Source organism: Stegostoma tigrinum, chromosome 24 (genome assembly GCF_030684315.1).
Source record: "Stegostoma tigrinum isolate sSteTig4 chromosome 24, sSteTig4.hap1, whole genome shotgun sequence".
NCBI lineage: Eukaryota > Metazoa > Chordata > Chondrichthyes > Orectolobiformes > Stegostomatidae > Stegostoma > Stegostoma tigrinum.
The window spans coordinates 5,949,035-6,068,237 of NC_081377.1; the positions used below are offsets into that span (position 1 = coordinate 5,949,035).

General features: G+C 42.6%; 3 protein-coding genes across 5 annotated transcripts; all 3 read right to left on the reverse strand.

Annotated features, from left to right (window-relative positions):
- Positions 1-18,015: 18,015 nt before the first annotated feature.
- Positions 18,016-18,691, reverse strand: LOC125465084 (U7 snRNA-associated Sm-like protein LSm10). The gene has a single exon (XM_048558191.2). It carries the CDS (start codon positions 18,689-18,691, stop codon positions 18,326-18,328), a length of 366 nt encoding a protein of 121 aa, XP_048414148.1. The 3' UTR covers positions 18,016-18,325.
- Positions 18,649-75,429, reverse strand: oscp1b (organic solute carrier partner 1b). Of its 2 annotated transcripts, none has more exons than XM_059654253.1 (10): positions 75,296-75,429; positions 54,158-54,312; positions 53,526-53,693; positions 48,478-48,558; positions 44,088-44,191; positions 38,838-38,966; positions 36,724-36,793; positions 29,501-29,640; positions 28,836-28,899; positions 18,649-18,763 (listed from the first exon to the last, which is right to left on the reverse strand). In XM_059654253.1, exons 1-10 carry the CDS (start codon positions 75,405-75,407, stop codon positions 18,701-18,703), a joined length of 1,086 nt encoding a protein of 361 aa, XP_059510236.1. In that variant the 5' UTR covers positions 75,408-75,429; the 3' UTR covers positions 18,649-18,700. The 2 variants fall into 2 exon arrangements, with proteins under 2 accessions (XP_059510236.1, XP_048413592.1); XM_048557635.2 differs by lacking the exon at positions 18,649-18,763 and adding an exon at positions 27,426-28,324.
- Positions 75,430-89,574: 14,145 nt separating this feature from the next.
- LOC125465076 (cornifelin homolog) lies at positions 89,575-118,850 on the reverse strand. 2 transcript variants are annotated; one of them, XM_048558170.1, is made up of 4 exons: positions 118,667-118,850; positions 100,276-100,433; positions 93,324-93,460; positions 89,575-90,216 (listed from the first exon to the last, which is right to left on the reverse strand). In XM_048558170.1, exons 1-4 carry the CDS (start codon positions 118,747-118,749, stop codon positions 90,124-90,126), a joined length of 471 nt encoding a protein of 156 aa, XP_048414127.1. In that variant the 5' UTR covers positions 118,750-118,850; the 3' UTR covers positions 89,575-90,123. The 2 variants fall into 2 exon arrangements, with proteins under 2 accessions (XP_048414127.1, XP_059510417.1); XM_059654434.1 differs by lacking the exon at positions 118,667-118,850 and adding an exon at positions 118,412-118,526.
- Positions 118,851-119,203: the final 353 nt, after the last annotated feature.

Consider the following 119,203-nt stretch of genomic DNA (forward strand, 5'->3'; position numbering starts at 1 on the left):
ACTCCTTGTAAGACAATTGCTCCATAGCTGGGATCAGTCTAGTGAACCTCCAGTGCAGTTATCTTTCCTAGGATAAGGAGCCCAAAACTGTTAACAGTATTCCAGCTGTGATCTGAGTATTGCCTTATATAGTTTTAGCAAGACCTCCCTACTTTTACACTCCATTCCCTTTGAAATAAAGGCCAACATTTTATTTGCCTTCCCTTTTACCTACTGAACTTCAATGCTAGCTTTTTGTGATTCATGGATGAGGACCCCCAAATTCCTCTTCTGCAGCTTTCTGCTGTCTTTCACTATTTAAATTTCATGCAGCTCATCTGTTTGTTCTTCCAAAGTGCATAATCAGACATTTTTCCACGTTATATTCCATCTGACATTTTTCTCCATTGGCTTAACTTGTTAACATCCCCCTGCAGACTCCATGTCATTCTCACCACTTCCTCTCCACCTATTTTTCTGTCGTTTGAAAACTTGGCTATGGTACATATCGGTAAATAATAATGAGATGGCTACACTAAAAAGCCATAGGCAGATAGTCAAACTTATTTCTTGTGCTTTCCACTCCCAAGACTCCCAATTTACTCTGGATTAATGGACTAGCCTTCATACCACTAGATCATTTTGCTCTTTTTGATAAGGTACTTGCATTTGTTGTATGTTACCTATAACCGTTACCTATAACCATTACCTCAGCAAGAGTGAATGAATCAAACTTCTTCTCCTTTTTTGGTTAAGTAGGGATATACATGAGAGAGAGAAGGCTCCAAACTCTGATCACTTGGAAAAGAGGCTGGGGATTGGTGCCAGGAAAGACATTGGCTTGAATTAATATTTTCATTTGTCTCTGAGGTGCGCTCTAAGTTGGCCTTGGCAGGCTGCACGTGAAAACGCATGGAGCACAGGAGGAGGCCTGGTGTCTGTTCAGCTCAGTATCTCAAACCTTGCTCTTGAGTCGCTGTCGCCCACTCACCCACCGTCCAGTCAGCTGCTCATTTACCCACTCACGCACCCTACTTGTCTCACACCTGCCTGCTCTCATTAGCCCACCTGACTTTTCCCTCCACCCTGTCAATGTTTCGCCTAACCATCATTTCTCTGCCCCTACGACCCTTACTGAATCCCGTCACCTCCCCCAGACTTCATCCTTCTGAATGCCAACCAAAGCCTGGCCAACAAAAACAGCCCATACTCTATCATCTTTACATTTATTGAACTCTCAATGCCCACAACTATTCTTATGGACTAACTGACAGTTGCATTTTTTCCAAGCCAGTGTCTTCCTGAAAGCCTCCCATCCTTCTCCTGTACAGAGTGGCTTGAACCCTTGGGTTGAGTTACTTTGATCACGTTGTGCAGCCATGAATGACAGCAAAAGCTGAACAGGACTGCAAGGCCTACTCCTGCAAAATAAAATTTTCATAGATGCCCTCTAGAAAGGTAATGGAAGACTTCATAGACAAGGTATTGAGGTCTTGAACCCTTTAATATCTTTTTTATATTGCATAGTTACAAGTCCATGTGGTGACCATGCTCAGGGAACTACGTACTTTTAAACAATCCCAATAAGATTTGACTTCCTGGATATTATATCAGAGATGGTGCTCATATAAGATGTCCAGTGCACACAGTACATAGCTTCCTGTACACGTGTTTAATGTCATCATTGGAAGGTGCTTTACACTTGTTTATCCTTAAGGTTTTCATATACATTGGTCAAAACCTGTTCACACTGTGTGGAGTGAGATTCATTTGAATTTGTGACCATTCTCCACTGTGGGGGATATGGCTTGTGAAAAGATGGGAATATATTATGATTCTATTGGAGCTAACCACCTTGTTTCAAGAGTCTTGTGATACTTTGCATCAGATGTGTGTGCCACTGGCAATAATTGCCCATCCCTAATTTCTTTTTAAATCACAGAAAATCTTTGTAACCTAATGGTTTGTTTATGAATGAAGTTAAGAACCAGCTCTGCTGTTGGCCCGCAGTCACTTATTGTCCAAATTGAGCAAGTTTTCTTCCCTGAGGTATAGCAGTTTGTTTTATGGCAATCCAACGACTTCATGATCACGTTTACTATAATTTCTCTTTTTTTGTTAAACAGTTCAAGTTCTCAAATGGGAGAATTTGAACTGTTGCTTTCTGGAACACTTGTCTAGTGTCATAACACACTTAATCTCTGTCCCCTTTGGAGATTTCTCCAATTCAATGAGTACAGTCAGTTTTGATATTACAGGATAGTTCTGTTCCTGTGTGATCTCGCATTACAGCCAACACAGTTAAGGAAAGTTTGTGCTCTAAAAATAGTGCTCTCAATTTTTCAATTGCTTTAAAGCCAATTCATGTTGAAGAAAACCACGTTGTAGCAAAACTGACTGCTTGTTTATATTTAGTCGTTCCATGACAAATGTATTAGCCTTCAGTTCAAGGCAAGCCTCTGATTTCACCACCTTGATCCTTTCCTACATAATTACGTGAAGACTATCCTTTTCAAATGGGTAATGGGGATTAGAATTGTCTTGGCTCTCGTTTGAAGATTTTACTCCATCACCAGTCGGAATCTCATACTTTCTTTCGTGTTATTTGGAGTTTTTACCTCTATCAATGTGTCATCAAAAGTGCTATCAGGTGGAACTTAACAATCTATTCTCTAATACTCAGTTTGGTTTGGGTTATTGAGTGCCAAGAAACATTCATGCCATGCAAGTGCCAGGCAATGGCTATCACCTGTTGACCTTAATTAGCATTGCCAATGTGAACACCAGTACGATAATGACGATTAAGTCTGTTTCAGGTATAGCTGGAGGGATAAATATTGACCAGGACACTGAGGATAACATAATTTCAGTAATGCCATGGGGTATCATATGCCTCCCTGAGGAGGCAGACCGGGGCTTGGCTTAATATTCCAGAAAAGTGCAGCATTCCCTCACTATTTTGCACTGAAATGTTAGCTTATATTTGTTGCTTCTTTTGTGGCGCAGCCGTAGTGGTAGAACCTCTGACCCAGCTAAAGTCACATTTGTCCCAGACATGTCATAACATGGCTGAACAGGTTGATTACATAGAACATTACAGCGCAGTACAGGCCCTTCAGCCCTCGATGTTGCGCCGACAAGTGAAACCAATCTGAATCCCATCTAACCTACACTATTCCATTATCATCCACACACACTGTTCTGAGGAAGGGTCACCGGATCTGAAATGTTAACTTTTTTTTCTCCTTCACAGATGCTGCCAGACCTGCTGAGCTTTTCCAGCAACTTTGTTTTTGTTCCTAATTTACAGCATCCGCTGTTCTTTTGGTTCTTAACCATTATCATGCGTATGTTTATCTGATGACCATTTAAATGCCCTTAAAGTTGGCAAGTCTACTACGAATATCAATTTAATGCTCAAGTCTTGGGAACCGGACTTGAATGTAACTACCTGGTTGAAAAGCAAGTGCTAATACTGAGCCACAGCTGCTAATGAGGTTGAATTTCAGATCATTTTTCAATTACTATCCAAAAAAAACTGAGTTTCATTCTCTTTGTATCAGTTTGGGATCACTGCCACTTTTCCCTTCCAGTTATTGTATGAATCTTTATACTGTACTTTGAACTGTGCTGCTTTGGTGCCACCTTGTGGTTGACAAGTATAATAGTAAGGTAGAAAGGTGAAGACACTCGAATGACAATTTGGATAACAAAAACCCGTTCTCATTGCAGGTTTTAAAATTGGGTATTATTCAAGCTTTGATTTTGGTGTCAAAATTCGGGAACGAATTTGACTGAAAGCTTAGAAAAATTGGTGAATTGAGTAAATCACATTTGTTTGGAACATTTTTTAAATTCACTCCTGTGTTGCTGATAAGGACAATTTAGGCATTTATTGACTTCTCGACTTACTATTTTAGTACACCCTGAGTGCTTTTTAGGAAGAGAGTTCCAGTTTTTGACTTGTCCACAGTAAATGAATTGACAGTATATGAAGATGCACAACTGGCCATCTGATGGTGAGTGGAATTTGCAGGGTAGTTTTATTTTTGCCTTTCGTTCTTTTGAGGTGGTTGAGGCCATACATATGGAAGATGTTGTTCAATGAGCCTTATTGAACTGCTGCAGTTTGTCTTGTAAATATTATACACTTTGTATCAGTGGTGGAGTGAGTGAATGTACAAGGTGGATGGGGTGTAGATCAAGTGGGCTGCTTTCAGTTGAATGGTGTCGTGCATCTTCGGTGTTTTTGGAGCTGAATTCATCCAAGCAAGGAAAGAATAGTCTATCATATTCATGACTAATGAAGGGTCTAGGCCCAAAACGTCAGCTTTTGTGCTCCTAAGATGCTGCTTGGCCAGCTACGTTCATCCAGCTCCACACTTTGTTGTCTCACATTCTTCACTTCTGTCTTGTAATTGGTGGAAAGGCTTTGGACAGTTAGGAGGAGAGTTACACATCACATGATTCTCACTGCTGACCTGCCCTTGCCTTGGAATTTGTATGGCTGGCCAAGTTAGATTTCTGGTCCCCTTTATCTCTTTGCTTACCCCCTTGATTAAAGAAGATTCAGCAATGGTAATTTTATTAAATGCCGCGGAGATGGTTAGATTCTCTCTCATGCACATGGTCATTGTTGCTATGTATGTTATACAAATTTCTTTTTATTTGAAGAATGCGTGTCACCGGTGTTAGTTTGCCTATTCCTAATTGCCTTGAACTGTTTGGCTGTCTGGGCCTTTTCGGTGGGGGGCAGTTAAAAATCAACCATATTTTGGTGGTTCTGGAGTCTTCAATAAAGGATATCTAAAAATCAGGATTTTTTTTAACCAGGATAAATACGCCATTAGGCTAAAATAAGACAAAGTACTGTGCATGCTGGATATATGGAAAAAAAAATGATAGGGAAGGCAATGGCATCGTGATATTATCGCTAGACTATTAATCCAGAAACTCAAGGAATGTTCTGGGTAATTTGAATTCAATGTATTAAAAAAAATTGGCACACAGCAATTTGGTTGACTTTTAACTGCCCTGTGAACTTGCCAATCAGGGCACTCAGTTTAAGGATAACTGGAGTTTGGCAATAAATGCTAGCTTGCCATGATGCCCATGTCTCATGAGTGATTTAGTCTTCAGGTTGCTCGTTGTGTTCCCCTGCCCCAATTTTACCAGGGCACCTGTATCCTAAACTTTGACAAATACTCGACTGCTGTTAAAAGCAGTCAATCTCACCTCATGTCTGCAATTCAGACATTTGTTTTTGTGTGCAGGTTCAGACCAAGGCTGTAATGAGGTCAGGAGCTGAGTGACCCGTGCATCTACGCGTTATCACAAAACATGCTAAATAACATTAGCCTGTTACTTTGCTGATAACTGGTTAACTGATGGGGTAGTAATATGCCAGATTGTATTTGTACTGATCTTTATGGGCAGTATATACCTGGGCACTCTTCCACATTATCGAGTAAATGCCAATGCTATAACTGAGCTGGTGCAGCTCTGCCTTTTAATTTGCAGCTGGGATGTTGTCATAGCTTCCAGTTGTTCCTTCATATCTTATGGAGTGAATTAAATTTGCTGGTGACTAGCATCTATATTTCAAACTGCAGACCAAAGCAACGGCCCACAATTGATTGACTACCACTTTTGGCTAAAAATGTAAGTGCTTCAGCCTTGTCTTTTGAGCTGATAGGATGGGACATTGGAAGTCGCCACCATCACCACCACCACCTCCCAGTTGCTTAACTGTCCATATCATGGACGACTACAAATGGTAGAACTACAGGACTTTAATCAGGAATGGACGTGAAGTTAGAATGGGTTTGATTTGCTGACAGTTCCATCAGTAACACAGAACATACGGTGAACTCACCCAGAAGTAAATCTCATTATCTCAGACATGGTGCATGAGGCAAAGAACAAGATGGTTCAACAGGTTTGAAGGAAGAGACAGTAACATTTCAAGATCACTAACAACGAGCATTATAGTCAGTGAAAACAGATGTTTCCTGAAAGCCCAGCCTCTCTAGCAAAACACATGGAAACCATTTTTTGAGAAAGAGAATCATAGTATAGGCAGCTAAAACACATCAGTTGGGTGAGTATGCACTCATGCATGATATAGCTGGATGTTTAAAATGATCCAAATATCTGATGGCGTAAAGATCTTCAGACAGGGTTCTGTCCTTGGGCCTCTACTGTTTGTAATTTTTATTAATGACTTGGATGAGGGGATTGAAGGATGGGTCAGCAAGTTTGCAGACGACACAAAGGTCGGAGGTGTCGTTGACAGTGTAGAGGGCTGTTGTAGGCTGCAGCGGGACATTGACAGGATGCAGAGATGGGCTGAGAGGTGGCAGATGGAGTTCAACCTGGATAAATGCGAGGTGATGCATTTTGGAAGGTCGAATTTGAAAGCTGAGTACAGGATTAAGGATAGGATTCTTGGCAGCGTGGAGGAACAGAGGGATCTTGGTGTGCAGATACATAGATCCCTTAAAATGGCCACCCAAATGGACAGGGTTGTTAAGAAAGCATATGGTGTTTTGGCTTTCATTAACAGGGGGATTGAGTTTAAGAGTCATGAGATCTTGTTGCAGCTCTATAAAACTTTGGTTAGACCGCACTTGGAATACTGCGTCCAGTTCTGGGCGCCCTATTATAGGAAAGATGTGGATGCTTTGGAGAGGGTTCAGAGGAGGTTTACCAGGATGCTGCCTGGACTGGAGGGCTTATCTTATGAAGAGAGGTTGACTGAGCTCGGTCTCTTTTCATTGGAGAAAAGGAGGAGGAGAGGGGACCTAATTGAGGTATACAAGATAATGAGAGGCATAGATAGAGTTGATAGCCAGAGACTATTTCCCAGGGCAGAAATGGCTAGCACGAGGGGTCATAGTTTTAAGCTGGTTGGTGGAAAGTATAGAGGGGATGTCAGAGGCAGGTTCTTTACGCAGAGAGTTGTGAGAGCATGGAATGCGTTGCCAGCAGCAGTTGTGGAAGCAAGGTCATTGAGGTCATTTAAGAGACTGCTGGACATGTATATGGTCACAGAAATTTGAGGGTGCATACATGAGGATCAATGGTCGGCACAACATTGTGGGCTGAAGGGCCTGTTCTGTGCTGTACTGTTCTATGTTCTATGTTCTATAGCACCTTCCAAACCAATGACCACTTCCATCATGTAGGTCAAGGGCAGCAGACATGGGAATGCCACCACCTACATGTCACCACCACCCCCACCCACTGCCAAGCCACACACCGTTCTGACTTGGAAATATACTGCTGTTTCTTCACTGTCACTGGGTCAAAATCCTGGAATTCTTTCTCTAGTTGCATTGTGTGTCAACCCACAGCAAGTGGACTGCAGTGGTTCAAGAAGGCAGCTCTCCACCATCTTTCACAAGGGCAACTAGAGATGGGCAATAAATGCTGGCCAGCCGATGATGCCACATCTCATGAATAAACAAAAAAATCATCTTCAAAAACAGAAGTTGCTGGAAAAGCACAGCAGGTCTGGCAGCATCTATGAAGAAAAATCAGAGTTAATGTTTCAGGTCTGGTGACCCTTTCTCAGAACTGATGGTAACTAGGAAAATTGTCTGTTTATATGCAGAAGGTAGAGTGGGGGGCAGGGAATAAGGAGTAAATGTTAGGTGGAGATAAAGCCCAAAGAGAGAACAGTTGACAAAGGAGTTGATAACACCCTACCTTAAATAGTTGAATAAGCTAACCCTAAGATGAATAGCTGTTAATGGAAACTGTTAGTCGCTAACAATGAGTGGTGTGTAATGGCAGTCTGTGTGCTAACAAGGCCTTGCATGTGGAGTTAGGGCACTAGGACATAGGAGAGTTCAGGCCCTGAAATGATTGAACTCTATATGCAGTCTGGAAGGCTACAGGATCCCCACGTGGAAAATGAGATGTTGCTCTTCCAGCTTCACTGGAGCACTGCAGCAAGCCTGAGGCTGAGGTTTTGTTGGCCACGGAACAGGGTGGTGTGTTAAAGTGGCAGCAAACTGGAAGCTTAGGGCCTCTTTGCAGGCAGAATGTAGATGTTCTGCAAAGCGGTCACCCAGCCTGCACTTTGTTTCCCCAGTGTAGAAGAGACCACGTTGTCAGCAGTGAATGGAAAAGGGTAGATTGTGTGAAGTGCAGATAAACTGCTGCTTCATCTGGAAGGTATGTTTGGGCCCTAAAATATTGGGGAGGGAGGAGGTAAATGGGCAGGTGTTACAATTTGAGTGGTTGCGGGGGGGGGGGGGGTGTCATGGAGCTGTAGGGGGGTGCTGGGAGTGAAGGAAGAGTGGACCAGGATGTCCCTACGAGAACAGTCCCTGCAGAAGGTGGATAAGGGAAGGGAGGGAGGTTGCACTTCCAATTTCTACCCTGCCCTCACTTTCATCAGGTCTATCTCTGATTCCTCCCTTCCCTTCCGCAACATCTGTCTCCGCTTCTGGCGATAAACTGACAACTAATATTCTCCATAAACCCACAGCTACCTGGATTATACATCCTTCCATCCTGCCTTCTGTGAAGACTCCATTCCATTTTCCCATTTCCTCTGTCACAGTTGCATATGTTCCGGTGAGGCCAACTTAAACAAGGGAGCCTCAGAAATGTCCACCTTCTTCCTCAACTGAGGATTCCCCAGCACCGTTGTTGACAGGGCCCTCAACCAGGTCCGACCCATCTCCTGCACTTCTGCCCTCTCCCCTTCTTTTCCCTCGCACAACAGCAATAGGATTGCCCTTGTCCTCACCCACCATCCCACCAGCATCCACATCCAGAAGATCATCAGCTGCTATTTCCACCACCTCCAGCGAGATGCCACCACCAGATGCCTAATTCCCCTCCCCTCCCTTGTCCACCTTCCACAAGGACTGTTCCTTCCTAGACACCCTGGTCCCTCTTCCTTTAGTCCCAACACCGACCTCCCAACAGCCCCACAGCAACTGCCCACCTTCTGCAGGGATTGTTCTCGTAGGAACATCCTGGTCCACTCTTCCTTCGCTGCCAATTTACTTCCTCCCTCCCCAGTATCCAGGGACCCAAACATACCTTCCAGGTGAAGCAGCACTTTACCTGCACTTTTCACAATCTAGTTTCTGCATTCGCTGCTCACGACGTGGTTTCATCTAAATTGGGGAAATGAAGCTCAGCTTGGGTGACCGCTTTGCGGGACATTTGAATTCTGCTCGCAGAAAAGACCCTTAGTTTCCAGTTATCTGCCACTTCAACACACCACCCTGAGCCCTGGCTAACATCTCTGCCTCCGGCTTGCTGCAGTGTTCCAGCAAAGCTCAGTGCAAACTGGAAAAGCACTTCATTTCCTGCTTGGGGACCCTGCAGCCCTCTGGACTAAATATTGAGTTCAATCATTTTAGGGCCTGAACTCTCCCATGTCCCAGCTTCCTAGCCCTTACACCAGGCCTTGTTATCACATAGACTGCCATTACACATCACCCATTGTAAGCCATTAATAGTCTCCCTTAACAGCTATTCATCTTCCTAGGCAGATTGTTATCAACTCCTTTGTCTGTCCAACTGCTGTCTCTTCGGGCTCTATCCCCACCTATCGTTTACTCTTAAACCCCTGCGCCCACCCTATCTTCTGCATGTAAACTGACATTTTCCTATCTACCATCACTTGAGGAAGGGTCAACAAACCCAAAACGTTAACTCTGATTTTTCTTCAGATGCCACAAGACCGGCTGAGTTTTTCCAAGGACTTTGTTTTTGTTCCTGATTCACAGCATCCAAGTTCTTTTGGTTTTTTAAAAAAAAACTTCCCATATCCCACCTCACATCTAAGGAGCTATCAACCCATGCCTAATAGAAACTGTGGTTAGCATATCACACCAGGGTAGTCTGAAATTGAAATAAAAGCACTTTGCAAGGATGCAAAGGAAAAGATTTGGTTTTAGAGGCAAACCCACTGTGAAGCTCACACCGGCTGTGGCCTACGTGGATATATTTGGCAGAATCATTAAAATTGGTAGAGTCCTTAGAGTTTATTTTAGTTTTTAGGCAGGATCTGTCCAGATATCAGTGAGGTAGGTTTTAAGGAGTATCTTAAAGGATAATTTTAAAATGGAAAGAATTGGAGATTGGGAGAGAATTTCAGGTTCCTACATGAAATCGAATGTACTTGATGTTCAAATGTTCACACTTTCTTTACAATCTTCAGAGAAATATTAATAGCATCATGTCAGTCACACATTAAAAATAAATTCTCCCACTTCGTAAAATTACATGCATGGTAGAAGAGTGCTGCTGGCTGAAACAGTATGTATTTATTTTTATCCATTTATGGGATGTGGGCATTATTGGCTCGACCAACATTTATTGTCCATGTGTAATTGCCCAGAGGGCAGTTTAAATTCTGTCACATTGCTGTGGGTCTGGAGTCACACACACATCAGACCAGTTAAGGATGGCAGTTTCCTTCCCCAAAGAGCATTGGTGAACCGTGACAAGCAGTCATGGATTCATGGTCATTGTTAGACTGTCAATACCAGATTATTTGTTAAATCAAATTCAAATTCCACCATCAGCTGTGGCAAGACTTGAACCCAAGTGCCTGAAACGTTACCTTGGTCTCTGGATTGACAGTCCAGTGATAATATCACTCGGCCATTGCCTTCCCATGATTATTACTCATTCTAAACTGCCTTGAAGACCTTTTAAATATGTTAATGATTTTCTATAATTTTGATAACCAGTCAATAAAGTATTCAAAGAAAAAGAAAATAGTGTTCAGTGACATTTTTTCCCCCGAGTTGCTCACAACAGTGTACATGAAATTACCCTGGAATTCTAGGAGGTCCAGTGGGAACTCTGGAAGGTTGGCACCTCCAGTGACTCTTTGTGGGTATTTGGATGACTGTTAAATATCTGGAATGATACAGCTGGATCACAGGTGCGAGTGATGCCTACAGTGATTGAAAAGCCAGTGGAAAATTGGGCAACTGAGGTGTTACAGGAAGTATATCCTGAATTTTTTTCCTGACTATGTGGTAACAACATCATATAATACTTAGGTTGAAACAGGAGGGGGAAATCAAAAATTAAAGGCAAGGAATTTGAAATTCAGTTATCAGAAATTTTGATCAAATGGTTGAGAAAAAAACAAAAACAAGTAGAGGACAAATTGGATACTTTTAGTTCAAGCGAGGTTAGTTTAATGCTCTTTGGGGAAGGAAACTGCCATCCTTGACTGGTCTGATGTGTGTGTGACTCCAGACCCACAGCAATGTGACAGAATTTAAACTGCCCTCTGGGCAATTACACATGGACAATAAATGTTGGTCGAGCCAATAATGCCCACATCCCGTAAATGGATAAAAATAAATACATACTGTTTCAGCCAGCAGCACTCTTCTACCATGAATGTAATAAAAGGTGAAAAAAAGGCAAATATCAAAAAGCATGCACAGAAGAAGAATCTGAGTCTATACCAGAATGTTGCTGTCTTAAAAATGAAGTCTTGATGAGCTAGTGGAGACCATTACACATTCTGGCAGATGAAAAATGAGCAGAAGGTGTATTTGGGAGTAAGGAAAATTCAAGGCAAAATAGAAGAACATTTCATTAGCCTGGACTGCATAGACATGTAATTAAATTTTTCCAGACATGTCACGCATGTCAGGTAGTAAAACAACCTCAGACAGTGATAAAACCAGCACCTTAATACCTATTCCTGCATTTGAGGAACCGTTCACAAGAGTCTTAAGTGATTGTGTAGGACCCCTTCTGAAAACAAATGTGGGATTTGTTGACCATAATGGACATGTCTATTAGATTACCAGGGGCATTTCCTTTACACAGTATCACGGCTAAAAGGATTGTAGAAGAATTTCACAAATTTGTTTACTAGATATGACCTACATACAGAAATACAATTAGATCTATGGTCAAATTTTACATCAGAATTATTCAAGAAAGTCATAGATAGCTTAAGAATAAAACAATTTAATTCAACTGTATACCATTTAGAATCACAAGGAGCATTAGAACAATGGTGTTAAAATTTATATGGCTTGACATGGTCTTCAGTCAAAATTGGCCAGAGGGTTGGGATAAGGAAATTCCATTTGTACTTTTTTTTACCATTAGGGATGCGCCTAATGAATCAACTAAATTCAGTCCATTTGAATTAGTTTTGAACATGAGATGAGAGGACCACTGAAATTAATTAAGGAAAGATTGGTGAGTCGAAGTTCAGAGATCACATGTAGAGTATGTCAAATTTTAAGGAAAGATTAAATAGAGTGCTTGGCTAGACAGCATTTGAAAATAGCACAGCATGTGATGAAACAAAACACAAAAAAAATCAAAACTTCGTAATTTTGCTAGTGGAGTTGAAATGTTAATATTACTATCAGTAGTACGTGAACCTTTAAAAGCAAGATTTAGCGGGCCTTTTCAAATCAAAAGAAAATTGAGGGAGGTGAATTTTTTTGATAAGAACGCCAGTTAGAGGAAAACTCCGTGTCACGTGAATGTGCTCAAACGGTATTTTGATAGGGAAGGAAAGGAAAAGGAGAATGTGGTATTATTACAATTTGGAATGAAGAACCAAATCCAGAAGTATTTGAATTTGATGTTCTTCAAATTAAAGTGGGCCATGACACAGTTCTCAAAGATTGGGATAAATCGTTGAGTCACTTTCCAGAGGAAAACAGAAATGACCTGTAAGAGTTATTACAATCACTGGGATTCCCACAGATATGTGTAAATAAGCTGGGAAGTACTAACATGATTGCACATGATGTAGCTATAGTAAATGCTGTTTCAACTAAAGAAGTTCCTTGTAGTTTTAACCCTCTAAAATTGGCACACGTTCAAAAAAAGATTAAAAGCATGCTTAAAGACAATATTATCAAAGCAAGTTGCAGCGAATGGAGCTCACCCACAGTGGTGGTGCCAAAACCAGATGGAACCCAGTGTTTATTTGTCGATTACTGCAGAGTCAATGCAGTTATGAAATCTGATTCATCTCCTATTCCATAGCTGTGAGACTGTATTGACAAATTGGGGCAAGCAATTTGTATTTTAAAGCTGGACTTACTCAAAGGATAATGGCAGGTACCCTTATCCAAGAGTGTGAAGGAAACTTCGGCTTTGTGACAATGAATAGACTGTGTCAGTTCAAAATTATGCCATTTGGTAGGAAAAATGCACCAGCTATGTTTCAAAGACTAACCAATAAAGTCATTTAGAGATTATACCCAATTGTGTGGTGTATAGACAATCTGGTGGTTTTCAGTCACACATGGAAGCAACATTTGCAGCATCTATTGGAATTGTTCAATCTACTTCAGAAGGCAGACCTGGCTAAGAGTGAGTTCGCAAAAGCCTAAGTCACGTAGCTAGGCTGTATCGTTGGACATGGACAGATGGCCCGATGAGATGTGAAAACGATGGTTATTGGGGAGTTTCCTATACCTTTGACAGAGGGAAGCACTATGATTCCTGGGACTGAGATTTTTTTCATTGAAAATTCATATCAAATTTTAGCAGCATGGTTGCTCCACTAACTTGAAGGAATGCAGAAATTTTCAGTGGATGGAGGAATGTCAGCAAGCTGTGTTAACCACCAGTCCAGTGTAACCACACCTAATTACACAAAGCTATTCAAAGTGGCTATCTATGTGAATGTTTTTGGGTGTCGTGCTGTACTCTTGCATGCAAACAACAAGATAGAAAGATCTATTGGGTATTGTTTTCAGAATGTTGAATATTCATTAACAGAAATATTCCATAATTGAGGAGACTTTGAGTTTGGTGTTGGCTTGCAACATTTCAGCGTTTCTGTTGCCAGCAATGCGTGTGAGACAGTTACATCTACTGATCACAACACCTTTCAATGATTAAAATACTAGACTGTATAGATTTTATTATTAATCATTTAATTTGCAAATTACACACATGGCAAGACAAAAGAACATAATTGCTGATGTGTTGTCACAGCTGTGATAAAGGAAGATAAAGCTAATCGGTGCTGGAAGTAACAGATTAAAATGGACCATAATATTGAATGTTGCATGCTTAGTCAATGTAATGTATTATAGTGTACTAATAAGAGTAAGGCAAAAGGTTTTTGAAAATGAAGTCATCTTTATGTATTGATGGGTTTTTTAAAGGGGGAGGTGTGAAGTCACTGTGGCTTTAATAGGTGTATTTTGTCCTTTTATTATGAAGGGACATTGAAACAGGTACTGAACAGTCTATTCTAAGTAATAAACAGCTTTTGAAGCCTTGCTTTATTTTAAAATTTGAAACAGTAGAAGCAGCATGAATAGGTAGAGTCAGGCTCCCACAACCAGGGTTTTAGTTCAGCTTTCAGTAGTTCATTAAGTTTTGAAGCTGCCATACATCCCTCCCTGATGCAACAAAACTGTTGTGTTATCTCTGCCAGAATATTTTCTTGCTATTTTCCTGCTGGATTGGAGAAACATAGCAAGTCACAGAATCCCTACAGTGTGAAAAAGAGGCCATTGCATCTGCACTGACTCTCTGAAGAGCATCCCACCCAAACCCAGTCCCCTACCTGTTCACTGTAACCCGGCATTTACTGTGGCTAATCCACTTAGCTTGCACATCCCTGGACACTATGGGGCAATTCAGCATGGCCAGTCCGCCTAATCTGCACATCTCTGGATTGTGTGAGGCATCAATATTACTGAACGCGCCTTTGCCAAGTGCATGTTTATAGAATGTTACTATAATGGTACAGTTGCCATTTAGTAGTTAAATAATCTATTATGCTGTTAAGTTTTCCAATACAATTAGTTATATCAATACTTCTTTCTTTTGTTTGTATTCTAACTATAGTGTAAGAATAAAACGTGTTTTGCTTAAAACTGAGTAGTGTAACCCATCAAATTTCCTCTGGTACACAGCACCTTACATTTCCCTTTTAAAGAACAAAAAGTTAAGGTCTAGGCTATCTCCTTGGTATATTTGAAGAGGGTTTGGTCCATAACAGAGTCTGTGCGCTTTACACCTCCCAGCATGGCAACAGTGATGGGGGTTAGTATGATCCCACTAAGTCAAACACCAGTGGAACTACATTTTACCTTTGTGGTTCCAGGGTCAGATTGTTGTAAAGGTCTGAGTGGTGATCTTTCAGGAATCACTGGAGTTAGGGAGGGTACCAAAAGTACTGGAAAATGGATAATGTAACATCCCTGGGTTAGAGGACCCTATAGACCAGTTAGACTTAATTCGGTTGTTGGTAAGATTTGCGCCCATTATTAAGGCTGAGATTGCAAAGTAAATGGAATGCATGGTAAAAGAAGGGTGAGTCAGCTTGGTTTCATTAAGGGGAAGTATTGCCTGACCCATCCGTTAGAATTCTTCGAAGAGGTAACAAGCAGGTTAGACAGGGAGCCAAATGGATGTGATTTATTTGCATTTCCAAATAGATGCTGCTAAATAGGGTAGAGCCAATAGTGTTAGGGGCAAGTACTGGCAAGGATAGATTGTCTGACTGGCAGAAGCAGAGTGGACATAAAGCAGTCTTTTTCAGAATGGTAGCCAGTGACCAGTAGAGTTCTGCAGAGGTCAGAATTGGGACCATAAATATTCACATTATACATTAACAATCTGGATAAAGGAACTGAGGCCGTTGTTGCTAAGTTTACATATGGCACAAAGCTAGGTGGAGGGACAGACAGTGTTGAGGAAGTGGGGAAGTTGCAGAAGAACTTGAACAGGCTAGAAGAGTGGGCAAAGTGGAATGATGGAATACAATGTGGGAATGTGCACTTATGCATTTGATACCAAGAATAGAGGCATAAACTATTTTCTAAACAGGTAAAGACTTAAGAAATCTGCAGCTCAAAGGGATTGAGAGTCCTAGTTAGGATTCTCTAGGTTAACACATAGGTTCAACAGCAATGATGTACTATTAACAGTATATAAGGCTTGGGTCAGACTGCATTTGGAATATTGAGAGAAGTTTTGGGCCTCATATCTATGGAAAAATGTGCTGGTTTTGGAGACGGTCCAGAGAAGGTTATGAGAATGATCCCAGGAATCATATGAGGACAGGTTCGAAATCTTATTGAAGCTTACAGAATATTGAAAGGCCTGGATAGAGTGGATGTGGAGAGGATGTTTTCACTTGTGGAAGAGAATAGGATCCAAGGGAACAGCCTCAGAGCGAAGATAATGACTTAGGATTGACACAAGGAGGAATTACTTCAGCCAGAGGGTGGTTAATCTGTGGAACTCACTGCCACAAAAGGCTGTGAGGCCAAGTTATTGAATATATTTCAGACAGACATAGATAGGTTCTTGATTAGTAAGGGAATCAAGGATTATGGAAAGAAGGCAGGAGAATGGGACGAGAATGATACCAGCTCTGATTGAATAGTAGAGCAGACTCAATGGCCTGAATGACGTAATGGTGTAATAGCAGTGTCAGTACAACTAACTTGAGATCCATACAGTTGCTGACCAGCACTTTCTCAAGGGAAATTAGAAATCAACAATAAATACTAGCCTTGTTAACAATTTAGGGATGAATAAGAAAGGCTAGTTCTGCACTAACTGAAAATGCACCCAACTAGTGTGAACATCTCCAGCATAACTTGTAAAATTTACTCTTAAAACGCCAGACACTGACTCGAGTCCAGTTGGAGAAAGATGCCTTTCCCTCTGCTGAGCAGGAGAGCTTCCTGCCCCACATAACCCAAAATCCAAGTCATCACTGAACTACCTCCAAACAAAATCACCCTTTTTGAGGGGAGAGAGAATGAGAAAAGAATGATATAAATTTGTGTTGAGCTTCAAGTATGTACAGTGACTACAAAATTGTTATGTTTGCTCAGCACGGTCACTGGTTTAGAAGTGCTTGCTATCAGCTGAATTAAATGACCACACCTATGACAAACACTTAAGACTCTGTCCTTGCCAACACAAACTCTGGATTGGGTTCCCTACCATGTGACCTAAGGGGAGACACACATGGACAATCTATTCACTTATGGGGGCATCAATGTTAAAAGAAGATATTCATTCAAGCATATCATTGTATTGAATTGTCAGTATGGGTATGATTTGCCTGTAGTATAATGGTAATGACTGCAACGGAGTAACTGACACATGATGGGAGCATTTTCTTCTGCCGTTCATTCTATTTACAAAGCACTGCTTGGAGAGGAGACAGACCAGTGACAATACTAACCATCATTCATTATTGTCAGTGTTTGATTCAAATACACAGGGATCCTGCTGATCTACACAACAGGCAGACAGAAACCATGGATATGGCAGCATGGATTCTCAAGTGTTTCAGGAAATCTAACTGAATTATCCAATCATCTATTAGGAGCACAGACATAAACACAGCAGCAGTGTTTGAGATAGAGATAGAACTTGTATTTGTATATCATCCTTCCACATCTAAAAGAAAACTTAGAATACTTCAACTATGAAGAAATACAAGGAATGTGAAGTGCACGTCACTGAACTGTTTTGGGATGCAGCAGCTGTACAACACAGCAAGATCCCAAGCTAAAATTAATTTCCATTCTTCCAAAACTGCCAATGGAGCTGTACTGTCACGTTAACCACTGAAACAGTTGATACTGTGGTAAGATGGCAAATCCAACAATGCCCACAAGTGTCCCTTAGTGCTGTTCTAGAATACAACTGGCCCACACATTTTTCAGTGGAGTGTGAAAGTATAACTTTACAACATGGCGATAAGGATTGCTGCCAGTCTTACCAGACCAATTGGGCAGGCATACAAATCCACAGCCACACTGATCAGTCCCATTCTCCAGTGATCCCTAATATCCTGTGCCCAAACACCACTCCAGCCTCACCCCCAAATACCAGCCAGTCCTGATCGCCACACTCCACACCGCCACCCAGTCCAATTATCTACCCAACCACTGCCCAATACTCCCCAATCAGATGCCCACTCTCTAGCCTAAATAAACACTCTCTCCAAACACCAGTCTGGCTATCCATCCCCCTGAAAAAAAAATCCAGTTCAGATACCCACCCACCCTCCCCAAAACATCAAGTTCAGACAGCCAACACACCAGCCTTTGCAAACAATGCACAGTCATAATATTTACACACACAGCCCCAAACACCATACAGCCATGGTATTTAGCCCTGCACACACCACTTAGTCCTGATGATCAGTCTCTCAAACAGCACACAGTCCTTATAACCCCCACCCAAACACCATCCAGTCCTCAGAAATCCTAAAGACTGCACTGTCCTGATACAAACCCCAACATCACTGAGTTCTGATCTTGTCCTTTATTTCCCCCATATGCATCACCAAGTTTTGATAGCACATCTCAGGATCAGCACATTGCTACTTTCTTGATGGAAATTCTCTCCTCCCTCGATCTTTTCCTCCAAAGTTACGCACTCGGTGGATTTTCTGCAGTTGGTTCTGGACAGTCTCAATTATATCAATCTCATCTGGGATGTGAACGTAACGTACATTTCTGCCAGTCACAAAGAAGTCATCCAGGTTTGACACTCTGCCCTGTCTGTCAGTGTATATAACTTCAGCTAGCCGGATGTTCATGAATGCATCAACATTCACAAAGCGTCCCCTCACTGAGCTCTCGTCTTTAAGCTCCACAGTGGTAACGTGGTTATGTATCCCCTGGAGAAGGATGATGAGGCTGTTCTCTGCAATTGTTCGTTCTTTAATAGAATGGCTCAATGCCATAATGCTGGCTCACAAACTCTGAATCAGTTGAAAGACGAGTACCAGACCTAACAGTCCCTCCAGCTGGTAGAACTGCATGGAAAAAAAGAAACAGATCATGTGGATAGTTTTCATCTAAAACACATTAATTTCAATTTTGTCAGGTCGCATCAGTGGTCAAATTCTGCCTTGATGTCAAGGGTGATCACTGTCACTTCCCCCAGCTCGTGCACATGTTCAAAATGATTGTAAAATGTGAGGCTGGATGAACACAGCAGGCCAAGCGGCATCTCAGGAGCACAAAAGCTGACGTTTCGGGCCTAGACCCTTCATCAGAGAGGGGGATGGGGAGAGGGAACTGGAATAAATAGGGAGAGAGGGGGAGGCGGACCGAAGATGGAGAGTAAAGAAGATAGGTGGAGAGAGTGTAGGTGGGGAGGTAGGGAGGGGATAGGTCAGTCCAGGGGAGACGGACAGGTCAAGGAGGTGGGATGAGGTTAGTAGGTAGATGGGGGTGCGGCTTGGGGTGGGAGGAAGGGATGGGTGAGAGGAAGAACCGGTTAGGGAGGCAGAGACAGGTTGGACTGGTTTTGGGATGCAGTGGGTAGGGGGGGAAGAGCTGGGCTGGTTGTGTGGTGCAGTGGGGGGAGGGGACGAACTGGGCTGGTTTAGGGATGCAGTAGGGGAAGGGGAGATTTTGAAACTGGTGAAGTCCACATTGATACCATATGGCTGCAGGGTTCCCAGGCGGAATATGAGTTGCTGTTCCTGCAACCTTCGGGTGGCATCATTGTGGCAGTGCAGGAGGCCCATGATGGACATGTCATCTAGAGAATGGGAGGGGGAGTGGAAATGGTTTGCGACTGGGAGGTGCAGTTGTTTGTTGCGAACTGAGTGGAGGTGTTCTGCAAAGCGGTCCCCAAGCCTCCGCTTGGTTTCCCCAATGTAGAGGAAGCCGCACCGGGTACAGTGGATGCGGTATACCACATTGGCAGATGTGCAGGTGAACCTCTGCTTAATGTGGAATGTCATCTTGGGGCCTGGGATGGGGGTGAGGGAGGAGGTGTGGGGACAAGTGTAGCATTTCTTGCGGTTGCAGGGGAAGGTGCCGGGTGTGGTGGGGTTGGAGGGCAGTGTGGAGCGAACAAGGGAGTCACGGAGAGAGTGGTCTCTCCGGAAAGCAGACAGGGGAGGGGATGGAAAAATGTCTTGGGTGGTGGGGTCGGATTGTAAATGGCGGAAGTGTCGGAGGATAATGCGTTGTATCCAGAGGTTGGTAGGGTGGTGTGTGAGAACGAGGGGGATCCTCTTGGGGCGGTTGTGGCAGGGGCGGGGTGTGAGGGATGTGTTGCGGGAAATACGGGAGACGCGGTCAAGGGCGTTCTCGATCACTGTGGGGGGAAAGTTGCGGTCCTTAAAGAACTTGGACATCTGGGATGTGCGGGAGTGGAATGTCTTATCGTGGGAGCAGATGCGGCGGAGGCGGAGGAATTGGGAATAGGGGATGGAATTTTTGCAGGAGGGTGGGTGGGAGGAGGTGTATTCTAGGTAGCTGTGGGAGTCGGTGGGCTTGAAATGGACATCAGTTACAAGCTGGTTGCCTGAGATGGAGACTGAGAGGTCCAGGGAGGTGAGGGATGTGCTGGAGATGGCCCAGGTGAACTGAAGGTTGGGGTGGAAGATGTTGGTGAAGTGGATGAACTGTTCGAGCTCCTCTGGGGAGCAAGAGGTGGCACCGATACAGTCATCAATGTACCGGAGGAAGTGGGGTTTGGGGCCTGTGTAGGTGCGGAAGAAGGAACCTCTAATTCAAAATGATTGTGCCTTCCACTAGGCTCCTAGATTAGTACAATGAGAATTCACACGACACCGGGTTATAGTCCAACAGGTTTATGTGAAATCACAAGCATTTCTGAGTCTTGCCCCTTTGCAGGCGTTACCTGCTGCTGCGCCGGAAGCTTGTGATTTATAATAAACCTGTTGGATTATAACCTGTGTTGTGTGAATTCTGACCTTGTCCACCCCAGTCCTGCACCGGCATCTTCACATCGTGAACACAAGCTGAGCATCATGATGAGTCACCCTCATCATTATTTAGGTAATCTGCCACTTGCTGATTTCCAAAGGCAGTTGGTCTCTATCTGCGTTGATCCTTAAGGGACCCAATTATGGTCATTCATCCCATTCACTAACAGACAGCGAGTGGACACGGATCTCCCGAAGGGTTGGTCAAACCATGGACGCTGTTCCCTAAGTGGACACTGGTGTCCCGGGGACGGAGGCAGTGGACAGCCCGCACCCTCAAAGTTGGGATTGCCGATGAGCCCTCGGGCCGGACAGGATCGATTCTCCGTTGAGTCACTCACCCTTCGCCGTCGGCAACCCCACTGAGAAGGCCGCGTCTCCCTGGTAACGGCAACTTCCGTTTCGGGGCTGTGGGCGGGGCATGAACCGGAATTGTGCGTCGGTATCGGCCCGCTCCAGTGACGCAATGGGCCTTGTGCTCGGAAGTGAGAGCACGTGACTCAGTTCCTAGTCCGGGCTATTTGTATCAGAATGTGGTATCGGGGTAGTCGTAATGAGGGAGATATAACCCATAGGAAGGAAACCAAGAAAACGTAGACCATTCGATCGATTTCGAGCAAAACTTCATCTGTTCTTTCCAGTGTTGGTAGGGATTCTATTCTAAATGAAGGCCAAACGTGGTGTTAATTAGTGTTAAAATGGACGTATGTTGCAGCATCTCATTTTTCCTGCAGCTTTTACGACTCCATATCGAGTTCAATTTTCTCCCATGTCTTTAGACACCAGACCTAATTTACACATGGGGTGCTACCACAAACAGAAACAGAAGATACATGCCCCTATCTACATGAACAGAGCTGAGGTTAGGAGGGTGAAGAGCATCAAGTTTCCTCAGTATGACAATAACTGACAACCTGCCCTGGACTTCCTACACAAATGCAATAGTCAATAAGGTACAACAATGCTTCTTCTTCCTCAGGCAGCTCAGGAAATTTGATATTACCATAAGATCCCTCACCAATTTCTACAGTTGTACTGTTGAAAACATACCGTTTGGGTGCATAATAGCCCAGTATGGCAACTGCTCTGCCCAGGACTGTACACAACTAGAGAAAGTGGTGTGCACAGCCCAGCCCATCACAGAAGCTAATCTTGCATCCAGGGATTCTACTTACACATCTCACTACTGCAGAAAGGCAGCCAACATCAGCAAAGATCCGAGATAATGGGAACTGCAGATGCTAGAGAATCCAAGATAACAAAGTGTGGAACTGGATGAACACAGCAGGCCAAGCAGCATCTCAGGAACAAAGTGTGGAGCTGGATGAACACAGCAGGCCAAGCAGCATCTCAGCTCTGATGAAGGGTCTAGGCCCGAAACGTCAGCTTTTGTGCTCCTGAGATGCTGCTTGGCCTGCTGTGTTCATCCAGCTCCTCACTTTGTTATCAGCAAAGATCCATCGCATGCTGGTAATGATCTCCTATGATCTCTTCCGTTAGGCAGAAGATACAAAAGCCTGAATACATGCACATGCAGGTTGAGGAACGGCTTCTTTCTGGCCATTATCAGACTGTTGAATGGACTCTAACCGCAAATAACATAACCTATATGCCTCTAAGTCTTTTTGATCTATACATCCTTTGCTTGCTCTGAACTGCCTGTACCATTTGTAAACAAAGCTTTTCACTGTATTTCGTTACATGTCACAATAAATCGAGCAGGAGGAGGCTATACGGTTCTTCAAGCTTGCTCTACCATTCATCACGATCAATGGCTAATCAACCAACTCAATAACCTAATCCTGCTTTCTCCCCAGTCCTATGTCTATCACTTGAATTCATCTGGTGGACAAGGACAGCCCGGTCCCACTTCACATTCTCCTCTCCTAATTTATAGCCATTCAGGTAGTAATCATCATCATCAAATCCCTACAGTTTGGAAACAGGCCCTTTGGCCCAATAAGTTCACACCAACCCTCAGACTATCCCACCCAGATCCATCCCCGTAAGATCCATCTAATCTACCCATCCCTGAACACTACAGGCAATTTAGCATGGCCAATCCACCTAGCCCCTACATCTTTGGACTGTGGGAGGAAACTGGAGCACCCCAGAGGAAACCCAAGCAGACATGGGGAGAATGCAAAATCTCCACACAGACAGACGCCCGATGGTGGGATCGAACCCGGCTCCCTGGCACTGTGATAAATTTCTGAAGAAGGGTCCAGACGCGAAACATCAGCTTTCCTGCTCCTCTGATGCTGCCTGGCTGCTGTGTTCAACCAGCTCTGCACCTTGTTAACTCAGACCCCAGCATCGACAGTTCCTACTGTCTCCTACTGTATATACTAGCCTTTTCCAAGCCAAAAGCAGTTCTGAAAAAGGATCACTGGATCTGAAACATTAACTCTGCTTTCTCTCCACAGAAGCTGCCAGACCTGCTGATTTTACACCCCCCCCCAGCAATTTCTGATTTTATTACTGATTTCCAACATCTGCAGTTCATTGGTTCTTTTTTCAAAATTACCAAAACCTTACAATATCAGAGAAAATAGGCTACGTTCTATTCAAAGTCAAATGAATAAACTTAATACACATTGTTAATATTGTTTGTTTGTAGCAAAATCTAGGGTATGATGAATAACTTTTGTAAGAATTCATAGTGATGCAGAAATCAGAATTCTGAGAGAATGCCATATTGACAATACGCACAGTTCCACAGCTTTGTTCCATACAGCTGGTCCAAAATATCAGATCCAGCAACTCAACACTGAGCATTCATGAGGCACTGTGAACCATCAACAGCAGCAGAATTATACCCCAGTAAATATGCAACCTCATGGTCCAGCATTTCCCAGCATATCCCCACTCATCCATTACCATCAAGACAAGTTCAACGGAGACAGAAGAGGCCATGTTAGGGAGCAGCATCAGACATACCTAAAAAGTATTGAATAGCTTCTGGGAGTTCACGCACACTATGTCTACTCTATTACCTCTTCAAAAAACTCCAAAGAGTTTGTTACACACAATATTCATTCATCAAATCCACGATGATTCTCCCAAATTAACCTTTTTTTAAACTGTGACTGACAATCAAATCCTGAATAATTGTTTCTTGAAGCTCCCCCACCATCTGAATTAAACTGGCTGGTCTGTAATTGCTGGATCCAGGTTGATGTTCTTTATTAAACAAGGCGTGATATTTGTAATTTTCCAGTCTTCCAGCACCACCCCAAAATCCTAGAATCTTCAGAGAATTATCAAAACTAACTTGTGGCAGCATATTAGATATTATGTTGGCCAACTAAAAAGGCTTTATTGATGAAATGAATATGCTCATGGAAACTCTTTTAGAATTACCTGTGATACTAAGGTTGTGAAACTGAATTATGCTTCAATAGTTGCCAGAGAATGGACTGATTCAGTGGCAAAACAACTGAAATTGTAACAAGGAAGGAAAACAATGGCTTCAGTTTCCAAATTTTTACTTGGAAGAACTTTCTGCTGAAGTCTGACAAGTAGCGTGAGACATCAGAGACAGGCAGTGGGAAACCTGGTATTGAAGTAGAGCTGGGTATTAGCACACCTAAGGACGTAATAAGTCTGAATGTTGCAAGTGGAAACATTGTTTGTAGGTCAGATACAGGCATGCAAAATATCATACAAATGAGAAAACTATTCAAAATAAATGCATATGTTTCATTATTGCTCAGTAACTAAAGATGTCCCTAGGGTCCTGGCCTGTGGCCCCCCTTGAGGCACATCAGAACTGAGGTTACAGCAGGTTTTAATTTTCTTCTGCAGTTTTCATAAAGTGTTGCTTGTTAGGCGAGGGTTTGTCAAGGGTGACACTGGATTGATAGGTGTTCAGTTTTAGATGCCATATCTTGTAGGGGTTGATCAGCCAACAACTTTGCAGTATTATAGACAATAGTGTGGAGCTGGAGGAGCACAGCAGGCCAGGCATCAGAGGAGCAGAAATGTTGACATCTCTGGTCAGGACCCTTTCTCAAAGATGGTGAGGAGAGGAACGGAGCTCAGAAATAAATAAAAAGGAGGGGTGGGATTGGGGAAGGTAGGTGAGAGGAGGTGTAGCCTAGGTAGCTGTAGAAGTCTTGAAATAGATGTCAGGTTTGAAGCGGTCACCAGAGGTGGAGACAGAGGGGACCAGGAAGGAGGGAGAGGTATCAGAATGGTCCAGGTGAACTTGAGGTTGAGGTGAAAGGTGTTAGTAAAGTTGATGAACTGTTCAAGCACCTCGTGGGAGCACGAGGCAGTGCTGATAGTCATCAATGTAGCAGAGGAAGAGATGGGGTATAGTGCCAATGTAACAGTGGAAGAGGGAGTGCTCCATGCATCCTGTGAAGAGGCAGGCATGGAGCCCATGGCCACCCCCTTAGTCTGCAGGAAGTGGGAGGAATTAAAGGAAAAGTTGTTTCGGGTATGAACGAGTTCAGCTAAGCAGATGAGGGTGTTGGTTGAGGGGGACTGGTTGGGCCGGTGGGAGCGGAAGAAGTGGAGGGCTTTTAGGCCATCTGCATGGGGGATACAGGTGTACAGGGATTGGAAGTCCACAGTGAAGATGAGAGGTTGTGGACCAAGGAATGGGGAAGACTTAGAGGAAGTGGTGTCCAGGAGGTAGGAGGGGAGTTCCTGGACTGGGGGATAAAACAGAGTCAAGGTAAGCAGAGATAAGTTCAATGGGGCAAGAGCAGGCAGAGACAATGGGTCACTCGGGGCAATCAGGTTTGTGGATTTTGGGAAGGAGAGAGAAATGGGTGGTGCCGGATTGGGGAATGATGAGGTTGGAGGATAATGAGATTGGAGGCTGTGGATGGGAGGTCACCTGAGGTGATGAGTTTGTGAATGGTTTGAGAGATGATGTTTTGGTGGTCCGGGGTGGGGTCATGATTGAGGGCGGTAGGAGGTGGCGTCAGAGAGTTGGCGCCTGGCCTTGGTGATAGAAATGTCAGTGTGCCATACCACAACTGCGCCCCCTTTTTCTGTGGGTTTGATGGTAAGGTTGGGGGTTGGAGCAGAGGGCTGCACATTCTGTCAGGGAGAGGCTGGAGTGAGTGAGAGGGGTGGAGAGGTTGAGGCAATCAATGTCGTGACGGCAGTTGGAGATGCAGAGTTTGAGGGAGGGTACGAGGCCGTGGGGTGGTGTCCAGGAGAAGGGGGTGTGTTGGAGGTGAGAGAAGGAGTCAGTAGTGGGTGGATTAGATTCATGTTTAAAGAAATAGGTGCAGAGACTGCAGAAAAAGCGTCCAAGAGTGAGCGGTATTCATTGATGTGTGGGTGGAGGGCAATGGAGGAGAGTCCTTTACTGAGGACTGACCGTGCGTCCTCAGTAAGGGGGAGGTCGTGGGGTGGGGGTAGGCAAGGCATGGGGCTGGCATTGGGTATAGAGCTGGAGGTGGGTGTTGGCGGAGTTAGTGACGTCATCAGCATTGCACCTCTGCCCTCACATCCCCTCCCCCAACAAAAAGATAGAATCTCCCTTGTCCTCACATATCACCCCACTAACCTCCCTATCCAAAGTATCATTCTCTGCCACTTCCAATACCTACAATCCAACCCCACAACCAAAGATACATTTCTCTCCCCAGCTCTCTCTGCCCTCCATAGGGACAACTCTCTCCGCGACACCCTCATCCACTCCACACTCCCCACTAACCCTAATGCTGGGCTGGCCAAGGCTCTGTACAGCAGGGTCACCAAGAATATCAAGGCTGCAGCTCTGGTGCATTTCAAGCAATGATTTGCATAATTGAGAGTGTCCCTTAACTGAACTTGAAGGTGAACTCGAAAACTATTAGTTACAGAAAAGGCAATTGCTTGGTCCAGTAATAATGCGAACACTAAATAAATAATTTAAAATATCAAATGCACTAATTCTCAATAGTTTGACTAAAACAAAAGTTAACCTTTTAAAACAAATATGCTTCACTGAATTTCGATTTTCAATCAATTGTGAAATTCAGCAAACTTTGAATTAAGTTCACAAAATCTGGGGCTGAAAGTTAGTTTGACACCATAAGATTGTGTCAGGCATAAAATACAATTGAAAACCAAGAGGAATACAGAAAGTTCAGAGGAATGTGAGAAAGCATTTTAGAGAAACAAAATGGATTATGAGAACAGACTGGAGGTCAATGTAAAGGAGGATCCCCAAAGTCTTCTTTCTGTCAGCACACAAGTAGTAGAGGTAAAAGGAGGTTGGGCTAATTGTGGATTTATACATGCAGACAGGGCGTGTGTTTGATGTATTAAATGAATACATTCACCAAGGAGGCGGATACTACCCACGCGACGGTGATAGAGGAGGAAATGTCACTAGAAGCGCTCAAATTTGATAAGAAAGTAGTATTGGATAGCCTGTTAGTCATTGAAGTTGACAAAACACCTGGAAAAGATGAAATGCACCCAAGGATACTGAAGGAGGTGACAGTGAAAGGTACCAGTCATAACCTTTTAGTCTTCCCTAAACTTGGAAGCGGTCACAGACATTGTGCCAAAATTTTCCCTCGCATTATTCACACCCCCCGCCCCCCTAGTTTAAAGCCTTCTTTACAACTCTGGTTATTTAGTTCAGTGGGGCACTGTCAAAGGGAGGAAGGAAGTGTGGTGTTTTTGGAGAGCAAATACTGAAGGAAATACTAAAAGATTGTTTATTTAAATGTCTTAATTTCATCAAATAAAACAAAGTTAATCAAATCTAGTCCAATATCCAAGAAATGGAGGAATAAAAATATACAGAATGAAAGCATTGAACTTCAATGTTAAAATAATAAATATTAAATCAAGAATAAACATGAATCAGAATCAGATATGCTAAGTACAAATTAAAGCTGACATTTAATTTACTTGTAACATTTTAATGAATTTTTTAGTGTTCAAAGTTCAGAACCCCAAATCTTGAGGCTAGCTCTATCCTTCAATATTAAAAGATGAACAAAGCTTTGTCTGTTTGATAAAATGTATTAACCATCCAACCAGATTTCCATACAACTGCCAGCAAGATGCCTTAGTGTGGCCCAATGACTCCACTGTCATAGACTGTGATACCAGGCACACACTGTGAGCCTACTCTAGCCTCACTGACTGGCTTTAATTTTACAACATACTTATTGACCATCCACAAAGTTTTACCTTCCTCTAATTTCCACCCAAGGCTACAGTCAGAGTCCCAGTTTTACATGTTATGATTTGATTTTCACAAATGCACACTCAAAAATTATATTAAGAAATCACTTGCACAACCTATACAAATCTTCCACCAGATCACTGGTCTGTAATGACTCACAGCTGAGCTAATGCCTTTGTCACCCCATACCCCAATGCTTTTCCACACCTTCGTCCAGGTTCTGAGGGTCACAAATGTTTATTGAATTACGAGACAGAGTCTGGTTGCTTAAATATTTCCTATTTACAATAAGTTTAAACTGGATAAAACAGTGCTGAAGTGCACAGAATTGTACAGAATAGGAGTTCAGCTCTCAGAGGATGTCACAGATCATCCATCATGGCCAGGAGATCATCTCCTTTACTGCGGCTATGCCTGGGCTGTTCCTGAACATGAAATTCTCCCATTATTCGAGTTAACTCTTCATGCTGCTGCTGGTCCTGCACAGAAGGACAACACATGTAAATTTCTGGCAGTCTGCTGTTTTATTAGGAAATAAAACAAGGTCCTTGACTGATTGAGTGAGTAAATGGACTGTCCATGGCATGCTATCACGTGTGCTTGCAGGCCATCCTCAGAGGAGTCGGTAGTGGGGATCAAGACAATAGCTGTGACTGTCCACAAGGCTATTAACCAGTGAGGACCCCTCTCCTCTTGATGTTCAATGCCAGTCTGTGTGATTGTGTGGGGCACAAACCAGATTGGGCTTTTAAGTGATTACCTGCCCCTAATCACTACTTACATGACAAAATGAACTCACGTGCACATTTAACCAAATTAATAAATGGTCTGTTGGTGCCCACAGGTTTTAACACCTTTCTGGATCCAGTGCCTTCAGCTGCCAAAACTGGGCAAGGACGCGTGGGGGTGGTAGGAAATCACAGAAGTGACCATTCATTAAAATAAAAGGTGTAGCTTTTGCAAATAGTGGTCCATTGATATTCTGCTCACCTTCGACACCTGTATCTCAATCACTTCTTCAAGAAGGTCTGGAGGTCTAATGGCTGCTGCTTGGCTGTAAATACAAGATTAGATCAAAATAAAATATACCATGGCAAAGAGCCTGCCTCAGTATAGCCCTACTACAACCTCAGTGACTGGCTTTAATTTTGCAATATATTTTCTGACCATCTGTATAGGTTTCCCTTCCTCTAACTTCCGCCCATGGCTATTTAATCAGTCACCGTCCCAATTTTACCTGGTGCAATTTGATTTTCACAGATGCATGCTCAAAAATTATATGAAGAAAACACCTGCCAAACCTGGACAAATCTTCAACCAGTTCACTGGTCTGCAAGAACTTTTGACAAACAGCTCTTCCTTACTCCCCCAACATAGTAGGAACTGAGTTTCTGTCCTCCGTTTACCTGGTTAATTTTGTTGTGCTCTAGTTTCTTATTGGCAGAGTTTTAGGGGAACATTGTGTTACAACTGTCTCCACTGAACAAAGATCTGAAGGCATGGCCCAGATTGAGGCAGTGATGCAGCATCATTATAAGCATCTTAAACTGCCCTTTCTCACTGTTCACGATCTTCCAGCGCGGTATCATACCACCACAACAATTCCTGTGTATGCTGAGTGACACACAACGAGAAAAATAACAATGCCAACTTACTCCTCCTCTTCATCTGTGCCAAAGAGATTTAGCCGAAACCCTGGCTCAATGCCCATAGGCTTCTTGATCTCTAGACCTCCCATTAACAGTGCCAGTAAATTAAGCTCTTCCTTAGCCAGTGGGTTGGGAGCTGTATTCTCCTGAAACATAGGATAAGGGAAATGAAATGGCGAGAAAATAAAACAAGCAAGAATATAGTTGATTACAGGTTGGAATCTGACAGAGTAAACAGTTGTGAAAACATCAATATCTAACTTTTGAGATAAGGTGTGAATTTACATGGATTGATTTTAGATTCTCTCTCAGCAGAGATCATCTGGTTTTGTTAGCAACATGATTTTAAACAGGGATGGAATGAACAACAAAGGGAAAAGATGTTCCTGCCTTTTATGATGCTGGGGCTCCCAAAACGTTTTTATAGTCAATTAAATCCTTGAAATCGAGTGAATGTTATATTACTCATTTTCCGTTTACCAACGCAGGAAGTAAGAATCTGTCAGTCTTCCACAACTGTCCATTTGCATTTATTAGTTCAACACAACCTCCTGCTCTTCTTTCCCCTTCTTGACCAAGACCCCAGTTTCAAAACACAGGAAGGAGGGTTACTGGACCAGAAATGTAACTCTGTTTTTCTCTCTCTACAGATGCTGCCAGATCTGCTGAGTTTCTCCAGCAATTTCTGTTTTTGTTACACATTTCAAGCATGTGCAGTTCTTTGTTTTAGTTTATTGAATTACATGTAATTGCGTGAGTGTGTCTGTAGGGGGCAGTGTGGGGCACTGGGTTGTGCATTGATTGATTTTGGGCTGGATATAAACCTTGTGCTTCTCAGTAAGGCACAAATTCAGTCAACATTTTTCATCCTAGTGATAATCTTGAAAGCAAAAGCCAAGGTTCAAAGCAGTTGCATTCCCTTGGGGATCCCCAATACCTCCTCCCTTTTGATCTCAACATGACCGAAACTGTCTCCAAACCCTTCCCCAGACTCATCATCCACCAAATCCCTCTCTATGGTGAATACTGATGCAGGGGTCAGAGTGAGCTTGCACAATGGGTAAAAAACTGGCTTGGTTATAGAAGACAGAGGGTTAACAGTGGAAGGGTGCATTTCTGAATGCAGGGCTGTGGCTAGTGGCCTTCCTCAGGGATCAATGTTGGGACCTTTGCTATTTCTAATATATAGAAATGATTTGGACGAAAGTATAACTGGTTTGATTAGTAAGTTTGCAGATGACACAAAGGTGACATCCTTTGGTGAAATTGTGGATAGCGATGAAGTCTATCAGAGGTTACAGCAGGCCATTGATTTGTTGGTGACCTGGGCAGAGAGATGGCAGATGGAGGTTAATCCTTAAAAACGTGAGGTAATGCAGTTCGGAACCCTTAAGAATACTAATAGGCAGGGGGATTGGGTATATAGGTGCTGAGGTCACTGATAGTGGCAACACAGGTGGTGAAGATTGTCAACAAGGCATATGGTATGCTTGCCTTCATCAGCCGGGACAATGAGTTTAAAAAATTTGACAGGTGATGTTGCAGCTTTATATGTTAGGCTGCATTTGGAATATTGCATTCAATTCTGGTTGTCACAGTACCAGAAAGAAGTGGCTTTGGAGAGGGTACAGAAAAGAATTACCAGGATGTTGCTGGTAAGGAGGGCATCAGCTATGAGTACAGGCTGGAGAAGTTTAGGTTGTTCTCACTGGAATGATGGAGGTTGAGGGGCGACCTGATAGAGGTCTACAAGATTATGAAGGGCGTGCACAGACTGGACTGTCAGAAGGTTTTTCCCAGGGTGGAAGTGTCAGTTACTATGGGGCATAGGTTTAAGATGCAAAAGGAAAGGTTTAAAGGTGATGTACAAGGTAAGTTTTTCTTTTAACACAGAGGTGGTGGGTGCCTGGAACTCACTGCTGGGTGAAGTCGTGGAAGCAGATACCATAGTGACTTTTAAAAGGCGACTTGACAAATATATGAATAGGATGGGAATAGAGGGATATGGTCCCCAGAAGGGTACGGGTTTTAGTTGTGACAGGCAGCATGTCGGTGCAGGCTTGGAGGGCCGAAGGGCCTGTTCCTGCGCTGTAACTTTCTTTGTTCTTTTGTGTAGGGAAGGGCTAGACTGAAACCTTGGGCAGGCAGGACTCTGGCTGGTGTTACACAGTCCTGATCAAAACCAGTTTATAATATTGACTCCCAATTTTCAACAATATTATATTTTTATTAATAGATTTATCAAACTGCAAAGTACCATTGCCACAACATTCCACATGCATCATTAAGATGCCTGTATATTTTCTCTTTCTTTTGAGCACTTTAAGTGTCATAAGCTCTAGGTCTTGTGCTAGAAATACGACTAATAGAGATTTTGATAGCTTTGGCAGGATAAACATGATGGGTCTAGGGGCTCTTCTGTACTGTATGATTCTAGAATAACAAGGCACTGCATTCAGACCACCCAGACATATTTTTAGAAAACTAAATCTGGTTGAATAATACCACACCCTAGAAACAATCTCCAGGCCACTAAACTTATTTAGTTTCCGGAGCTTTACTTCTACATCTGGTGCCTTTTTGGGTATTTTCAGAAATTCTCTTCTCTGAAAAGTCACAAATTGCAGTAACATAGCTTTCATATTCACTAAACCACATATCCACGCTTCCATAATTCCACTTTCAGAGTTGATGTTTCGAGTTCAGTGATCGCTCTTCAGAACTAGATGCTGCCAGACCTGTTTAGTCTCTCCAACAATTTCTATTTTTGTTTCAGGTTCCCAGCATCTGTAGTTCTTGGTTTTGTTTAACTTACACTGTTTTAATAGAGTTACCAAAGCCAACAATGCTAGCTCTCTCTCATCTCCGATAATCTTCAACTTCCCTCTCATGGAATCACAAAGCAATTAGGCCAGAATAAAACTGATAATCAGAGTGTTAAATATCCTGTCCAATTACCACAGAACGTGTGCATATAGGGACTTCCTCAGCATCTCCACATGTCTCTCCACAAATCGGAAGATTTGCACCAATATTTATGAAGGCCAAAGAATGGGAAATGTTGTTCTTTAGTTTGGGAAGCTAAGAAGATGAGTTGGTTAGTGACTAAAATACTCACCTTTGTGGAGCCATTGCATATGGGATGCAATTTATCAAATATCTTTGATAAAATTCTGCACAATGATGTACTGAAGATAGTAAACCAAATGAATTTATGGAGACAATCATTCATTGGTAAGATACACTCAAGAAAAGTGAGAGTGAGAAAAGAATTGACCTTGCTTGCTTGAAACAAAAGCTGAAGGAAAAGGAAATACTTAAAATGAAAATGAATTAATGCATGTCATCAAGTATCTGATTATCTTACTGAAAGAAATTTATATAGGAAAGAAATGATAGGGTCTTGAAAGAGGAACATTTTGCAAAGCACAGATCTTGGCGGTTTTTTGACTGAACGTGTTTTGATATTTGGTTGGACATACAGATTCTGGTTTTTGTTTAAAAAGAGAAGGGAATCTGTTAATTGTGTTTAATTTTAGTCAGACTGAGTATTAGTTGGGAATTCACTTCAGTTCCTATTAAGAGACTAACTGAAGCTGTGCTTTTTTGGGCGAGATGGTTTAAGTTCAAATATGTTATTTGGATTAATCGATCAAGAATTGAATAGGTAGCCCTGCACATCGCAGTGATCCACAAAATGAAGATCTTGTCACAGTTCCAGCAAAAATTCAAGGATGACAGGTCACTAATCTTACTAGTTTCTCTCTATCTCACCACTGAATAAAATATGCATCTTCGATAACCTGTTATGAAAGTCTGAAAGAAACATTTTCCATCAAAGTCCTCTCTTTCATAGAGTGAAAAAACCTAGTCAATCAGAACATAATGCTGCATTGTCACAGATGTCATCTTTTCGATGAAATGAGAAATATATGAGATGTTAAATTAAAGCCTGCATTCAAAGAATCATTGAATCCCTACAGTGTGGAAGCAGGCCTTTCGGTCCATTCAGTCTACACCGACCCTCTGAAGACCATCCCACCCAATCTCTGTAACCCTGCATTTCCCACAGCTAATCCAACTAATTACATCCCTGGACTGTGAGAGGACGTTGGACTACCCAGAGGAAACGCACATAGACACGAGGAGAACAAGAAATTCTATACAGATAGTCGCCGAAGGCGGAATCGAACTGGGATCCCTGGTGCTATGAGGCAGTAGTGAGCTGCTGAGCCACTGGGCCACTCAGAACTTACGATTAATATTTGTCAAAAGGACACGACACGAACACAAGCTCTATTATATTACATAAAGGCTTGAATTATCTTCACACAAGATCCTCCAGTCTGTTTCAATGATGTTAATCAAATCTAACAGAATGTTACCATATAAGAACAGGATTGAGACAAATAGTAGCATCTGAATTGAAATTAAATCCCTCTGTACCACAGTTCTAAAGGGAGCATGGGTTGCAAAGACAGCTGCAGTACTACTGTCAGTACTCTAGCCATTGCTGTCCAAGTGGGTGCATGCATTTGGTGAAATTATCCATGAATCTTCCTGATACTCTTTTGCTTTCTCCCCTCTATGTCCCTATTCATTCTCTCTGTGTATCTTACATCATTGTGGTACTCTCTTCCAATCTCCCAGTCTATAGTAGTCATCTGTCTCTGTATCTCTACTAACTTCTCTCTTCTGTCTTGCTCAGTCTTAATATTTTTCCATTACTATATCGACAGTGTCTGTTTGCTCTTACCCCTTTCAGCTCTTTTCTAGATATCATTCACTATTAAATTCTCCCTTCATATCCTCATTCATTTCTGCCTTTGTTACTGTGACCAACTTCCTGGACACCAACTATCCCAAACTTTTGTGTTCTTACATTGCTGTTGTTTTGTCCCTTTCTCAGGCACTTTCTTCCTGTTTCCTGTCAGCAATCCTACTTCCATCTGTGGCCACTCCTCGGAAAAACTACTTCACAATTAATGTATAACTGCATTTTCAAACTTCCAAGTGTCTAGTCTTTGCCTTTCTGTGCACCATGATATTTCTGCACTACTGATTTGCTCCACTACACTCTAACCTCCTACAAATGCAATGCAAGACAATCTGCATCAATGTTTTAATGAAGATTTGTAGCTCAGGTTGTGGTTAGAGTTGTTGGTTGGTTTGCCGAGCTGACTGGTTTTCACGCAAAATTTCATCTCCCTTTTAGGTGACATCGTCAGTGCTGTGTAGTCTCCGTTGAAATGCTGTTATTCTGTCTCACTCTGAATTTATACGGTCCGGTCTATCATGATGGGCAGCCTTCTTTCTGGTTTTGTACTGTAGTGGTGTGTAGATGGGGTCTATTTCAACATGTTTGTTTATTGCATCGGTGGTTGAAAATCAGGCCTCCAGGAATTTTCATGCTTGTCTTTGCTTTGCTTGTCCTAGTACTTTGTCCCAGCTAAAATGCTGTCCTTCTGTGTCTGAGTGTATTGAAGTGAGGGAGAGTTGGTCATATCATTTTGCTGCGAGTTGGTGTTCATGTATACTGGTGGCAAGTTTTCTGCTTGTCTGTTCTATGTAGTGTTTCTACCGGTTGCTGCATGGTATTTTATATATCACATTTGTCCTGCTCAATATGGGAACGGGGTCTTTTGTCTTTGAGAGTAACTGGCAAAGTGTGGCTGTTGGTTGGTGTACTATCCTTATTCAAAGAGATTGTAGGAGACTTGTAGTTATTTCTGATGTGTTTCTAATAAAGGGTAGGGTAGCCAGTGTGTTAGGTGAATTCCTTACCAGGGTATACAGACAGACTACACACACAGACCAAATCCTGAATTACAACAGTAACCACCCCAGCGTCTACAAACAGAGCTGTGTCAGGATTCTGCTTAAATGAGAGCTAGCTCACTGCAACACCCTGGAGCTGCACAAAAATGAAGACAAACACCTAGACAAAGTCTTTGCAAACAATGATTATCTTAACAGCTTTGTTCGTTGGAGCCTTGCAAATTAGCAACACCAAGAAGATACTGTACGCCCCAAAACACTGGCCACCTTATCCTATAGTAGAAACACATCAGAACTGACTATAACACTCCTACAACCTCTTTGAATAAGGGTAACACACAAACCAACTGCCACACTTTGCCATTTACTCTCAAATACAAAAGACCCCTTACCCACAATGAGCGGAACAAATGTGATATATAAAATACCATGCAGCAACTGCAAGAAGCTATACATAGGACAGATGGGCATGAAACTCGCCACCAGGATACATGAATACCAACTCGCAGCTAAACGGCAAAACCAACTCTCCCTCGTTTCTATTCACTCCGATAAGGAAGGATGTCAGTTTAACTGGACAACATAACAGTACCAGGACAAGCAAAACAAAGACATGCATGAGAATTCCTGGAGGTCTGATTTTCAACCACCAACGCAATAAACGAACATGTTGAAATAGACCCCATCTACGTACCCCTATGGTTCAAAACCGGAAACAAGGCTGCTCACCATGGCAGACTGGACCATACAAATTCACAGTGGGAGAGAACAACAATGCTTCAACTGATGCTACACAGCACCCACAATGTCACCAAGAAGGGAAACTAAACTTTTGCATGAAAACCAGTCAGCTCGGCAAACCAATCAACAACTCCAATCTGCATTAGATAGTAAAAGAACACAAAACAACATTCTGAAGAACATCTGAACCCATCTCCCCTCTATGAACTGACAGAGGATGATCTCAGCTAAAAATGTCATCTGCATTTTCATACCTCACCTCTGTAATACTCTCTCTCTCTCTCCTCTCTAATCTCCCCCAGGTCCAAAATCTTTCAAAAAATTCAGGCCTTCTGAATATTCCCACCTAGTTCTTTTGGCTTTAAGCTGGAGTTCTCTCCCTAAAACTCTCCACCTTTAAGGTACTTTCTAAAACCCATCAAGTTTTGGTTACCTTCCTTGTTGGCACCTTATGTGGCTCAGTGTTAAAGTTTGTGTATTAATTCTGTGAAGTACCTAGAGATGTTTTAGCATGTTAAAATACATGCCACTGTTGCTGCTGCTGTTTAATCCACACTTACATTTGATTTTCAAAATGCCCTGTCGTGCATTTTATATAAATACAGCTAACATAAAAAATAAACTAGTACGGGTCTATGGGAGACAAATGAAAAGAAAACAGGATGACCCATAAAAACAACAAGAAGCTAGAAATAGCAATGAGCACTGACCTTTGTACGTGTAGCTGAGTTCTTTGATGCCCCTGGCATATGTGTTTCCACGGGCCGTGAAATGCTGTACCTGCGGCCATTCAGATAACGAGATTTAAAAAGGTGAACAGCACAACATCAACAAATAATACAACCTATTATATCTGTGGATCAAAGGTTCAGCAGCAATATGTATATAGTGAGCAGGCACCACTGGTAGCTCCCTGGAACAATGATCACACTAGAGTATGCTTTGCACCCAGTGACTAAAACGCAGACAAGGCATTGCTTATTCTGCAATCTTTCCTTGAAAATTTAGGAATGAATAATGAATGAAATAATCAATGTTAGCTACACTAATAGTAGCATGGTGTGGGAGTTTGCCATCAGTTTCACCCTATTCATTCCCTTAATGTACACATGACATTCTTGGAGATGGCACCTTTGCCCGTTTTGGTTTAAAGAATGCACACTTACTCAGCCATGAACAGACTCACGCTGGTAAACAGAAGCGTGGTTCCTTCAGAACTCTGTGCACAGCATTTGTCTTACTGTCACTACTTTTCGAATCTGCAAGTCCACAAAGATCAGGGTCTACACTATACTGCTCAATTGTACATCGGACTATATGCCACCTATCCAAATCTGACACCATGGCTCAGTTGTTGAGGAACAGCATCTCCTACCTAAATGGCTACAGGACTGACAGATAAACCAGTAGCACTCTCTGTCACACACAAGCCATATTAACCTGTTCCACCCTCTTAGCCACACACCTCCCACACACAAACCCTGATCTTCTAAACTCACTGCCCAATTCACCCTCTCACCATACATTCCACACTATCCTCAACTCCCCCAACCCCTTCCACCCTCTCAGACCCCACAAGTCACCACCCTCAACTCCTCCCAAAAACTCTTAATCACCTATACTTTTCTTTCTCACCCCGCCACACTCTCTCCCCATCCTCGTCACTATCATTCCTCAGCTGTACTCTCATCCCTCACTCCATCCCCACCACAACCTTACGTCCCCTCGACACTCTTCTTGTTTCTCACTAACTACCTTGTATCTTCTAACTTGCCACTGTTTCAACTGACTTTTATGCTACTCCCCTTACAGCAGTTTGTTTTCTTTTGAGTGACAGCTACATGAACAGCGCTCACTTTATCTATAAATTAAACAGTGAGATTTGTGGCAGGATATTCACCAGTTGGAAGGTTCTCCTGCTCAGCAAACCTTCCTCACACACATAACACTTCACAGCAATTTTGCTTGATCTTAACCCTCCTTGTCGGCGAATACTAAGGCTAGCTGTAGTGACGATAATCATTAGCAAATCTGATAAGGTAAGGGCATCACCCGTTGATGGATTGAGATATAGAGCCCAGGGAATCAAACCTGGGACCTGTTCATTTGGATACCTGAGTGCTACAACAGCAATAACCATGTGTGTGTGTATAGGGGCAATAATACAACATGGCAACTTAAGGTGTTTTCAGAAATATTTTTAAATAATATGACATTGACTCTTGTAAGAAAATATTAAAACAGGTAGATTTCTGAAGAAGGGTATAGACCCGAAACGTCAACTTTCCTGCTCAGCCTGCTGTGTTCATCCAGCTCTACACCTTGTTATCTCAGATTAGTCAAAGCAGCAGGTTTTAAAGAGGAAAGTGAGTTGGCAAAGTTGAGGGGTGTAGGGAAGGAATTCCAGGGCCCACACGACTGAAGGCATGGCTACTACTTCCATTCCAAGGAATGCTTCAGAGACCAGAACAGCAACACCTGGGAAAGTTGTACAGATACAGGAGATCGCAGAGAACAGGAGAAGCCAGGCCTGAAATGACTTAAAAATAAGGACGGGAGTTTTAAAATTGAAGCATTGCTTCGCTGGGAGTCTGTGTAGGTCATATAACACAGGGGTAATGGGTGAACAGTATTTGGTCCAAATGAGAACTTTAATCGCCAAGCAACAGAGAACACCAAATGAATAATTTTCAAATAACCTTCCTTGGTTCTCAGTTCATTCCAGAGGGTTCTTATTTGTAAAGCAAGAGACTGTTGGTTCAGCCTACATCCTCTGGGACTGGTATCCTAGAGATCCTTAGAATGTGGAAATGATGTTACTTACATATTTGTGCCAAGTTTAATTACTCTGTCACCAAAGAGATCAAAAGATCCTTCTGTCAGCACACTGGTGTAACTGCCCCTGGCTGGGAAAGTTGCTCGTTTCACCTCTTCTCCATCATAGTTAAACATTCTGTGACAAGTGGAGAAATACTAGGAGTCAGGATTTTCCTTATCTGAAAAGTTTACAAACCTCAAATTCCAATTACTTTCACCAGTATAAAATCACAGAGACTAGACAATATCAAAACTAGGAGCAGGAGTAGGTTTTTGGCCCTTCAGGCCTGTTCGACCATTCAATATGATCATAGTAGATTCACAATCTGCCATATTCTTGTTTTCTCTCCATACGATACCTTTAAAAATACGCTTTGATACATACTCATGTCTTCGTGGATTATACAGGAGGGTTTTATGTAAAGCTTAATGTTCCATAGAAGCTGGATTTAGACATAACAACATGTACGGCTCAAATCTATCCAAATGTTGAGTAAATTTAGGGGACAAATTTGTCCAAGAGTTGAGTTTTGTTTTCCACAATGAGACTGAAAAGAAGTTGAAGGCTGCACAGCACAAGCCAGCATCTTAAGAAACAAGGACAGGATAATATTTTGCTTGAACAGTCTTCAATAAGGTGATTCCTACGAAGGGTTATCAGCCTGGAAGGTTTACTGGTTTTATTTCACCTTCTCACCACAGTTTCAGTGATTTCTCTACCATTAACTTTAGATAATTCAGTCACTGCTGCTGGTGTGTGATATGAACACCTCACAGCATGTTTTGGGACCTGTCAGGAAGAAACAAGCTGGTAAGTACAGGAGCCAAAAGTCCATCTTGGTCTGCAATGAGTGTGCAGTTGGGAATACTGACTATAGTGATGGTTAATTAGCATGCAGACAGAGACAGGTCCATGGCATCTTGTAAATGTGGTTGCTGAGGGAAGGCTTTAAATTCCTGTGACAATGGGACCAACTCAGTGGGAGATGAGCCCTTGAAAGCATGGACAGGTTGCACGTCGTTACAGCTGGGGCTAATATCCTCACAGGGCAATTTGCTGGTGCTAGTTGGGAGGATATAAACTAAGTTTGCAGGGATGTGGAAGCCAAGAGGTAATAATTAGAGAGGATAACCAAAGTGCACCAAATATTGTTAGAAACCGATTAAGATAAAGTAGGAAATAGTAGTTTAACGAGTGGCTTCAATATGACTACATATTTTGAGAATTTTCAACTTGAAACCATTAACCTTTGTCAGTTGGTATCAGGTCACTGATACAAGTAAAATGATCCCTGTAACAACATCCCATCCCTAATGTAGCTCCTTTGATGAGTATTAATAGCTTCACAGTTTGTAGTTCATTTTTGCAAATCGCTTTCTTCATTACTGGGACATGGGCTTTGCTGGCTGGCCAGAATTTATTGGTCATCCCTAGTTCCCCTTGAAAAGGTGGTGATGAGCTGCCTTCTTAAATTGCTGCACTTCACATACTCTATGTTGACCCACAATGCACTTAGGGAGGGAATCCAGGATTTTGACCCAGTGACAGAGAAGAAACAACATATTTCCAAATTGGAATGGTGAGAGGCTTTGAGGGGAACTTGCAGATGGTGATATCTTTATATATCTGCTGCCTTCATCCTTCTAGATGGAACTGGTTGTGGGTTTGAAAGATGCTAAGGATCTTTGGTGAATTTCTGCAGTACATCTTGCAGACAGTACACACTAGTGCCAATCAAGTGGGCTGCTTTGTCCTGGATGGTGTCAAACTTCTGAGTGTTGTTGGAGGTGCATCCAAACAAATGGGAGTTTTCCATCACACTCCCGACATTGTACATTGTAGGTAGTGAACAGGCTTTGGGGAGTCAGGAGGTGAATTACTCACCACATTATTCTTAGCCTCTGACCTTCTCTTGTAGCCACTGTGTTTATGGGTGAGTCCAGTTGAATTTCTGGACAATGAAAATACCCAGGATGTTAATAGTGGGGATATTCAATGCCAAGGGGTAATCTGGATGTGAGTTTACTCACTGAGCTGGAAGGTTAGTTTTCAGACGTTTCGTCACCATTCTATGTAACATCATCAGTGAGGCGATGGTGTTATGTCCCGCTTTCTATTTATCTGGTTAGGTTTCCTTGGGTTGGTGATGTCATTTCCTGTGTTGGTGATGTCATTTCCCATTCTTTTTTCTCGGAGGATGGTAGATTGGCTCCAAATCAATGTGTTTGTTGATGGAGTTCTGGTTGGAATGCCATGCTTCTAGGAATTCTCGTGCATGTCTCTGTTTGGCTTGTCCTAGGATGGTTGTCCCAATCAAAGTGGTGTCCTTCCTCATCTGTATGTAAGGATACTAGTGATAGTGGGTCATGTCGTTTTGTGGCTAGTTGATGTTCATGTATCCTGGTGGCTAGCTTTCTGCCTGTTTGTCCAATGTAGTGTTTGTCACAGTTCTTGCAAGGTATTTTGTAGATGACGTTTGTTAGAAAGCGGGACATAACACCAGCGCTTCACTAGAGGCTCACTGATGATGTTACTTAGAATGGTGACGAAACGTCTGAAAACTGACCTAGCTCAGCGAGCAAATTCACATCCAGAAACTCAACCTGAGCTACAAATCTTCTCACAACTCACTAGTCAAGGGGTAATATTTATATTGTCTCTTATTGGAGATGGTCATTGCCTGTCATTTGAGTGGTGTGAATGATACTTGCTGCTAGACAGTCTAAGCCTGGGTATTGTTCAGATCTTGTTGCATTTGAACTACAGATGGCTTCAGTATTTGAGGAGTCATGAATAGTTCTAAACATTGTACAACCATCAGTGAATATCCCCTCCTATAATCTTATGATAGAGAGTAGGTCATTGATGAGGCTACTGAAGATGGTTGGACCTAGGACACTACCCTGAGGAGCATCTGCAGAGATGTTCTGGAGCTATGACTGACCTTCAACAACCATGACAATCTTCCTGCTTGCTACGTATGACTCAAACACAGAGAGTTTGCCTGTCTGATACTCATTGATTCCAGTTTGGCCATGGTTCCTTGATGCCACACTCGGTCAAATGCGGCCTTGATGTCAAGGGCTGTCACTCTCACCTCACCTCTGGAATTAAGCACTTTTGTCCATGTTTGAACCAAGCCTATAAGAGGTCAGGTGCTGAGTGGTTCTGGCAGAACCAAAACTGGGCAGCAGTGAGCAGGTTATTGCTGAGTAGGGGCAGTTTGATAGTTCTGATGATGACATTTTCCATCATTTTACTAATGATCAAGAGCAGACTGTGACCCTCATGAGGAGTTTTGTTATAGGCTTATTGGGCATTTAAATGCATACATCACGTGATCAAATTGGTATGTCACCACCTCAATAAAGTATAAGTAATTGGTCAGGATCTTCCCCTTCTAATCAATCTTGGCTGCTTACCAAGCTACCATTATAGGCACAATCAGAGTTTGTTCTTGATAACTCCATAAGACATAATAGCAGAAGCAGGCCTTTCAGTTCATCAAATCCATTTTCCTGTGTTTTCATCGTGACCCTTGATTACATTACTGATTAAATATCTTTCACAGCCTTGAATGTACTTAACGACACAGCCTCAACAGACTTCTGCTAGAAGAAATCCACAGATTCACCATCCCTAGAGAAAAAAAAATCCTCTTCATCTGTCATAAATGGGAATATCCTTATTCTGAGATTATGCTCTCTGGTCTACTCTCCCACAAGAGGAAACGATCTCTCCCTAACAATTGTGTATGTTTCAATAAGGTTGCTTCACATTCTTCAAAACTCCAATGAATACAGGCCCAACCTATTCAACTCTCCTAAGACAGTCCTCTTTTATATTTAGGATCAGCCTAGTGAACCCTCCCTGGACTGCCTCTCATGCCAGTATATCTTTCCTTGGATAAGGAGACCAAAACTGCTCATAATATTCCAAGCGCAGTCTGACTCATGCCTTGTAAAGTTATGGCATGACCTCCCCCACTAACTTTTACACTCCATCCTCTTTGAAGTAAAAGCCAACAGTACATCTGTCTTCCATATTACCCACTGAACTTGGATGCTACTTTTTGTGGCTCAAGCATGAGGAATATGAAATTCCTCTGTTTTGTAGCCTTCTGCAATCTTTCTCCATTCAAATTGCATTCAGCTCCTCTATTTTTCCTGCCAAAGTACACATCTTCATATTTTCCCCACATTGTATTCCAGCTTGCTTAACTTTCTACAGCCCTCTGTGGCTTGACTCATCCTCACCACCCTGCTTCCCACCTATTTTTATATCATCTACAAATTTGGCAACAGTACATTTACTTTCCTCATCTGAGTTATTACTTTACTGTAAGTCATTGTGGCCTTAGTATTGATTCCTGAGGCATTCCACTAGTTGCAGGCTGCCATCCTGAAAATGCACCCCCTTATCCCAACTGTATTATTTAGCCAATTTTCCATTTATGCTATCACCAACACAATGGGCTGTTATCTTATTAAGTAGTCTAATGCATGGTTCCTGATCAAACGCATTCTGAAAATCCAAATATATTATATCCACTGCTTCCTCTTTATCGTACTTCTTACCTCCCCAAAGAATTTGAGCAGATTTATCAGGTATAATTTCCACTTCATAAAACCATGCTGACTCTGCTTGATTATATGATGTATTTCTAAATGTTATGCTATTACATTCTTTATAATAGACGCTAATATTTTCCCAAAAACAGATAGCAAGAAAACTGGCCTATAGTTAATTGTTTCTCTCCTCCTTCCCTTTCTTAAGTCAGAGTCATATAACAGCAGTTTTATGCAAATATTATGAAAAATGGTATCAATAAAGTTGTGATAAATATTTGGAATGGGCTACGATGTATGATGGGGAAAACAAAATCATACATTAATTTAGAGGGCAATTTCAATCATATGGTGGGGAAATACAAGTTTCCTTTCACGAATGGTTGAGCTTAAGATGGACCATCAGTATCTGCCTTGTGATGTTTTACATCTGCTGCACAGACTGACGACTAAACAACATTCAAAAAGAAAACATACTCCTCTGTGGCCATAGAAATATGTGCCAGGATCTTAATACTGAGATTTGTAGGGAACCGAGGAGCAGGAGATCATGAACAATTGAATCAAATTGTGTTGTTTCTTCTACAGTGAAGATCAAAATTAAATTAGAGAGTGTGCACACAGGGTATCATGAATGGAAAAGTTGCAATGAGCATACAGTTTGTAGAAGGAAAACAATCTAACTTACTTGATCAATCCAGGGATCTCTGTTCCCCAAGGTACAGGCCCAGAAATTGGCAGCACAAATCGTCCATTGGAATTCTGAACTTTATCCTTCAGAAAGATGGACACCTGAGGAGATAACATTTATCACTATTATTCACCGTGCCATCATGTACAAGACATACAGCACTAAATCGGACAACCAGACAATGTTGTGACTATCACTAAAATAAAACTAAGAACTGCTGACGTGCTGGAAATCTTAAGCAAAACTGAAATTGCTGGAGGAACTCAGCAGATCTGGCAGCACCCGTGGTGAGAAAGCAGCGTCACAGATTTGGGTCCAGTAACTCTTTATCAGTTCTGTTCTGAAGAAGGGTTACTGGACACAAAACATTGACTCTGTTTTCTCTCTGATGCTGCCAGAACATCTGAGTGTCTCTAGCAATTCCTGTTTTTGTTTCATTCTATATTTGTGTTCCACCCCAAAATCTTCATATCTTTCCTCCTTTAAATCTATCATTTTTACCCTCTTTTCCCTCCTCACTCATATACCTGTCCAGCTTCCCTTCAAGTTCCCAAAATATTTTCCAATAAAACTGCATAACACAGTTCCTGATGCCCACAGAGGCAATAGACCAAAAATGAAGCATGGTAACATTGGGCATATAACTATTATTGTCAACATATAATACATTATATAAATATAAATGTCTGTGATGAAAATCCCAGATTCTGACAGACCAGGCTGCAGTAGGCTGCAAAATCAGCATCTGTGCTGCCTTCAGAAGCCATTTGGGAATCCTCTGATGTAATTAAGCACATACACAACTATACTGCAGCACACCTGATCCGAACTGCCACAGATAATGTCCAACATCAGGAATTTGATTGGTCACATATTAAGGATAGGAAATTGTGTGGTCATGGAGGAGAGATTAATGTCACTTCATGTCTTCTGAACCTATCTTCTGCTTTCTAGAGAACAACTAATCTATAATAGGACTTCAACCACTCCATGTAATGTCATGTTCCGCATTCTCAACACTCTTCAGGCAATGAAGCTTCATCAGAATTCCCTGCTGGGCTTTTTTTTTAATTCACACATGGGATATGGGTATCACTGGCTGGCCAGCATTTATTGTCCTTGCTAGTTGCCTCGAGAAGGTGGTGGTGAGCTACCTTCTTGAACCGCCACACTTCATGTACAGTAGGTAGACCCACAATGCCATTAGGGAGGGAATTCCAGGATTTTAACTCAGCAACGCTGAAGGAACAGCAATAAATTTCCAAGTCAGGATGGCAAGTGGCTTGGAGTGAAATGTGCAGGTGGTGGTGTTCTCATGTATCTGCTGCCCTTGTCCTTCTTGACAGAAAGTTTGGAAGATGTGGCTGAAGGAGCTTTAGTGAATTTCAGATATGTAACTGGAGAATAGTACACACTGCTGCTATTGATCATTGTTGGTGGAGTGAGTGAATGTTTGAGATGTGATGCCAATCAAGGGGGCTTCTTTGTCCTGGATGGTGTCAAGTTTTTTCTCTGATACTAGAGCTGCACTCATCCAAACATGTAAGGAGTACTCTGTTGCGCTTCTGACATGCCATGTATATGGTGGACAAGGTTTTGGGGAGTCAGGAGATGGGGTTACCTGCCATAGTATTGCTAGCCTCTGACCTGATCTTGTAGCCAGTGTGTTTCATGCAGCAATTCCAGTTGCTCCGGGATGTTGAAAGTGCAAAATTCAGTGATGGTAACACCACTGAGCATCATAGGGCAGTGGTTACATTATCTCCTAATAGAAATGGTCATTGTCTAGCATTTGTGTGGTTCAAATGTTACTTGTTGATTCTTGGCAATTTCCAGTGACGAGCTCTAGTAATGCTTTTTCCACAAAAGGAAACATTTCTCAACAAAGCCTCAATTATAACCTCAAATTTTAAAATCTTTGTTACCTTGCAGCCTTCTTTTTTCAAAAGAAAAGAGATCATGCATTTCTGACATCATTGCCATTATTTTTTATTTTATTCCTGCTACCCTCTAGTTGCTCACCTCTTGCTGTAGAGTAATTATTGTTCAGAAGAATACTAAACTAGCAAATAAACTAGATAAGTTAGCATACAAGAGAAGGATTATTTCTTCACTCAGTGTCAACATCTTGGACTGAGCCTCACATTGTGGTAGGGAAAATTTTGGAAAAAATTCTCAGGGATAAGATCTATAAGTATTTAGAAGCAAATGGATTTATTAGCAACAATTAGCATGGTTTTGTGCAGAGGTGGTCATGCCTCACTAACATGATTGCGTTTTTGGAGGAGGTGATGAAGATGATTGATGGGGTAAAGAACTCGATCCCATGTACACTCCACTATGAAGGAAAACCGAAAGTGAGGCAATCCAGCTCACCGGAGTCCAGGGTTTAAAAACCAGGCGGGAAAACACACCGACACTTCATCGGAGGCTACACTGATAATGTTAACCAACATAATGAAACATCTGTGGAACAACAAACCAGCTCGGCAAGCCAACCTACTTCATTAGTGGGTTGATGTTGTCTACATGGACTTCAGTAAAGCCTTTGACAAGGTCTGTCATGGCAGACTGGTACAAAAGATGAAGTCATCTGGTATCGGGGTGAGCTGGCAAGATGGACACAGAAGGTACCGGTGGAAGGATGCTTTTCAGAATGGAGGGCTGTGACTCATGGCATTCCGCAAGGATCAGTGCTGGGATTGTCAGAGGATACAACATGACATTAGAGGTATGGGCATAAAAATGGCAAATGAGTTTAATCCAGTCAAATGTGAGCTTCTGAAAGATCACATAAAGGTGGAAATTATACAGTGTATGGCAGAACCCTTAGGAGTATTGACATGCAGAGGGATCTGGGTGTGCAGGCCCACAGATCGCTGAAGGTGGCAGCGCAGGTAGATAAGGTAGGAGAAATGGCCGATCGCATGTTTGCCTTCATTGGAAGGTGCAAAGAGTATAGGATAGGCAAATTATGCTGCAGCTTTACAGAAGTTTAGTTAGGCCATACTTCGAGTATTGCGTACAGTTCTGGTCATCACACTAACAAAGGATGAGGATGCTTTGGAGGGGGTACAGAAAAGGTTTAGCAGAACGTTGGCTGATATGGGGTATTTTAGCTCTGAAGAAAGGGTGGAAAGGCTGAGTTTGTTTTCACTGGAATGCAGGAGGTTGAAGGGCAACCTGACAAAAGTTTATAAGATTTTGAATGGCATGGACAGAGTGGAAAGTATGAGGCATTTTCCCAAGGTGGAGCGGTCAATTACCAGGGGTCACAGGTTCAAGCCATGGGAGTGGAAGTTTAAAAGAGATGTGCAAAGGGTGATGAGTGCCTGGAACGTGCTGCCAGAGGTGGTGGTAGAAGCAGACACAATAGCAGCAGTTAAGAAGCACCTGGATGAGTACCCAAATAAGAAGGCGTTAGAGGGATAAAGATCCTCTAAGTGAAGACAGTTTTAATATGGAAGGGCAAAATGTGTTGGTGCAGACTCAGAGGGCCAAAGAGCCTGTTCCTGTGCTGTACTGTTCTTTGTTCTTTATCATCAAGATGTGCTCCAACTGTGTACTCTACAATTCTTTAAAAAGAACTGACTGAGATGTGAGGATGTTTTAAGTTTTAGATGGTAAAAATGGGACTAGCAGTGATTTGTATTATGATTGAAGAGTTTGTGATCTTATTGATGTTTATAAAATCATGAGAGGCGAGGTCTTTTTACGAGGATAGGGGGGTCCAAAACTAGACGACATTGGTTTAACGTGAGAGGGGAAAGATTTAAAAGGGACTCAAGGGGCAATTTTTTTCATGCAAAGTGTAGAACAACCTGCCAGAGGAAGTAGTAGAGGCTGGTACAATTACAACATTTAAAAGACTTCTGGATGGGTATATGAGTAGGAAGGATTTAGAGGGATGTGGGCCAAACGCTAGCAAATAGGACTAGATCGTTTAGGATATCTGGTCGGCTCAGACAAATTGGACCAAAGGGTCTGTTTCCGTGCTGTATAACTCTATGATTCTTGAAGCCTGCTTGATTGCCTTGGATTGAAGCAGGGGAAAAACTGGGGAGGAACATAAGAAGAATTTTCAAGAGTTGTCCCAAAATGGATTATATAAGCAAACTCCAAACTTAATCAAAAGGAAAAAAATGGGCAATGTACAAATGTGATCAATTTGCAATAATGACCAAAGTTAATAGTAGCCCCTCTTTCTGTACATGGTCCTTGTGCTCTGATCATTGTAAGAGACCAAAAAAAAGCCATAAAGTTCTCATCTACTCTTTGCCTGGGCAGCAAACATTCTGCAACACAACTGTGAAGCTTTAGGCTCAATAAGTTCCATCTGTTGTGTACATGATGGATCACAGACCTGGAAGGGACCTGGCGCACTTACTCGGATATGAAGATCCTGAAAGAAAACCAGCAGCGTTTGTCTGATGAGTTGAAACTCTCCCGCAGGCAGGCAGCTGTACGTCTGTCAATCAGAGAAAGGCAAAAAGACATGCATTATGTTCCAAATCAGAAACATGCAAAGTGTTTCACAGCACTAAACACAGTTGAGAAAATGCCCCACCCAGACCAGTTCTGGTGCCCAAGCCAGAATTTATGCAGTTCCTCCATAGGCCTAGCATAGAACTGTTCATCAGCTGGTCATCGTTGACAGCTTCTATTATCTTTGCATGCTTGTGCTCTCTTGATTTTTTTTAAAATTAGAGTTCTTTACATTTTCCACATCTGAAAGGCAGAAAATAATTTCCCTTTCATTGCTGCAAAAGAACACCTCATTGACTGATCTACGTTAATCTTGAAGAGGACAATATTTATCTGTTCTGCAAGCTCAGACATTTAAAGAGCTGAGGTCGCAGTTTCCAGCATATTGGGAAATAGATATGAGAAGAATAATTGCAGGGAGAGGGTGTGGGGGGACATTTTTTTTGTCTGGTAGCTCACATCTTTTGCATGAAGAAACCTTATATGTATGTTGGAGATAATGGGGTCATATGTTTCTGTGGGAGCTTACATCAGTGGATGAAGCGCAATCGCAATCTCAGCCCAGCTATGTTGCACTTGTCACCAGCAACATCATACACACACACCCAGCATGGTCATTCCTCTTGGTATGGCTACAACCTTCGCTTTCAATTCCAAAGGACACATCTGAAGTTTGAAACACAACCAGTTTAGCTATTCACTATCAGCTGGGACCCACAACAAGCCCCATTAAGTACTAGATAACGAAGTGTGTAGCTGGATGAACACAGCAGGCCAAGCAGCATCTCAGGAGCACAAAAGCTGACGTTTCGGGCCTAGACCCTTCATCAGAGAGGGGGATGGGGAGAGGGTTCTGAAATAAATAGGGAGAGAGGGGGAAGCGGACCGAAGATGGATAGAGGAGAAGATAGGTGGAGAGGAGAGTATAGGTAGGGAGGTGGGGAAGGGATAGGTCAGTCCGGGGAGGACGGACAGGTCAAGGAGGCGGGATGAGGTTGGTAGGTGGGAAATGGAGGTGCGGCTTGAGGTGGGAGGAGGGGACAGGTGAGAGGAAGAACAGGTTAGGGAGGCAGGGATGAGCTGGGCTGGTTGTGTGATGCAGTGGGGGGAGGGGACCAGCTGGGCTGGTAAACCAAGCGGAGGCTTGGGGACCGCTATGCAGAACACCTCCGCTCGGTTCGCAATAAACAACTATACCTCCCAGTCGCAAACCATTTTAACTCCCCCTCCCATTCCTCAGACGTCATGTCCATCATGGGCCTCCTGCAGTGCCACAATGATGCCACCCGAAGGCTGCAGGAACAGCAACTCATATTCCGCTTGGGAACCCTGTAGCCCAATGGTATCAATGTGGACTTCACAAGTTTCAAAATCTCCCCCTCGCCCACTGCATCCCAAAATCAGCCCAGCTCGTCCCCTCCCCCCACTGCATCACACAAACAGCCCAGCTCGTCCCCGCCTCCCTAACCTGTTCTTCCTCTCACCTATCCCCTCCTCCCACCTCAAGCCGCACCTCCATTTCCTACCTACCAACCTCATCCCACCTCCTTGACCTGTCCGTCCTCCCCAGACTGACCTATCCCCTCCCCACCTATACTCTCCTCTCCACCTATCTTCTCCTCTATCCATCTTCGGTCCGCCTCCCCCTCTCTCCCTATTTATTTCAGAACCCTCTCCCCATCCCCCTCTCTGATGAAGAGTCTAGGCCTGAAACGTCAGCTTTTGTGCTCCTGAGATGCTGCTTGGCCTGCTGTGTTCATCCAGCTCCACACTTTGTTATCTTGGAATCTCCAGCACTTGCAGTTCCCATTATCTTTGATCTCATTAAGTATGACTCATCTTTACCAAAATCACTGACTTCCAAGTTCATTCTGGAATGCAAAGACAACCCCCCAATGAGTTTTCTTCACTATCACACCATCTCTTTAAAGTTTTTAACCTCCCCTCCAACCTTTAGAACACACCTATGCAGTGGAGATGGTCATTGCCTTCCACCATTGTTACAATAACATAACTTCTCACTTAGCAAGCAAGCCTCAATGTTGTCCATGTCCATGTGGGCATAGACTGCTCCAATATCAAGGAAGTTGCGAAAAGCACTGAATAACATATAAACTCAGCAAACATAAGACCAGAAGGCATAGGAGCAGAATTAGACAATTCAGCCCATCAAATCTGCTCTACCATTCAATTATGGCTGATATGTTTCTCATCCCCATTCTCTTGCATTCTCCACAAACCTCTTGATCCCCATACCAACTAAGAACCTGTGTGTCTCTATCTTAGACACTCAATGACTTGGTTTTCACAGCTTTCTGTGAATCACCATCTCTGGCTGAAAAAATTCTTCTAATATGATGTGTTCTTGAGCAGTACTTACTCAGCAATAATTTGGGTTCTGCAAGGGCCACATCTCAGATCACACTGCAACATTTGTCCAAACATGGAAAGAAATGTTGAATTTCAGATGGGAAGTGAGAGTATCTCCCCTTAAAATCAGGGGAACATCTGACCAAGTGTGGCACCAAAGAGGCCTGGGAAAACTGAAGTCTTCAGTTTTCCCAGGCCTCTTTGGTGCCACACTTGGTCAGATGTTCCCCTGATTTTAAGGGGAGATACTCTCACTTCCCATCTGAAATTCAACATTTCTTTCCATGTTTGGACAAATGTTGCAGTGTGATCTGAGATGTGGCCCTTGCAGAACCCAAATTATTGCTGAGTAAGTACTGCTCAAGAACACATCATATTAGAAGAATTTTTTCAGCCAGAGGTGGTGATTCACAGAAAGCTGTGAAAACCAAGTCATTGAGTGTCTAAGATAGAGACACACAGGTTCTTAGTTGGTATGGGGATCAAGAGGTTTGTGGAGAATGCGAGAATGGGGATGAGAAACATATCAGCCATAATTGAATGGTAGAGCAGATTTGATGGGCTGAATTGTCTAATTCTGCTCCTATGCCTTCTGGTCTTATGTTTGCTGAGTTTATATGTTATTCAGTGCTTTTTGCAACTTCCTTGATATTGGAGCAGTCTATGCCCACATGGACATGGACAACATTGAGGCTTGCTTGCTAAGTGAGAAGTTATGTTATTGTAACAATGGTGGAAGGATGCCTAACCTGAAGAAGTTACCCTCCTCCCTCCGGACCAACCTCAGGGAATCTCTCTCCCTATTTATTCCAGTTCCCTCCCCCCATCCCCCTCTCTGATGAAGGGTCTAGGCCCGAAACGTCAGCTTTTGTGCTCCTGAGATGCTGCTTGGCCTGCTGTGTTCATCCAGCCTCACATTTTATTATCTTGGAATCTCCAGCATCTGCAGTTCCCATTATCTCTGATACTATTTTAACCTCACTGCGAAGCCTCTTCCAGGGATGCCTAACCTGAAGAAGTTACCCTCCTTCCTCCGGACCAACCTCAGGGAATCTCTCTCCCTATTTATTCCAGTTCCCTCCCCCCATCCCCCTCTCTGATGAAAGGTCTAGGCCCGAAACGTCAGCTTTTGTGCTCCTGAGATGCTGCTTGGCCTGCTGTGTTCATCCAGCCTCACATTTTATTATCTTGGAATCTCCAGCATCTGCAGTTCCCATTATCTCTAAAACATTCCAATGGTTTGAATTAAGCCAAACACAAAGGAAAATTGTTGCAGTTTTTAGAGGTCATTCATCTCACAAGATCCTCAGGGTAGTGTCCTCAGCCTCACTATAATAATTTGGGTTCATCAGTGATCTTCTCTTGTAAAACCAGAAGGAGAGATGAAAAGTCCATTATTAAGGATTAGATTGTGGGATACATGGAAGTGCATAGTGAAATAGCACAGCTTCATCAAAGTGAGATCATGTCTGACACACCTGTTGGACTATGACCTGGTGTCATGTGATTTTTGACTTTGTCCACCCCAGTCCAACACCAGCACCTCCACATCATGGTTGAAGATGATTGTAAATATTTTAGACTCATCTTCAGCACTAATGTGCTGGGTTGCCCCATCTATGTAATGACTGTCAAACCTCATTCTCCAGTTAGCTGTTTAACTGTTCAACCCAATTCACAACAGGATGTGACAGGACCGGAAAGATTTGATCTGGTCTATTCTTGTGGGCCTGCTTAGCTGTCTACAATGTGCCACTTCTGCTTTTTAGCATATTTGTAGTCCTGTGATGTAGCCTCACCAGGTTGGCATTATATTTTTAGTTATGTCCGCATTGTTCAATGAACCAAAGTTGGTTGGCAGCTTAATGGAAATGGTAGAGTGAGGGATGCACCAGGCCATGAGACTACAGATAGTGTCAAATGCAATTATGCTGCTGTTGACAGCTGACAGTGCCTTACAGAAGGCCAATTTTGAGTTGCTAGATCGCTTCTGAATCTATCCTATATTGTATAGTGCCACATAATATGATACGAGCGTCCCCATTACGAACGCATCTGAAACAGGTAGGTTACTTAGATTTTGGTCAAGTAGGTTTTTCCCCTCCTGCTGGTTGTCTCAGCACTTTGCCATATCCTCTAAGATTCCCTGCTTGCTTCAATTTTAAACTTGCGTGTTTCTCTAATTTCTCTTCTAATTCTATGCATGGCCTCATGATTTTGTCTTGAACCTATTCCCACAAAACTGCTGATCACTCAACTTGCCTTCCTGGCCCCACTGATAACCAGTTTTGTGAACTTTCCTTTTTTTTCTCAGCTCCTGGACCCTTCCTTTCCTGTTGTCATTACCTATCTCCTTAAAAAAACAATCAATTCTTGATCACTCGTCCAAAGCTCTTGCAGGTTGTCAAGGAATCTATCCAGAAACAGTCCTCCCCACCATCTGTCTTAGCAATTCCTGATAGGTAGTTCACATAATTATGCCTGTAGCCTTGTGTGTGACATGATGTTTTCAACTTCCGTGCCTGGATCAACATTTATATTAGCCACACTGACTTAGTATCACGTGAAGATAAAACCCACCTCGATCAACTGTCGGAATATCTCATCTACCTGGTTGAGAATGCTTGGCGAGTCACGAATAAATTCCTTAACTGCATCCATATGATTAAATGTGACCAACAAGATATCTTTAGGCCTTGGACAAAGCAGTATTTGGTACTTGAAAGCCATCGTCATCAGGTCATAGAGCTGGAGATTATAGGGAAACAACGCTCAGATACTTACTGCACAGGAGATTACATAAACAACATTCTTTTCCAGAAACAAGTATCACTCTAGAATTATTTTTTCTTTTACCCACCCCTCCAGACGTGTGACACTTGACTTTGACAATCATGGCACCATCCACATATTTTTATGATGGATGAAGTGGGGCTAGTGTTTAAGCTAGAATTGTGAATTTTCATTGATTACACAGACGAGAGCCTTACAGATTACTCCTGTTTTTCCCACAGTACTATTTAATACTCACACATCGAAAACAATGAATAGTGGTTGCTCCCCACAACTTGGTCTGATCAATTCTGTTAGAGGAGACCATAAACCATTTTCTGAATAAAAGTAGGCGCTGTATTTACGTATATTATAGCCAAAATACTGCCATATTGCTGTAAGGATTAAATATTGCACATATTGTGGATTGATCCATTCACCTTGTCCATGCTGGCTTGGTTAAGTCTCATAATGGAGGCATGGGCCAGTCGATCAAACACTGTTCTTAGGGCTTTCTTGGAATACAGTTCTTGGGATTTGAACAATTCTTCCATAAACTTCTTATTAAACATAGTGCTGATAATGTCATTCATTACTAAGAAAAAACAGAAATAATTACATATAATTTAATGAATAATTCATAAGAATCCTTTATATGGATATGCTGGATAGATGGACTAGAATATACTGGATAATGGCACGGTGGCTCAGTGATTAGCACTACTGCCTCACAGCACCAGGGACCTGGGTTTGACTCCAACCTTGGGCAACTATCCGTATGGAGTTTGCACATTCTCCCAATGTCTGCAGGGGTTTCTGCCAGCTGCTCTGGTTTCCTCCTACAGTCTAAAGATGTGCAGTTTAGGTGGACTGGCTATGCTAAATTGCCCATAGTGTCCAGGGATATGCAGGCTAAGTGGATTGGTAAATGCAGGGATTATGCAGATGGTTCAGGGTGGGACGGTCCTCAACATCAGTGAAGAGTCAATGGACTGAAAGGCCTATATCTGAATTTTGGGGATTTTATCATGCTAAAATGGAAGTGGTGGTTCAGAAGTAAAACTATTTGTTCACTAGTGAGGCCAAAAGACTTTAGAGTGCCTACCAGAAAGATGCAGATCATTGTGCTTGTGTCCTTTATTTATCATTGAAAGTGTAAAGGACGGCAAAGTCATTGTGCAACAGAAAACTATAATAATAATTCACGAGGAGCTCTTGGGGACCGAATGCAGGTGTTCAGCAAAGTAATCACCCAGGGGTTTCCAAGGGACAACATTCTAAGCAGGAATGAAGAGAATAAGCCAGGGCATCTCAAATGCTGAAGCTCAAAGAGTGTGGCTCATTGGCCATAGCATAAAATAGGGATCACAGAAAACAGTGTAATTCGAGGATTGCTGAATATCAATGATATTGCTGAATATCATTGCTGAAATATGAAGTGTGCAACTTAATTTGAAATCTATATAGCGTATTTTCAGTTGTAACTTATATCTTACAAAAAAAGCATGTGGTTCCAAAAGTGAGTCTGACAGAATTTGTTCCCATGCTTTAAACACTACTTCCAAATAAACTGTGTTGAATAGGACCCAAGTATGTCTGCCTTATCATTTGAGTGCCAAATGTGTAACATTTTTCCCCCCAATCTGGAACAGTCAGTGACACTTCAATTCCGTGAATAAACGTTTTAAAAAAAACCAAACTCAAGTACACTATTGACCTCTTTGTCCAGCACACTCATGTCTGTGTCAATGCCACTTCCTGCTCTTACCTGAAACTTTATCAAATTTTGTTCCATCTTCCAATCCTCATATCCTTCGTTATCTCTTCCCTTCTTTGACTTTTAAAAATCTCAATTAAAAGGGTGAATATTACCGCCATCCTGACTGAAATTCTTCACACATCATTCCCTGTAAGGACTACATTCTATTTTCCAATTTCTCTCACATTCTGAGAATGCCACTTTCTACAATTATGCTTCCAAAATATCTTTCTTTCTGCTCAGTTGATGATTTCTGTCCATTGCTGTTGAAGGGTTTCTCCACCTGTCTATCCTCCATCCCACTTTCTGCATTTCCACCACACCCATATCAATCCACAACACATAAGCAGACCATTAATTGCTTAGAGATCAGTGTTTAAATTGGTTACACGACAACAGGCATAAGTTAGCAAAAGTTTTTTTCAAAATGAATGACATTTCTGCACATAAATATCCATCACCTTAAAAGTAGCTTCCACGAACAGCCATCTTGATTGAAATTCTTTTTGTCTCATTCCTTGTGATGTCACAGTTAAATTATTTCTATGAAGCATGCACAAAACTAGAACTTTTTTTAAACCTAGTTACTACTCATTTACTGCATCTCCAATCTCGATCTTGGATTTATATTTAACAACTGATCCAGCGTTCATTACAACAGCATACATAATAGGTTTACCAAGAACATGAACTCCTGAGCAACTGTTACTTTAAGGTAAGGATTCCACATTCTGTTTTGATTCTGATGGGTTGTAGTCCGCTGGAAGTCACAATCCACTATCCCACTGTTGTCACAAGTTGAACAAACTATCGATTAAGCTCTAGGATGGTTAATGCTTAACTGTGATCATCATCTAAGATAAAAGAAACTCACATCTGGTTTCACCAATAAACAGTAAAACAAAAAACACTGTAACAAACTTATCAACAGAACTGACAAGACCAAGACTTGGCAAGAATATTGAGAGTGGAAAATTTAGGCAAATAGGCATAGATTTTGCAGATAAGCCTAAACCAAAAATGACCAAATGAGTGATTTTCTCAGTCCCTTTTTGGTTTTTTTGGTTATTGTTAACCATGACGATCTCCATTTGCTAACCAGCCAATTGGACTTGGGTCTCAGTTTGACTTAGCATTATCTTTTGCAAATTATTTGAGTCTTATGTCATTTAAACTGAGACAGCTCATTTTCTGACAGGTTTGTCCAAGTCTTAAAAGCTTTCTCTTCAGTTAGGTGACAAACTGCCATTTACAACCAATACATAAGCTGCTTTGGGCAGTTACTTTCTTTTCCCCCAAACAAACCTGGTGTCAGTGCGAATCCCAGAAACATAAAATCCAGTGCCCGGAAAAGAACAACATGCAGTGCCAGTCTCTCTACAAGTTGTAAAAAAAGACTAAATCTAAATGTCAACTTAGATTTCCAAGTAAAATGTGTAGTTTTTGCAATTCATTTGTAAGGAATTTATTGTATCAATGATTTGAACTACTCCTTGATCCCTGTTGGCTGAGTATTCTTTTGTTGATTTATTTTAAAATGTCATGTCCTTTGCAGAATCCCATCTCAGAGCCCCACTTCTCCTCTCCATCCCAAGCCCCCAACTCTGCCCTGCAAACTAATCCATTCTCCATCCCTTGGAGCTTCCTTCTACCCTCCACCCTTGTGCAGTTGCCTTCTCTACCACTACCATTTGCCCTCCTTGACAAAGATACTGCAGCAAAAGCATCCTCCCTCCCTAAGGCAGACTGCTGCACTGACAAATGGCTGCTCCTGGCTCCCCGTCACAGCCTTGATAAGATGTTCCCCCCCTCAGCAGCCTCCCAGTGTGGACTAAAGACAGACCTGAACTCACTGGCAACTCTCTCACTGCTGTCAATAATTTTCCATTTGTCTAGTCATAGGGTGTTTCTTTCCAGTATTTGCTGTTCATATAGGCTCATTACGATCCTATCACTAGTAAACGGAAAAGAATCAGCCAGTGATTGGTGGTGCAGCCACTCATCAATTTTAAAAACCAAAAGAACTGTGGATGCTGTAAATCAGGATCAAAAACTGAAATTGCTGAAAAAGCTCAGCAGGTCTGGTAGCATCTATGAAGAAAAATTAGAGTTAATGTTTTAGCTGCTCTCGTGTGTGCGTGCATGCGTGTAATTATATTGCTGCTCTGCAGTACACAACGGATCCCAAAGAATTTTAACCTATGCTTGCTGAACAGTGCAAGGCTCTTACCTGAGCAGCCAGTCACCGATACATTATTTCAGCATATCAGTGACTTGCTTTATGACATTTATTATAGTACCATAACTTTCATCATGCTCATACTGCCCACATGCGTGATCTGTATATCAGAGAAATAACTCAATAACCTCCCCTAACTTTGTGCTGCTGGTTACGATCAGATGATACAACAGGCAGTGTCAAATGAAGGCATCATGCATCACTGTCAAATTGAACAAACCTTCTGGTTGCAGGACAGGTGAGAATTGACATGGTGGTACCCACAGACAACATGCAGTCAATGGCACCCTGCAATTCTCACAACCATATGCCCAGTCTCCCTACTTCTCTCTCGTAAGGAGTTGAATGCATTAAACTCTGCCTTGGCGAGTTAGTTACCTCCCTATTGTGCAATAGATAACAAATTGGGAGACGGTGCAAATACCACTTCCATTGGCCTGGAAAAGGAGCCATCTTCAGAGTTACCAGCAATGCCATGCTACTAGCGTGCAGGTGGTACATTTCAGTGAGGACTACCCTCGTGAAGCAGAGACTCAAACACTGATGACTGATGTCACAAAGTCCACTTTAAATATTTTAATGAATTCCCCTTTCAGATGGATGAAACGCCCGGAGACAAATGTGGTATGTGGCATAGCCAGCACCAGAACCTTGAACATGCCAGGGGCACTTTTTGGAAGCAAAAAGTTATGCATAGAATCAAAATAACAATGCATCCAGACTTCTTTACTCTTCATCTCTAACATGTTTCAGTTCAAATGTAACACCACTGACCTGAAACATTTTTTATTGTATGCTGTCTGATCTGTTGTATACTTACAGCATCTTTCTTTGAAATTCATGTCAGTAAACTTCAATTTACCAGTGACTGGATCCCTGGCATATAATTTATGATATAACACCACTGACGTTCATATCCAGAGAATAATTTTTCTTTCAATGCCATCAATTCTGCCATACTTTGGAAAATGTGTACAAAGCTCCTATCTCTCTCCTCCATACCACGCCCCTTAAAGAAGCAACAAGCATCAATATGAATTCAATAAAAAAAACAACTAAATCAGAGTGTGACAACAGCACTTCACTTTTCCAGACTGCTGGCAAACCTAACTGACACATCTATATAATATAAAGGAATTCTATTCTCTTCTCATACTGAAACGACAAACTAATGCTAATTTGTCATTGGCACCATGCAGTATCATATAATTTCTAAAGTGCAGAAAGAGGTGATTTGCTCCATCAAGTCTGGAATGATCCTCTGAACAGCATCACACCCAGACCCAGCAATCCCAACCAGCCTTACCACACCCAGCCGCCTCACCCGCCCCCTGATCTCACCCCCACTCTACCCCGATAACTCCAAATTTCCCATGGCCAATTCAGCTAATTTGCATTTTTGGACTGCTGGAGGAAACTGTAGCACGTGGGGAAACCCATGCAGAAATGGGGAGAACGTGCAAACTCCACACAGTCACCCTAGGCTGTGAGGCAGCAGTGCTAGCCACCGTGGAACTGAGTAACACCATATTTCAAACCAAAATTATAATATTTAAAATAGATACTCACAAAACAAAATGTTAGCAAAGTCAGGTACAATGGAATTTTAAACAGTGATGTGATAAATATTGCCAAGCATAATTAATTCTATCAGTGCTAAATTTCATTCGCTTTTAAATTAATTGAGAATCTTTTCAAAAATACAACTTCTGTCAATTTTTCTTTGTTTTTTTAATTGCTCTCAATTGCATTTTTCCGTACAAGCCTAATTTACACTCCATGATTCAGACAGAGTCTTAGTGCAATCTCTTCACTCTGAATGGTCACGAAGTCTTTGTCGATCTTTCATTTTATCCAAAGAACATGGAGCACTCCTAACAAACTAACATTAATAACCCATCCCAAATTGCCCTTGAGCAGGTGGAGATAACCTGCCTTCCAGAATCATTGTCATAACTTTGTAGTTATGGTGAATATTTCCAGGATTTTTGACCCCGGAAGAATGAAAAAATAGTGATGTATTTCAAAATCAAAATGGGATACAGCTTGGAGGTACACTTATATGTAGTCATGTTTCCATCTGCTTATGCTTTGTTCTTCGAAGTTTCTGTTTCAATTAATTTAAGGATGTGGGCTTTCACTGGCTGAGCCAGCATTTATTACCCATCTCCAAGTAGAGGTCACAGTTTTACATGATTTAGTTGACGGTACACATCACTGCTATTGTGCGCTGGTGTTGGAGTGTTTTAAGGTTACAGGACGTTCTGCTATAATGCATATTCTAGCAACGCGAATTGGCTATTAACGCAAGTAATGAACAGGGGAACACTGTTTCTAAAATGCAAACTTGTGTTGGCTATAACGAAGTTCCACTGGAAACTTTATTGTTAATGCTTTGGAAGATGTTTTTAAGAAAGTATTGTAGGGAAAAGAAAATTTGGATTTCAAGATTCTCCTCATTCTGGATAATGTACCAGGTCATCCTCCCACCATCGGTGAGCTTTCTGAAAACATCAAAAAGTGCTATTTCTACCCCAAACACAATCTCTCTCCTTCCATCCATGGACCAGGGTGCAATAGCAGCTTTTGAAGCTTATTATTTAAGGTGTACATTTAAGAGGCTGATTGCAGCCTCTGCGGGGGGAGCAGGGCAGTGTTCTTCAATTCTGGAAGAGCTTTAACATCAAGAATGCAGTTGACATTATCATGGAGGCTTTGGATATGTCAGTAAAACTGCTTGCATACAGTTTGGCAGAAGCTGCTCCCTGAATTTTTTTAAGATTTTGAAACCTTTGATCTATCAGAGGAGCTCCCAAGGATCAAAGAACGTTGTGTTAATCTGGCAAAGCAAGTTGAACTTGAAGAAATGGAGACTAAGGATACTGAGGAGCTACTCGTGTCCCACTGTGAAGACCTCTGTGCAGCTGATCTACAACAACTTGTTGCTGAGGAGTAAGTGGATGCTGGAGATGAAGATGAAGAAATCCAGGATGCAGCACCATGGAAACTTTCCACTTCTGGTTTGTTTTCTCTCTGGGGGAAATTGAGAAGTAGTTACAGCTCTTAGAGAACACCAAATACAATGCAGAACGCAGCAGAGTAGCAGTTCGTGGAATAAGATCTTATTTGGCACTTTGTGAACAGCTTCATCATCAAAGAAGAAAAACGGCAAAGCAGCAAAAACTGGATGTCTTTTTTGAACCAATCCCCAAGAAACAGTCAGAAGACAAGAACCATACCCATCCACTTCTGGACTAAATATTTTTTGCCCTAACCCTGTAACCACAACCGTACCTGAAGGTGGTGATGATGATGACCCTCAGTCCCTGCATTAACAACACAGCAACCTCAAAGCCTCCTCCCCCATCAAGTCATCTTGACATTTTTTCAAAGTTAATGTGTTAAATTTACTTTTATTTCATTATTAGATATGAACTAAACATTTATTCAAACTGTCCTGACCTTGGTGTTAAGCTTTTGAGTGATTTTTGAGCGATTTTGAGTGACTGTTTTTGGTGGTCTGCCCCTAGTACCACTTTTCCCATAGGCCCCATGATTTCAATAGCGCCATTTTCTATAACCCGATGTTGCGCAGGAGAGCGACAATCACGTCGTAGCAGAACGCCTGTATAGATAGGGTGTTGATGGCCCAGGCAAATAGACATTTCAATATACTCCTGACTTGTGCCTTGTAGATGGTGGGCAGAACTAGGGGAGTCAGGAGGTGACTGACTCGCCAAAGAAGTTTGCAGTCTCTGATCTGCTCTTTTAGCACAGTATTCACATGGCTCAGGGAGGACATATTGGCTTTGGTGGGAGAACAAGACAGGTTTACAAGAATGATATCCAGGCTTCAGGGATTAAGTTATGATCAGAGATTATACAAATTAAGTAGAGGAAATTAGAGTGAAGGCTGAAGATTCAATTATTAAAATACATGTAAGAATTAGAGAGTCAGAGAGTTGTGTATCACAGAAACAGACCCTTCAATCCAACCAGTTCATGCCGGCCAGATATCGTAAATTAATCTAGTCCCTTCTGCCAGCATTTTCCCCATATCCCTCTAAACCCTTCCTAATCATATGACTATCCAGATGCCTTTTAAATGCTATAATTGTCCAGCCTCCACCATCGCCTCTGGCAGCTCATTCCATACACACACCACCAACTACTTGAAAAAGTTACCCCTCAGGTCATTTCTAAATCTTTCTCATCTCATGTTACACCTATGTCCCCTAGTTTTGGACTCCTCCACCCTAGGAAAAGACTTGGCTATTCATCCCATCCATGTCCCTCATGCTAGCTACAGCAAGAATGATGTTCTGTTAAGAGAATTTAATGAAAATGAAAATACAAAACATCAAAGTAATCATGTTTGGATGTTTACCTCAGCCATGCATCAATCGGCATAGGATTATGCAGTTTAAATTTAACTCGCAAAACAGAACTGAGAGGGTATGAAATTCTAATTGTTAAGAATGGATTGGGGGACCTTACCAAATGCGTTGACAGTCAATAAGCAGTGGTTCATATTTTAAAATTTGTATGCACGAATTACAACTATTCATTCCTGTCTGATGCAAAAATAAGAGGAAAGGTAGCTCAAGTACGTCTTACAAAAGAAATTAAGGAAAATATTAGATATAAAGAAGAAACATACAAAATTATCAGAAAAAGCAGTAAAAACCTGAAGGTTTGGGGCATCTTGGAATTTAGTAAAAGCAGGAAAAAAAATTGATCAAGAGAGGAAATAGAAGTACGAGAGGCATAGGGCAGTGGTTAACACTGCTGCCTCAATGGCACCAGGGACCTGGGTTCAATTCCAGCCTTGGGCAATTTTCTGTGTACAGTTTGGGCATTCACCCAGGATCTGAATGGGTTTCTTTTGGGTGCTCTGGTTTCTTCCCACGGTCCAAAGATGTGCAGGTTAGGTGGATTGGCAAAGCTAAATTGCACATAGTGTCCAGGAATGTGTAGATTAGGGTTGTAAGCCATGGGAAACATAGGGTGGAGGGAGTCTTGGTGTGTTGCTGTCTGGACAGTCAGTGTTGGCTTGATAGGCACACTTGTTTCCACACTAGGGATTCTATGGGTAAAATTGCTGGAAATATAGAAACTGATTATAAACATGTTAAGAGAAATAAATTAGTAAAGACAATGTAGATCCTTTACAATCAGAACTTATAGTAGGGAACAAAACAAATGGCCAAAGAACTGAACACAAACGTTGGTTCTGTCTTCACAAAAAAGACCACAAATAACCTCCTGGAAATGTTAGGGAACCAAGGATAAGCTGAAAGGGCAGAATTGAAGGATATCGGTATTAGTAAGAAAATGATGCTGAGGAAGTGAACGGGGCTAAAGGCGACTGCTCCCTAATGGCCTAATAATCTACATCCCAAAGTACCAAGGAAGTGGATCTGGAAATACTTGATGCATTGGGGATCGTCTTCCAAAAATCTGCAGAGGCTGGAGTAGTTCTCACAGATTGGAGGGTGGCAAATGTAACCCCACTATTTAAAACTGTGAAGGAGGGAAAAACATAATTACAAAGCAGATAGCCTAAGTTTAAGAGTGGGAGAAAATGCTGGAGGCTATTACAAAAGATGTGATAACAGAACATTTTGAATGTATTAATGGGATTGGGCAAAGCCAGCATGAGTTTACGCAAGGCATATCATGCTGAACAAACCTTCTGGAGCTTTTTTTTGAGGATATGTAACTAGTAGAAAAGATTAAAGAGGACCTGTGGTGGCAGTGTATTTAGATTTTCAGAAAGCTCTTGATAAGAGCTTAATAGGCAAAAATTAAAGTATATGTGATTGACGTAATATATTAGCATGGATTAAGAATCTGACAGACAGCAAATGGAGAGTTGGAATAAATGGGTGTTTCTCTGCACAGCAGGCAATAACGAGTGGAATGTCACAATAGTGCATGGGTCTCAGCTGTTCATGATATAGATAAAAGACTTGAATGAGGGAACTAAATGTACTTTTCCAAGTTAGATGAAGTCACAAGTCATGTTGAGATCAAAAGGGGGGAGGTTTTGGGGGTCTTCAACAACATTAACGTAGACAAGTCCCCAGGGCCAGATGGGATATACCTCAGAATGCTGAGAGGGACAAGGGAGGAAATTGCTGGGATCTTGAGTGAAATCTTTATATTGTCATTGGCTATAGGAGAGGTCCCAGAAGATTGGCAAATAGCCAATGTTGTTCCTCTGTTTAAGAAGGGTGGCGGGGATAATCCATCTAATTATAGACTGGTGAGCCTTATGTCAGTGGTAGGGAAATTATTGGAAAGGATTCTTCAAGACAGGATTTACTCCAACCTAGAAATCAATGGGCGTATCAGTGAGAGGCAACATGGTTCTGTGAAGGGGAGGTCATGCCTCACTAACTTGGTTGAGTTTATTGAGGAAGTGATGAAAATGATCAATGAGGATAGGGCAGTGGATGTTGTCTACATGGATATCAATAATGCCTTGACAAGGTCCCTCATGGCAGGCTCATACAGAAGGTAAAGTTGCACGGGGTCAGAGGTAAGCTTGCACGATGGATAAAAGACTGGCTGAGTCTTAGAAGACAGAGGGTAGCAGTGGAAGGATGCATTTCTGAATAGAGGGCTGTGACTAGTGGCGTTCCTCAGGGATCAATGTTGGGACCTTTGCCGTTTGTAATTTATATAAATGATTTGGAAGAGAATGTAACTGGTCTCATTAGTAAGTTTGCTGATGACACAAAGGTTGGTGGAATTGTGGATTGTGATGAAGACCATCAAAGGATATAGATCAGTTGATGTCTTGGGCAGAGAGATGGCAGATGGAGTTTAATCCAGAAAAATGTGAGCTAATGCATTTTGGAAGGTCTAATCCAGATGAAAAATGTACTGTAAATGGCAGAACCCTTAACAGCACTGATAGGCAGAGGGATCTGGGTATATAGGTGCACAGGTCACTGAAAGTGGCAACACATGTGGAGAAGATTGTCAACAAGGCATACAACATGCTTGCCTTCATCAGCCAGGGCACTGAGTTTAAAAATTGGCTGGTAATGTTGCAGCTTTATAGAACCTTAGTTAGGCCACATTTAGAATATTGCGTTCAATTCAGGTTGCCATACTTTCAGAAGGATGTGATGGCTTTGGAGTGGGTACAGAAAGGATTTACCAGGATGTTGCCTGGTATGGAGGGCATTAGCTATGAGGAGAGGTTGGAGAAACTTGGGTTGTTCTCACTGGAACAACAGAGGTTGAGGGGTGACCTGATAGAGGTCTACAAGGTTATGAAGGGCATGGACGGGCTGAACAGTCAGAAGCTTTTTCCCCCAGGGTGGAAGAGTCCGTTACCAGGGGCCATGGGTTTAAGGTGCAAGGGGCAAGGTTTAAAGGTGATGTACGAAGCAAGTTTTTTTTTAAACACAGAGCGTGTTGGGTGCCTGGAACTCACAGCCAGGGCAGGTAGTGGAAGCAGATACTATAGTGACTTTTAAAGGGCATCTTGACAAATACATGAATAAGGTAGGAATAGAGGGATACGGTCCACAGAAGTGTAGGGGATTTTAATTATGACAGGCAGCATGTTGTTGCAGGCTTGGAGGGCCGAAGGGCCTGTTCCTGTGCTGTAATTTTCTTTCAAACTGGATGGGACTGAGAGTTGCAAGGAGGCTTCAAAGTGATTGGACTTTTTTTGAGTGAATGGGCAAATACGTGACATATGCAATGCAACATTGCTAAATGTGAAGTTATATACCCATATGAGAAACAGAAAAGCACAGTATTATTTAAAGGTGATATATTGGGAAGCATGGATAATCAAAGGGTGTCCTAGTAGATCAGTCAGTTAAAGTACGAGCAAATTACTGCAGATGGTGGAAATTATATTGAAAACAAAAATTGCTGGTAATCACAGCAGATCAGTCAGCATCTGGACTTGAAACCTTAGCTTGCTCTCCCTCCACGGATGCTGCCTGACACCCTGTGATTTCCAGCATTTTTTTGTTTTCTGTTAATTAAAGTAGATGCAGTAAGCAATTGGGAAGGCAAACAGTAAATTGCCTTTCATTGCAAGATGATTTGAGTTTAGAAGTCAAAATGTTTTACTGCAGTTATCTAAGGCCTTGGTGAGACCACACTTGCAGTATTATGTACAGTTTTAATCTCCCTACCCTAAAAAGGATTTACTTGCCATGAGGGAATGCAAAGGAGTTTCACCAGGCTGATACCGCGGATGGCATGATTCCACGAGTTTTCTCAAGAAAGAAAGACATCTGTTTCATGACCTTTCCATGTTCTATGTTCTACATTCTTTCACAAGCACTGAACATCTCAAAGTGGTTTACAGCCAACGACAATGAAGGAAGCACAGCTACCAGTTTTCACATAGTAAGGTCCCACAAATTGCAATGCCAACACAGGCTTTTTTTTTAAGTAATGTTGTTTGAGGGATAAATATCAGTCAGGACAGTGGGGATATATGCCTTGTACTGCTGCCATGATTTTTTTTAAAATATTGACCGAAGAGCAGACACAGGCTTGGTTTAATATCTAAACCTGAAAATGCACTTCTGAAAGTACAGCACTCCTTCAGTACTGCTCTGAGTATCAGCTTTGTTGTGTGCAAGTCCCATACAGAATTGAACCCGTTCCATTCTGGCTCAGAGATGAGTGCAGCAACAGCTGAGCCACAGCTGACAGTGAAAGCTGTACTAGCTGTTCTTCTAACACAGAGACACTGCAAAATAAATTTGTAGTTAATTAATGCGTGCTGTTTACTTTATATTCATGGAAGGGATAGACAATCCCTTCAGTTTAGATGTATAATTGATTGAAACACACTAGATTCCAAGGGGAGTTGTTTAACTGGTTAATACCGCAGGGACCTTTCCCCTGGCTACCGACTTGAGAAGCAGGAATCACAGTCTCAGTACAAAGGGTTGCCATTTTGGATCAATTTGGGAATTTTTTCTATTTATTGAATTTGAACCTTTGGAATTCTCTATCGCTGGATGCTCTTGCCTTGAATGTATTCAAGATTGAGATATTTTTGGATTCTAAATTGACCATAGAACTTGGGGATCAGACAGGAAAATGGAGATGAGAATCAATAATTATCTTACTGAATGGCAGAACAGGTTTGAGTATGGCCTACTCCTGCTGCTTGTATGAGCTGAGTTAGTGGGACAACAATTTCCAATTTGGTAATATTTATATTAGACAGTGACCCCGGGCAGAGAATCACCATTTTTGGCCAGCCTACAGAATCTTGTGAAGACGTGGAGTATGATCCAGCAAACATGATAACAAATACCCAAATATTAAATCATCTTGACCTGGTCTCATTACATTTGAATAGTTCTGCACATCATAGTATAACACTCAGTCAAGATTAAGACAGGGTCTTTCATTAGATTTCTAATTCCCAGCCTGAAGTCTGCGCCATACTGGCAGACCACACTATCAACATTTTCACAAGGTTGCAACGTATACAACAGAAAAATGAATTGTCTGTCTATAAATAACTGACCATGTCATTTTTTTTCAATATTTAGAACATAGAACATAGAACATAGAACAGTACAGTACAGAACAGGCCCTTCAGCCCACAATGTTGTGCCGACCATTGATCCTCATGTATGCACCCTCAAATTTCTGTGACCATATACATGTCCAGCAGTCTCTTAAATGACCCCAATGACCTTGCTTCCACAACTGCTGCTGGCAACGCATTCCATGCTCTCACAACTCTCTGCGTAAAGAACCTGCCTCTGACATCCCCTCTATACTTTCCACCAACCAACTTAAAACTATGACCCCTCGTGCTAGCCATTTCTGCCCTGGGAAGGGCAACACATTTTCCAGAATGCAGAAGAAAGGAAGATTCTGTTTTGCACTCCTGCAAATAAGGATTACCATCATGAAAAGTTTCCATTCCACAATCTGTTTCCCACCTTGCTGAGAAACAGGATCACAGTGGAATGGAATAAAGAGGAACATGATCTGAAAGTACCATAATTACACAAGGCTTTCAAAAAATGATTTGTGAATAAGCGTGTAAAGAACATCCAGCTTTACCAATTCAGTTTGAAGCTTCATTGCAGAAATACACAGGAGGTTAGAAAGGTTTAAAATGAAATTTATATGTACAACTCTTAGGAGAGACTAGCCTGATCAGAAATCCCACTGTTTTATAATCCACTTCTTCTGTTTTTAAAATTCGTATTTTTAGTTTACAGGCACGCATAGTTGACCTTATTCTCCATCAAGAACACCAAAGATAATACAAATTTTACATTGGGCTAATGTAAAACATATTGGTTTTCAATGTGTACCATGTATCAGAAAGCCTGCATTGATTCTAAAGATACAAATCTCTCAACTGGATGGGCATGATGTTTTGCTTCATAAGGCTATTTCTAGATGATACTGGTAATATAACATGATATTAACATGGGTCCTAGTATTGTCTCTTCGGGACAAGTCAGAACTCACCAAAGCACCAGTGCAGCCAACTCACAGATGGCGAGGATCAGATAGAATAGCCATGGACTTCCCCGTGTACTAGCTTGCTGGCTTGAATAATGCATTAGTTCTGTTCTACTTTCAAGCTAAACAGGGAATAAGATTTGATTTTCCTTGACCATCAGCCCTGACCTCTTCCAAGAGGAAGAATAAGGTCCAGGGCTGAAGGCATGATACTATCTCTGCAATGTTATGTACCTATTTAGAAGGAGAGCTTAGGGGAGCAGCACAGGAGGCAACTATGCAGCTAAACAAAACAAAGTACAATACCTTGTCAGTCTGCCTCTGGCCACTCATCTACAAGATGCACAAGAAAAAAGTGAATGACTTTTTAAAAAGATAATTATGTTATTTACAAGCAACTGTAGCTTGGTGGCAATAATTTCATAGACTACTAATGAAGAAAGAAATGTACAATAAGGTATTTTTGCAACTCAGAATGGTACTTGTTTTTCTCTTTCACCCAACCCATCCTTTGAGGAAAAAAAGTCATCTTCTTTCTATTGATCCTACTGAGCCCACACAGTATTCACAAGAACAACACCCTTCTGGGACATGGGTAAGAAAACTGGGACAAAGTAAGCAATGCAGGACCCTGGGATTTCAGTGTTAAGTGAACTTGAACTGTGAAAAACCCCAGCAGTCCAACTATACATTGGCCTTCCAAACTGAGGGAATTTGAACGGACCACTGCAGCTGTGTATGTAATACACTGCTTTTGCACTGGTGTTTAATTCCTATTTCACATTCCATCCCAATCATCCAATACTCCAATCCTCCAATCTTCACCCATCCTGCACAAGCAAACCTCAACTTCACTGCATTGAACTCACTCTGGTTTCCAAATCCTTCGTCATCTTCACCCACATAATCTCCAATGCTTTCTCCATCCACATGGCCAAATTTGTAGCTTATCTCCCAATTCTGACCCTCCCTGCACAATTCCACCATCATTAGTTGAGCCTACAATTTGCTATTTTGACCTTAAATCCCCATCGTGTCAGTTACCACTTTGAAAAGCTTCCATAAAGGCTTCTCTTCAATTGTGCTACCAACTCCTTTTCTAAATAGTCTGCATGTCTTCGTGTAAAAATCTTGGGAGTGTTTGTTTTTTTAAAGCTGTTATATAAATGCAAGTTTTTGATGGCGCTGGTTAGAAATACTTCAATTTTGGTGCAATACAGGGAACAAATGGGAAGGGGTTTAAAGATTAAAATGCACTGAACGAGCTCTTGCTCAGTAGATATTGGTAGAATTACACATAGTGGCAGCATTACTTAAAAAAAAAGAAAAATTGTAATTTCTGGATAATCAATATACAAAGTGCACCAAAGTCCAGAAAATGTGTTTTAAGGATTAAAAGGAGCCAAAAAACTGATGTTAGATTGAACTATCCAAAGTGATACCAAAAATAATAGATAAACATAAAGTGATACACTGTGGTAGGACAAAAAGAAAAATCACCTCACATCTTAGAAAGGAAGAAATTAAATGGTAAAAAAACAAGAGATTAAGAACCAAATGAAGAACAAAACATTAAATGGACCATCACAGGTCAGCAAAACAATAAAAATGGCAACAAAGCATCGGGATTTGTTTCTCAGGGTAAATATTTTCTAATCAATCTGTTCAGAGGTGGCATGAAACAACTCAGGATATAAAGAACAAAGTTAGTGAAGTCTTTATGCTTATTGTTTCAGACGCTGGTCAGGCTGCATCTAGTGTATGGGGCACTACTCTTGTTTCCTTAAACAGACTCAGGAACACTGAAGAAAGTGCAATCTTTATTCAAAGGAAGGTACCAAAACTGAGACAATATAATAATCTCAAAAACTTTTTTTTTTAAATTTCCGATTAGGAATAGATTAGATAAGAAAGACATATAGAGAATGTTTCCACTTGGAGCAAAATCCAAGACTAGGGACAATAGATAGTTATCAATACATCCCATAGGGAAACAAGGAACATTTTTCCATTTTGATGGAAATGATTGAATCAAATGGCATAGATGCTTTCGATGGGGAACAGAAGGAATATATGCAGAGCAGGAAGGCAGAATGAGAGGAGACTTACGTCAAGCAGCGCAAGCAAGTTGGGCCAAATGGCATATTCCTGCACTATTCATTCAATGAAATCCTCTGTAAAGAATAACAACTTGTATTTATAAAGAATCTTTGAAATAGTAGAACATTCCAAGGTGCTACATAGAAGTATTATCAAAAAACAAAATGACTCTAAACCACAGGAGATACAGTGCTGGTCAAAGTGGTAAACTTTAGTGAACATTTTAAATGGGTAGAGATAGATGCGGAGGTTTACAGGATTGTATCAAGCTATCATTTATTTCATTTCTGTAGTCTTCTCCTATTATGTGTTGATCTGAGGCAGGGAGTGCACAGAACTGAGTTGCCCCCATAAACCATATTTGATGACCAGAGCAGTTATTTCCACAGGAGTCAAAAACTTAGAAGAACGGCAAGAGGGGAAAAATCCAACAAGGAATAATCCAACTCAGTAAATACATCAGGAAAGAAAAGCAAAGAGGAGTCATATTGGTCTTGAAACTTTAACTGTTTCTATTCACAGATGCTGCCAGACTTGAATTTCTGTGGCACTTCTGATTTTATTTTAAATAATGCAGACTTAATTTAGACAAGAAACCAGGTGGTTCATTTCACAACTTTACCACATTGAACTAACTTGATGTCACTGTCATAGACAGTTAAGTGTATGGACAAAACTTGGCAGGCACAATGTAATGTGGAGAAGCGTAATGTCAATCAATTCAGTGGGATAAACAGGAACAGACTGGATAATATTGGCTTTCAGAGATATCTCATTGGCCCTGTACAGAGGAGTGCAGTATATGAGGATCGAAATCTTCTTAAAAATATATAGGGCTTTGGTGAAAATCACATCGAATATTGCAACATATTTTGCTCTCCTTACCTAAGGAAGGATTATATTACTTTAGATGAAATACAACAAAAGGTCACTTTGAGTGATAGTCAAGATGTGGGAACTGTCCAGTAGAAGACACTGAGTGGGTCGTGCCTACATTCCTGGGTTCAAGAATAATGAGATAACTTATGTCAAATTCTTAAGGGGCTTGACAGAATAAATGCTTCGAGGATCTTACCAAAACGTCAGTGCATGGGAATAGTGAATCAGTTTAAATCTCAGGTGAGACTTTTCTCACTCAAAGGAGCTTTGGAATTCTCTACCACAGAAAGCTGTGGATACTCATCAATTGATAATATTTAGGATGGAGATTGACAGATTCTAAGGAAAGCAAAGTGTAACCTGGGAACATGTAATCAAGTAAATGATGTTTCATTATTCTACTGAATGGCAGAGTAAGCTCGGAATTAAATGACCAATTCCTTACATTTTTATGGTGCACAGCCACTATGAACAGAAATATGAATTAAAATGCTACCATACAAATTACACCAGACAAGGTGTGTAAATGGAAGTTCTTTCCATTAACAGAATGACTCTCAGTTGCATGAAATTTGTTGGGGGTGGACACCAGATGTGAATGAACATATTGCAAAACTGCACCACCTGCTTAATACTCAACAGTAGCTTTCTTCCAACAAAAATAAACTTTAAATGGGGTGGAGCGAGTCTGTGGCTTCATGATGATACTCCCTCCTTTGCATTCAAAGGCACAATATGAACCATGTTCCAGATAGAGATGGAGATGATGGGAACTGCAGATGCTGGAGAATTCCAGATAGTCCAGGTGTGACAATCAGAAATGCTACATAGTTCCACACTCCTATTCCCTATCCCATTCCCAACCCCTTCTAATCCTCATTGTGGAATTCAATTAAACTCTCCTCTCACGGGATTTCAAGAAGAAAGCAATGATCATGTTGCATTCTGTCAAACTCAGTCCACAAATCCTTCACTCCTTGGAATGGCACTCTCCAAGGAGAAGGTGCAGTTACAAAATAGTCATGGGTTTCATAAGGTTAGGTTGAGAAGTGCAGCCAAGAGGGGCGGGGACAGGGCAAGCCCCCAGGTTGCAGGCACTGCTGTCATGAAGGTGTCTCCCCTCTCACCCTCAGCACTGATGTTTTTGCTGCTTTAGTCACTGTTCAGTGCTTGTGTGACTATTTAAAAGCATCTTTCATCCTATTTCCACTCTCAGAGGTAGCAGTGCCAAGACTGCAAACTGCGAATGCCAGAAATCGAAACAGACAATGGCAGCAATTTTTATGAAGTCAGCCTTCCCCTGATCAAATGCCCACCAAGATGCAATCTTCACCAGAAGTTACAGGATAGCCATCGAATGCAAAAGCCCTGGATAATATTGACTCTGGAGGTCATGAACACCAAAGGCAACTGGTGCAGGCCTATCGACTAACAACTATTCTAAACATAGTCAGAAGATCAACACACCAACTTTAATAAATGAAGTAACAGCAGAGGCATGCAAATCAATTCTCAATCACACCATCTCCAGCACATCCCTCACCTTCCTGGACCTCTCAGTCTCCATCTCAGGCAACCAGCTTGTAACTGATGTCCATTTCAAGCCCACCAACTCCCACAGCTACCTAGAATACACCTCCTCCCACCCACCCTCCTGCAAAAATTCCGTCCCCTATTCCCAATCCCTCCGCCTCCACCGCATCTGCTCGCACGATAAGACATTCCACTCCCGCACATCCCAGATGTCCAAGTTCTTCAAGGACCGCAACCAACCCCCCACAGTGATCGAGAACGCCCTTGACCGCGTCTCCCGCATTTCCCGCAACACATCCCTCACACCCCGCTCCCGCCACAACTGCCCAAAGAGGATCCCCCTCGTTCTCACACACCACCCCACCAACCTCCGGATACAACGCATCATCCTCCGACACTTCCGCCATTTACAATCCGACCCGACCACCCAAGACATTTTTCCATCCTCACCCCTGTCTGCTTTCCGGAGAGACCACTCTCTCCGTGACTCCCTTGTTCGCTCCACACTGCCCTCAAACCCCACCACACCCGGCACCTTCCCCTGCAACCGCAGGAAATGCTACACTTGCCCCCACACCTCCTCCCTCACCCCTATCCCAGGCCCCAAGATGACATTCCACATTAAGCAGAGGTTCACCTGCACATCTGCCAATGTGGTATACTGCATCCACTGTACCCGGTATGGCTTCCTCTACATTGGGGAAACCAAGCGGAGGCTTGGGGACCGCTTTGCAGAACACCTCCGCTCAGTTCGCAACAAACAACTGCACCTCCCAGTCACAAACCATTTCCACTCCCCCTCCCATTCTTTAGATGACATGTCCATCATGGGCCTCCTGCAGTGCCACAATGATGCCACCCGAAGGTTGCAGGAACAGCAACTCATATTCCGCCTGGGAACCCTGCAGCCTCATGGTATCAATGTGGACTTCACCAGTTTCAAAATCTCCCCTTCCCCCACCGCATCCCGAAACCAGCCCAGTTCGTCCCCTCCCCCCACTGCACCACACAACCAGCCCAGCTCTTCCCCTCCACCCACTGCATCCCAAAACCAGTCCAACCTGTCTCTGCCTCCACAACCTGTTCTTCCTCTCACCCATCCCTTCCTCCCACCCCAAGCCGCACCCCCATCTACCTACTAACCTCATCCCACCTCCTTGACCTGTCCGTCTTCCCTGGACTGACCTATCCCCTCCCTACCTCCCCACCTATACTCTCTCCACCTATCTTCTTTTCTCTCGATCTTCGGTCCGCCTCCCCCTCTCTCCTTATTTATTCCAGAACCCTCACCTCATCCCCCTCTCTGATGAAGGGTCTAGGCCCGAAACGTCAGCTTTTGTGCTCCTGAGATGCTGCTTGGCCTGCTGTGTTCATCCAGCCTCACATTTTATTATCTTGGATTCTCCAGCATCTGCAGTTCCCACTATCTCTCAATCACACTATGTTGGCTAAATCAGTAGCCTATAGATAAAGCCGCAAAAAACGTTGCAAACTTTCTATCCAAAGCAAATAACAATGAAAATCTGGAATACAATAACTTAAGTGAAACACAAGGGATCTCTTGGCGCTGAGGTTAAAATTGTATCAGTGATAACGGGAACTGCAGATGTGGGAGAACCCAAGATAGCAAAGTGTGGAGCTGGATGAACACAGCAGGCCAAGCAGCATCTCAGGAGCACAAGAGCTGACGTTTCGGGCCTAGACCCTTCATCAGAGACTCTCTGATGAAGGGTTTAGACCCGAAACGTCAGCTTTTGTGCTCCTGAGATGCTGCTTGGCCTGCTGTGTTCATCCAGCTCCAAATGTTGTTATCTTGGATCTCTTGGCGCAGCAAGATTTAAACCCCTTCCTGTACACCAAGTTCCAGCTTCACTGAGAGTGTACCCTATCTCTGGACCACAAGGTCTTGCTCCAAGTCCCAGAAATGTGTCCAAACATGTCCAAGCAAATTTAATTATTAATAACACTTTAACCCAACCAACATTATAGATGAAGAGAGTGGGGATCATGAGGGAAAGGAACAAGACAGGTAGGGAGGGAAGAAACAAGTGGAGGGGGCAAGAGGGAGCTAGGATGGATGCCAGGAAGAAGGGGCAAAGGTGGACTGGGGAGGACAGATGGATGGGAGGGAGGGGGAGATGGAGAGAGGAGATAGGTGGGGTGGTGGAGTGAGAGAGTGGAGGAGGTGAGAGTGTGGGGGGGGTTGAGAGTGTGGCAGGGTTGAGAGAGTTGGGGGGCTTAGAGAGTGGGGGGTTAGAGAGTGGGGGGGCGAGAGAGTGGGGGGGGCGAGAGAGTGGGGGGGGCGAGAGAGTGGGGGGGCGAGAGAGTGGGGGGGGCGAGAGAGTGGGGGGGGCGAGAGAGTGGGGAGGTGAGTGGGGAGGTGAGACAGTGGGGGGTGAGAGAGTGGGGGCGGTGAAAGAGTGGGGGGGGTGAGAGAGTGGGGGCGGTGAGAGAGTGTCGGGGGTGAAGAGATGGAGGATGGGCAGGAGTATACGGAGGCAGGAGGTGTCAGTGTGAAGCCCCTAAGAGCAGTGTACAGAGGGTGCATGCCCTCCCTTCTGCCCGCCCACCGGGGTGAGGTACCTTTTTTGGCCTTGTCACTCGGAATGCTCTGGGCTCGGAGCCGTTGGTCCAGGATGTACAGCATCTCACCGCCCAGGTTAATGAAGAGCAGTGGCAGTGTCCTCAGTGACATCTTCACCAGGGGTGAGGGGGTCCCTGTCTGTCTCTGTCTCTGTCTCTGTCTCTGTCTCACAGGTGTGGGTGTTGGGGTCTGTGTGTGTGTCTCTCTCTCTACCTCTCTGTCCCGGGGGTGGGGATCTATGCACGTCTGTCTGTCTCTGTCGGGAGGGGGATCTTTCCCTGCCCGGAAGTGGTTGGGGCTGGGGGGGGAACGGTCTCTGTCCCGAGGGTGGGGGAATCGCTTTCTCTGAATCCGGGTCCTGGCTGGGGGCGGGGTTTCCCGTTGCCTTGACGCTCCGGTTGTCAGGGCGGTGACGCAATCGCGCCGGCACCAATCAACACACCCCCGATTGGGGTGTGCCGTTAAAGGGGTGGGTGAAAGGGATGGTCTGTTTGGTGTTAGCCGATAACAAGTCTCCATGCAGCTGCCCCAGATGCAGCCAGCTTCTGGGTTTCACATGTTTTAATCAGAAATTCACCACGCCCTGCTAACTGACTCACACTGACTCCCAGTTGATCAATGCAGCAATTTTAAACCTGTCGTTGTTTTCAAATGCAGCCTTTCACCTCCATGCCCCCTGTATGATTCCCTGTAACCCTCAAACCGCCTGCCATAGCTGTGCCCTTTTATTTCTGGTCTTCGTACGTCTGCAGTTACAATTGCTGCACCACCAGCATACATACTTTCAGTCCCAAAGCCCCATTTCCCTCCCAAACTGCTCTTCCTGTCAAACTGCTCTTAAGACATTACATAAAACAGTACAGCACAGTGCAGGCTCTTCAACTCACGATGTTGTGCTAACCTGGTATCCTACGCTAAGATCAAACTACCCTTCATTTTACTATCATCCATTTGCTGTCTAAGAGTGGCTTAAATGTCCCTAATGTATGTGACTCTACTGCCACTGATGGCTGCGCATTCCACGCACCCACCACTCTCTGTGTAAAGAAACTACCTCCCCTATACCTTCCTCCAATCACCTTAAAATTATGTACCCTCATAATAGCCATTTCCGCCCTGGGAAAAAATCTCCGGCCATCCATTCTATCTATGCTTCTCATCATCTTGTACACCTCTACCAAGTCACCTCTCATCCTTCTTCACTCCACAGAGAAAAGTCCTAGCTCCCTCAATCTTTCCTCATAAGACCTGCCCTCCAGCCCAGATAGCATCCTGGTAAATCTCCTCTGTGCCCTCGCCAAAGCTTCCACATCCTTCCTATAATGAGGCAACCAGAACGGAACACAATATTCCAAGCCAACGAAGTGTAGAGCTGGATGAACACAGGAGGCCAAGCAGCATCTCAGGAACACAAAAGCTGACGTTTCGGACCGAAACGTCAGGTTTTGTGCTCCTAAATGCTGCTTGGCCTGCTGTGTTCATCCAACTCTACACTTTGTTGTCTCGGATTCTCCAGCATCTAGAGTTCCCATTATCTCTGATACAATATTCCAAGTGTTTTATAGAGCTGCAGCATAACCTTGGAGTTCTTAAACTCAATTCCTAGCCAATGAAAGCCAACATGCCTTATGCCTTCTTTACAACCCTATCAACTTGGGTGTCAACTTTGAGGGATCTATGGACGTGGACCCCAACATCCCTCTGTTCTTTCACACTGCTAAAAATCCTGCCATTAACCCTATATTCTGTACTCAAATTCGGTCTGCTCAAATGAATCACTTCACACTTTTCTGAGTTGAATTTCATCTGACACTTCTTTGCCCAGCTCTGCATCCTACCAATGTCCCGTTGCAACCTACAACAGCCCTCCACGCTAATCCACAGCTCTACCAACCTTCGCATCATCAGCAAACTTACTAACCCCTCTTCCACTTCCTCATCCATGTCATTTATAAAGATCACAAAGAGCAAAGGTCCCAGAACAGATCGCTGTGGAACACCAATGGTCACCAAGTTCCAGGCTGAATACTCTCCATCTACTACCACCCCCTGTCTTCTATTGGACAGCCAATTCTGTATTCAGACAGCCAAATCTTCCTGAATCCCATGCCTCCTTACTTTCTGAATGAGCCTACCATGGGGAACCTTATCAAATGCCTTGCTAAAATCCATATACACCACATCCACTGCTCGAACTTCATCACTGTGTTTTGTTACATTCTCAAATAATTCAATTCGGCTTGTGAGGCAAAACCTGCCCCTCACAAAGCTATGCTGACTATGTCTAATCAAACTATGCTTTTCCAAATAATCATAAATACTGTCTTTCAGAATTCTCTCCAATAATTTGCCCACTACAGAAATGAGACTGACTGGTCGGTAATTCCCAGGATTATCCCTATTCTTCCTCTTGAACAAGGGAATAACAATCCATGTTCAAGAAAGTGAATAGGCGCAGCAATCTCTTCCCTTGCTTCTCATAGAAACCTTGGGTATATCCCATCTGGCACAGGGAACTTATCTATCCACACGTTTTTCAAAATTTCTAACACATCCTCCTCCTAACATCAACCTGTTCAAGTATATCAGCCTGTTTCACGCTGTCCTCACAAATGGCAACGTCCTTTTCACTAGTGAATACTGTCACAAAGTCATCATTAAGAACCTCCCCTACCTCCTCTAACTCCAGGTACATGTTCCTTCCACTATCACAGATCAACCGTGCCCTCACTTTGGCCATCCTCTTGTTCCTCACATAAGCGTAGAATCCCTTGGGATTTTCCTTAATCCTACCCACCAAGGCTTTTTCAAGCCCTAGTCTAGTTCTCAATTTTTTAGTTCCTTCCTGATTACCTTGTAACCCTCTAGAGCCCTATCCAATCCTTGCTTCCTCAATTTTAAGTAAGCTTCCTTCTTTCTCTTGACCAGATGTTCCACACATCTTGTCATCCAAAGTTCCTCCATCTTACCATCCCTTCCTTGCCTCAGTGAGACAAACCTATCCAGTACTGGCAGTAAGTTCTCCCTGAACAACCTCCACATTTCTGTCGTGCATTTCCCTGAGGACACCTGTTCCCAATATATGCTCCACAGTTCCTGCCAAATAGCATTGTAATTCACATTTGCTCAAGAAAGAAAGATTTATGCTTCACGACCTCACACAAGCACTAAACATCTCAAAGTGGTTTACTTTTATATTCACTTTTCAAGTCCTCATCCCTTTTCCTCACTATGTCATTGGTACCGATGTGTACTATGACTTCTGGCTGTTCACCCTCTCCCTTAAGAATCCAGAAGACCCGATCCGAGACATCTCTGACCCTGGTATCCAGGAGGCAACACACCATCCATGAGCCTCGCTCGGTACCACAAAATCTCTTGCCTGCTCCTCTAACCAGTGAATCTCCTGTCATTATAGCTCTCCTATTCTTCCCCTTCCCTTCTGAACTACAGACCCAGGCTCAGTGCCAGAGACCTGGCTGCTATGGCTATCCCCTGGTAGGTCGCACACCCCCACCCCAACCTCAACAGTATCCAAGATAATAAAATGTGAGGCTGGATGAACACAGCAGGCCAAGCAGCATCTCAGGAGCACAAAAGCTGACGTTTCGGGCCTAGATCCTTCATCGGTCTAGGCCCGAAACGTCAGCTTTTGTGCTCCTGAGATGCTGCTTGGCCTGCTGTGTTCATCCAGCCTCACATTTTATTATCTTGGATTCTCCAGCATCTGCAGTTCCCATTATCTCTCTCTCCTCAACAGTATCCAAAGCAGTATACTTATTATTGAGGGTAACAGCCACAGGGCATCCCTGCACTATCTGCTTACCTATTCCCTTTCCTTCTTCTGACAGTCACCCAGCTATCTATATCTTGTAACTTGAGTGTGATTACCTCCGTGTAACTTCTGTCTATCACTCCCCCAGCCTTCCGAATGATCCGGAGTTCATCCAGCTCCAGATCCAGTTCCTGAACATGGTCTGTGAGGACCTGGAGTTGGGTGTACTTCTCGCAGGTGAAGTCAGCAGGGACACTAATAGTGACCCTTATCTCCCACATCCTATAAGAGGAGCATGCAACTGCTCTAGCTTCTACTTCCTCTGCTCTAGATTGCCAAAAGAGATAAACAGAAAGAAAAATAAGAAAAAAAGCCTCACCTTACCAATTCTCTATGCAGCCTTTTTTTTTGGTTGCGGAGGAAGATGGGTGGGAGACACTACACGTGTAGTGTTTCGGGTTTAGCCACTGCCCGAATATATTAGTTCACTTACCCAGCAGTCCCCATGTCCACGTTTGCTTGTGCTCAGCCTTCACTCCACCTGTTCACAAAGCAAGTATTTTGTACACAAACTTATTTTTCCGGCTTCCCCATACCTCGCAGCCTCAGGCGTTTTCACATTACTTAACGTGGACAGATTCTTGTTCAGTACAGGACTCAAGAATTATGGGGAAATTATGGAGCAGGAAAGTGGATATGAGGAATGTTGAATCAATCGTGATCCTGTTGAATGGCAGAGAAGGCTCAAGGGTCCAAACAGCCTAGTCCTGTTCCCCTTATCGACCTCTCAATCTGCCTCCATTTTTGGTCGGCCGTTCTAATATTGCTGTCAATGCCCATTTTTATCTGACTATGCCTCAACAAAACACCTTGGGTTTTTTCTACTGTAAATGCAAGTTTATTAATGGCTCATTATCTGAATGCACATAACATTCAGAGTAAATAAAATGAATTAACAGCTTAACTACAGGTTAATAGGTGTGATTTTACAGCCAATAGACATGGTTACAAGGAGATCAAAGCTGGGAACTAGATATTTGGGTATGTGATTTTACGAAAGATGTGGAGGTGCTGGCATTGGACTGGGATGGAAGGGATCAAGGTCAAAAATCACACGATACCAGGTTATAGTACAACAGGTATCGTGTGATTTTTGACTTTTTAAAAGAAGAAATTGAAAGGAAAGGGCAGTGGAGTGACATTTTTAGTATGGGATGGAAAATGTATGATAGCAACCAATGATTTAAGATCAAAGGATGTAAAATCCAAAGGAGTGAAGACAAGAAATAATAAGGGCAAGAAGACACCTAAAGTTGATAGGCCCCATAACAGTAGCCATATGGTGGGACAGAGGATAAACCAGGAAATACTGAGACACTATAAAAAAAAATGCGTTAATCATGATGATGGTGATCTTCCTGTAGAATGGGGTGGTCAATTGAGGGGCAGGGATTGATCAATCGGCATGATTTTATTAAGGGGAGGTCATGTCTGACCAACTTGATTGAATTTTTTGAAAAGGTGACCAGATGTGGAGATTAGGACAGTGCTATCGATGCAACCTACTTGTACTTCAGAAAGACTTTTGATAAGCTCTGCCAGGGGAGACTGACAGTCAAGGAAAGAGCCCACAAGATCCAAGGAAAGTTGGCAAATTGGATCCTCAGAGATAATGGGAACTGCAGATGCTGGAGAATCCAAGATAATAAAGTGTGGAGCTGGATGAACACAGCAGGCCAAGCAGAATCTCAGGAGCACAAAAGCTGACGTTTCGGGCCTAGACCCTTCATCTGATGAAGGGTCTAGGCCCGAAACGTCAGCTTTTGTGCTCCTGAGATGCTGCTTAGCCTGCTGTGTTCATCCAGCTTCACACTTTATTAAATTGGACCCACAACTGGCTGAGTGGCAAAAAGCAGAAGGTGATGATTAAATGGGTATTTTTCTGACTGGCAGACTGCGTGCAGTGGGGTCTCACAGGGGTCAATGTTGTTTCCCTAAAAGTTTTAGACTTTACTGTAGGAGAGTTGGTCAGTAAGTTTGCAGAAGGTACAAAAATTGGCCAAGCCAGTAATAAAGAGAAGGATAGCCTTAGACTTCAAGTGGATGCGGATGGGCTGATCAATAGCAATGGAATTCAATCCAGATAAATGTGAGGTGATGCACTTGGGCAGGACAAACAAGGAAAGGGAATACAAGATGAACAGGAAGACCCAAAGAAGCACCGAGGATCAGAGAGACCTTAATGTGCATAAACACTGATCCCTTGGGGTATCAGGGCAGTTGGACAAAACAATTAAGAAGATATGTGGTATACTCGCCTCTATTATTCAAGGCATAGAGTTTAAGAGCAGGGATCGTACGCTGGAGCTGTATAAAACATTGGTTAAGCCACAGCTAGAGTATGGCATGCAGTTTTGGAATCTACATTATAGGAGGGATATGATCGCCCGAGCTAGAAAGTTTCAGGCATGAAGATAGTTGGGACAGGCCAGCGTTCTTTCCCTTAGAGCAGAGGAGAGGGCATGTTTGAGATGTGTAAAATACGAGAAGCATGAATAGCGTAGACTGGAAGAAACCTTTCCCCTTGATGGAGGGATCGGTGATGAGGAGGGATAAATTTAAAGTAAGGGCCAGAAGTTTACAGGAGATGTGAGGAAAAAGAATTTCATCCAGAGGATGGTGGGAGTCTGGAACTTACAACCTGTAAGTGTGGAAGAGGCAGAAACCCTCACAACATTTAAGACTTATTTAGATATGCACTTGCAATACCAAAGAGTACAAGGGTATGGGGCAAATTTTGAAGAGTGGGTTCAGATTAGTGAGTTGGTTGCTTTCGACTAGTGCAGACACAATTCACTCCATAACAATATGTTGTGGATCCAATCAGGGATCAGGTTATTTAGGATGTGATGATGTGTAATGAGACAGGTTTGATAAAGATGTCAGACTACAAAATCACCTCGGAAATAGTGACCTTAACATGGTAGAATTTATCGTTCAGTTTGAGAAGGACTTGGATTGGAAATACGTAAATAAGGATGATTACGAAGGAATGAAGACAAAGCTAGCTGGCATGCATCAGAAGAGGGTTTTAGTAGAAAATACAATTGTGGAACAATGGGAGACGTTAAAAAAAGTTCATGGCTCACAGCAAGGATATAACTCAATGAAGAAGAATGATATGAGGAAGCGGATAAACCGACATGGTTAACCAAGGAAGTTAACAATTGCATTGAATTGGAAGTATAGCAAAGATTAGGGATAAGCCAGAGGATTGGGAAAATTTTAAAAACCGACAAAAAACAACCAACAAAAGAGAAGGAGAAGAGAAATTTTCAGGATAAACTTGCAAATAATATCAAGAAGGAAAGGAATTTGAGAAGCCACTGCGCAGGGATTGAAATAGAGACAGGTCAAGTGAAATGTGAGCCCAATTCAGAGGTCCAAGAGGTCATCCATTTAGGACAGAGATTTTTTTTCCCACAGAGGATCATGAGCTTTTGGAACTCTTCCTTAAATTGAGATAAGGGTTCTTGATTGTGATTAAGGCAGAGGTAGATAGCTTCTTGATAAACAAGTAGGTGAAAACTTATGGAAGGTAGGTAGAAATGGAAACCAGTCAGATTGCATACTGGAGTAGCCACAATGGCCTTAGTGACCTACTTCTGCTCCTGATCTGCATGTTCATATGACAAGGCAGTCATGAATATGGCTACTGTTTGAATCTTGAGGAAGAAAACAGTAAATCTCCTGTGAGCCTTGAGGTAGACTGTACTAAACAGTGATGTCAATGGAAAGTGAATGGCCTGGCCACCTAAGAGACAGGAAGCTTCAGAGACGGGAAGCCTCCTGTTCTTAGATAGTGATGCTTGTGGTCATGTTGGAGCAGAAGGAACTCCTCTTCCTAGAGAGTGAGAGGAGGGGTCACCCATCCATACCTAAAGAGTCCCGGGTTGAGATAGCAGAGGCTGTCAGTGCCTGGAATATAAGTAGAAAATGTGGAGTCAATAGGTTTAATGACTTCATACACTCTTGTAAGTGCAACTGTCTGGCCCTCAGGACAGATGTCAAGCCTTGCATCGTAAACAAAAGCCCCACAACAAGAGGCCTCAAAGCACATTCTGTTCCCAGGCATGGTGGGTTTTGTGCCCAGGACACTTATTCCCACTTCAGAATGACACGGGACAATAGCACTGCTGAGGACCTGTCACCATGGAAACTATAAGCTTCAAATGGACAGGCTCGGAGAACAGCAGTATCTTATCACACTCGCTTTTATCCTAGCTGGAGAAATAGCTGCACACTTCCTAGAAACGATACTGACAGAAGGTGCAGTAACAAACCAACAGGTGCAGCATCACACCAGTGGAAAGCTGAAATGTATAAACAAGATCAACGACAAGGAGAGAGTCAGCCCTGGTGGGACAGGAACTCGTTGTAGTTGTTGATTGCAGTGCCCTGTCTGATTACATACCAAGCAAGGGTGTACCTTAGGATCATAGAATCCCTACAGTGTGGACAGAGGCCATTCAGCCCATGAAGCCTGCACCAATCCTCTGAAGAGCACCATACCTGGATCCAGACCCCCATTCTATTCCCAGATTTACCATGGCTAATCCAACTTACCTACACATCCATGAATGCCATAGGACAATTTAACATGGCCAGTTCACCTAAACTGCACATCTCTGGCCTGTGGGAGGAAATCGGAGCACCTGACGGTAACCCAAGCAGACACAGAGAGAACGTGCAAACTTCAGAAACAGTCACCAGTGGCTAGAATTGAACCTGCGTCTGAGGTATTGGGTGGCTGCTGTCACATTCAAGAGATGACTGGTGGTATTTTAACCTGAGGTTCACCAAGCTTCAGGCAAGAGGCAAAGTTAAGAAGACGGGACCTTCATGGAGACCTCAGTCGGACGGGAAGAGAACTCATGCTATTGGCTTCACTCTGCGTCACAGGCTAGCTATGCAGCCAACTCAAACCTTCTGTTGTCCAAAGCTGATTCTCATGACCTGCCACAGATGTGGACAGCAATCCCCCAACTCCCAGCACCACCCTCTTCTTCTTAATAGCCTTTGAGGAACCTCCCGAAACTGAGGTATCACTTCCATGCCTGACAAATGCACAGCCCACTAGCACAGATGCTGTCACCTTGGAGAGTCCACACATCATTTATTTAAGGTGCCAACTGTTGAAGATCACTGGGAGCAGAAGGCGTTTCTACAGGTAATGTGAGCTATGGACTGTTCCTACCGGATTAGGGAGGGCAGGCACAGGCCTGTTCAGCTGAGCACAGCTCAAGTGGCCTCAAGATTTATAGGAAAGGAGGATCTGCCTTGTACAGTGACAGGATCTGTGCTCCCACATACTGAAGTTCAAAACCTTTAAACTTCCAAACTACTGCCCCTAAGAGGTTACAAGGGAGGCAGACACATGGAACACCACCACAAGTTCCCTTCCAAGTCCCACAACACTCTGAATTAAAATTATAACAACATCATCGCACTGCCAGTGAGGCAAAATCTGTGAACTCCTTTGCTTGCAGTACTGTGGGTGTACCTGCACAACCAGGTCTGCAGCACTTCAAGCGAGCAGTTCCCCACAATATTTTAGAGGCAACTAGCAACAGGCAATTTGCCCACATCCTGTGAACCAATAAAGAATTTTTTATTTTAAAGTCCTGTCAAGAATGGAGCTAACAATGTAGCTTATTTGTATGCTATTCTCAGAGTTATGATTGTGTAAGTCCCTCAGTTGAAACAGTGGCCAATCTAATGGACAGCTACATGAGGTCTAACTGACCATGCACAGCAACTGCACTATAGTGATTGTAAAGAGGTCAGCCAAATGGATCTTATGGAATATGATCCTTCTGAGGAAGGGTCACTGGACCTGAAACGCTAACTCTGATTTTTTTTTCACAGATGCTGCCAGATCTGCTGAGCTTTTCCAGCAACTTTGTTTTTGTTCCTGATTTAAAGGATCTGCAGTTCTTTTGGCTTTTATTTCTTAAAGAATATGAGTTCTCTAACTGGGGCTGCTAACACGGTCTAATTAGGGAGTCTGGCTAACATATAAAAAGGAGAGTGCCTGATATACTGACACTCTGGTAACTGACTGTATGACACAATATTGTAGCCAAAGACTGTTCAGGTGAGAATAACGGGTGATTGGGTGATGGGAGTTATTTTGTGCACATTGACATTCGATGGATGCATGCCACATTATGTCACCTGGCCAGGTTAGTGACACTGGTTGCTCAAAGGTGTTTGGAGGGAATGCAACTTTCACCCCAGCTGGCAACCCCCTTCATCCAGTCAGGGACTGAGGAGGTCACAGAGGAGGATGAGGGTGCCATCTCTTATGGGGCACCCTCACAACCTCAGCCCTAATGGCTCCTCTGAGGGATTCTGTTCATAGCAAAGCCCAGTCATGGTGTTCATTCCTACAGCAGCCTTTGGGAATTTCCCACAGACCTTCCACATCAAGGATAACTAACACATACATCTCATCCCAAAGCTGTGGTCAAAGAGCTGGCTGCCTCCAATTCTGTCAGGCCACAGTGCAGGACCATGTTGCTGCAAGTGAGCATGGAGGCTGATACATTGCACAGTACTGCAGGGGCCACTAGCATGTCTCTGACTGTGTCTGTACACTTGTCTCCCTTTCTAATCAAGAAAGCCCCACAATGCTTCTACTTCCCAATGAGTCTAAGGAAATTCAACATGTCCATAAAAGCTGTTGCCAATTTTTATAAATGCACCATAGAAAGCATTCTATCCAGATGCATCATGGCTTGGTATCCGAATTGGTCTACCCAGGACCATAAGAAACAACAGAGAGTTGTGAACACAGCCTGGTGCGTCCATTGACTCCATCCAAACTTCTCATGTCTCGGAAAGGCATCCAACTTCATCAAAACCTCTCCCACCTCTGTTATAAACTCTTCCAACCTCTTCTGCCAAGAAGATACAAAAGCTTAAACACACGTACCAACAGATTCAAGAACAGCTTCTTCTCCACTGTTATTAGACTTCTGAATGGACCTCTAAAATTTTAAATTTACTGTTGATCTCACTCTTTGAGCACCTTCTCTATATCCATCTTCACTCTGTTCTATTACCCTAATGCACTTTGCATGGTATGATCTGTCTGTACTGTATGCAAAACAGAACTTTTCAATGTAGTTAGGTACATGTGACAATAATGCATCAAATCGAAGATTATTTTATAAATAAAAACCGCTCAAAGCACATGTCTGAGACATTATTGCTGTGACAACAGTGTGGTATAGGATGGCCAAGGAGATCAAGGGTTCCTACACAGTGAGGGAAAAGTCTTGGTGTAGATCTACTTCCTTCATTCGCACCAAGGGTTTAGATGCTACAGGCTGCATTTTCAATAATAGTGTTCACACAGATACCTCAGACTGACTTGTGTCCATGTCCTTCACCCTCAGAAAGATTCATAAATCAGAAGCTCCCTGATATTCAGGAACTTGATGAGACCTTTGTGCCCCAAGCTGAGCCTGAGCCTGCAGCTGTGTTCCATAATTTTTCCCTCCACCTCCACTTGCTCCGCTACCTCCTGCTCCTTTTTTCTCCTGCTGAGCAATCTCAGTTCAGGGTGTTTCTGTTCTCAAGGTCAACTCATCTCTGAAAGGTTATGGACAGAGTGTGGAGCTGATCAGCACAATGAGCGAGCTCCAAGCAGAAATGTACTGGTGGGTACCGCCCAGCAGGCCAAAACCATGGAACTGCATCTTCAGAAACCCAAACACCTGCTGAATGGCTGCCCTAGTGAGATGATTTTGGTTATCACAGGCTGTCATAGAGGGATAGGTAACCATCCTTGCAAGCAACATCCCTTGTCTGCTAGAATCCATTCACATTGCTTGCACTATGATGCATATTTTCAGCATACTGAGCTTCTGGAGATCAAAGGGCTACGGAAGCTGCCTGGAAAATGAGTGCATATGTGGAGGAAGCTCTTGTAGTGATCACAGACCACAGATTGTAGAGGGAGTGCAAGCCCTACTAGCTAATTAAACTGACCAGGCAGTCAGTGTGGATCTTGTGTATCTCGTGAGGTTTGCTGAACGCATATTGCCTGCTACATTTCCTACATTACATTACACTGACTATAGCTTGAAAAAATACTACATTGTGTGTTGAGGACTTTGAGATGTTTGACGGTCTTAAATAGCATGATATCAATGCATTTCTTCCCATAACCAAGTTTCACAAAGAGTGTCTTCTATCAAAATTGTATCAATTGAGGTGTTGTCTTCCTCACATTGATTGAAGTCAAGTGGCCCAACTGAATAGAGTTAAAAACAAACGGGACTGAGCCGCTCCTTCATTACCATTGTGACATTATGACCATAGAGACTAAATTTCAAGGGCACTATGATGTCATGAATGGCAGGCAATTAGATCCAAAGGTACCAGTACCACCCAGCATACTGGTTTTGGAGAACTCTTGGTACCACCAGCTTTATTCACTAGGGTGAAGACTAAGTGAGGTTTGCAATTCCACCCAAGCCTCACTGATGGCAGAATGGTACCATAGGGTCTTTTCCATCCAACCAAACTAGCAAGTGGGTTCAGTTTAATGACTCATTCAAAAGATATCCACCCAACTTCCAAATCCCTGGACATTACCCACTAAGACTGCCAGGCTTGGTTCCCTGGGGTGGGGTAGCACTCTTGCTCAAATGGCAGGTTGTGAGATTAGGCTTAACACTTGGGTCTGAACATTAAATCTATAATGAAACTGCAGCTGAAATGTTCTAAGGGGCCACTCATCTGCTCAATCAGATGCTATTTTATGATCACATGGACAATTTAAAGAAAAGTCAAGGCCATTTCCCAAATGTCTTATTCAATGCTTGACTCCACAAGAAAAGATTATCTGCCAAATTGTTTTATATATGTGTTTGTAGTATCATATTTTGTACGTCAGGGTGCAGTTGAGGGTAGAAGACTGCATTGACAAGCAAGCATATCCATCTGACAGGTATTTTAAGTAAACATTAGTTTTCTTAAAAGCATTATTAAAAACTCTTTACATGCAGCTCTTTCATATTTTGTTTACACATAATCCTTGTTTCACATTAGAATAGAATCCCTACAGTGTGGAAGCAGGCCATTCAGCCCACTGACCATCCCATCAACCTTGCATTTCCCATAGCTAATCCACCTAACCTGCACATCTTTGGAGCATGCGGTATCCACCAACGCATTGATGCCTTTAAGGAGACATGGGGGTTGGAGTGCTTTATTTCCCCCTCCAACTCTATTTAGATTTAGACACTACCTTCCCCCTTCACCATTTCTCGTGTAGGCATTACCCTTCTCGGGCTTTGCTTGTCGATGGTTCACTGGAGACACGGGTGCTTTTCGGGAAAAAAAAGGGGTATCAGAGGACTTATGACTTGGTAGCAATCTCCTTACAGCTGGGACAGAAGGTTTGGTTTCAAGTCTCATGTGCCAGAGAGGTGTATCATAACATGTCTGAACAGCTTAATTAAAAATAATTGTGAAGGGGGACCAGGTGGGATCGTTAGGTGGAAGCAGCTGTAAGGCTTGCAGTCAATAAACTATTAACTAGAAAAGTCTTAGGATATCGTGTCCTACCAATGTTTTGTGAAGCAGAATATGATGATCAATGGAAAATGTAATAGGTATGTTGATCTGTGTTACATCTTTACCAAGAAAAAATCCAGATATGACCTTGGCACCGTCACTTTACTATAAATAAGATCAGGCATAAAGTATTCTCAGAGCTTGAGGCACACTGAACAGGGTTTGGAAATTCTATTGGCATTTCTGGCCACAATTTATCAGGAAGGTAATCTCTGAGGTGTATGCGAGGCATGATCAGACTTTGATAAGTTCATATGTCAAAATGGATACTCTGGAGAAGAACATATGATAAAATTTAACAGATTATGTGCAAGATCACAGCACTTCTATTTGGAGAATCCAAATTCAAGACGTTCCTTTAGATTGTTGGCTATGTTGAGATGTTGAACATAAATAGACTGAACCAGTGTTAGATTTTCAGAACAAAACAGATGTCAGAAGTCTTAAAAACTCATGGAAATATATTCATTCCTAGCAAGGCCCAACATTCAACCGAAATACTGAAAGTGGAGAATTCAATGGTTGCAGCAATGCAAAACTGTCCACATATACAGACTGGAAGCCTCAAAACAATAGGCAAATCATAACTGAAAAGTGTGAGGATAGAGGTACCTCTGGCAATTATCACAGGTGACAGGAGTTTCAGAACTAAAACAGTACAATGGACCCTAAGTATGCTGAAGGTATGGTTGACAGGCATTTTATGTGAGACTTGAAATACCATTACACCATGAATTGTCTTAAATGGAATAACAGAATTTTCGACATTACATATGACATGGAAGATTTGGAAGGTGAATCAATCTGAAGGAATTAAACTAATCATAAGAAACTCCAGCCCAACAATGAATGTTTTTGTTGCAGAGTCCTTTAATTATGCTTTGTTGTACTGTGGATGCATGTTCATAAGTGTTAGGAGCGAATTGATTAAAATGTAACGCAGATTATTTAAGAACAAGGATCAAAGCAAAGTTAAAGAATTCGAGAATTCTATCTGCTTCAGGCTTGTGAATGACAATGTGATAAAATTAATAAAAACAGAGATGATTCCTTCTAAAACAGTTGGGGTAAACATGTCATGAGCACAGACATATTGTAAGGTGAAATACCCTTATTGTTGAGAAAGCCATCTATAAAAAAATGCTCAAATTAAATTGGTCATGGGACATGTCAAGATGACTGTTCTATGAAGCTGATGAATTTACAGTTTACACGATCTGAACACTGTGATATTTCTTAACAAGACTTAACATTCTCCAATTAAAATATTAACTAGGTGATATTGGCATCAGGAGATAGCAGTGTCAAGGAGAGAAAAAGTTTATTATCTTAAAGCTGCATCAGAGGTTTGCGCATCCATCTTCAGGCAAAGGGATCACCTTTTTCTCAGTCTTCCCAGCACTAATGATTGCGTCTGCGCATCTCACGAGTCATTCGACAAATTTCAAATAAGCCACAGCAGGTTGTCATCATTGCATCTTGACAGATGGTTCCCTGGACAACGGAGAAACAAAGAGTTGAAGTGTCCAATCATTGTAGAGCAGCTGTCAATAAAACAACAAGAATGCTATACTGTACAGTCAAAATAGACAATTATTGATCAGATAGATGGGCAGGTAATGACCTAGTGGTATTATCACTAGACTGTTAGTCCAGACACTCAGGTAATGTTCTGGGGACCATAGTTCATGGAAGATGGTGGAATTTGAGTTCAATGAAAATCTGGAATTAACAGTCTGATAATGGCCATGAATCCATTTCCAATTGTTAGGGAAAACCCATCTGGTTCACTAATGTCCTTCAGAGAAGGAAGCCACCATCCTGACTTGGTCTGGCCTACATGCAACTCCACATGCACAGCAATGTGGTTGACAGTAACTCGGACGGGCAATAAAAGCTGGCCTAACCAGCAGTGCCCTCATCCTGGATAAAAAAAAGTCATAATGAAACTCTACAGTCTTCTACTTGCACTTTGTCTTTCTTTGCCAAGTTGACTTGTTTTTGTTCAGACGTTTCATCATCATGCTAAGTAACATCATCAGTGATGCCTCCAACGAAGTGATGTTGTTCTACTCCGCTCACCGTAATGGACCAAACAATATGAATTCCAAGTGGAGTAGAAGAACATCACTTCATCGGAGACCTCACCAATGATGTTACGTAGCATGGTAACTAAACGTCTGCATGAAAACAAGCCAGCTCAGCGAGCAAGTCAACAACCTCAACCACAACATGAGCTACAAACCTTTGATAGACTTAAACTTTGTCTTTCCATTTATTCATTCAGGGTACGTGAACTTTGCTGGCATTTATTGTCCATCCCTAATTGACCTTGAGACGGTGGTGATGAGTTGCCTCCTTGAAACACTGAAGTCCATTCAATATATGGACACCTACAGTGCTGTGTAGAAGAGAGTTCCAGCATTTTGACCATTTGAGTTATTCTGTTTTTTTGAGATCCAAGTGAATTTTTCAAACATTGAAGGTATTTTAGCCTGTAGACTGATAGCACCTAATTTTGTATCATTTCTCCTTCATGAATTCTGCAGTGTGCCACTGAGTCAATATTCAACTTCCACATCTGTTGCATATCTCCACCTCCCATAGCTCCCTACTCCCACAGCTTCAGTCATTTTCCTGGGTGAAGGAACGAATGGATGAGTGGAGGACAAATGGTTTAAGTATCTCCCTGACTGTGAGTATGTTAATCCTACTTGATTTTACAGAACGTTTTTCCATAAAGTGGGTTAGCTCCTATCCACACTGAACTACCCATTGTGAGACTTTGCCACAAGAAGATCTGAAAGCACATGCAAGAAGTCTGTTAATGGATTGAGTAAATTTAGAGGGGTATTGCTAGCCTCTAAAAACTATATTTTTAATGTTTAATTCTACTTTTGTGAAGGTTAGTTGGATAATGCAAATAGATGTAATGGCAACAATATCAACAACTTATTAGGCAATCTTAATGTGGAAAAACAGCAAAAGATACCCCTCCGTGACATAAGGAACTGAATTGGATGCTGAACCAAGTGGAAGTGTAACAATAGGCCAACAATATCTTAGTTAGAGATGGAGAGCTGGCGGAGCTAAGGATGAGAATTCTAAATTTGATGCATTGGGGAATTTGTTAATGAGGAAGCAGTGGCAATGGGGGTGTAGGACTGGGACTGGCACCAGGTACTCATCATAGGTTAAGGATAAGAGCTGAGATGAGGAGATATTTCTTCACCCAGACAGTGGTCAGCCTTGGGGATCATTACCAGAGAAAGCAGTTGAGACCAAAACATTATGTGTTTTCAAGAAGTTGGTAGATTTGGCTCTTGCGGCTAAAGGGATCAAGGGATATGTGGGTGTGGGGTTGGGGGAGCGGGATTAGGGTATTGAACTCGATGATCAGCCATGATCATAATGAATGGTGGAGCAGCCTTGAGGGATAGAATGGCCTACTGCTGCTCCCATCTTTTATGATTTTACAAAAGAATAGGAACAGCAGGTTTGAATTAACTGAGGTTTATAGGTGGTGGAGGACAGAGCATTGGCCAGGACAGAATTGCGATTGTTAAGTTTGAAAGTGATAAAGACCTGAATGGAGATTTAATTGGCAGAAGGACAATAGTGAACAACCTTATGGCTGTGGAAGTAGGCATTCTTTGTGGTGAGGGATATACGGGGTATATTGGAAGCTATGTTTCAGGTGAAATAGGATATAATTGTGGTGAACAGCCTGAATTAATCAGTGGCCAAGGAAAAAAGATGATGTCAGCCACAATGATGTGGCAGAGGCCAGAGATCATGGTTCTGGTCCTCTTATGTTCATTTAACTGAGGGAAACAGTGACTCTTCTTAAGTCCGGGTGTGGAACAATTGAATTGAAAGCTCAGAGGCCATGAAAGAGTTGACAGATATAACACAAAAGTAGGTTTCATTAATGTATCAATGGTAGTTGACCCCATTTCCATGGTTCTTGTTGTAAATGGGGAAAATATGGATCTAAGGGTTGGAAAGATAGTTGTTGGCAGAGATTCTCTGGTTATGATTGCAAGAGAGACCGAGTCCCACAAAGCTTGAAAATGGTGTATACTGCCGTAATGGTCATTGTGGTGCAAGGGGAGGTGTTAAAAACTGATTATTTTGATACAAGAAAGATTTAAGGAGTGGATGGACGTGGATCTTGGAGATTGTGGTGCAAGGGGAGGTGTTAAAAACTGATTATTTTGATACAAGAAAGATTTAAGGAGTGGATGGACATGGATCTTGGAAGATGGTGGAAAGAAAAGACAGGTCAGAGATACGCCACAAAGATAGACTGATGAAGGTATTTATCCAGGATGATAATGATGGCAGCATTAAAAGAGAAGGAATTATTGCCTGACCAGAGGAAACCATTTATGTTACCAGCTAGCATGGGAGCAACAGTTTAGTGAGAATGGGGCTAACTTAGTGGGAGACCAGTCATACAAATGGGATAAGGGACTAGAAAAGATGGAAGAGAAATTCGACAGTGATTGCAGATCAGAATTTTTGACATTACTGGTCTCCTTTTATGGCCTTGTCATGGAAAAAACTAAAGGAAGAAAATAAATCGTTCAAACACCCACCTGGATGCCATATGTAACGCACATATGAGTGCGCAGTGCAGTCATACCGCCAGGCAAAAAACCCAGACAGCAACTCTCTCCATAAGCACCAGCCAGATAACATGCCAAAAAACATGGGCAGAAGAGACCACCACAGCCTGTGAAAACAAACATTACTTTTATTGGTATCAATGTGGACTTCACCAGTTTCAAAATCTCCCCTTCCCCCACTGCATCCCTAAACCAGCCCAGTTCATCCCCTCCCCCCACTGCACCACACAACCAGCCCAGCTCTTCCCCCCCACCCACTGCATCCCAAAACCAGTCCAACCTGTCTCTGCCTCCCTAACCGGTTCTTCCTCTCACCCATCCCTTCCTCCCACCCCAAGCCGCACCCCCAGCTACCTACTAACCTCATCCCACCTCCTTGACCTGTCCGTCTTCCCTGGACTGACCTATCCCCTCCCTACCTCCCCACCTACACCCTCTCCACCTATCTTCTTTACTCTCCATCTTCGGTCCGCCTCCCCCTCTCTCCCTATTTATTCCAGTTCCCTCCCCCCATCCCCCTCTCTGATGAAGGGTCTAGGCCCGAAACGTCAGCTTTTGTGCTCCTGAGATGCTGCTTGGCCTGCTGTGTTCATCCAGCCTCACATTTTATTATCTCTCTCTCTCTCTATTACTTTTATTGTACTTTCTATTCCCTAGATCAGGCCTTCCAATACTATTTCCCCAGAAGTACCCCATTTTAATTGTGTTATCTCTGGGTGGGGGTGAATATACGAGTTATTGAGTGGCTGATGGTTGATGGGAGTTTGTTTCAGCTGTTTACAAGGCTTGGGGCATGGAGGACAGGGGTTGATCTTTCCACACCTCTCCCTCCTTCATCCTCCCATCTCCCACTCTAAAGAAGCAGTATTTGGAAGATTAAAGCTAGATAGACCAATACACAATGAAACATTCACTGCATTCACTGCACACAAAAACAAATTGCTGGAGAAAGTCAACAGGTCTGGCAGCATCTGTAGAAAGAAAACAGGGTAAATGGTTTGAGTCCAGTGACCCTCAGAACATTTTTTGGCCATTTCCAATGTGCTGGAAGAAGGCAAAAGTCATCCACTACCAACAATTAATGTAGTTTGTCTACTCTGTCACTTTTGATGCAAGATTTAAAAAGGGTCTGAGGGATAACTTTTTCACTCAGAGGATGGTGCATGTATGGAATGAGAAAGTGGTGGAAGTGGGTACAATTACAACATTTAAAAGGTACCTGGATGGGTACTTGAATTAGAAGAAATTAGAGGGATATCGTCCAAATGCTGGCAAATAGGACTGAGTCCAATTTGGATATCTGGGAGATGTGGACGAGTTGGACCAAAGAATCTGTTTCCGTGCTGTATAACTCTATTACTGAATGATTCTATGACTCTATAACTGCATAGTTTGCTACAGCGCTTCAAAGGTTGTTAATGACATTAATATGGGTTTGGAGTCACCTGTTAACCAGATCAGCAAAGAACAAGAAGTTTACCTCCCTAAATGCACGAGTGAAGCAGTTAGGTCATTTGTTTTTTAGCAATGCCAGCTTCCTCATTTCCAGATTTTTAAAACTGAATCTTCAGTGACAAACTGTATCCTTTTGTTTTGCATCAACTGCCCCACTCATCCCCACAAACCTGTCAATTCCTCCCACTGTAGATTCTAATCATTTTTAAACGCCTCTTCCCAATGCAAAGTTGCAGTTTGGGTCTGTTCTAGCTGAATACCCACTTGACCTCATCCAACCGTCTGTCAACTTTGTATCAGCCATTTTTTTTAATGATCGTCAACAGATTGAAGGGACATTACACAAACCCAGTTACTGTTTTACACATATGTAACTACAGCAAAGAATGGTCTGCTCTCTGCAGAACTTCTACTGTTCTTTTGGTTGGGAGCATCTAATCCAGTGTTGACGTTGAATTTCACAGATGTGTCTCACTGAGTTGTCAAAGATCCTCTGTACAATTCTGAGTTGCTCCCCTTGAGCTGGGGGAAAGAAGAAGCCTTCAACTGAGCCAGATTTTCAAGGCTTAAAGTGGGGCAAACTAACTGCACCTCCCCCTTGATTTCCCAACTCCAAACCCTGCTCTCCCACATCATCGAGTCTCTTTAGCTGTGGATGCTGAAGGTTGGACATCTAACATTATTGGACTGAAATATGCGACACAAGAAATTTTAATTATAAGAGAGGAAACTGAAATATGTCTGGGCAGCTGTTCATTGAGGGCTTCCTCTTTATAGTTGGAAGTGAAAGCTCATAAATTGTTTGTTTAGAACTGAGACGTTCCAGATTAGGTATGAATTAACATCTGGGGATATGTGACACAGGAAACACCCCTCCTCTCCCTCCCTTCTTCCTAAACCTCACAGTTTGCACCTGCCAACAACTTAACTAAAGTGAACATTGTCATTTCCCAACCCAACAGTCCTTTTGTCTCTCTAAGTAAGGCTGTCAAATCTAACATTTAAGTTACAGTTGCGTCCAATTGTAAATCAGCACTGAATGGGATCTATACAGAATGTGCTCCAAACTCAGTAAAATAAATAGGCTGGATAATTCCCAGCGCATTCTCTGATCATTTCAAAACATTGCCCAAGCAAAAAATTCTGCTCACCAGTGTCAAGAAATGTGGAACAAAAGACAACACTATGCATTTATATAGCACCTTTAATACACTAATACATCCCTACCACTTCACAGGAGAATTATTTCAGACAAAAGTTAGTACTGAATCCCAGTAATGTGGTTATAGTGGTAGTGATAGTATCACTGGAATGGTAATCCACAGTCCTAGGTTGCTATCCTGAGAACACAGGCTCAAATCCCACCATGGAATAACTGAATTCAAATTTTACTAATGTCAAGCTAATTGTTTATTAATGTCCTTTAGGGAAGAAAATGAACTAATCCCGTTTTGCTGTGACTAGAAGTGACTAACCCTATCGCAATTCAATTGACCCACAACTGCCTTCCGAAATGGTCTGGAGACCAGTTAAGGATAGGCAACAAATGGTGGCCTTTCTTGTGAATCCCACATCCTATAAAAGAATAAATATATGTTAGATATTAGGATAGGTGACCAGAGTGTGTCGAAGGAAGAGGGAAAGGTAAGCAAATGAAGAAACCGAAGAAGAGCATCTCCATATTAAGAATTCTTATCTCTGGTGGACCACTGTTGGATACGGGACAGTAAACCAGAATCTTCATGTACCAGCTTTTAACATTTCCCATAAAATCAAAGGGATATTGATTCCATTAGAGATGATCCCAAATAGACGTGTACAAAATTATGAGGGGCATGGGCAGGGTGAATAGAAAGCAGCTGTTCCTCTTAGTCAAAGGGCTGTGAACAAGGGGATCTAACTTACTGAAAGGCAGGAAATTTAGAGGGGATTTGAGGAAAAATCTTTTTCAAGTTGTGGTGGTCTGGAATGTATTGTTTGCAAGGATAGTTGAAGAGGGAAACCTCACAACCTTTAAACTTGGATGAGCACTTTACGTGTCATGACATTCAAGGCTATAGATCTAGTGTGGGAAAGTGTGACTAGTGTAGGCAGCAGTTTATTTTTGCACTATAGTCTTGATGGGCCAAAAAGCCTTCCCAAACTGTATGACTTGATGATTTTAATAGTGTTTAGACTTCAAAGCAGACTTGTTATGAATAGAGCTCCAGAATTTTCGGAGTTGAATTTCAGTATGGAATCTCCTGATTTTCCATGGGCATCATTGTAGAAAATCTGCAGATGTCCTGGTAAAATGGCCTTCATGCCAATTTTCCATGATTTTTAACAAATGCCCCTTAAGGGTACATTGAATGAGAGAAAATCTGTGGTAATTCAATCCATTATGCTTCATGAGGCTGGACATTAAGTTCCCTTACATCATGAACCATACCAAAACTATTCCTCCTGGCCTGGTGTGCTGCCCTCTCAGCTCAGCGTGGCTATCTTTTGGCCCAGTGTGGTGATCTCTTAGCCCAACTTGGCAGTCTTTTAGCCACCTTGGAGGTCTTTCACCCCAACATGAATATCCAGTCCCAAAGTGATTCCAGACTTCTCCTGGCCTCAAGAGCCTTGAGGTGAAACCTGGCATAGTGTGGAGTCAAGGTCTGGCACAGACTGGAGGCTAGATGCCAGCGTGAACTGGGTTGGAAGGACTGTTGTTCTGAACTTTTATTTCTCTATTTTCAAATTCATTCCTATATTCTGTAATGCTGGACATCTTATTTCTTTATTTTCTAAATTTTTCCTAAGATCTCGGTCTAAAGAACTGTACCCAGGTACCTTTGTACCTAAGAGGGTGCCGTAAGCGTCAATAGCTAAACTCTTCTTGTGTGAAGAAAGGTAATTTGATTTAATTCAGTTCAGTTCAATCCAAAAGTGTAAATGTCTCATTCATTCAACAAAAATGGTCAATTTTGTTTCTCTTTATTGTCGTTAACTAGACCAAACTACACTTTCGCCAGCCTTTTTTTTAAGTTCAAGAATAACTGTCATTGCAGCAAAGTATATTCTTCAATCAAGCACCAAACTGGTTATCATTTAATCTACCATGCAAATTTATTAATTTCCCTGAAACCTACACCACATGCGCAGATAGGAAAATATATTTAAACACACATACACAAAGATCTGAACACTGCAATCGCTTGTCGAAGATCTTCGTGATTCACGAGTCGAATCCAAAATGGTAGAACTGCATTGATGGCGACAGCGTGCAAACTCCATTCGAGGCTGGAGTCAAACCCTCGCTCTGTGAGGCAGCAGTACTAACCACTGAGCCATCGTGCTGCCCTTCTGTGACTCTTTCACAGCCCTTCAAATTTCTTGTTGACAACTTGTAGTTACCGGCTGTTTTGGGATGATGGAAACCATCAGAACACATTTCAGATTCAGATGAGAAACAGTTAAAAACCTTTGATAGTTGGAACATTATCAGGTTCTTTTTTCAAACTAGCTCACTGAGAGAAATATAGAGTGGTGCTTTTAGCTCAAAGCTCTCAGTCTTGCAGACTGTGTGAGACAGTACTATATCCTTACAAACATCTCCAGTAACTTGCCCAGAGCTACTGGGTGCCTGCTCAAAAAAATACTCATTCCCTCAGGCTCGGGATTTTCAGGTCTGTTTCCTGGGCAGTTAAAGCAGTAAAAATTCCACCCTTATCTCCCACTAAAAGTACAATGAATGCTACTTTCCAAAATCACATTACTTTCAGTAAGCATCAGATAGACTATAGTTTCCTTTAACATTTTCACTTCGCAATTTCAATCAGTCGCCTAATAATTTCTTTGGAACCCACTATTGTCCGAATGCCTACTCCCAGTTCTCAATCTATAAATGAATGCATTCTGAACAGCCCTGGCTGATTATTAAGTGTTATTTCTCAGAGACAAGGGTAAGAAAGACACCAGGCTGAGTGCCTCCATTCGATAGTATTTAGAATTTGGTGATATTTAATATGGATTCCATCTAGTGTAGTCCACATGGTCAGAAATTCTCTCCCCAAACTTAACTGTTTCTCCAAAGTTTACACTTTGAATCTATCTTTTCAATCACTTATTCTAATTGCTCTTTTCCTTTGTCTCCATGTCAATTTTTGATTGAAGGGCCTGCAGATGTTTTATGAAGTTTTGTCAGTTTCACTTTTTTTCCTTTAGGAAGTAATGACATTGGCAGAATTATCAGGATAATGCTCACGCCGTTGAACTGTACTGTGAACATTCTTTCTTTGTCCAACAAGCCAAGGAGTGGAACTTTAACCTAGACCTTTGACTCAGAGGCAGCAGCACCACCCACTGAATCACAGGATCTTCCATTTTGTTGGGTTAATGCAGATGGGTAAATGCAATTGTTGTTGTTATTTTCATACAGTCAGGTGCTTCTGATTGTTCAAAAACTGAGCTAATTTATAAATTGCTGAGTATGTCTGCATATTGGTCTGATGGGGTGGTTCTAAAGGACCACAGGGATCTCTGATGATTTATAAAGTGGCTGGAAAGCTGAGGGTAAGGCTTGACCTTGATGATGGAAAGGAATCCACTGATGCACAACACACCAGGGCTGAAGGACCCGGGTTCAATTCCAGCCTCGAGCGACTGTCTGTGTGGAGTTTGCACATTTTCCCCGTGTCTGCATGGGTTTTCTTTGGGTGCTCTGGTTTCCTCCCACAGTCCAAAGATATGCAAGTTAGGTAGACTGAACATGCTAAATTGCCCGTAGTGTTCAGGGATCTGTAGGTTAGGTGAATTAGCCATGGAAAATGCAGGGATATAGGGAATGTGCAGCGTGTGTGTCTGGGTGGTAAGCTGTTTGGAGTGTCAGTGTGGACATGATGGGCCGAATGGCCTGCTTCCACACTGTATTGACTCTCTGATTCCGTTTGCAGTGGCATCTGAACTGGTGATTTCTAGCCCAGAGGTAGGGACATTACCACTGTGTATCCGTAGTCTATCAACATATAAATGGGAATAATCGGCAGGGTGGTTTTGTAGATTTCAAGTGATGAGGCTGTGACTGGATCCTTTGGAAGCTTGTTCCAATGTGAAATTAACTTTCGGTAGAAAGATTGTTGACACACTGTCTTGGAATCACATATTATGAATAGTTTATGTGGATGGCTGACTCATGTTTTGTGATTTTGTTAGAGGTCACCAGATACGTATTCATGTCAATTCCCACCCCATATTTTACAGAACTGTGAACTTTTCTCCAACCTTTGCTGCGTATTCTAATCAAACTAATTTATTGCTCTTTTGAAGATCCATCTGAGGACAGACTGAATACCAAACATATGCCCATAACTGACAGTCTCATGCAGAAAATTTTCACCTGTACTTTCACTATCTTCCCTGATTCAAAGTTTATGGAAAGAATGGCTTATAAATACAACTTCAATTATCCAATGAAGAATGAATCAGTGAGGAGACTTACAGACAGTCATGTCGTCACAAATGTTGCATATGCCTGTGCTCCACTGTCCATTTCCTGCTGGTATTCCTGATCCAGGCTGCTGAATAATTACAGTTGTTGATGCCATGATTGAGATTAATAGAACTGATGACTTTGAGAAGAGAAGGGGTACAGATGGGCTGCAAAATATAGCAGATTAGAGTGATAAGCAAACAGATTCCCTGAACATTGGAACTAAATCTCGCTTTGAAACTAAAAGACTGGAGCTAAGACAAGTTAATGGGTTCATTTTTTGCTGGAACTATTCTATGATGTTATGTAACTCCCTACAGACCTGAATATCCTAGTTTTCACCTACAGATCTGTGCTGTATTGGTTGCTTTCCTCCAGGTCAGCAGGTGAGGCCATAAACTCTGGCATTGACCACTAAAACTTCTGGAATCCCCAAATGCATAAGCCAATTGAACATTGTCATCAAAAGAAGAGTTTGGGCTCTGTACAATGAATTCTCTAGTAAATAGCGACAAGGAAGGAATCGCCTTTGTCCAATAAAGACATCAATACATTCATGATGAAGTCGACCACACAAGAGAGATCAGTTTCTCAGCATGCTCTACTCAGTCAAAGGGGCCGTCTCTTGAAAATGGGAACGTGTATTAAAACAGCCTTTGAATTGAAAATTTGAAAATAGAAAGATTGACTTCTGTGTTTAGGTGACAGATAGACACTGCATTAATTTATGAGGAATTGAAGAAGTAAGGTGATCAAATGGAAAACGGAATTACATGCTTTCCTTCTGAGGAGATGAGAAATATAAAAATAGAGTAGCAATCCCAGAAAATATAAAATACAAGAGATTAGTTCACGATTACTGGTCATTCTCAGACACAGTGACCGTGAATATCAAAGCAAAGTCCTTTGATCTGGTTCCCAGCCAAAACAGAAGTATTTTATTGTGGTATTTTGAAGGATTATTATCAAGTTAAATCAATTGATTGCTGTCATTTTAATGGGTAACATAGACATTAAAATCATTGAAGGACTATTAGCAAGGCATGTCATACAAACATATGAAGTAGGAGCAGAATTAGACCATTGGGCCCCTTGTGCCTGGTCTGTTATTCAATAAACTTGTGGCTCATGTGTTTGCTTCAAATTTCACATTTCCATTTACTCCCAATAAGCTTTGGTTCCTTGCCCAACAAAAATCTATTTACTTCCACCTTAAATATATTCAATTACCCCCACCTCAATCACCTGCTAAGGAAAAGAATTACAAGGTCACACACACATTGAAGTGAAACAAAAAGCTTCTTATCATTTCTTTCCCAAAGGGGTGACTCCTAATTTTTAAATGTAGTGCCTACTTCCCAACTCATTCACAAGAAGAAACATCCTCACAACATCTTCCTTCTCAAGAATGTTCAAGGTCTTACATACTTCAATCACTGCGAAGCCTCTTCCAGGGATGCCTAACCTGAAGAAGTTACCCTCCTCCCTCCGGACCAACCTCAGGGAATCTCTCTCCCATTGCCCTATTTATTCCAGAGCCCTCAACCCAACCCCCTCTCTGATGAAGGGTCTAGGCCCGAAATGTCAGCTTTTGTGCTCCTGAGATGCTGCTGGGCCTGCTGTGTTCATCCAGCCTCACATTTCATTATCTTGGATTCTCCAGCATCTGCAGTTCCCATTATCACTGATACAATTTTAACCTCACTGCGAAGCCTCTTCCAGGGATGCCTAACCTGAAGAAGTTACCCTCCTCCCTCCGGATCAACCTCAGGGAATCTCTCTCCCATTGCCCTATTTATTCCAGAACCCTCACCCCATCCCCCTCTCTGATGAAGGGTCTAGGCCCGAAACGTCAGCTTTTGTGCTCCTGAGATGCTGCTGGGCCTGCTGTGTTCATCCAGCCTCACATTTCATTATCTTGGATTCTCCAGCATCTGCAGTTCCCATTATCACTCAGTCAAGTCATTTGTTGGTTTTCTAAACAAGCCTAGTCCATTCAATCTTTCCTCTTAAGACAAACTGCTCATTGCTGGTGTCAATCTAGTAAAGCTCCTATGAATCACTTCCAGACCTTTTACATCATTCCTTAAATAAGGACACCAAGATTGCAGATAACAAAGTGTACAGCTGGATGAACACAGCAGGCCAAGCAGCATCAGAGGAGCAGGAAGGCTGACGTTTCGGGCCTAGAATCTTCTCCAGCATCTGCAGTTCCTGCTATCCCAGACCAAAATTGCACACAGTATTCAAGAGCTGATGTCATCATTGTCCTGTACAATGAAAGCATAAGTCTAATTTCTCTCAAATATAGGACAGCATTCTATTATTTTCTCAATTTCTTGCTACAGCTACATTTTGCGACTCACACAATAGAACACTTCTGCAACTTGTAATTCCACAGTAGTTTTTCATTTAAGTAGTACTTTGCATTTTTATTCTTCCTGCGAAAGCAAACTGCTTCACATTTCCTGCATTTTAATTCACCCGCCAGATTTTTTTCTCATTCAATTAACCTTGTTTTGTCCTCTTCACAACAGACTCTCATAACTATCTTTATGTCATCTGCAAATTTAGCTCCCATGCCTTCACTCCCATCATTTAAGTCATTGGTATTAATTGTAAAATGTTGAAGCCCCAGAACAGACTCCTGCACAAGTGTAATTATTCAGCAGGCAGGACCTGGGATACCAGCAGGAAGTGGGAAGTGGAGGACAGGGTTAAGCTTGTGATACTCATCACAGATGGTCAATCATAAAAAAAACCCATTTATGCAAACTCTGATTTCTGCAGCCAGCCGATCTATTTTTGCTTGAACATAAACCCCTGCCACATGATCTCCCATTCCATGCAGTAACCTTTTCTGTGACACCTTCCCAACTGCCTTCTGGAAATTAAATTCCGATACACCAACAAGCTGCTCTCTATCCAGAGCACATGTCATTCAACAAGCTCCAATAAATTGGTTAAACATGATTATCAGCTCAGAAAACCATGTCGACTCTTTCTGATTATCTTCCATTTATCTATGTGTGCCTTATCTAAAGGCGCCTTTTCTTATGTTATACTCCTAAGTGCTCTTACACACAACTGAGTGACTTTCCCACTACAAGAGCACTATGAGATATTTTCCCCTTTTTTTAACTACCACTAGTAATCACCCTTGTAGCCAATTCAATACTTACATGCAAAGCACGTTAAAGGCAATGGCTATAGGTTTCTTAATGATTGACCCTAGCACCCTGCACCTGCAGATGCCAAGCTAACTGGCCTTTGGTTTCCTTTTTTCTGCCTCTTTAAGACCATTGGATATAGGAACAGCAATACATTGTTCAGACATTTGATTCTGCTCCGCCATTCAATAAGATGATGGCTGATTCTGCATTCCTTGTATCCACTTTCCATCTTCTCCAAAACCTCTGATTCTCCTATTACTTAAGATTCTATCTATCTCTGCATTTGCCATGCATTTGCCCACTCACTGAGCCTATCCAAAACACGCAGCAACTTCGTTGCATCCTCCTCAAGGCTCACCCTTCCGCCCAGCTTTGTGTTATCTGCAAATTTTGAGATATTACATTTTGTTTCCTCATCTAAATCATTAATGTATATTGTGACTAGGGTTCTAGTATCGATTTCTTGTGGTAGTCCACTAGTCACTGCTTGCCATTCAGAAAAAAAGACCCATTATGGTGCAATAAGTTTTCCCTAAACTTGTACTCCATATAATAAATCCATAATATAATAAATAAGGATCAACATTCCATTAGACTTCCTGATTACACGCTGCACATGCACACTAGCTTTCTATGTTTTGTGCACAAGAACCTTCAAGAACCCAAAGCGCCTTTGTGCTGTAGCTTTCTGCAGTTTTTTTTCCATTTAAATAATACTCTGTTCATATTTTCCCCTTCCAAAATGAACGTTTTCACATTTTCCCACATTATACTCCATTTACTTCCTGTAATCCTTGATTTCCCAGCTGATCACAAATCTATCTATCTCAGTCTTAAATATACACAAGGACTCTGCCCCCACAGTTCGCTGTGGCAAGGAATTCCAAATGCTCAAAATCTGCTGAGAGAAGAAATTCCTCCTCATCTTCATTTTAAATTGGTGGCCCTTTATTCTGAGACTACGTCCTCTGATTCTAGACTCTCCCATGAAGGGAAACATCCTCTCAGCATTTACCCTATCAAGCCCCTTAAGAATTCTATATGTTTCAATGAGATCACCTCTCATTTTTCAAAACTCTAGTGAGTAGAGTCCCAACCTGTTTAACTTTTCCTCTTTAGATAATCCCTCTGTACAATGGATCATACTAGGTAATCTTCTTTGAACTGCCTCCAATAAAATTATATCTTTCCTTAAATGAGGGAACCAGAACTGCTCGCAGTTCTCTGGGCATGGTCTCACCAGCACCTTGTATATTGGTACAATTTTGTGAAAGAAATTATATGATGATGACAAAACTTTCCTTAAGGAAACAAAATGAAGATTATGCATGTGGCAAATTCCAAGCCATGTGTTTAGAAATCAAATAAACTCTGCAACAGTGAAACAGAGATAAGTTATCTACTTGTAGCATAAAATGAATAGAAACTGAAAATTCCAAAAAAGATGATCACCAGTTAGATTGCCATGTTGAAGAATAAAAACATCAGAGAGACATTCACTCATGATGTAAGAAACAAGTCTAAATATCTTAGGTTTCAGGAGCAGATAACATTCTCAGGGCAAAAAATAGAAAGTCAATAGTGCAGCATGAGAGAGAGTATCTAAAATGCTGCTGACATTATGACAAATATTAAAGTTGCCATTGTCTTATAAGATTAGAGAGACATAACTGTAGATGGTTTAACTTTAGGGCCTACTTTTCACAAATTCTCTTCTTCTCTCCAATACAATTTCCAATTTAAACTTTAGGCTTGTTTATTCTCATTGCTTTCTATCTCCCTCCAGGTACTTGATAAAGTATTTGCCGAGACCCAGTTTCACAGCCAAATCTCCTTCCTCAGTGATTGTCTCTGGCTTGTACTTACCTCACACAGATTCCAAGTGAGCTTTCATGCTTCATGTTTCAAACTCACTGTGGATTGCTGATTTACTCTGGGAAGCCTCACAATGTGTACCATTTAGTGAATGAAACCTTTGAAGAGCAGGTGTGCATGCTGGAATGGATAGAGATAGACGAAGCTGATGTGCTGAAAATTTTGTCAAACATTAAGATTGACAAGTCGCCAGGCCCGGATCAGATTTGTCCTCGGCTGCTTTGGGAAGCGAGAAATGCAATTGCTTCGCCACTTGCGAAGATCTTTGCATCCTCGCTCTCCACTGGAGTCGTACCTGAGGACTGGAGAGAGGCAAATGTAATTCCTCTCTTCAAGAAAGGAAATAGGGAAATCCCCGGCAATTATAGACCGGTAAGTCTCACGTCTGTCGTCTGCAAGGTGTTAGAAAGGATTCTGAGGGATAAGATTTATGACCATCTTGAAGAGCATGGCTTGATCAAATACAGTCAACATGGCTTTGTGAGGGGTAGGTCATGCCATACAAACCTTATCGATTTTTTTGAGGATGTGACTAGAAAAGTTGATGAGGGTCGAGCTGTGGATGTGGTGTATATGGACTTCAGTAAGGCATTTGATAAGGTTCCCCATGGTAGGCTCATTCAGAAGGTCAGGAGGAATGGGATACAGGGGAACTTAGCTGCTTGGATACAGAATTGGCTGGCCAACAGAAGACAGCGAGTGGTAGTAGAAGGAAAATATTCTGCCTGGAAGTCAGTGGTGAGTGGAGTTCCACAGGGCTCTGTCCTTGGGCCTCTACTGTTTGTAATTTTTATTAATGACTTGGACGAGGGAATTGAAGGATGGGTCAGCAAGTTTGCAGACGACACAAAGGTCGGAGGTGTCGTTGACAGTGTAGAGGGCTGTTGTAGGCTGCAGCGGGACATTGACAGGATTCAGAGGTGGGCTGAGAGGTGGCAGATGGAGTTCAACCTGGATAAATGCGAGGTGATGCATTTTGGAAGGTCGAATTTGAAAGCTGAGTACAGGATTAAGGATAGGATTCTTGGCAGCGTGGAGGAACAGAGGGATCTTGGTGTGCAGATACATAGATCCCTTAAAATGGCCACCCAAGTGGACAGGGTTGTTAAGAAAGCATATGGTGTTTTGGCTTTCATTAACAGGGGGATTGAGTTTAAGAGTCGTGAGATCTTGTTGCAGCTCTATAAAACTTTGGTTAGACCGCACTTGGAATACTGCGTCCAGTTCTGGGCGCCCTATTATAGGAAAGATCTGGATGCTTTGGAGAGGGTTCAGAGGAGGTTTACCAGGATGCTGCCTGGACTAGAGGGCTTATCTTATGAAGAGAGGTTGACTGAGCTCGGTCTCTTTTCATTGGAGAAAAGGAGGAGGAGAGGGGACCTAATTGAGGTATACAAGATAATGAGAGGCATAGATAGAGTTGATAGCCAGAGACTATTTCCCAGGGCAGAAATGGCTAGCACGAGGGGTCATAGTTTTAAGCTGGTTGGTGGAAAGTATAGAGGGGATGTCAGAGGCAGGTTCTTTACGCAGAGAGTTGTGAGAGCATGGAATGCGTTGCCAGCAGCAGTTGTGGAAGCAAGGTCATTGGGGTCATTTAAGAGACTGCTGGACATGTATATGGTCACTGAAATTTGAGGGTGCATACATGAGGATCAATGGTCGGCACAACATTGTGGGCTGAAGGGCCTGTTCTGTGCTGTACTGTTCTATGTTCTATGTTCTATGTTCTATCACTTTACTTCCCCTTCTGTCAACAGCATAAAAACCTGAATTTTCCAATGCTTTTCAAATCTGATAAGTGCCATATCAGACTCATAAAGCTTAACTCTGTTTCTCTCTCTACAGACACTGCATGACCTGCTGGATTTCTCCACCATTTTCAGTTTATATTTGTCATGCAAGAACACTCATTACAAAATTGGCTGGATGGTAGAAGACAGAGGGTAGTCGTGGAAGGTTGCTTTTTGGACTGGAGGCCTGTGACCGGCGGTGTTTCACAGGGATCAGTACGGAGTCCACTGCGGCTTTTCATTGTTATAAATGATTTAGATAAGACTTTAGGAGGCATGATTAGTAGGTTTGTGAATGACACCAAAATTGGTGCTACAGTGGACAATGAAGAAGGTTATCCAAGCTTACAAAGAGATCTTGATCAATTGTGCCAATGGGTTGAGGAGTGGCAGATGAAATTTAATTTGAATAAATGCATGGTTTTGCATTTTGGTAAAACTAACATGAGTAGGACTTATATAGTTAATGGTAGGGCCCTGGATAGTGTTGGCGAACAGAGAGACCTAGCAGTTCAGGCATACAGTTCTTTAAAAGTTGCAACACAAGTAGACAGAGGGTTAAGAAGGTGTTTAGCACGCTTGCCGTCATTGCTCAGACCATTGAGTACAGGAGTTAGGACAACATGTTGAGGTTGTACAGGATGTTGGTGAGGCCAGTTTTGGAGTACAGTGTAAAGTTCTAGTTTTCCTGCTATAGGAAGGATATTATTAAATATTACAGGGCTCAGAAAAGATTTACCAGGATGTTGCCAGGACTGGGGGGTTTGAATTATAAGGTGTAGCTGGATAAGCTGAGACTTTTTCACGGGAGGGTTATAAAATCATTAGGAGAACAGACAAGGTGAATAGCAAAGGTCTTTTCCCTAGTGTGGGGGGGTTCAAAACTAGGGGACATATTTTTAAGGTGAGAGGAGAAAGATTTAAAGGGGAGCTGAGGGGCAACATTTTCACACACAGGGTGGGTCATACGTGGAATGAAGTGATAGATGCGGATACAGTTAGAACATTTTAAAGACTTTTGGATAGGTACATGAATGGGGAAGGTTTAGAAGTATATGGGCCAAATGCAAGCAACTGGGACTAGTTCAGTTTGGGAAACTTGGTCAGTGCGGATGAGACTCTATAATAAGGAAAGAACTCATAAGATGCTATATTCTATGGAGTTTCCACTATGTTTCTTAAATCTGGACAAGTGGTAGATTTATCGAAGAAAAACAGCCTTTGAAATGTGGATGTTAAGATGGGTGCTAATAAAAATCATATACTGACCATTAAACAAGTGAAAGGGTACTTGGAATTGCAATAGTGAAAATGATTTTAAAAACTGACATTGGGAAAAGAAAACATCAGTATCTTCACATTTAATGTAGCTGAAAAGCTACAGAGATCTTTTCTAGAGGGAAAAGCAGAATGCAGCAGTAAGTGTGGTGCTGTCAATGATGAATGTCAGAGATCAGTTGCAGACAAGCTACAAAAGATGTCTGAGAATGCCACAAGACAGGTGAGTTTGCCAAATTGTGACAGCAGATCTCCTGAGAGCGACAAACAGCACCAGCAAATCACACTTCTCCTCAGCTCTGATGATGAGTCAACTGGACTTGAAACATTAGCTTGCTCTCTCACCTTATGGATGCTGCCTGACCTGCTGTGATTTCCAGCAATTTTTGTTTTCAGTATAGATTCCAGCATCTGCAGTAATTTGCTTCTGTTGGTACAATTGGCATCTTTTCTGTGCTGTTAATACTATGTACTTCCCCATGGTTTGGTCAGGAAATAGCCACCCTGATTTCCCATTCCTAATTTCTACTTCACTTGAATCAAGCTAGGCCATGAAAGCTCAGGCTTGTTACCTCCTATGCTTATCATTTGGATCTAAACTTACAAAAGTAATTGTTTGAGGGAGTTATCACACTGGTAACACATTGTCTCTGAATAACTACCCTGTGATTTTGAGTCCCGTTCCAAACAAAGTGGCTACAAAAAGTAGGTTAATTTGTGCAAGAGTCTGAAAGAGTTAATACTGAGGAGTTACATAAGCACCACCCATTATAATGATGTCATATGGACCTACAAGCAGCAGATCTCAAAGGAGTCAGATCCAACATTCAAGTCCTCCTCAGTCTTGGTAATTCTGTCTATCTTATCAATGTAATCTATAGCTAGTTGATAGCATCCAATAAACGTCTACTTGTTTGTACAAGATCCTCTTTTAGTTAGACCATTAAATGGTTTACTTTTCCACACTAAACCAAGCAGGTCCTACAGATCCCCACACATAAACAACAAACCTGACCCATGGTGAAGATTAGACTCAGTTTAATTCCTCATTATACAATTAACACTTGTGTTGCGTACTCAGGAAGCACTGCACCATCAGGTGATATATTAAACTAGGATCCTATCTGCTTTCTGAGTTGCATGCAAAGGTTGTGTGATATCATTTCAAAGAAGAACAGGAGGCACATATTTCCCTGGCTAGGACTGATGAAATTGTAGCCAGGAATTATGGTCATTTTCTAAGAAAGGGCAAGGGACAGTATTTATTGGTGGGATTTGTTTCTAGGTCATTAAAACTGTAATGGTTATATGGGGAAGGGTATAAGATTTGAAATGGAGTAACACATAGGTTGGGGAATGGAAAGAAGATATTATGTTTATCAAAGAAACAAATATCTCTGACGGTTGTTCTTTTTCTTCAGTCCATATATGATAACCACAATCAACAGCATTCAGTGCTTTATTTCAAAAAGCATTGATCTCAGAAAGGTTCGTTTCCTGGTGATGTGCTAGAATATTTTCTGCAAATGTGTTCAGTAATGTTGCATCTTCTGTAAAGTTGTAATGCCAAATGTGCTCAAGTATTTTGCTTTCTTACTCTTAATTGGGACCTGGATAAAATGATTCAGAAGCAAAGGAGCAAACTGCTGCTAGCCAGAACATAGAACATAGAACAAAGCAATGCAGGACAGGCCCTTCAGCCCACCCTGTCTGTGTCAACCATAATGCTAGTCTAAACTAATCCCATCTGCCTACACATACATTCATGGAGTCATACAACTCAGAAACAGACCCTTTGGTCCAACCAGTCCATGCTGACCAAAATCCCAAACTAAACTAGTCCCACCTGCGTGCAGTTGGCCCATATCCCTCCAAACATTTTTTATTCATGTACTGATCCAAATGTCTTTTAAATGTATCAGTACCACATCTACCACTTCCTCTGAAAGTTTATTTCACACATGAACCACTGTCTGTGTTAAAAGTTGACCCTCATGTCTTTTTTTAAATCTTTCTCCTCTCACTTTAAAAATATGCTTCCTAGTCTTGAAAATCTCCTAGGGCAAAGACGCTGCCATTCACCTCATCTATATCCCTTATGATTTATAAGCCTCTATAAGGTCATCCCTCAACTTCCTGTGTACTAGCCTATCCAGCCTCTCCTTATAACAAAACACCTCCATTCCCAGCAACATTTTGGTAAATCTCTTCTGAACCCTCTCCAGCCTAATAATCTCCTACTTGTAACAGGGCTATCAGAATTATACGCGGTACTCCAAAAGAGGCCTCACTAACGTCCTGTACAACCTCAGCATGATGCCCCAACTCCCATACTCAAAGGTGTGAGCAATAAAAGTAAGCATGACAAATGACTTCTTAATCACCATGTCTACCTGTGATGCAAACTTCAAAGAATGATAAACTTAGCTCGTATCCTCCTATTCCCTGATGTTTATTTTTCCATCTAAATTCCTCTTAAACTTAGCAATCGTATCTGCTTCTACCACCTCCCCGGCAGCACATTCCAACTAGCTTAAGTTTTAAAAGGGTTCCTCACACATCTTCTTTAAACTTTCCAACCTCACACCCCCATCTTAAATTTTACCCTAGTGTTGAATATTTCAGCTGAAATCAGTCATGTTCTTACAGTAAGATAAACAGCTGTAAGCTGCATAAAACTGTGGACCACAATCTTCCTGCAGGCTGCTAGTTTTCACATATACTTATACCATAAATGAACAATAACAATTTCAACTCCACGTTTAATTCTTTATTTACATCAATTGCAATGGCTGTTTGATCATTCAAAAATGTGACAAACTACAGCAAGTAAAATCTCTCCCATTACTTAATCAACTGACAATGTTTCAGTTAAATACCAAACACCAATTAATTATGTTTCAAATGAGAAAGTCAACAGTACAAACAATTGCAAAGATTGATACAGTACTGAAACCGTTGACTCAGCCAAAATGCATATGCTTTCACATATCTGCTTCATGAACCTCAAAGCATTGCACTTCTGCTCTTTTCTCCCTCACCGTTCAAGTTATAAGGAGAGGCTGGAATAGGCTCATTGGAGCATGGGAAGATGAGGGGTGACCTTATAGAGGTTTATAAAATCATGAGGGGCATTAATTAAGTGAAAGGCAGGCACCTTTTCCCCAGGGTAGGAGATTTTGAAGCTAGATTGCATATTTTTAAGGTGAGAGGAGAAAGATTTTAAAAAGACATGAGAGGCAGTTTATTTTTACACTGAGTGTGGTTCATGTGTGGAATGAACTTCTAGAGGAAGTGGTGCATATGGTACTGTTATAACGTTTGAAAGATATTTGGATAAGTACAAGAATAAAAAGTGTTTGAAGCAATATGGGCCAAAGGCAGGCAGATCAGACTACAGTAGTTTAGCCTGGGAACACGGTTAGCATGGACCAGTTGGACCGAAGGGTCTGCTGCACAAAACATAGAACAGTTCAGCACAATACAGGCTCTTCAGCTCACAATGTTGTGCCGACCTATTATCCTACTCCAAGATCAAACTAGCCTGCTTTCCCTACATTTTATGATCATCCATGTACCTATCCAAGAGTCACTTAAATGTCCGTAATATATCTGACTCTACTGCCACTGATGGCTGTGCATTCCACACACCCACCACTCTCTGTGTAAAGAACCTATCTCTGATATCTTCCTCCAATCGCCTTAAAATTATGTCCCCTTGTAATAGTCATTTCCAACCTGGGAAAATGTGTCTGACTATCCACTCTATCTATGCCTGTCATCATCTTGTACACATCAATCATGTCATCTCTCATCCTTCTTCACTCTAATGAGAAAAGCCCTCGCTCCCTCATCTTTTCCTCATGAGACCGGCCCTCCAGTCCAGACAGCATCCTGGTAAAAAAAACTCTGCACCCTCTCTAAAGCTTCCACATCCTTCCTGTAATGATGAAACCAGAACTGAACACAATATTTCAAGTGTGGTCTAACGAGGGTTTCATAGAACTGCAGCATAACCTCACGGCTCTTAAACTCATTTCCCCTGCCAATAAAAGCCAACACACCACACGCCTCCTTAACAACCCTATCAAGTTGGGTGGCAACTTTGAGGGATCTAAGAATGTGGACCCCAACATCCCTCTGTTCCTGCATACTGCCAAGAATCCTGCCATTAACCCTGTGTTCTGGATTCAAATTCGACCTTCCAAATGAATTACTTCACACTTTTCTGAGTTAAATTCCATCTGCCACTTCTTTAACCAGCTCTGCATCCTGCCAATGTCCTGTTGCAACCTACAACAGCTCTCCACACTATCCACAACTCCACCAACCTCTGCGTCATCAGCAAACTGACTAACCCGTTCTTCCACTTCCTCATCCACGTCATGTCTAAAGATCACAAAGAGCAGAGGTCCCAGAACAGATCCCTGCAGAACACCACTTGTCACTGAGCTCCAGGCTGAATACTTTCCATCTACTACCACCCTCTGTGTTCTAATGGACAGCCAATTCTGTATCCAGGCAGCCAAATTTCCCTGAATCCCTGCCTCCTTATTTCCTGAATGAAGCTACCATCATGGGGGGACCTTATCAAATGCCTTGCTAAAATCCATATGCACCATATCTATTGCTTCACCTTCATTAATGTGTTTTGTCACATCCTCAAAGAATTCAATAAGGTTTGTGAGGCATGACCTTCCCCTCACAAAGCCATGCTGGCTATTTCTAGTCAAACTGTGCTTTTCCAAATAATCATAAATACTATCTCTCAGAGTCCTCTCCAATAATTTGTCCAACACAGAAGTAAGACTGGCTGCTCTGTAATTCCCAGGATTATCCCTATTCCCTTTCTTGAACAAGGGAATAACATTTACCACCCTCCAATCATCCGGTACAACTCCAGTGGACAGTGAGGACACAAAAATCACACAAAGGCACAGCAATTTCTTCCCTCGCTTCCAGCGCTAACCTTGTGTATACCCAGTCTGGCTCAGGGGACTTATCTATGCTGTGTACAACTCTATGATTCTATGTACTTGTTTAGCTTTGGTTTAAATGCTTCTGACATGTGTCTCGAACACACAATGCTATTCAGCATTCTAACCATTCTGAGTAGAATTTTCTCCTGTGCTCCTCTGTTCCCTTCAATAACAAGTATACCGTTTTGGAGATACTAGGGACTGCAGATGCTGGAGGATCTGAGATAACACGGTGTGAAGCTGGATGAACACAGCAGGCCAAGCAGCATCAGAGGAGCAGGAAAGTTTGACGTTTCGGGTCGAGACCCTTCTTCAGAAATGGGGGAGGGGAAGGGGGTTCTGAAATAAATAGGGAGGCAGTGGCAGCCGGGTAGAAGATGGATAAAGGAAATGATAGGGTGAGAGGATGCAGACAGGTCAAAGAGGCAGGGTTAGAGCCAGTGAAGGTGAATGTAGGTGGGGAGGCAGGGAGGGGATAGATCCGTCCAGGGAGGACGGGCAGGTCAAGCAAACGGGATGAGGTTCGTGGGTAGGGGATGGGGTGGGGCTTGAGTTGGGAAGAATATTAGGGAGGTGGGGATGAGCTGAGCTGGTTTTAGGATGTGGTCAGGGGAGGGGAGATTTTGAAGCTTGTGAAGTCCACTTTGATACCCTTGGGCTGCAGGGTTCCCAAGCGAAATATGAATTGCTGTTCCTGCATCTTTCAAGTGGTGTCTTTGTGGCACTGCAGGAGGCCCAGGATGGACATGTCATCTGAGGAGTCAGTCGAGGGTGAGGGGGGGAGGAGTTGAAATGGTTTGTGACTGGGAGGTGTAGTTGTTTGTTGCGAACTGAGCGTAGGTGTTTCGCCAAGCTTTACTTAGGTGGACAGATAGGAGATTCTGTGGGAACAAGAGAGACTCGCGGTTGGTGTGTTGCCTCCCAGATGCCATGGTCCATGATGTCTCAGATCATGTTTTCGGAATCCTTAAGGGGAGGGGGGAGCAGCCTCAAGTCATGGTCCACACAGTCACCAACAACACAGGTAGGCAAAAGGCTGGGGATGTAAGGCAGAAATTCAAGGAGCTAGGGTGGAAGCTGAGCGATAGAACAAGCAGAGTTGTTATCTCTGGTCTGTTAACCGTGCTACTTGCTAGCGAGGCGACGAAAAGGGAGAGACAGCAGTTGAACAAGTGGCTACAAAGATGGTGCTGGAGGGAGGGATTCAGATACCTGGATAATTGGGGCTCATTCTGGGGTAGGTGGGACCTCTTCAAACAGGATAGTCTCCACCTGAACCAGAGGGGTGCCAATATCCTGGGGGGGGAAATTTGCTAATGCTCTTCAGGAGGGTTTAAGCTAATTCAGCAGGGGGATGGGAACCTGATTTGTAGCTCCAGTGTACAGGAGGTTGAGAGTAGTGAGGTCATGGATAAGGCTTCAAGGTCGCAGGAGTGTACCCACAGGCAGGAAGGTGGTTTGAAGTGTGTCCACTTCAACACCAGGAGCATCCGGAATAAGGTGGGTGAACTTGCAGAGTGGGTTGGTACCTGGGACTTCGATGCTGTGGCCATTTCAGAGACATGGATAGAGCAGGGACAGGAATGGTTGTCGCAGGTTCCGGAGTTTGGATTTTTCAGTGAGATCAGGGAAGGTGGTAAAAGAGCGGGAGGTGTGGCACTGTTAGTCAAGGACAGTATTACAGTAGCAAAAAGAACGTTTTGATGAGGACTCGTCTACTGAGGTAGTATGGACTGAGGTTAGAAACAGGAGAAGAGAGGTCACCCTGTTGGGAGTTTTCTATAGGCCTCCAAAAAGTTCCAGAGATGTAGAGGAAAGGATTGCAAAGATGATTCTGGAAAGGATTGAAAGTAACAGGGTAGTTGTTATGGTGGACTTTAACTTTCCAAATATTGACTGGAAACGCTATAGTTCAAGTGCTTCAGCTGTGTCAGTTTTTGTCCAATGTATGCAGGAGGGTTTCCAGACACAGTATGTAGATAGGTCAACAAGAGGCGAGGCCACATTGGATTTGGTACTGGGTAATGAACCAGGCCAGGTGTTAGATTTGGAGGTAGGTGCGCACTTTGGTGATAGTGACTACAATTCAGTTATGTTTACCTTAGCGATGGAAAGGGATAGGTATATACCACAGGGCAACAGTTATAGCTGGGGGAAAGGCAATTTATGAGGCAATAAGGCAAGATTAGGATGCATAGGATGGGGAAGGAAACTGCAGGGCCTGGGTACAATTGAAATATGAGGCTTGTTCAAGGAACAGCTACTGCGTGTCCTTGATATGTATGTGACTGTCAGGCAGAGAGGAAGTGGTCAAGCGAGGGAACCGTGGTTTACTAAAGAAGTTGAATCTCTTGTCAAGAGGAAGAAGGAGGCTTATGTAAAGATGAGGCATGAAGGCTCAGTTAGGGCGCTTGAGAGTTACAAGTTAGTCAGGAAGGACCTAAAGAGAGAGCTAAGAAGAGGCAGGATGGGACATGAGAAGTCTTTGGCAGGTAGGATCAAGGTAAACCCTTAAGCTTTCTATAGGTTTGTCAGGAACAAAAGAATGACTAGAGTAAGATTACGGCCAGTCAGGACAGTAGTGGGAAGTTGTGTGTGGAATCCAAAGAGTTAGGAGAGGCGCTAAATGAATATTTCTCGTCAGTATTTACACAGGAAAAAGACAATGTTGTCGAGAAGAATACTGAGATACAGGCTATTGGACTGGGGGGATTGAGGTTCATAAGGAGGAGGTGTAAGATATTCTGGAAAGTGTGAAAATAGATAAGTCCCCTGGGCCGGATGGGATTTATCCTAGGATTCTCTGGGAAGCTAGGGAGGAGATTGCGGAGCCTTTGGCTTTGATCTTTATGTCGTCATTGTCTACAGGAATAGTGCCAGAAGACTGGAGGATGGCAAATGTTGTCCCCTTGTTCAAGAAGGGGAGTAGAGACAACCCTGGTAATTATAGACCAGTTAGCCTTACTTTGGTTGTGGATAAAGTGTTGGAGAGGATTATAAGAGATAGAATTTATAATCATCTAGAAAGGAATAATTTGATTAGGGATAGTCAACATGGTTTTGTTAAGGGTAGGTCGTGCCTCACAAGCCTTATTGCGTTCTTTGAGAAGGTGACCAAACAGGTGGATGAAGGTAAAACGGTTGATGTGCTGTATATGGATTTCAGTAAGGTGCTTGATAAGGTTCCCCATGGTAGGCTATTGCAGAAAATACGGAGGCATGGGATTGAGTGATTTAACGGTTTGGATCAGAAATTGGCTAGCTGTAAGAAGACAGAGGGTGGTGGTTGATGGGAAATGTTCATCCTGGAGTTCAGTTACTAGTGGTGTATCGCAAGGGTCGGTGTTGGGTCCACTGCTGTTTGTCATTTTTATAAATGACCTGGATGAGGGCGTAGAAGGATGGGTTAGTAAATTTGTAGATGACACTAAAGTCAGTGGAGTTGTGGATAGTGCGGAAAGATGTTGCAGGTTACAGAGGGACATAGGTAAGCTGCAGAGCTGGGCTGAGAGGTGGCAAATGGAATTTAATGCAGAAAAGTGTGAGGTGATTCACTTTGGAAGGAGTAACAGGAATACAGAGTACTGGGCTAATGGTAAGGTTCTTAGTAGTGTGGATGAGCAGAGAGATCTCTGTGTCCAGGTGCATAGATCCCTGAAAGTTGCCACTCAGGTTGATAGGGTAGTTAAGAAGGCGTATGATGTGTTAGGTTTTATTGGTCGAGGGATTGAGTTTCAGAGCCATGAGGTCATGTTGCAGCTGTACAAAACTCTGGTGCGGCCGCACTTGGAGTATTGCGTACAGTTCTGGTCACCGCATTATTGGAAGGATGTGGAAGCTTTGGAAAGGGTGCAGCGGAGATTTACCATGATGTTGCCTGGTATGGAGGGAAGGTCTTATGAGGAAAGGCTGAAGGACTTGAGGCTGTTTTCATTTGAGAGAAGAAGGGTAAGAGGTGATTTAATAGATGATCAGACGATTATATAGGGTAGACAGTGAGAGTCTTTTTCCTCGGATGGCGATGGCGAGCAGGAGGAGGCATCGCTTTAAATTGAGGGGTGATAGATTTAGGACAGATGTCAGGGGTAGGTTCTTTACTCAGAGAACAGTAAGGACTTTAAGGGCATTTAAATGGTCATTGGATAAACATATGGATAATAATGGAATAGTGTAGGTTAGATGGGCTTCAGAGTGGTTTCACAGGTCGGCACAACACCGATGGCTGAAGGGCCTGTGCTGCGCTGTAGTGTTCTATGTTCTATGTATTTGCTAATGATTTAAGTTGTACTTATTATGAAATGTACTTTTGAAATCGCTAAAAGTGGAAACATTGACTCTATGTTTGCTGTACCAAAACTTATCAGAATTGTCAAGCTCTCTGTTGGAACACTAACCAACTTGCGCCTCTCCTTGAAATAAAACAGCCGCTACGTGCTCGTTGGGAGACTGGGCCTGTTACTGGAGGGGTTTCGCATAAGCCACTCGGAAAACAATCTGCACGTTAAGAATGGTTATGACCGAGATGAGATGCAGGCTGCGCGCCCCGTGTTGTCTGAGCAGGGCAGTATGGACAACTGGAGGGCAGTAAATGAAACAAAGCTGAAATTCTGTTTTTGGACGGCTTTACTACATGAATTCTGAATTAGTTGATGAATCATTTGCGTTCGGGATCATTAGAATTGGTCCTGATTTTGTAGCTGCGGAATCATCCCTGCTACAGAAAACCCAGCGTTTCAACCGGAAAGTTAGATCACGAGTATAAGAACAAGATTTGGCTGCAAAACCTTCTCAGATCAATTCCATTCCTCCGGATGGAAGGCTGTTAACTCCCTCTCCAATTTAAGCAACATGCTCAGCACAGCAAGATACAAGCTGGAAAGGTGAAATCAATTCAGCAGCGCCTTCGGACATTGAAATTTCAGGATGCACAGGCTGTTCGTTCACGAGAACAGAACAAGTTGTTGAAAGGCAGGATAAAGTTAACCTCAATGAGTACCGGGACAGAGAACAACCGCACGCTTTCCTTTCAATGAACGAAATGACTTACCTTTCGAAACGGGAGCGATTCCGCTCTGTACATTCAAACCGTCGAGGTACCTCAAGTTGTGAGAGTGAAAACGAGAAGTTTCACAAGGAACGATTAAACAGCTCATCTCACGAGTCGTACAAATATGTACGGCCCGTTCAGCTCAACTTGTTCATGCCGATCTGATAAGCAGATCGGCAGTTTGGCAAAATGTGTGAGGACTATGCACAGTTTTATGGAAGCATTTTTGAAGTATGCTAAGAGCAGAACGCTTACCTGGGAAGGAGTGGGGCCTCTTCGAGACCAAAGGGGCAATTTGTGCATGGAGCCAGAGGATGAAACATATTTCTTATCTGCATTCATAAAGGCGAACGACATTGTGACTGGAGATTTCAATCAGGATTTTGACATTCTAGAATTTGTTATGAATAATAAGGACGTGATATTCGATGTTTTACTGGGCATAACGTTGTATAAATCACTAGCGTCTGATGAGAGGTATCCAGGATGGTATGGGAGGAAATGGAGGAGTTTGCTGGGGCCTGGTGGAGATATTTAATACTTTGTGGCAACAGGTGAAGTATCGGATGTCTGGAGGAGAGCTAATGTGGCTTCTTTATTCATGAAGGGCAGCAAGGATGAGCCATGTGATTACAGACAGCTCGTCTGACATTAGTTGTAGGAAACTTATTGGGAAAACCTCTGAGGGACGGGATCAACTAATATGTGGAAAGGCAGAGATTGATCAGGGATAGTCAGTGCGGATTTGTTCAATGGAGATCCTGAGTGCGTAAGTTAATTGGGTTTTTGAAA

Bases quoted from the DNA above. Each gene is read 5' to 3' on its own strand.
- LOC125465084 (XM_048558191.2), bottom strand. From the start codon at position 18,691: ATGGCATTGAGCCATTCTATTAAAGAACGAACAATTGCAGAGAACAGC.
- LOC125465076 (XM_048558170.1), bottom strand. From the start codon at position 118,749: ATGCAGATAAGAAATATGTTTCATCCTCTGGCTCCATGCACAAATTGC. The intron at 100,434-118,666 runs GTAAGCGTTCTG...TATATTTTGCAG, and splicing joins GAGGCCCCACTCCTTCCCAG to CCCATCTGTACCCCTTCTCT. The intron at 93,461-100,275 runs GTAAGTCTCCTC...TTGTTTTCACAG, and splicing joins TTGTGACGACATGACTGTCT to GCTGTGGTGGTCTCTTCTGC.
- oscp1b (XM_048557635.2), bottom strand. From the start codon at position 75,407: ATGTCACTGAGGACACTGCCACTGCTCTTCATTAACCTGGGCGGTGAG. The intron at 44,192-48,477 runs GTAAGTGCGCCA...TTATCTCCTCAG, and splicing joins TTCAGGATCTTCATATCCGA to GTGTCCATCTTTCTGAAGGA. The intron at 28,325-28,835 runs GTGAGCAGAATA...CCTTCTGTGCAG, and splicing joins TTGAGATACAGGTGTCGAAG to GACCAGCAGCAGCATGAAGA.